A 135,369-nucleotide genomic window follows, 5' to 3' on the forward strand; every position below is an offset into this window, starting at 1 on the left:
ATACAGCCCTGGGGGAGGGAGAGTATGGTCAAGGAAGGTTTCCTGGAGGAAGTGACACTGAACTGCAATTAGCAGGACAAACAGAAGTCAGCTAGGCAAATAAGGTTGGCTATGGAAACAATAGAGAGAATGGGCAGAGAGAATGCATCCATATTTACTCAGCATCTGCACCTGTTAGAATCCTTTTGATTGTGAAAAGAAGAAAACCCGATCCAAAGTCTTCACTAACAAGGGCATTTATTATTTCACATATGAAGAAGCTCAGAGGATGCAGAGTGAATTAATTCAGTACCTCAATGATGTCACCAAGTACCAGACTTTTTCCCCCACGTTTTTCTCTGCCACTGTCTTGATACAGTTCCTGGTGTCTCACACAGAAATAATATTCATCAGTAGAAAAGGGGCTTTTCCATCCCTGTTTTTATTCCCAAAAGTGCCCCCTCCCTGAAGATTTCATTTCACATATCACAGAACAGAAATTAGTGGCATGCCCCCTATAATTAAGCCAAAATTTGGTTTAAGAAAAGAAAAGAAAAGGAAGACTTGCTTAGACCAAATCCACCATGGGGAACAGAAAAAGTGTCACCAAGCCTGACCCACAGCTCTATGGAGAAGGGCAAATGTAAACTATTAGAGGTTCTGCCAGCCAGGAAAAGTGGGGATGGGTGAGAAATGGATATGGGTTATTGCTACCATGGCCATGTGTCTGGCATACAGTAAGGGGTCCATAAATGTCTTCTGAATGAGGAAGAGGAAAAACAAGTTGGGATGGTTGTAAGAGGTGGGGCAATGTAGTGGCTATGGATACATATTCAACACAACTTTTGAGTTGCAAGAAATAGTCACCGCATGCAAGCTAGTTTCAGAGAAGAATATGTTCTATTTACTGATTCACATAATTGAGAAGTCGGAGATTATACTGGCTTCAAGACATGGATGGATCTAAGTATTCAAGTAATATTTTCAGGAATCTGTCTCCATTCCTCTCTCAACTAGGCTTTTTGCAAGATGAGCAACAGGAGCTGCAACCCCAAATGCTCCCAGTTCAATAGCCCCATGAGAAAAGGGGCTCTTTTTTCCCCATCTTTCAACACCAGTCCCTGATCTGACACTCAGTGACCAGGCTCAGATCACATGTCCATCCCTGACCCAATCCCTGTGGCCATGAGGGGGCTGGTTGGTCACCTCTGGGTCACATGGCCACCAGGTATGAGTCACGTGACCATCCCATGGGTAGGGGAAGCAGGAGGGTGGGTACTCAGAAGTAAGCAGCAACAGGGGACATGGAGGCAGAGCAGGCACAGGACAGGGAGGGAATGAAGGCTGGGAAAAGAATGTGACTTGGTCCCCTTTCCATTGTTCCTTCACAGCTTCTACCTTGCTTTCCTTGGGTAAACAGGAAACAATGGAACAGTGTGTACATTTCAATACTCTCCTCTTCCTGCTAAACAACAAAAATTACTTCCAAGAAACATTCTAAACCAAGAGCGGGGTGGGTAGATGGGAAAAGAAGTTCATGTTTAATTAATGGAAACTGACAGTCTTCAAATGATCTCAGTGGTAAAACCTCATTTCACCCAGGTTTAGAAAAGGAACACTCTGGAGATTGTTAATGAAGTTTTGTTTTTCGTGGCTATACTGAAAATAAAGTGGGAAGTGTAATTGGTGCCATTTGGTTAAAAGTTGGCAATTTACTCCCTGGCAGATTTGTTCAGATGGGAACCAGTGGGGACAGGGCCAGGGCAGAACAAACAGGGCAAGCATATCTTAACAATGCACAGTCTAAGTAGCATTCCAAGCTGCCTGCCCTTTTGGAAAAGGAGTTGGGTTGAACACGTGAGTGGTTTCTATGTAATTTGGAACCCACAACACATGTACTGATTTTAGGAAGATTTCCCAAATGGGGCCCTCCCACACGAGCCTGTAGTTGGCATCAAGCATCACAGCCCCCTGGGGTGATCACATGACAAACATAAGGACACACTCAATGTAGGTTTGGTTGTGATGTATTCTTTGGCCCAATTTTCCCACCAGAGTCTTTGCCCTTTCTTATCTCCCCATCTGGCATGCCCTTCACCATAATTTTTACGTGGTTGCTTCATGCTCAGTCTTTAGATATCAACATAAATGTCACCTCATCAGAGGGCCCTGACCTATGATCTATTTTCTCACGGCACTATTTAAATGCTCAGCATCTCTCCCGGCTGCCCCTCAGGCAGGACCTTCCCCTTTGTAAGTCTGTCTATGTCACTATCATAGGAGGAGGGCTGGGGATGTTGTTCAGGGGCCAATAAACTGCCTTGATTCCCAGTAAGTAAGTAAGTAAGTAAGTAAATAAGTAAATAAATAAATAAAATTCTCAGCATCTCACTAGCTGATACGTACATGGTTTGTTGGCATATTCATAGACTTATTTATGCTCTGGCTCTAGGATAGACCCCCATCCAGTTCAAGCCCCTGCCCAATTTTGGTTGCCAATATATGGTCATTGCCTCCATCAAAGACTGGCACAGCTGACACTCAGATATTTGTTAAAAAGATGAAATGAGTATCTTTGGCCCTTTCCCCCAACACTTAGCCCAGATAAGGGTCATAGCAGACTCCCTGCTACTCTATCCTTGTGTGCCTCCAAATCCTTGCAGAGTTTCCTTCTAGGGGAGTCATGACCTTCCCCATTATCATACCCTTGGACAACCTAATGAACCCCATTCATGCATCATGGCCTTAACCAAGTGTCCCCTTCTTTCTGTACCTTGCCTCAACCCCCACCTCAGCCGATGACAAAGTTGATTCTGCTCCCACTCCCCCACCCCCAACCCGACCCCGTCAGTGCTCCCGCCTCTCTCTGATCTCATGGCAGAGGTGAGGTTATAGAAATAGCACAGACTCAGAGACAGACAGTTTGAATTCTGGCACCAATGTTTACTGGCTATGGGTGCACAGGAAAATGGTTAGCTTTTCTGGACCTCAGTTTCCTCGTCTGAAAAATAGAAATCATAATAGCATCAACTATCATCATTTCTGGGAAAAATAAATGAAATCACATAACATATAATGTCCAGCCCCAGAACGTCACATCATTATTTTAGAATTCTAGCAGTAATCACAGCTATTTATGGATATGTGTATACCATCGGTTGTGAATTCTTCAGGGGAGGGATGACATTCTGCTTTTCTTTGTATTCTTGTGTCCTACATGTTCCCTTAAATATAGTAGGTGCTCAATTAATGTTTGTCCATTTAAACTGGATGCCATTCCAACATGACTCAGGCATTTGAGTGGCCTCTGTACCCCCTTCTCCTTGACTGACAGCTATCCAGAAAAAGCAAACCCAAACAGCTCATGTGTTAGACAAAACTTTAAGAAGAAATGTTACCAGCCATGAGAAAATAGTTGTACCCCACATTGCCACACCAAACAAAATTATTTTCTATCAACTGGCTAGTCCACACTCTGCCCTTCTAGCCCATGTTAATTAGTGTGAGCAATCAAGAGATTACTGAGAGAAATTGCACAGAACAAGCAGGAAATAACATTTGGTTGGTATCTGAGGGTCTCATCTCTGAAATGGTTGCCTCTTCACGTTCACTTCTCAAGTGGAGGTCTGTTTCCCCCAAAAGTTGTTCAGAAAACACAAAACTTAATATCCTAACCTTTTGTTGCCTAAAATTACCAGCCCTTCCCTTGTTCAACCTCAGGGACTGTGTTAACTTTAATATCCTGCCCACAGGGCCACAGAGGAGCCAGACATGCCAACAAAATATTATTTGCTTCCCTGGTTTCTGGTGCATTTGACAGGAGCCTTCAGCTCCCAGAGTCCCAAGACTGCAAATGCCTGTCCCAACCCATAACTTCACTACTTACCCTGGCACCAATCATTTTCTCAGACACCTAAGGTGGCTCCACTACCTCATTCCAAGTTCTGACTCTGCTTTCTTTTTTCCAAAGTTGTGAATGTGCTTCTTTTTTAAAACATATTTTTCTTGGAAAGATCTGCATGTCCTTATTACTGTCTTTCCTACTTCGTCAGAGCATAATATGTCCCTTGAAAAGTCAATCACAACTGATTAAATGGTTTTAATGCATACATTTAACAGGAAGGCAATGAGATATGCTACATCGTTCAAAGATGGGAGTGGTGTTGGGAGGGAAAGGAGGTGACCGGTGTGAGGTCACTGATGTGCCATCTGGGACCATTCTTCATTCAGCAAGTTGTCATTTACTTGGAATATTTCCTCCATTCCATAGATTTTAGGCATACTTTCTTATTCAATGGGAAAATGGAAGGAATAGGTCATTGAGATGCTTCATTTTTCTCATTCTTGTCATATAAACATGAAGAAACTGCCCTCTCTAAAAATGCTGCTAAGTTAGGGCAGCCCAGGGATATTTCAAGCCTGCATTCTGGCCACTTCTCTGTTTTATGTGGCTTCCTGCTCTCACATCTGATGAAAATAGTTCTTTCCATGGCAACACCACATCGAGATATGGCAGGGGTTTTTTTAAGCAATACTGTTTATCTTGAAACTGAACAGAATTCTCCTTTTTCTCTCACTCCACAATCACACCAGTGTTGGCAGGCTCTCTTGAGGGCATCTGAGGACACCTTAACCATCTTTACCAAGGAATCGTAGCTCTTTCTCTAGTCCCCCATAGGACATTAATCCTGTGTACCTGAAAATAGTTTTTAACTTTGAGTACTTAAGTCCAAGTTCTTAGTTTGATGTTCAAGGCCATTTTCACAATTGGCCAGGCCTGCTTCTACATTTTCATATCCTAACACTGTCTACGTTTTATTTTGCACACTAACAATACTGAGCTGCTAACATAGGACCCGAATGCACCTGAACTTTCATTACCAGCCTGCTATTATATCATAGTCAAGTTCAACATATCACCTCCTCCCAACACATGCATACTTACATGCACATATACGTAAATACATAGACACTCAAATCTATTCTCTACAGCATTCAAACAGTAAAGGTGAATTATACTGAAGGTCTATACAGAGATATTGAAAAAGGGATTATACTACTTCTGCTCTATCACCCTGGGTCCTAAAGATTACATGGAACAGAAATGCAGCTAGCCTATGTAGCCATATAGCACAAGTATTAAATAAACCTTTGTTCCTGTAAGCCACTAAGATTTGAAGGTCATTTTATTACCTCAGAATAACCTAACCTAAGCAGTAATGAACTCCACAAACCTTGTCTTTTTTTGATGTTCTCATGCTTGTGACTGAGACTAGCATCCCTCTATCCACACAAGTCATGTATCTGGAATTCATCTCTGGAACGTGCTCTCCTTTCCCCCAAAAGAATAAAATTAAAATTTTAATAATTGCAAGCCCTGCCAGTGAACTTTCCTACATCTCCCTGGAATGGAGTGCCTCCAGTTCTCTCTTCATCGGCAATACCACCATCTTAGGTCAAGACACCATCATCTCTCCCTTGATATAACTGAACTCCCGAGCCCCACCTTAACCTGCCTTTTCCTCCCTCCATTCTATCCTCCACATATGCTCTGTTACAATGACAGCATCAATCATGTTCCCATGGTGCTTGAAAAATCTTAGGTGCCTTCTCATTGTTCTCAGGAGACTGAGCGATATCCTTAATTTGGTGTCAAGTCTTTCTGTGATCTGGTCCCTGCTTAGCTCCCCAGTCTCATCTTGCCCTACCCTCACAAACTCAATGCTCCAGCTACTCTCATCTTCTTACCACTCTTAAACAAGTCATGTTACCTTCAACCTTCAGACCTTGCATATGCTGTTCCTTCTACCTGGAGTTCTTTTTCCAAGACCCACCACCACTCTCCATCTCACTACTCAAATGCCACTTCCCTGGGGAAGCCTGCCATGACCCCCATGGTTTGAGTCAGGCCCCTTAATTAAATGCTTTCATTGGCCCATGTACTTCTCTTTCATAATATTTTTCACAGTTGCAATTTTAGTTAGGATTGTTTTATGAAACTGCCTCCCCAAATAGACTATAAGATTTGCATTAATGAGAATCATGACAAACTGATCTTTTAACCTAGATACCTAACAATTTCTGAAATATGGCAGATGACCAAAAACTATTTGATGAATGAGTAAGTGAATAAAGACCTTTTTCATTTGGATATTCTAGGGCTCCTTGTAATGCTTGACAAATACATGGGCTTGCTATCTCCTGCATCAGGAATTAAAGACAACCCTCCCCATTCAATTTGTTGGGTCAGAATACTCAAGATAACAGAACAGTAATATTTTTGCCAGTGTTTACAAAGGTAATTTCACATGTAATCCACTTGGGCAGCCCGGCCATGCAGATGAAAAGTTAAATTCAGAGGTGCCTTGGTGGCTCAGCCTGTTAAGCATCCAACTCTTGATTTCAGCTCAGATCACGATCTCAAAGTTCATGGGCTTGAGCCCCATGTCCGGCTCTGTGCTGCCAGCACAGAGCCTGCTTGGTATTCTCTCTCTCTCTCCCTCTCTCTGCCCCTCCCTGGCTCACGTGCTCTTGCTCTCTCAAAATAAATAAACTTTAAAAAAAGTTAAATTCAGGATTGCTCTGGACTCAGGCCCTGGACCTAAAGCAAATAAGATGAACGTGAATACTGGCAAGTAGGACTGGGTCTCTGCAGTCTCAAAGTTAACTTGGTCATCAGCTAAAATGGACTATTTGTCTTTTGGAATGTGTACAGATGGTGACCAGAATGGAGCACTAGCTGATATTTTCCCTTAACAACCGGCCAGGGCTTTGGGCATCCCAAGGGCACGGTCTGAGCAGTTTCATATAAACAGTACCAGAAGCCCACAGCAGGGCCCCTGTGTTTTTCTAGGCCACTGATCACGACACTGGCTGTGCCACTGCTCTTACTGATGGTGGGCAGAGGGAGAAGGGCTGGGCTAGCTGACAAGAGATGCTCTGTGACCGGCCAGGCTGTGTTTGTTATTTCACAGAGTTCCAACCTGAGTTCTAGAAAAGAGCCTCATTGACATTCACAGGACAGGGGAGTCCAAGTATGAGCCCCATGATACAATGAAAGGAAACCAACTCTGGCTTTTCATTCTCTTGGGTTTAAATCCCAGAGTAGCCATGTACTAGTGATGTACAACTGGGCAAGTGCCTGCATTGCTCTGAGTCTTAGCATCTTTATCTGTCAAATGGGAGCAGAGGAGGGATAATCCTTTCTACCCCTGGAGGATGAAATGGCATAACATATATGAAGCACCTAGCATATAGTACTCAATACATAGCCACATCTTCTCTCCATCACTAATCCTTCCTTCAAATAAGTGCAGAGTCAAATCCTCAGCTTTTATCTTAATGAACTAAGAATGATTCTTTGAACCTCATACTCTCATCCTTGCTTTCATGGAAAGGACAAAATGTTTTGGTTCCTTTAGAAGTATGACAATTGAGGGTAAATTTCATGAAAACCAATGGACCATTATAGAAATGATTAATACTAAGAAATCTCTCTTCTTCTTTTGCCAAAGCAATAACATCAATGTCTCCCTCTTCTTGGGTGCCTGTCAGGGGTCAGGCACTGAACTGAGTTATTTGCATCCCTACTAGCAGTGTGAGCTTGGGCAAATTATCTAGCTATGCCTCAGCTGTGTCTACCAGAGAATAAGGATAATATTAATGCCTCTATCATAGGGTTGCTTGGAGGATTAAGTAGTATACTCTTTCACTTTTAAAAACTTGGGACTGTATGCATATTAAGCATTCAGTAAACAGTAGATACTGTTTTCATTCATGAGCCTGCCAGACCCAATCTTACTTACTCCCAAGAATAGACTGTCTGCGTTTCTTCCCAACTCTGTGCTTAGTGACATCACATAAATAGCTTGAAATCAGTTATGGTAGACATATTTAAAACAGTGCTTTCACCAGAAAACACTGCAAATAATGGCTTTTTATTTTCAGAATTAGTTATTAACTATCAGCATGCCAATCTAATTATTCTTTCTGTTTTACACATGAGGACATGATGCTTCTGGAGAGGTTAAGTGACTTACCCAAGATCACACAGCCATTAAATAGCAGAGTTGGGGGTTGTTAAATCAGGTCCATCCAACACCATATTCCATGGGCTTTTTTCCACAATAATTGTTCTGACATATAAAGTAAAGGAAGCGGAAGCAGTGTTGATTTCTAATGGGTTCCTTATATACCATGAGAGTCTTAAAAATATCTGAGCTATTGTTTTTAAATTATCAAATACCTTTATATCATTTGCTTTTATCTCATATTGCTTTTATCAGCTCTTCATAAGTGTTAATTCATTAAATCCTAGTAACAACCCATTAGGTCGCTTTATTGTCATTCCACTTTACAGATGAGGTAACAGAGGCAGAGGGAAGCTGTGTAGATTGTTCAGGGTGGTGCAGCAAAACAGATTCAAACACAAATACTCTAATTATAATCTGTGTCCTCAGCTATGATGCTAGGCTGCAAGTCTATGTTAACAAGAAGCATTTGCTTCATGCTTCAGCACGAAATCTCCTCTACTCCTTAGCCCTGGGAACTTAGCCACATTTATTTTTATTTTTTTAATTCCTTGAATCACAGAGAAAATATTTATGGATGCCCCACAATCACACCACAGGGGCAGAAGTCATTGTGCACAAGGGTCTAGCATGTGGAATTTTTCAGTCAACAAAATTCTAATTATTTTACGAGGATCGACTTGGAGTAATCCCTCATGCTGCTGAGAGGTGGTGGTTAGAGGCTCTGAGAGGGCAGCCCGACGTGGTACATCGCAAAGATCTATATCTCCTTTTTAGCTTATTATTATAGAAATTTTCAAACATTTGCAAAACAAAAGAAATTGATCATTTTTGATTCAAGGACTGATTTATTTCCCTAATGAACAACTGAAGACTGTTCAACTCCCATGGTTAGGAGATGGGAGTTGTGAGGCCATTCCGTATACATTCCAATTCCAGTCACTTCTCCCCAAGTCCGTGGCTGTGACCTTAGCCCAAACGGATGGTATCACTACCTGGAAAACTGTGGCAGACTCTTGGTGGGTCTCCTTGTTTCCGCCCATGCTGCCCTAATTCTGTTCTCCATAAAGCAACCACAATGAGCCTCATAAAGTATAAATTACATTATGTAACATCCCTAGCCCCCACCCCAGTGGCTCCCCATTACACAAAAATCGAACTCAAACTCAAATTCCTTGCCATGACCCAGAAGACCCTGCAAGATCAGCTCTCAGCCTATTTCCTCAACCTCATCTCCCACCAGCTCCAGCCAATGGGCTTTCCTAAAGTTGCTCAAATAGGCCAAATTCTTTTTAACTCAGGGCCCTTGCACTTGCTACTCTCCTACCTTAAACATTTTCTTTCTTCCCAAATGGTAATATGGCTGGCTTCTTGCTATGATTCCAGGCTCAACTCAATACCACTTCCTTAGAAAGCATTCCTTGATTTCCCTGTTTCAAGCACTGTTCTGGCATGTTCTGTCCACATTTTGTTTCCTTCACAGCAGCTGTTGCTAGCCTATGCGTTTCTTTATTTAGTTGTTATGTTATTGTCTCTCTCTGCTAGCTAGAATGTAAATTGCATGACAGCAGGGACTCTGTCAAGTTCACAACTGTCTCTCTAGTGGCTGAAACCGTGCCAAGTACCTGACAGGTGTTTGGTCAATATTTGTTGAGTGAACTAATAATAAGTGATGAAAATGAATTATGCAATGGTGATGACAGTCTGGGGAGTTCCTTTCCCAAATGGGATAGTTATTGAAAAAATGTCCTGTGGTGACAGAAGTGAATGGATGAAGAGGTTTCCCAAACTGAATAACATCCCACTGGAGGTCCTCAGAAAAGCAAAGTGATTTCAAAGACCAAGAGGTAGCTATCATTCTGCCTGTACTACATCTTCAGATTGACAAGAGGGTGTGAAAGACAGATACTCCTGCTGGTTATGCCTTTGTGTAATTGTATGGGACATTGAACTTGCTTCTGATAACTAAAAATGGCAAAAGCAATGGAGTCTCATGCCTATAATTGCACTGCATTATATAAGACTCCATCTCAGCAAAGCTGAACAGGAGAGGCTTTCTCTCTACTGTGGCTGCCATGTTGTAAGAAGGCCCATGGAAAGGACCATATGGGAAGCAACTTCAGGTAGCCTCTGGAACTCACAACCAGTGAAAAAGAGGACCCCAGGCGTACCACCACAGCAGCTGAGTTCTGCCAACAACCTAGAGGAGGTCAGAAGTGTTTATTTCCACAGTTGAGCCTCTGATGAGGACACAGGCCTAGCGAATACCTGGATTGCTGGCTGGTAAGAGTCAGCATGGGATCCAGCAAAGCTGTGTCCACACTCCAAACCCACAGAAACCATGAAGCAATTAACATGTATGTATCTTTAAGCCACTAAAGTTGTGGTAAATTATTACACAGAATAGAAAACTAATACAGAGGAGATTAAAGATATTCATTCATTTTCAGAAAGACCCCTTCACTAAAGAGATCTACTCTAAGGCCAAGTCAGAAGCATTTAGAATTTATAGAGCCTGGAAATCAAGAAAATAAAGAACCTGATGCTTTTATTTGCCATTTCAGAGACAATCAATGCTTGTTAACCAATAGTGAGTATGGTTGTGACAGCCCCTGGTATTACCATTAAGTTAAGCAAAATGTCCTGTTGGACTTGTCTTCTGGAGAGGCAGGAGAAAAAAAGGTCAGGAACATTTGTATCACTCTCCAGCCAGGCTTGGGGAGAGAAAGCCCCAGGGGATGGGGTGCATAGAACTGAGAATAGAACATAACAGGTTGAGACCCTGGGACCTGGACAACATGGGCCCCCAAATGCAAAGGGGGCTTAGCAATAAAGGAGCCACTGGTGGCCCCAGTGTAACAGCTCCCTTCTCTTTCATCTCTCTCTGTCTCTCTCTGGGACCCAGCTATAAACATCTTCAAACCATTCATTCCCTCAGGCAGGAGCTGAAGGGCATGCTGGAACACACAAGATCGTGATCTCCTGGCACTCTAGTCCACTAGATGGGCCAAGTCTATGATGATGCTGGACAGCACCTACAGTACAGGGTTGAATTCTGAGAGTGAGTTGGGCTTTAGGTCCAACCACTTTCCAAACTCCTGGGTAAGCTTCATGACACATCAGTTATGGTCCCATGCGGAACATCTCGTCCCTCACAAGTTGTTAAAGTCAGTGCCTTGTGAGGGCTGCCACTGGGCACCAAATACATTTTGGAAGTGAAGTTACAAGATGTTGCACAGATGCAATCAATCAATCAATAAACCATCAGAGAATATTGCTAAGGTACCCATTTACTTCCTAGAATATCATCTTCATATCAACTGGTGATCCCTACCCAAAACATGAAGTGCTTTTCTCATGGAGGTTATGACTCAGCTGCCTGGCTGTGATGGGTGTGTCTGTCACGCACACTCCAGCCGCATATACCCTGGGTTCTCTTACTTCCTAGGCGCAAGGAGAAAGGGAAACACAGGTCAAGGTGCTACAGAGCAGGAGAAGGACGGAGGAGCTGTCTGGGAAGAAAAACGGGGTGCAGAATCACGAGGGAAATGAATTAGAATAAAGGAACAAAGGTGGCAAAGGATGGGGTTGGCATGGAATCAAAGGAGAGGAGGCTAGGCCAAGCTTAGGCAAGATGGTCATTAATGAATATTGGCTTGTCTTTGGCAAAAACGATCTCCTTTGGGAAGTAGTTTGCAAAGTATAGTTCCTATAGGAATAACCAGCATTGCCTAGAATTTGTTGCAGGTACAAATTCTCCATCTCTAACCTAGACCTACTGCATCAGAAATTCTGGGAGTAGTGCTTAGCAATCTGTATTAACAAAATTCCCAGGAAATTACATGTTAACTTTTGAGAACCACTGCTATTGGGTATCCAGTGACCATTGTCTCCAGGTTTCAAAGCACTGCCCACCTAGAGAATAACTGGGTTTTGTCTCTATTCTTCTCCCCTCCCCTCATGGAATTGTATGAGCTCTGCCAGGGCTCCCCATTACTACTTTCCATGTACTAAGCCACCTAATTCATATTCAGGTACTAACATTGGCCCCAATTCACCTTTCCCTGTATCTGGTACCCTCTGCCATGAAGCCATGCAGTACCTCCACACAAAAAAGATGTATAACCCTATCCCTTTTCTTTGGGCTTGGTCATAGATCTGCTTTGCCCAAAAGGATGTTAGCAGACATGATACAAGTAGGGGCTTGCAATCTGCTTACGTGGTTGAGCTTTCCCTCTGCTATCCCTATGAAATGAGCTCCCCCAGAAACACTCCACCACTTCATCCTGCTCCCAGAAGGAACCCATGTAGAGCAGAGCCAAACCAGCCATCTAAGCCAATGCACACACCTGAGTAAAATAAATACTCATTGTTGTATTCCATAAAATTCTGGCTTTATTGGTTACCCAGATAGCTACCCATTACACTGGGGAACAGTGGATTTTGGTGCTAGTCTCCTGGGTGATCTGTGTTCTCTACAACATAAGCCTCCTGACATCCTCGTGTCTTATGGCACAGTAGGCCTTGTAAGGAGACAGCAAGGAATACAGTCATCCCCCCTTATCCACATTTACCGTTACTTGTGGTAAACTGCAGTACAGAAGCAGGTGATCCTCCTTCTGATGTATCATCAGTTAATAGTAGCCTAACGCCACATCACAATGCCCACGTCACTCACTTCATCTCATCATGTATGTATTCTATCATCTCACATCATCACAAGAAGAGCAAGTATAGTACAAAATAATTTGAGAGAAAAAGAGACCACAGTCACATAACTTTTATTATTGTACATTATCATCATTCTGTATAATGAGTTCTTGTGAATTTCTTACTGTGCCTAAGTATCACAAGTAGGTATGTATGTATAGGAAAAAACAGATGGTTGAACCCTGAATCTACTATCTGTGGTTTCAAGCATCCATTGGGGGGTCTTGGAATGTATGTCCAGCAGATAAGGGGGGACTACTGTGTATTTTAAGGAGGATCAGTTTGGGGGATGGGGAGCTCTCCACTTCTCTCAAGCCAACTGAGAGCAGGGCTATCCTATGGCACTACTGGCTCAGCTGATGAGAGAGACACAGAGGACAGGGGGTTCAGAAACAAGATAGAAAGGAAAGACAAGAACGAGTTTGAATGGACAAGAGACACTGGCTTAAAAGAGAAGGAAGTAACCGTCAATAAATGCCATATTGGGGCGCCTGGGTGGCTCAGTCTGTTAAACTTCTGACTTCAGCTCAGGTCATGATCTCATTATTCGTGAATTCCAGCCCTGCATCGGGCTCTGTGCTGACAGCTCAGAGCCTGGAGCCTGCTTTGGATTTTGTGTCTCCCTCTCTCTCCACCTTTCCTCTGCGCACGCTCTCTCTCTCAAAAATAAACATTAAATTTTTTTTTTTTTAAATAAATGTCATGTTGTATCCTCATCACCTCCCACTCCCGAGGCCCCCACAGGAAACCTGCAAGTCTCAGCTCCAGGCAAACCTATCTTCACTCATGCCTGCTTCTGATCTCACTGCCCTGTCCCCTGCCTCTCACTTAGCAAGGCTGAGAGGAGACAGGGCCAGTCTGAGATGCAGCATCCTCTCAGTGGGAGGCGGCTGGGGACTATTTGTATTGAGTGAATTATTCACTCTGGAAGCCAAGTACTCCCACCCGGGCTCTCATACTGCAATTTATTATCCCTGGAGTGCTCTCCTAGGTGGGGTCACAGCAGGGAGATGCCATCCAGGCTTTGCCCTCAGAGCTGCCTGGGAACTTAGACACTGAGAGAGGCAGCTTTTGTAAGGTGCCAGCTGCCATGGTGCAGCCCTGGCTGTGCCGGGAAACCTGAGGTTGCCCTGGTGATCGGCATGCAGCTTCCCCATGTGGCAGATGACACTCACCACAGGCATGGCAGAAGCATTGGTTCTACATGTCAAATCCTGTCAAATGGGGCAATGATTTAAAAAGTGATTTCTGGCAGCCAGCGGTGGGGAGCTGGCAGTTTTCAGCACTCAGTGACAGTGTCTGAGATATGTTGTGAAACAGCCTCTCTTCTCAACCCCAGTGAATTCGGCGGGCTTGCACTATAGAAATATCAGGCACCCCTCCCCAAGGCAGGGATGTGGGCTGGCCACAGCTTCCCGGACAGAAAGGGAGGTGGAAGCCAGTGCTGCCGCCTGAGTACTTGCTTTATGCCAGACATTGGGCCAAGTGGTTTACATAAATCACCTTAATTCACCCACTAACTCAGCAAGGTGGTCTCCTTATCCCCATTTTGCAGATAAGAATAGTAAAACTCAGGGAGTCAAGTCCACATCGTTGTTACGTAGACAACCAGGGTTGAAATCCAGACTTAGAAAGCAAATCTGCATTCTTGCTGTAACACACTATAGGAGCTTGTTCATTTTATTAATTGTCACTTTATTATTAACTTCCAGAGAATAAAGACTAGGTCTGTTCTCTCCCTGGGCTAAGTTTACTCACATTGCATCATCTGGTCTTCTCAGTGCTAACGTTATCCTAATTTTACAGATGTAAAAGTAAAGCTCAGAGGAGTTAAGGAACTTGCCTAAGATCACACAGCTAATAAGTGGTAAAGCCAGGACTTGAACAGAAGCCTGATTCCAGAGTCTAAATCTCTGATCAGGTGCCCATTCTTTAGGTCGTGGATGTGTATGCATGATGGCCCAATCATGTCAGCTGAGAAGTTGTCACCAAGCAGAAAAAGAGCTCCCTAAAGAAACTAGATTTCTCAGAGTACATCCTTTTTGAGACATATGCCCTTGCTTACATCTGTATTCATGGCAAGCTTGAAACTTCAAAAATACTTTGGTAATGAACTCTACCCCCTCATACAACTGCCCTGACCCCGCCTTTGGAGCTCACCTTTGGAAACACCAGGAATGAAAACAATGATCTGAATGAGTGTCTATAAAAGTAAGTTACTTCTTGGATGAGAAACAATATTAAAAATATATTCCCAAGGGTCAAATTTCCCCAGCCTGAAAACATCCAAAAATGGAGATAAGAGAGATAAACGAGAAGAAACAGAAAGAAACAGGTCTATGATAGTTTTCCACTCATTAATCCTAATTCTTCATGAGTTTGGAGAGACACAGGAGGAGTTTCCATGTGGACACATCAGGGGCTCCCTACCTGAGCTCATATCCTAATAAACCATTTTTTATTTCAAAATACCTGCTTTTTCTGTTTGGTTTTGCCTGCTTAGCATCCATTCTTTCTCCTGGGAGCAGCATCCTAATGTTCCTGGAGGGGAACTACCATCTCCTACTTGTGTTCTGGGGTTTGGGAGGGGACTCTACTCCCCAGCCTCAAAGATACCTGATGTACATAACTCTGGTCTCACCAGTGGGCATGCTCTGTTGCCTTGGCCACAGGGATTGGTTCAGGACCTGCTCACAGCTCAGCCTGGGCCACTCAAGAGGAATCTGAAGCTTCTGGGGGAGTTACCGGGAAGGTCAGCCCTCTGCTCCTGCATGTGTCTACAGCTGCAGGAGGGGATGGTGGCAGTGGAGACTGCAATGGAGACCCTGCCTCACAGAAAAGTTGTGAGATGGGTGGGGACACTGACTCCTGACTATTTGACCTTCTTTTGCCAAAGGAACAGATGTAACCTCAGCTTTCCCTGTGTGGCCAGATTGGTGCATTAAGAAACCACAGTTTGGTTCTTCAAACATGGCTACCAAGACAACCTAACTGATATAATATTAATGAGTAGAATCCAAGAAAGAAGCACAAATGGCCACTCCCTATATCCTAGGGCACTGGACAGGAAATCTAATATTAGCCATGTGCCTCCTAAGTCCCATACCCTGGGCGAACATTTTTCTTATTTTGAGGGCAACCATACCTGCTTCTACCCAAGTGGTCCTTCTTCCTGGAATAATCTCTCTGCTCATTTCCTCCAAGCACACTCCTACCCATCCTGCAAAACTCTCCATCACCCCCTCCTCTAGAGTAAACAGCCACCTCCTCTGGGTTCCCATGATGCCAGCCCACATCTCTGCAGTCACTTCTACCAAATCCTTGTTTTGTATCTGCCTGTATGGTGATTTTTTTATTACCAAATTAAGGGATGTTCAATGTCAAAAAGAAAAAAATCCTAACAATAGGGAATGAGATACAAAGGGAGATAAATTCTCCCTCAATCCAGTGTCTCTCCCTGGAAGTAAACATCATGAACACTCATGAATCCATTCAGACACTGTTGATTGCATTGAGATAAAATGTCTGTCACAAAACATGTGAACTCTCCAAAAACAGGGATTCAGCTTCATTCATTCTGCAGTGGTACTGTGAGTCCACTCTGCCTGGATTCCAAGCCTGGCTCAAATATTTACTAGTCTGCGACTTGGGACAAGTTAATTAAACTCTTTGCACCTCCCTGTCCTCATCTATAAAATGGGACTCACACTGGTTACCTATCTTACCAGGTTCTTGTGAACATTAAATGACTTAATATAAAGTGCTCAGAACAGGGGCTAGCACATGGTGTGTGCGGTGTAAATGTGTACCACGACTACTGTTAGTCTCCATCTCCAGTGTCTGGCCCTAAACAAAAAGTTCTGAGTAAAGAGGCATTTCTCCGCAGTCTGCACACAGTTAAATGGACTCCACTAATTCTGCTGACTGTCTCTCAGGCAGACTTCTGGCACTTTCTCACTGGCATTTCTTCCCCTTAATAGGATCCACTTTCATCACCACAACTATTTATTGAGTCTTTATCATGGGTCAGGGCATATTTTACCCTCTCAATATTCCTGTTAGAAGTAAGTATTCATGGGGCGCCTGGGTGGCTCAGTGGGTTAAGCGTCTGACTTGGGCTCAGGTCATGGTCTCGCAGTTTGTGAGTTCGAACCCCGCATCGGGCTCTATGCTGACAGCTCGGAGCCTGGAGCCTGCTTCAGATTCTGTGTCTCCCTCTCTCTCTGCCCCTCCCCCGCTTGTGCTCTGACTCTCTGTCTCTCAAGAATGAACAAATGTAAAAAAAAAAATTAAAAGAAAAAAAGTACTCACTAGTGTTCATAACAGCATTATTCACTATGGCCAAAATATGGAAACAAGCCAAAACATGGAAAAACTTGGTCAAAGTTCCCACAACTAGTAAAAGACATTAAACTCAAGCCTGTCTAACACCTAAGTACACTATCTGCCCAGTATGCCCAGTGTGTTGTAGGTGTTTAATAAATATTTGTTGGATGGACCAGATAATAGAAAGCTTTCATGACACTTTTCCCTTTTGCTATGTTTAATCAATGGCTTCCTGGAAACAGAGATGGCAAATGATAATCAAGTAAAAGTAAAAAAGATGTCAGTACTATCCTTGTTCAGGGCTCCCAATCCCCAAAGGAAGCAAAATCCTTGTTGCTGCCAGTGAGACACAGTTCTCCAAGAGCAAGCATACAACAACTGCACAAGGTGATAAGAGCTGGTGGGGGGACATTCCCTTTTCCAGTACATCAGCCACACTGGTTCTGAAAGTCAGTGAGAATCAAAAAATATGGAGATAGGTCCACAGAGCTTTGCTCAAAGAAAAGCTGTCCCTTTACAGATGAAGAAAGTGAAGCCCAGAGACAGAGAGATTAATTCAATGCCCTCCATCCTACTGGTGGTGTAGCAGGGGCTAGAACCAGACCTCACATTCCACAGGTCCACAAACTTGGCAGTAAGAAGACTGTGTAGCCCTGGTACCTTCAGTATACACCAGGTCAAACTGGTCCTCCGTGAATAGCTGTGTGATCTTAAGCAAGTCACTGACTCTCTAGGACACTCAGTTTCTCCACTGATAAAATAAGATGTTAATTCTTCTATTTGGATTAGTAAAAAGAACATAAGAAAAAAACAGAAATTGTTAAGTAAAATACAGCCAATGCAATAGAAAAGTAGGCCAAGAAACAAACAATTCACAAAAGAGGGAACATAGTGCCAAAGAAAGATATGTGAACTGATGTTCAATATCATTAGTGATCAAGGAAATGCAAATCAAAGCCACAATGGGAGACAAAGTTTTTTTTAAATGTATTGGCTTGGAAAAAAATTTTAAATCTGACAATTCCAAACATTGGATTGGATATAATACAAAGGCTTTCTTATACATTGCCATTCAGAGTGAAAATTAGTGCAACCATTTGGAAGAAGTGAGACACATAAGAAAGTTCAAAGGCCACACTGTTAACAAGAGCAAAAGTCTGGCAACCACCCAAAACCTCATGAGTAGAAGAGTGAATGAATAAACTGGGATATTCCCACAGTGTAATCTTCTAGAACCATCACCATGGATGAGGTACACAGAAGTGCACAATATGGATGGATCTCAGCAAGATATTTATTACACTGAAATTGTGTCAAGTATGGCAGCCTTTTGTATAAAGTTAAAACAACTAAAATGAAATATACACATACATCTTTATGGATGCATATAGATGCAATACAAGTATAAAGAGGAAAGCCAGAGTGTAGTGGAAATGGGGTTCAGGACAAAGATTGCCTCTGTTGGGGTGGCAGGGATGAGATGGGAGAGGGAGCCCTATGGGTAGATATGAGTCCATGTCAATGCCTGAGCTTTAGTTCTAAGTCCAGGGTCGTGAGTTTTCATGGCATTATTAAAACATGGGATTCTAAGCGTGTGTCATGAACCCAGAGTCACTATCTATGTAGTTTTTTGAAGCTGAGGACCAAGGGTGACAACAGGGATTCCTTCTTGGCAGGGTTGCTGGGAGGATTTAGAACGTATGGCCCACGCCTGGGCACCTGCACCGGAACATCCAGATCCTGGCTGGTGGTAGTGGTTGAGTGTACAAGTGGCTTGAGAACAGCTTGAAGTGAGCTAAAGAAAACCAAATTTCACTCCAGCTCCCTCTGCCTCATGGCTCCACTGATTTTGTGAATCAATTCAATCTCTCCATTCTCTTGGGCATCTTGCTTTTAAAGATCACATAGCTCTGGGTCATAACAAGACCCAGTTACTTTCAAAAGCTTCAGCCAACGTTCTCTGGAGAGTAACCTCTTCAGAGTGGTGTGACAGGCTTGTATTACCTTCCCTTCAGAAGGACCTCTCATAGTTCGGTCCCTGGCCCTGTCTTCTTGAAGGATTTCACATGGCCAGGACTTTGCTTTAAAAGAAAAACTGGCTTTCAACAGAGGTGGGGGTGGGGGTATGTTGTTGACATTGCTCTCTCACCCCACTGAAGGTAAGAGTTTTCTTTTTCCTCCCACACAACACAAGGAACAGAGAAGTCATTTAAGCCTTATAAATACTGGCAGGCTCAAAAAGCAAGTCGCCAGTCTTAAAAACATGTCTCTGTTTCCTTTGGCTATTCTGCAAATCCAGTCATATTTTCAGATAAGAAGGTAAACAGAGGGTGGAGGAGATTAAGAAGGCCTGTCTTAGGCCAGTATCTTTATAGAGAGACTGCGAGAAGAAATGTTACTGGAGTCTTTCCCTTTCAGGGAAAAGGATAGTAGCTAAACCCATAATAGCCCCCAAACCTAGGAGGGTGGTAGAAGTAGGCACTTCTCTCTGCACCTCCAAGAAAAAAACAGAACACCAGTGAATAGGGTGCCAGACATATTTGTGCCAGATCCCAGTCTCGGGACTTAGAGGCAGGGAACAGGGTGGAAAAGGAAATTGGTAGAGTCTGTAGGGCTGCCTCTATCCACTACTTGGATGGAATCGGCTGTCTGGAGAGGTAATAAGTCCATCATCTCTTTGAAAAAGAAATAAACCCACACCTTGTGGTAAGCTTCTCTTAGCAAGGATGCTGAGGAATGTTCTGAAGGTGGGAGAACCAGATCGGAAACTTGAGGCTGGGGAGATAGGAAGGATACAACAGAAACCCTCTGAAACTAGAGGCAGAAGTTGGCCTAACTCAAGGGTGGGTTCACAGCTTCTACAGTATTCTCAAAGAAACACATCACCCTAAGAAAGATAATGAAACAACAGACTAGGTGATCTTCAAGGTGTCTGACTCTGTCAAATCCCAGGATCTGTGATCCTTTAGGTCTCTGAATTCAGGGTAAGGCATGTAGATATTTCATGAGATAAAGATGTACCCTAAGTGGCATGGGGGCTCCATAAAGGCAAGGATTTCTGTGTGCTTCCTTTACTGTGCTGCACCACTGGCATCGACAACGGTGGCTGGCACATACTTGGGAAACATCTGTTGATTTATGTGCATGAATGAACCCCAGTCAAAGCCTCTACTTCTTTTCCTTTGAGACCCCTGGACAAATGCAGTCTCTCATCTGGCTGGCGGTGGTGATGGCTGGGCCTTGGCAAATGCTCATCTTTGGGCCTTATCTGCACAGATTCAAAGAGTCTCCCCCATGATTCTAGTGATAATCTCATCTGGAATCTAATGTCAGCTCCTGATTACTCAGTCTGATGGAGAAACCCTGAAATGTCCCCCTACTTCTAGCCTGGAAAGAAAGCTGTTAACTGTGGCCCTGGACACCAACTTTATAAAAGGCTTCTGATGCCCCTGACTTCAATCCTTCCCATGTCGCTGATATTGAAACCTAACTGTGTTGATATTGGTCTCTAAGGTAAACAAAGCTTTACAGAGGAAATGTTTGGAACTAGAGATTCCTGTTTGCTCCAAGTTTGGACTAATGGCTGGAATAATGAACATTTCCATTCATTTCCTTTTAAAGTACCACTGATAATGTAGCTAAGTGGAGAGTCCTAAACCATTCCTATTGGTCACTTACCAAAAACAGTTTCTGAACTACAATCGATACTTCCCACCCCTGTGGAATTTCATAGAGAGAAGGCCAAGAACTATTCCTGTGTGAAGGCCTCAAGACCCTGAGAGGAAGAGCAAGGAGAGAAGGGGGAAAGAAGAGAAGGTTAAAAAACAAGAGAGTGACAAATAGCAGTGGCTAATCTGAATTGCTAATCTCCACTCTGATTATGGGCCTGTCACAAAATTAAGCCTTTTAAATATATTAACTCATTAAGCCCTTTCAACAGTCCTATGGGAAAGGTTCTATTTATCCCATTATAGATGGGAAAACTGAGGCCCAGAGACTTGCTCAAGGTCACACAGCAGAGGTGTGACCAAACTGGGATTTGTACGAAAGCCTGTGCTCTTAACCACTGGCTTGCACTGTCTCTCTTTATGCCCCAATTCTGCTCCTCTTTCTCTTTACCGTGTGTTTCCTTCGCCACCTATGAGGATGGTTTGACTTAAACAGTGACTCAGAGCCTGGAGAGAAGAGAAAGCAAGCCTATGAAACAGGGCACTCAGGGTGGTTCTATATGGGTGGGTTGTAGATTGCAAAAGCTAGAGATAGAAGTGGAGCTTTGTGGGTAGGCCAGGGAGCTTGACCAGGGCCAGGGCAGGATTTGATGTGGAGGAAAAGCGTGGCCAGGACTGTGTGTTGGAAACACACGCTGATTGTGGCATGCCAACCCTCAATGGGCCCCGAGCAAGACAGACACCGCTGCATTGAGGAAGCCGTCTGGCCCACGGCATTCCCGGAAGGGGCGAGCCTGGCAAACCTCAGCCTCGTAACTCAGTCTGGGAAGCCGGCCCCTGTTGGGTTTGGCAAGGAGGCGTTTGTGAGCTCAGCAGGAGAGAATGCGGAGTGTCACTGGTTTAGAGAGGAAAAGAATCTGCTGCACCAAGATGACAGCTGGGCCATCGCACAGAAAGGCTTGGCAGTGCGTCTGGGCTACCTTTGTTTCTAACACGTGTGGTATCACATCCGAACCAGAGTCAGGCTCCTCCATGGTACATGGGGGCGTAAAGCTCTGAAAATGATCTCTGTGAATCTCGTTATCCCGAGTGTGGTCCAGAGACCAGCTGTGTGGGCATACCCGGGAGCTCATCAGGGATGCAGATTCTCAGGCTCCACCCAGGCCTGCTGAATCAGAATCTTTAAAGTCTGAGAGGTGCTGTCCTAGACATGCCCTGACATAGGATCAGAATCTCTGGAGCTACATTTCTCAAATCTGCCTGACATATAAGCTCCCCAGGTGAATCAGATACAGGCTGAAGTTTGGGAACCAACATAGGAAACCTGTGAAATGTCATAAGGCATTGAAGCCTCATCTCTCAAATGCCTCCCTGACACAGAAATTTCCCTTTGAGCTAGCATGGAAAATATCATTAGTTGATTTGCAGTCCGTCTACTTGTAAAAAAGGATTTATGACAGTTCGTGAACAGAGAAGATGGTTAGTGAAGCAGCATCACAGACTGGATTGCAGGGAAACTCCACCAGCCCACAACCCACTAAACACCTTTCTCCATACGTGCGGTATGACAGAGCCTAAAATCCCGCCGCTGGGTTTATCCCTGTGCTTCTTTTTAAAATTATAAGTTTTCCTTGGAGGAAAAGGCATCTTTACATTCAGAGTAAATTGCTGATGACTTTTCAAAGCCTGCTTTCCTGATGGCAATCTGTGAGCAAGTTCTGTCATTCTACCTCCAAAGAAAATCTCTAGGGTTCCACTTCTCTCCACCTCCACAGTGGCACTGGGTCTCACCTGCAAAAACCTGACAAGACCTTCCCACATGGTCTATTTCTGCTTCTGTCCCCTCTGATCTCTGTTCCACACAACTCTCAAGGCAGTCACTGAAGGAGGGAAATCACATCATGTCACATCCCAGCCTAAAGCCAAAACCTGCCTGTATCAGTTTCCTTCAGCTTCTGTAACAAATTACCACAAACATGGTGGCTTAAAACAATAAAATTTATTATCTCACAGTTCTGGAGACCAGAAGTCCAAAATCTGTATCACTGGGTTGAAATCAGCATGTTGGCAGGGCCATGCCCTGGAGACTCTAGAGGACAATCTGTTCTTTGCCTCTTGCAGCTTGTGGAGGCTATCTGCCTTCCTTGGCTTGTGGCCACATCACTCCAATCTCTGTCTCCATGGTCAAAATGCATTGTCCTCTTCTGTCTGTCCACTTTCTCACTGCCTCCATCTTTATAGAAATACATGTGATGGGGGCGTCTGGGTGGCTCAGTCAGTTGAGCATCCAATTTCAGCTCAGGTCATGATCTCCCTGTCTGTGAGTTCAAGCCCCGTGTCGGGCTCTGTGCTGACAGCTCAGAGCCTGGAGTCTGCTTCGGATTCTGCGTCTCCCCCTCTCTCTCTGCCCCTATCCCGCTCATGCTCTGTCTCTCTCTCTGTCAAAAATAAATAAACATTAAAAAAAAAAAAAAAAAGAAGGAAGTGCATATGATGGCACCCAGGACCACGTGGATAGTCCAGGATAATCTCCCCATCTCAAGATCCTGAATTTAACCACATCTGTAAAGTCTGTTTTTGTCATATCAGATAATGGGGACAGTTCCAGGACTAGGGTGTGCCTATCTCTGGGGATCAATCGGACTACCACACTGTCTTTCCATTGCACTTGATGAAATCCAAAGTCTGTACTGTGGCCCCTAAGGTCTCATGTGACCTGGCCCCAATCCAGCTGAGACCTTCTCCTGCTCCACTTTCCTCATTTTCCAGCCCATTCCTCTGGTCTGCTTTTAGATCTTAAAGTAAGTACGTCCCTGCCACAGAGCCTTTGGTCTTGCTGTTTCTTTTGCCTGCAGTGTTACCACTCTGGGCCTCATTTGCTGGATGAATGAATGCATAAATCAATGAGTGAATGTCTTATTCCTAAAAACTCAGGTAACAAGATGATGGGGAAAGTGGAAACAGCAGCATGGGCAGAAATGAACTTCATCTACCTCTCAATTTTTCCTAGAAATTATTTGGCTAAAGATGCTTCACCTACTCTTTTTTCAGTTGCCAAACACTTCAAAATACCCACACCTCTTAGGCACCGGAGGCTCCCTAGAAAGGAGGTGCCTTAGATGGTTGTAGCCAAGGTGGAACTGGGCATCGATAGGAATAATATCACACGGAACCATCCCCACTTTCCTCATTCTTGAAGAAATAAGACAGTCCAGGGTACACAAAGCTATTTTGACTTCCAGCAACAATTTCGATGATGTTTCTTCTAGTGGTCAATGAATGTTCACTGTTGATTTTAGTGGCAATTTTACAAAGGCCACTGCTAATGGCTGCATCCTGCCCTGGAGACAGCATGCCTGCCAGTGGTTAAATGACCTTTAATTATCTCCTGATTCTGAGAGAAGGTCTATCATTAAGTGGAATTTCTTGCATGCTATTATGATGAAAATGTAAACAGAAGTTCTTTCTGCCCCAGAAAGAAGTAGTCTGAGTTCCATATAGTTATATAAATCAATAGTGGTCACTACATTATAGGTAGTAGGTAGTCTAGATTGACCAACTCATTTTCTTTTTAAAAAAATTTTTTTAACGTTTATTTATTATTGAGAGACAGAGACAGAGCATGAGCATGGGAGGGGCAGAGAGAGGAGGAAACACAAAATACAAAGCAGGCTCCAGGCTCTGAGCTGTCAGCACAGAGCCCAATGCGGGGCTTGAACTCACAAACTCCAAGATCATGACCTGAACCGAAGTTGTACGCTCAACCGACTGAGCCACCCAGGTGCCCCTGATCAAGTCATTTCCTTCCAGTTTTCCCAGGTCTTTCTCCACTAGCACTTTAAATCCTGAATCCCAGGAAACCCCTTAGTCTCAGATACACTGGGACGACTGATTGCCCTAGTGGTAGCTAACAGGCCTACCTACCCCTAACACTTGTGGGACATAAGGAAAAACGGTATAAGTAGAGGCCCATGGGGTGTATGTCTAAATATACACAAGTTATAAATCAAGCTAACATACTGCTAAATAAAAATATATTCTATCCTCCTACCCGACAATTCTTCAAAACAACCTAGAAGGCTGAGTTTGAGTTCCAAGCTCTTGGACTTCCCTCTGGTTTCTGGCCTGTCACCACCTTCTCTTTCTGCTCCTAGCTCTGCCCCACACCCCAAGGGGTCTTGCTTAAATAAGTGAAGACACTCAAACTCCATCCACATCCCATAAGCAACCACCTCTTGGTTTCCTCCTGGGCCTAGGGGTAAAGTGTGACAAGATTCATCCTTGGAGGAGAATGGCCCTAGGGCAGAGGCCCACTCTGTTCTACAAATGAGACTGGGGCCATTGACGAAGAGAATTCTGGGGTCCATGGAACCTAAGCCTGGCCTGAAAGGAATGGACCTGAAAGGGAGGACCAGGACCAGATGGGGTTTCAGGATAGGAGCCACTCTTCCCTGCTGGCAGTCATCACTCACTAGAGTCCCCTTGACATTAGAAATGATGGGTTAATTTCCAATTTCCATATACACCACCAGGGCCTCCTGAGCACAGGTTAGAGTTGTTCAACCAGGAGAAATAAAGTTTGAGCAAAACGTTACAGATGCCATGAGACTGTTCCTAGAAAGAACTGAGGTCATCACTAGAGAAAACAAAATTATAGGACAGTAGGGAAAAGAAGTCCTGTATCAAAGAGGAATAACTACTTAAAAAACGGCTTCTTGCCTGGAGATTGATAAGTGTCTGCCAGAGAGGGGAGACTGGGAGTTTGAATGTCATCCTTCTGAGTCCATACTAATGCAGGATTTCTGTTTTCCTTCAGGGGATTTACTTTAATAGATGATGCAGACTGATCCAAATATCAGTGCATGCTGAACATTACCTGTCTGTTCCTGCAGTCTTGATCATGTGAGTATAGCAAGTATCAGGCAGCCAGTATTACAAAGTTAACCGCACAGAAGCGATAGGATGATGATATGAGACGGTGGAAAAGATCACCAAGTTAGAAAATACGGAGGTCTTAGTTAAAAGCATAGTGTCAGATAAGTTGGGTTTAGATAATTCCTCTGCCAATTAATAACGGTGAGACTGCAAGTGAGTTACTTTGCATATTTGAACCTTGTTTTTAACTCCTAAGCAAAATCAGGATCGAAATAGCACCTATTACATGCGACTGGTATGAGGATTAATTCAGATAAAGCGTATTAGGAACCCAACCATTGTTTCTAACATTCTAAGTATTCCAAAATATTGCTTACTAGGAGAAATGATGGTAGGGGTGCTGCTGATGGTAAAGGCTGGATTGCACTGGTAGAATACTACTAATTAGTGTCAAGAAGAAGTAATACTATTGTAGTAATACAGAAGAGAGGCAGATTACATGGATTCTGAGGCTCACGGTTCTTGGGTCTAGAAAGGAAATTCTTCAAAGATAATTAAGGTACTTAAGAATAAGGGGATGATGTATGGACTACACCTGTGGCAACTGTGGAATACCAAACAGGACTGACAGGGAGACACAAGGAAACATGACTCACGCATACCTTCACTGAGAATACATGGCACAAACTTAGTGTCAATGAGCCCGGAATCATCTCAGACCACGTGGGGGACACCAAGAGAAGTTGCTGAGGGAGCTCGCTGTTGTATTCACAGTTGTACAGACTCGAGCTGAGTCATCACAGCAGTTCAGTAATATCTCAAGTGATAGAAGACAGATCACTCACTGGCAAGCCTGAATCAGCACCAGGGCAAGCAACTATCCCCATCCGTGGCCAAACTTAGGTACCACTCAATGTGCAGATGAATCATTTCTAAATTTAGCACAAAGATTTCCAAATTATCCCAATATGATCTAACATCTGGATGGGAAATATTTATTATTGAGTTCGTGTTTGAGGAGGGGACATAAGGAGAGAGAAAAAATAGAGAGAAGGCTATGTTCTCTAAGAAAACTATTTTCTTTTGAAATGACTATTTTTGCAAAAATGACTGACTCACATTATTTTTTCATCACTGAAAAGGAAAGAGAGCATGTGTAATGGATTGCTTTACACTAAATAAAGACATCCTGTGGACATGAGGCTTTCTAATTCCGTTTTATATTATTCTAGCTACATTTAAAATGCACATACGAGAGTAAGATTGATTCATTTCTGCGTTGGATTGCCTAAGGTCTTTCTACTCTTACAAATAACTTCCCGCAAAGCTTTCTCATGCCTTCTGGGATGCAGGAACAGAGTTCACCCCAAGATGCTCTCTGACCTGATCACCCCAAGTTCTTGCTCTTTTTCCCATGGGCTGTGAGGCTCAATGCAGACCTCTTGGTTCTTTGGGAGTAGAGTAGGAAGGTCCAAAGGCTCTCTTTGCCCTGGCTTCTCAACACCTTTTGTTACAGAGTTTCCACTTCCTGGGCACAAAGGGGGAAAACATTCATGGTTATTTCCATGAGCTCTAGAATCAGACAGAACGGTGTTCGAGTCCTGGCTCTGCCAATTCACTCTATGTGACCAACAAACAAGCTGTTTATCCTCTTGTGAGCCTCAACTGCCTCATCTGTGAAGTGGGAATATGTAGAGACACTAACTCAGGGAAGATTAGGTGTTGTCTCAGTGGCTGTCTACATCGCAAGGGCTCCACAAAGCTAGCTCTATTCTTTCTAATGGAAGAGTGTTTGGAGTTATGTATTTAGACACCCAGGAAGTTAAGCCACTGGGATCTGATGTTTTAGGTAATGGAAAACTGTAATCTCCAGCCAAACTGAACTTCTTTTGCCTCAGGGTTCATGCTTTTCCTATCATAATGCTCCCCATTCATCACCTTTTGTTGCAATTGCTTGTTTAGCATCTCTTTTTCCCAGGAGACTTGATTCTGTGACTCTGTTTTCACTGTGCATGTCTGACACCCAGGGGAGCTCTTGGTACAGAAAGAGATGTGCAAGAGTCATTCAGTGAATGAAAGACTGAACAACCAATGAACCAATGAAATGACTGAGTAACTGATAGAACCACAGACCAAATGACTGAATGATCAACTGAGTGATCAAATGAACAAATGAATGAACTAATGAATGAATGACTGACATTGGTCATGTAAATTCAACAGGATGTGAAAACACTTTCCTGGGGCACCTGGGTGGCTCAGTCGGTTAAGTGTCTGACTCTTGGTTTGGGCTCAGGTCATGATCTCACAGTTTGTGAGTTCGAGCCCCACATCCAGCTCTGTGCTGACAGTGTGGAGGCTGCCTGGGATTCTCTCTCTCTCTCTCTCTCTCTCTCTCTCTCTCTGCTCCTCCCCTGCTTGCTCACTCTTTCTCTCTCGCTCTCAAAATAAATAAACTTAAAAAAAATAAATTTAAGATCTCGTGGTTTCGTGAGTTCAAGCCTCGCATCAGGCTCTGCTCTGGCAGTCTGCAGGGGAGAAGACCTGTGAACATACGACAGACCCTGCTTGGGATTCTGTGTCTTTCTCTCTCTCTGCCCATCCCCCGCTCACACTGTCTCTGTCTCTCTCAAAACAAATAAATAAACTTAAAAAATTAAAAAAAAAAAAAGAGAAAATACTTTCCTAGTGTGACAAAAGATACTACTAAATAAAGAATTTAAACTTGGAAAAGTAAGGTCTTTAGGGGGATACAGAACACCTGTTTTTTAATATCTCAGAGTTCAATTCACCCACCCCCACCAATGATAGGATGGGTGGTAATACCCTACTGAAAAACATTACTCATTCCACACTCACACGGCCCTTAAATTGTACATCCTTCCCACCCTCCATCATAATCCAGAATCTGTTTGACAGTTTCGGGTCTCAGCGTGTCTATCTGTGTCAGATGACATCATGGCCAAACCATGTGTCTTGGGCTGTGAGAACAACTTGGGAAATCAACAGGAAGCCCCAGATCTGCCAATGCCTAATTTCTGATAACTAAGAATCTTTCCTGAAATCTCCCATCCACCGTTTTCTTCTCAGTGAGCTCATCTAGTCTTTCCAGAAAGGCTGATCAGTGGCAAGGCATTGCTGGACTTCGTCAGGGGGATTTGGTGTCTTCATAACTTGTTCATCAGCCACAGGACACACTCATCTTTCAAGAGTTCTGGAATTCTGCCCATGGATGTCTGAACACTCCACTGCAATCCCGAAGGACCTCTTAGAATGTACATGTTTAGCCACAGAAGATCCAAACTGTTTTTAAATTAAATCCTGCCTCCCATGAACATACTTAAAATGACCGGTGAACAGTATTTTGACAGTCCTATCATCCTCCTAAGAATCTGTGATTGTAACAAAATACATGGAACACTCATTTAATGCCCTTTTCCTGGTGTAAGGGAGTGGGGGGAGGGAAAACTCCCAAATCCAGGCTGATGACAATGTTAAAGGTCACTAGGAATATTTTCTAAGAGAACCAAGCATGGTAACCACTTGCCTAGAAATTAGTTAAAAAGTAATTATACAGTTACCACCCCTTTTCCATGCTGGGCAAGAGATTGAATACTTGGTACATACATTAGCACATTTAATCTGCCTGGGAGTCCTAGGATATTGGTATTACTGTTTCCATTTACAGATAGGTAAATTGAGGTTCCCAGTGGGTGTCCATGCAGGGATTTGAACCAAATGCCCCTGACTTCAAAGCTGATGCTCTTACCCCTCCACAGGTTGCAACACAGTTACCAAGATAGGAGAAAGGATGGCTATTGACAAAGTGGAATGGAATGGTGGAATGTAACTGGGGCCAGATAAAATAGTCCCTAAAGTCTGGGGGAGAGAAGACCTATGAACACATGACAACAGTTTTCTAACAGATCAACTGTCACTATTCAAGAAAGGGAGAGCCCTTCAAAGACATTGCAAAGGCTAGAAAAAACACGTAGGTAACAGCTCTAGGAAGGCAGATGTCAGCCAAGGTAACACAGAACCTTCTAACAATGAGAGATGTCCCAAACTGCCAGATTGGCCCAGTAAGAGCATGTGTTCTCGGACATGGAAAGCATCCAAGCAGAGGGTAGGTGCCGCATGGGTGGGGATGGGAACTTGGAGGTTCTGGCCCTCTTGTTTTTTTGGGGGGTAGATGCCCACTCATCAGCTGACAAGTTTACCCTGCCTGCACCTGATCACCATGTGCAAGTAAAACAATGTCTGCAGAAACAGTCTAATGCAAGTTTCATCTCTGAGGCTAAAGGAAAGAATAGCAGGGAACTGTTACTCTGAATCTATTTGTGGATTTGAAGACATTCCAAGTGACAGAAAACTTGGGAAAGGAAGGAAACCATGGGTATTAATTACTTTGTATCAAGCAATGGGTTGGGTGCTTTGCACATGCCCCCTCATAAAGCAGGGTGCTACCCTCTGGAAGTAGGGCTGATCATTTCCATCTTATAGCTAAAGCAGTCTAAGAGAACAGTTAATTTGCCCATGGCCACATAACTAGTAAGTAGTATAATCAGGGCTCAAACTCAGGATATTGGTATCACTGTTTCCATTTTACAGATAGGTAAGTTAAGGTTCCAAACCCTCACTCTTTTCTCAACAGTTTTCTGCCAAACCCAGCAGCAAGAGAAGCATTTTGCTGCATCTTGGCTGCAAAGTTGATGCAGGTCAGCAAACTACAGCGATTCAAGAGGGTCTACCTCAGTAAAGGGCTCCAAGTCCCCCAGCGTCTCACATTCAAGCCTTGTCCCCAAAGACACAAGACTGGCTTTATGTCAGCTGGAACCCTGGCATGGGAACAGAACATTTGGAAGGGCCGTCAGGCGTAGACCAAACTTTTGCATACGACCCACATTCATTCCTCACAATGAGCCCCACTGTGACACAGGAGAGGGCCGAGGCACAAGGGAGTTATGCACCTAAAGCCACTGTCAATGGCCATGGGCAGCCTCCTCTTCATGACCCTAGAGCAGCTGTGGCAGTCTTGTCATGGGGAAGGCCCCCAAATTTGTCTTGTTTCTCCCAACACCTCCAACTGGTCTTCCTATTCTAAGCGTTTGCAAAGCTCCAAATCATTTTAACTAATTCACATGCCAAGAGCAGAAAAGACTACATGAGAAACCCAGAGGGTGTTCTGTATCTCAATAACCCAGCAAAGGCTACAATGAGATCATCTCTAAAATCCACTCTGTTTCAGTACAGGTCAGGGCCCTGGCTAGACACACTTGAAGGGGTGACTGACAGAAATTTAATAAAGGCACTCTCAAAGAAGGAGAAAACAAAATTCAAAGGACTCACTTGAGAAGAGGAAGCACCCTGAGGCCAGTGACAGCAGGAAGCAGGGACCACGCCCAGGCCTGAAGCAGCCACGGGAGAGAGCTGTCCCCAGGCTGACAGGAGCTGTGGCTGTAGGTAGAAGAGCACGACCATCTCTAAAATCCAGGCCAACAAGGCGGAAGAGGGGAGATTAAATACACACACCCCTGATCTCCTACCAGTCTCCTGCTTCCAGGAAGACAGCAAAGGGGCCCGAGAGTGGAGACCCGTATGAGTACAGAGCAAAGAGTGGATATGGAAGAAAACACAAAAAATACCCATTACAATCCTGAAAGGTGAGGAGCCCATTCTCCCCGTCTTAGTCCAAGCTAAGCCCTTACTGTAAAGCCAGACATCTTGTGAGTGATCCCAGTTGGGTTTGGATCCTAACTAGCTATGAGGCTTTAAGCAGCTTAAATAACCCAGCGGGGCTCCATTCTCTTACCAGCAAATAGGCAAATACATTGTCCGAATGCCTGCGCCCATCCCTGTGACAGAGCTAAAACACATGCAGAGATTTTCTGGGTCTAAATCCTGGCTCTTCACACTCTCTCACTGACCTGGCAAATAAAGGGAAGGGCTCCATTGCACCATCAAGTGGGATATGTATCTGATATTCAGAGCAAATTTATCTCTGCCTCCTAGTAAATAACACATTTGAGTCACAAGTGGCCTTAGAGATGATGGCCAGCCATATCATTTTAGGAGAGCTAGGATCAAAATGTAGGGCTCTGGACTCCTGATCCAGTGCTCCTTCACAATGGATAGATTCTCCTTGGGTACTTCACAGTCCCAGTCAAAGTTGGGCTACAAAGCAGGAGAATGCTTGGGTCCAAAAACCATGTTTTGTTTTTATCCAGATGTTTTGACCTTATAGACAAAGCCTTTCCTGATCTAGGAATCCATCCAAAAATCTGGAAAAAATTAGATAGTTATTCTAAAATTAAAGTCACTGTAAGAATGGCAGGAAATAAACCAAAATATTTAAGTTGTGAACAAGTCATATATACTTGGTATAAATGATGGTCCAAGTTGATACAAATTAAAACATGTAAGTGGTTTATGGTATATTTCTATCAATTAATATTAATATATTAAACTATATCATATGGTTCAGGGATTATTTATATCAATCAATTATTACACATCAAAATATATCAGGTGACTCATGGATTATTTATATATACCTATTCTTGGGTGCTGGGTGTTTTAATGAACACAATGGGTCTAAAAACTCATAACCAAATAGAAGCCATCACTCATGTTTGCATACTAAAACAACTAAGCCACACCTGCTACAATGTAACAATAAAAACATCATCATTGTGAGCCATTAATTATTGGCAAGTTCCTAAACTGTCTGGCATGAAGCCAAAAGATCTGGGTTCAAGGTTTGCTTAGCTTCTTTCTACCTTTGTGACTTTGGCTAAATCACTTGCCCTTCCCAGTGTAAGTAGAGTAGAGTTGAAACAGAGTAGACCAGACATGTAGTTATTGGTTTTCAGACCCTTGGTCTTTCCACCTGATAACAAGCTAGGTCTCTGTTAGTACCTCTTGGGCATCCTTGCTGTGAATTAAATAGTAAATCAGATACTGTCATTCCCTGCCCTTGCTTAAAACTCTGTAACTGCTCTGTTCAGTATGGTAGCCACTGCCCACAAGTGACTACTAAGCATTTGTAGTGTGGTTAATCTCAACACAGGTGTACTGAAAGTATAAAACACACACCAGATTTCAAAGACACAGTACCAAAAAAAGAATGTAAAATGTCTCAGTAATACTGTATATCAATCACAGGTAGAAATGACAACCTTCTGGATATACTGGGTTAACTAAAACATGTTATAAATAGTTCACCCACTTCCTTTTACCTTTTTTTAATGTGGCTACTAGAAATGTTTAATGACTTATTTGGCACACATTATGTCTTACATGGAAAGCACTGACCTATAATTTCCCACTCTTCCCAGAAAAGAATTTAGCCTCCATAGCAAGGTCCAATGTGATCCAGTTACCAAATACCTCTCAGGTCCCCTGATGTATTCTCCCTGTCCCTCACTGCCCTCCAACAACAGCAACCTTATGATCTCTCAGACACAGAAAACCTGTACCCCCCTTAGAGTCTTTTCACTTATGACTCCATCCTTCTGAAATGTTCTTTCCATGGAGACTCTACTCACAGATGACTCATTCTCCTTCTTCAGGTCTTAGCTCACATGATCCCTTCAGTCAGGCCTTCCTGGACCATCTGACGTGAAAGGACCACATATCGAGTGAATGTCTTTTCCATGTACTTCCTCCAAGGCAATCACTGCCATCCTCAATTGCCTTATCTAATTATCTGTTCACCTGATTAATGCCTGTCTCCCTCCACTAGAATAGAAGCTGTGTGAGGGCAGGAACCTTTTCTGTCTTATTCATGGTGTGCCATATCTCAGCTCAGGGCCTCCTAACCCATTGTAGTTCTCAGTTCAATGTTTGTTGAATGAATGAATGAGTGAACAATGAAAAGGGCAGGAGACAGAGTGAAAAGTCCCAGTTGGGACAAACCCATTGGTAATGACAATAACAACAACACCATTTTCAAGTGCTTAACTTTTTCCCCATAATCAATCCTTAAGATTCATTTGAGAGGTAAAGCAGTACAGTTGAAAGGACACAGTTTGGAGTTAGAAATCCTGAGTTCAAATTTTAGCTCTGCCACTTACTGGCTATGTGACCCTGGATAGAGCTTGACTGTCCAATATCTCCATTTTTCTCCCAGAAAAATAATTAGAATTATTATGGAATAATTAGAAGTATTCTGTGATTGTCTTAAAGTTCAAGTAAGAGAAGAACTTTGTCAGCTGGAGAGCTCCAATGATGTTTATGACACCAAAACATTCTTGAAAGGGAAGGATTAGTTTATGTACCTGGGGTGTCCCCAGTACCCAGCACAGGGCTTGGCTAAGGCAGGTGCCCCCAAATTGCTTAAAGGATGAATGAAGCTTCTGATAAGCCCCAGCACCACAAAGCAATGAGCATTGGGAAAATCAGATCTCTCACTGTTCCTACCTAGAAATGACAGTCCACTTTCTTCCAAACAGAAGCAAAAGGATCTCAGAGCTAGAGTGAAGCTGAGGTGTAATGGTCACATTTCCTCCTTTTTCCAGAATAGTCCAAAAATATAATAGTCTGTCCAGCTATCCAGCCAAGACTCTGAACTATAGGTCCCCTGGAACATTTGGCTCAAGAGAAGGGTTTGAAGAGTCAAAGTCAGCATCTTTAGCTGGGGACAGAATAAGTACTAAGCAGGGACTGGGGGGGGGGGGGGTGCCTTTCTGCCCACAACAGGTTATTTTCCAGAAAAAAGAGACTGCGCCACCCCAAGCAGTAGCTCCTGATTCTCACAAGAGCCACAATATCTGCCTCCTTAAATGACACTGGGGCCAAGGGTAAAAATATGGAGAGGAAGAGGGTCATGTGTTTGGAGCTACACAGTGTTAAAGTTAATACAATTAGAATTATTCCATGAAACAATAATTTCTCAAGATGGGGCAAAAGGGTGGCTGGGAAAGGAGTGAGAAATGACTTCACTGAGAAGGCTTCTGCCCAGTTTGCTAGGGATAAAGCCTGTCTTTGTTATTCTCCTGGCTTCTGTTCCTGTAACTCTGAAATACAAAGGCTTCTGGCATGACTTCCCAGTTCAGCACTTTTGTTCCTAGGATTTGCTACTGAATGGGCTATTCACATGGAAACTCTTTCAGGCCAGTCTTCTGTTGGCCACCGTTTATTTATACACGGGTTTACTGTGCAGCCCACCTTGGAAGTTTGGACAAACTAAACCAGGTGTAGCACTGCACCGTTTCTTCCTAGCCCTGCCTGCCTGCTCACTGCTGATTAAAAGACAGAACCCAACCTGCATTCATTCAACACATGTGTTCCAAGTGTCTGTCACATGCTAGGTGTTGGGGCTACAGCTGGGAGCAAGCAAGACAAACATCAATTCCAGCAGATCCACGAAGGAGGAAAATGGGGAATCACGAACAGAAAGCCAGCATTTTCCAGGAATGTAAAAAAGGAATCATAATTTGGGATCATTGGTTAAGATTTGGGATTGCTGGGGATGATGATGTTATGTTAACAACCAAACTGGAGGAGGTTTTAAGAAGGAAAGTATCTCCAATAAGAGAGGAAGCCCTAGAATGTGACCTGCAGCTCCCCCATCCTCCCAAATAAGTCACATAAAGTACTTTGAGACCACTCCCCCCCCCCCCCCCCCACCCTTTCAGTCTCCCTGCAACCTGGTTTATGTTAGCCCACCTGAGTCCTGGTAGAAGCGGGTACTCATTTCTGGCAGTGAGTTACAGGACCAAAAACCTGACGAAACATTAGTATTCTCCCCAGGGTAAAAAGGGGTTGGGGTTTAGTCCTCTGTCCAGGCAGGGAAAATGCCCCCAGGACCCCAGGTTTGTAGAACCTGCTTAATAGAGATGTGGAGTTATAGGCACACAGCACGGCACTTCGAGGGAAGACCTGGCTGATAATGTCTTACAGGACCTGTTATGCTAGACGTGGCCAGACACTTTGCCCCACGGATGTGAGAAATCCACAGATGGAAGCTTGCTGGTCCAGATCTCCATAACCCAATTTTCTGAGTTTAACTAGAATTTCCTGGTTTATGGCTTGCTATAATCCCGTGCCCTTTCTTCCCAGGTAAGTGCTCACTCTCACTAACTCAGATTTTAAAGCCTTGCTGAAGAGTTCAACTTTGGACCAGTTATCCTCTCTGATCCTGTGTCCTCATGTACCAAATGCAAGTGAAAATCACCGTCATTATCATCACGGCAACAAGAACACCTTAAGTACTCACGAAACTAGAAAGAAAATGTGCATCTCAGCGCTTATTTAAAATCAGAATTGTATTCTCCTCCTCGCTGAATTGGGAGGGTGTACTCTAACACAACTTATGGAAGGCACATTCATATAATTTAGAAACCTCCATTTAAAAACAAAAACAAAAAAAACTTAACTCCGCTGGACTCTCACCTCTTGTCTGCTCACTGGAGGGAGGACTTGCCCGGGTTTGGGAAAGTTAGCAGGCCCAGTCGGTGAGGCTGAATACCACCTGCCTCCCCCGCCTCGCCCCGCAACACACACCCTCCCCCCCCCCTCCCCCCGCCCGCCCTCCAGAACAAGGCAGAAAGGGTGGGAAGGGGAACACGCTCAGCATTTATTTTTGGACCCAGCTCACTAAAAATACCTCGGCCTACCAGTTTGATCACTCTCCCCTCTGACCTGAATGGATCGCGGGGCCCAGCAGCCCGCCCCACCCTCTGCCCGTTGTCCTTTAAAGGAGAAGGGCGTGGGGACGGATTCCTGCCGCTCACTCGAGGGACTGATGAGAGCCGCCCGGACCGGCAGGGGCCGCGGCCGCACTGACGTCAGGACAGTGCTCGCGCCGCAGCAGCCGCCCAGCGCGGCCCTGGCCGCCCAGAGGGAGGGGGTTGAGCCGCGCGCTGCGATTGGCTGGCCGAGCGCGAGCGCGAGCGCGAGCGAGGATTGGCTGGCGCGGTTTTAGAGGGAGTCCCGCTCTCCAATTAAAGGACCTCGCGGCGCCGGGCTGAGCGCAGAGCTCCCCCTGGGCCCGCGAACCTGGCCATTCAGCCAGCGCTGTCCCCGCTGCGCGCCCTAGCGCCTCTGCCGAGAAGCCAGGCGCTGTTCCTGCACCACAGAAGATGGCAAAGGTGGCTAAGGACCTCAACCCAGGAGTTCAGAAGGTGAGCTGCTATCTGTCTGTACTTAACCCACATTCTACCTTTTCCTTGTGCCCCTCTCCCAGGTTTCGCGGAGACTTCCCCAGACGTAAGTAGAAGGAAATTCATTAAATTCCAAGACTTCCCAGAAAACAAGTTGGGAATACATATTTGAGCCAACAGGCACACACCCTAAAACTTACTCTTAAAAGCCATTGTGTAAAGTATTTGCAAAGAATCTTAGTTCTTCGGTGATGCTAATTAAAATTTAAATAAAACTTTTTTTTCTTTTTAAGAGTAATTCTGTTGTCTGAAACGAGGGGGAAAAAAAATCCTACCTCCTCCCACCCCATCTTCCACCTCCCGGAATTGAGGTGAAGGCTTGGGGGAGAGTAACATTTATTCACAAGGAATCTCCCCTTTGGCTGTCTGTCCTCCTAGTATTTTGTGTTTTTCGCTCACACACACACACACACACACACACACGCGCGCGCGCGCGCACGTTTCTTTAGTTGGTGATGTTGGCAATGGCAGCAGTGCCAGCACAGGGGAACTAATTTCTGTCCCCAGGGTCTGCACGTTTCCCTTTCAGGAAGGGCTGGCCCAGAGCCCAGAAGGTCACGGGTGAATTACTGCAGGAGAGGCCCTCAGCTGTGCCTGTAGCTCCAACACCCACCAGCTACTTACCTGGATGCAGTTGGGAGAGGGCACAGGTCAGAGACTTAGAGGGCAAGTGAGCTGGAAAGGAACAGAGAGACAGTCTAAGCCAGTGGAGAAACAAAAGCCCAGGGTTATGGAGCATTGGTTCCAGCAGGCAACACAGGGTAAGGAAAGCCTTAGGCTCTGAAACCCTGGCCCTGCCCCTTTTTAGCTATACTGTTTTGACCAAGTCACTTTTCTGTGCCTCATTTTCCTTGTCTCCAGTTTGGGGGATAATAGACCTCGCCTCCCTCCCAGCAGTTGTATCAGTAATGATACACTATGGGTTAATCTCCCAAAGCAGTCATTTTTAAACTCTTGCGGGCAGAGTCCTCCTTAGACATCTGCCATTACCTGTGGAGTAGGATGAGAGGCAAAAAACCAAAACCAAACAAACAAAAAACCCCACACCCATGTCCGACTCAAAATAAAAATGCAAGCCAGATACTTAGAGCCACAGAGTTCGTGCATCTGATTTATTGCTGCACCATTACATAGCTGTCCTGCCCCAGACTCCCACACAGAGTCCTGCAGACCTTTCTGAATGTGTTCACCAAGTCAGACTTAATCAGGGCATCTCTGGAACCTACCGTGTCCCATCACATTTGCCAGACTATTTGGAGAATCAGGTCGTCTCTCCTTCTATGGAATTCTCAGAACACTTTAGATCTTGGTAAGGTACCTGCTAATTTCTACCTAGTAGTGAGTCCCGCACGCACTGCTCTTATTTCTTTACACATCTTTCTAAACTCCTTGAAGGCAAACCTTTCTGGTTCATCTCTGTTCCAGCACAGCATACCATACACAGCAGGACTCAATAAACTACCGGGGAACCACTGAATATCTGCCCAGCTAAGACCATAGTGTTCGCGGACAGTACATTTTGTACATGAATGTTTTTTAACTTGTAGCAGCCGGACATTTGTGTGCCTGAACTGCCTCCCCAAATTCAGCTGAGGTAAAAGAGTTTAGGACTAAAGGGGCAGAGCTCCCACTGTCCTCTACAAAGTCAGGTGATTTGGGGGTGGTTTTACTACATGTTGACTGATAGATAATGTCTGAAGTAAGGCAGAGTACATGGAAACCCTCCTCCTTACTGAAAGCCAAAGCCACAGCTTGGAGGAAGCCTTGTTTTTATTTTCCTTTGCATCGGAGAGTGTGATTATCCGGATTAGAGGTGGAACATGTTCTCCTTCTTGTCACCCTCTAGTGCCAACTTCCTTGGCCTGCAAAGGGTTTATTTTCCATTTAGATCCAATTACAGGCTTAGAGAAGGAATGTGGTGGGTAGAGATGAAAGAGTGGACTTTTTTTTTTTAACCTCTTGGGACTGTGGCAATGAGGAGGACGGTCACCACTATGTAGATTAACCAGTCTTCAACTCAAAAAGTCAAGGGAAAAGAAGGGAGTGGGAGAGAACTTCTCTTTGTTGAACTTTATAATAGTGATTAAACACTGTCATACCAACAGCATGCTGAAAAGCTTTTATTGCATATTTACTCTTTAAATCTGCAGCAGCAGGGCGGGGGGTATAACATTTGGCTTCAGGATGCCTAATCACACGTAGGCATTTTGAAACCATTTCATTAGACTCTTGGAGCTGCAAGAGATGCATTTACAAAATGAGAAATGGTTTAAAATGGCACACAAACTGTCTCTGCTGCCCTACCCCCAAAGGGAAGAGGGATACAAGGAATCCTTAGCAGCTGGGAAGTCATAAAAAGGTCTTCAGGAGAACATAAAATCCAGAACCCGGAGTAGCCTTAGAGACTGTCTAACCAATCTGACAGAGTGGCTCCTGAGGATCACATACCTAGTTAGTGGCAGACCTTAGGAACAGTTACCTGCCTCCTCTCATCTGTGCCAAGTTAAATGCTCCCAATGGCTACTCTTGAGCCATCATTTGTTTTTTTTTCTACTGGGAAAGAGAAGGTGTCCTAGCACAGAAAGTTCCCTGAGCATAGTCAACATTCCTTGGTAATAAAGGGCCTTGAAGGCCAAATGCCATTTCTTTTAGTGGAATCAACCACTACTGCGGATTTATTCTGTTGTTGATTAAGCAAATTTAAGAATACTGGTACTGCTGTTCTTGTAACCAGATCCAGGTTCCTACCCCAACTCTACCACTTACTGGCTATGTGCTCTTGGGCAAGCGAATTAACTTCTGAGTCTGTGTCCTTATCTGAAAATTGGAGAGACGGTCACAGCACCTACCTCCCAAAGTATCCGTGGTCATTAAATGAGATAATGTATATGACAGGCTCAGCACAGCAGCTTTCAGAGTTAGCTAGTAGTAGTAGGCGTAGTGGTAGGAGTAGTATTGGTTGGCAATTGTAGATTCCGATGGGTGTGTGAATGCTGAAAGGAGTCTTTTGGTGGATAAAGGACATGCTTTTCTTTATGACTATCTCATCTCAATAGCAACTAATTTTTATTCAGCTGAACCAAAGCCAGTTGCTCAGTCTTTTTTTTTTTTTTTTTAACATTTATTTATTTTTGAGACAGAGAGAGACAGAGCATGAACAGGGGAGGGGCAGAGAGAGAGAGAGACACAGAATCGGAAGCAGGCTCCAGGCTCTGGGCCATCAGCCCAGAGCCTGACGCGGGGCTCAAACTCACGGACCGCAAGATCGTGACCTGAGCTGAAGTCAGACGCTCAACCGACTGAGCCACCCAGGCGCCCCAGCTCAGTCTTGATAAGTTGAACATTGATCTTGTCTTCATTCTCCCCCCAACAGATATAAAATCTGCTTACAGGGAACAGAGATCACCAGTCATCTCACTCTGGAGTCATAGAATTTTAGGCCTGAAAAGGGACATGGAGCTCTTTTCACTTTTTAGACAAGGAAACTTAGCCCCAGAGGGGTCCAGCTCCTTACGTGAGATTGCTGAGAAAATGTGCCGAAACCCATTAGGCTTTGCAAGAATACAGGCCTATTGGCTGCCAAGGAGCCACTTGCAGGAATTTAGAAAGGACTAGAACAAAGAGATCTAAGAGCATGTTCACTGTTGACTGTACATGTGCCAGTGGATTGGCTCCAAAGGGAGCCAGTTTTTTCTGTTTTCACCCCTCAACACAATGTCAGAAGAGGATTACATGATGGTTCTAAGTGCATTGCCAGGTTCAGCTGGGCGTCTCCCCACATCCTCATCTGCATCCCCTCCCTCCTGGCTTTCCTGTCCCCCGGCTTCATCCTCTCCTCTGCCCTCAGCGCTTCCTGCTTTCACCTCCAGTTCCTGCAGCGTGCAAAACTGCTGGCATGTTGCCTGAGCGAGCCGATCCAATGTAAACACAGCTCCTCAAGAACTGTCGTTGGCTCCTTCAATCTTAAAAATATACTAGGCTGTCACTTAAAGATCTTTATAGCCAAGGCAGTGGAGACATGCCCATAGGTGTATAAGGAACTTGGCCCCAAGGAGAGCCTTTTTAAAAAAGAAAGACAGAAATTATCCAAGTCCTTCTTAAAGGATCTCTGAAAACAGATGCTGAAGCCATTACTTGGTAAATTGCAGATGCTTGTCATCTTGTGCAGACCTGTGTGAATATGTGGGGTTGGTGGCTGCTGATGGACTTTCACCAGTGCATCCACCACCTGGGGTGGTGGGGGGCAAGGAAAGGCTTAATCACAGACCATCTCCAGGCTTTACACTCAGCCATCTAGGCTCCAAGACCTCCTCTTAGCCAGGGCCTATCCACCATTCTATAAGCAGGACAGAGGGAAAAGGACTTCGGTATTTCCCTCTGAGTTCCTGTGGTTTGATCCTCTTTCCACATTAACTAGCCAAAGGTGACAGGAAGAAAAAGAATAGGCTGAGTCCAGCAAAAGCTGGGGACCAGGAAGGAGGGACAGTGACACAGGCTCACGTGTGCCTCTTTCTTTCCCACCCCCATGCCTGCCACTTCTGGTGAGAATAAGGTAAGGACAGAAAGGTGAGGGAATAATTCCTCCTACAGCCTGCTGGAGTCAGCAGGTCTCCTGAAGAGGTATTCAATTTGATTTTGGAAAGGAGATTCATTTTTGCTTTCCAACTTACACATTCAAAATAGCGTGTGAATAATAAAGTGGAAATCTGTCATGATGAGCATAGATCTTGGGAGTTCTTATCTCCCTAGGGTTCATCCAACACCATTGAAATATTTATTATGAGAAGTTTTCTGGCAGGGGTTGAGTCATGATAATAACTGCAGGCATTTCTTTACCAGGTGACTTTGGACAGGTCACCTTTCCTAGGAAGTAGCGGACCTTGAAGGAGAACCAGTCTTCCTTTTCCCTCCAGTCCACTGACCTTTCCAGTACACCAGACTGTCTCCCAAATAGCAAAGGATTATGGAAAACAGGCCTAAAACCTTGTCCCACTGAAAGTAGAATTGTGGAACAGCTCTCAAGGACATCCAGAAGGAAGAGACAGCTGTTGTCCTTTAAGTGCCTTCCTTTGGAAGTACCACCCCCCTCCTTTTCATTTGCTGTTGGGAAGAGGATTTGGCTGGCAGCTGCCATGATCTTGCCAGGTGCAGGGCCACCAACCACTTCTATAGGAGTCGCTCAAGATGATGATATTTCTTTAACTCCACATGGAATGTCCAGGGTGTCCTAAACCTATTCTTGGAGCTTCATACATATCAATGGCATGGATCTGCAGAAGTTCTAGAAATGCTTTCTATAAAGCTTTTATAGAAAGCATTAAACAAGAAGTTGGGTCTCATTATGTGCACTGAGATTCTTTCAGTGGCCAACATTTATACTTGGTATCTAAGCCTAAATATCTGATGTGGAAATTTGATGGTGGTTTCACAAAAACAGAAACGGTAATACAATTACAAGGCTTTGTCAAACTTCCAGATCAACTCTTTGCTCATTGTCTGCTGTTTTATATGAGAAGCAAACCCTTTTACATTTTCTCTCAGAAGGGACATGTTTGATCTTTTATCATTTATTTGGACTCCTGTCCCCTAAGGACTCTCCAGGAAGACTGCTTCATTGTCTGCTAGCATAGACAAATTCGAGGAAAGACAAAAGAGAGGAGGGAAAGACATCTCTTGAGTACATGCGGGTGCCTGACATTTTCTCACATCCCATTTAGCCTTAAAGACTACCATGCAAAAATTTGAATATCCTTTCTACACATGAGTAAATTAAGATTAAGTTTAAGTGATTATATGATGGCAGGTTACAAACTCAAACCCAGTCTTCTCTGGTCCCAAACCTTAACCTCTTTCCACTCTAAGAAAAAAATAAGAAGGCTTTCCTCAGAAGTAGCAGTCTGGTGGAGGGGAGCTGTGATTATCAGCGAGAGCTCCACTCAGAGATCAAAGTCCCTCTACACCTTACTAGTCTGATTCAGGAATTACCCAGCATTTACCAAATGTTACCAGGCATTTGTGCCTCTCTGGTATCTCTTGGTCACTATACTGTCACCCACATCAAGTCAAAGCCATTTCCAGATATAGAACAAGGGCTTTCTAGATTTCTCCTGGTTCCTGGTTTTCTAGAAGTCTGGTATAACTCTCAAGGGAGGGGGCTAGTAGGGAGGCAATCTAAGGAAGCATACAATAATATCCTGAAATTACTGAAGAAGCAGTGACCCTTGGCCAAAAAAATAAAAATAAAAATAAAAATAAATCCTAGAGATCCCAGTCCCAGAGCTTCCAGGAAATTCTAGCCTGGGGATAAGCTTGACCTCTGGAATGTGTATCTCTACATGCCTGGTCAGCCTGACTCATGGTCTACCCAATAACACGTGAATCAGGACCAAGCAAAACACAGCCAAGCCCCCACCAGGACATGCTTTAAAAGGAAATAAGATTGCTGAGGGGGGAGAAAAGCAAAGGCTCCATTTGGCACGTCACTCTTTGGAAGAACGAAAGAGGACTGGGGTCCAGCCCATGGCGGCTGTTTCAAATCCACATGATATGTTTATGGATTTTTTTTCTCCTTGTGTTTTAAAACATGAGGTTCTTTATCAAATTAATCTTTGGAGAAAAATGCAAATGAATCATTTAAAAGAGCTGAGCTGAATCTAGGGATCCTTTGTGTGGCAATTGGGACACAGGGGAGAAATAACATGTCCAAGATTTACCTGAGACATAACCAAAAGATGCACTGATTCACAGCATCTTTTATGAATGCAGGAGAAAAGGGGATCTTCTCTATTCTGTCACTTCCATGCCCAGAGGACTCTAATTTCACGTCAACTTCATACCCTCAAACTTCAGAAGGTCAAGTGAACGTTTTGGCTATGAATTTAGCTTTGGCCACATGATTTAGAGGCCAACTGAGAAGCGGTTAAACACACAGCCTTTGCAAGTATGGAGATCTAGATGTGACTCATGGTTCTGCCATTTGCTAGGTCTGTAATCTCTGCCAAGTTGCTTTTCCTCTCTGGACCTCGGGTTCCCCATTTGAGAAAGTGAGTTAACAATAGTTCTACATGTAAACAATAGTTAACGAGATAAAGCACGAAAAGTGCCTGGATGCCTCAAAAAATATTTCCTCTTGCTGTTACTGGTATCCCCTCTCATCAGTACAGCACAGAAATCCCATAGGTAGTTAAACCAAGTTCAGCTTACCTACGTCATGTCACATGTGGCTTCCAAGATATCAGATTGCAGGACCTTCTCTTTGTAGCTAAACTTAGACTTAGCCATAAATATACTCAGGCAGCATCATATGCAAAATCGTGACAATGGCAACAATTTGCTTTGCGTATTTGTTGCTCCACTTCTAAAAAGGAGCCCTCCCCTTGCCTGAGACCAGTCATTGGCACCAGCCATGTGATCTTACACAGGGACTCCCTCTCACCAAGTCTCGGATGTCTTGCTTATAAATCAGGGTAATGGTCAGTCATTTCTTCATTTAGCAAATATTTATTTAGCTTCTGTCATGTGCCAAGCACCGTGCTGAGCACTGAATAAAAGACAATGAATAAAACAAGTTTTGGTCCCTGCCACATAAACTTGAGTCTGCTCAAATGCATTTCTCATAAAGGTAGGATAAAGGCCAAATAATGTCAGTGTCCTAGGATTCTGTGTGTTCCATGACCATCTGTAGCACTCAGGTGTATACACACACACCTACCTCTTCTCCTTTGCTACCCACCCTCATATTTCCCAGCACTGCACACATTTGAGCCACAACCAACCCCAGTCATGTCTACAGTGCAACAGTAGAACAAGTATGATAATTCTCCCAGTTACTGCATTTTAAACAGGCAGTTTAGTGATGAGAAGTCTGAGGCAAGGGGCATACTGGCAGCTCTCAGGTGCTACTGGTAACGAGCAGCCCCTTCAGCTGCCTTGCAGACATGGAAGAAGACAGATCGTCTGTGCTCAGCCTATGTCCTCAGATGCAGCCCAACACCCCAGGCTCTGTCCTTAGTGGTGTTGATGGCAAGGGCACCAAAGGACAGGAGCACAGAGAAAGGTCTCTTGGCTGACTAACACCCCATAACCTGCCCTTAAGAAGACAGCATCTATTTGGGCTGTATGACTAAGTGACATGTCCAGGTACTGATTCATGAGGTGGACTACCAAGGTGACTGGCCTGGCTAATCCATTGGCTAGAAGAAGTGGAGGGAGAGAGGAGCCCAGCCCTGCCCTCATCCTGGAAGAGAGCCACCTACCTGCTGAGACATTCCTGTGCTCCCTACCCAACCCTGGCACTGATGCCAGCCAGTGTCCTTCTTAAGGGAGATCTGGCCCCAATGTGGGCAGGGGTCAGCATTTGTGGGCTTATTGTAGAGGAAGTCAAGGGAATTTTTAAATCTTGCTAGCAGATGGAGGAGAGGTTTTTAACCAGGGATCTGTGGATAGAATTGAGGGTATCAAGGAATGTAAATGAGGAAAAATCGCATCCCAATATACCCAGCCTCTATCTGATTCAGCTTTTTCTTCAGTTATGATGGAAGGCAAAAGCCCAGATAGCTTAGCAGCCCGACTTGTCTTTTTAACCAAATAAAGCTATTGAACAAGATATTTACATTAGAAAAAGATAGCTGGATGTAGGCCCTATGCCCTTGATACCAGTGGAAATCTGATACTTTCATATCCTATTACAGCTTAGATAGATGTCTAATGTACCACTTATGCTTATCCATATTCTGGAATAACAATAAATCCACTGCTGAGTTTTGTTAATAACTTAATAAAGGCATGTGTGTTCCTAAATCATAGATCTGTTTTTATCTATTGATACTGTTTCAGTAATAATGGTTTCCTCTGTAATCCTACATATTTTATGCATTTAGAACATTATTCTAAGAGGGAATGCCTTTGTGTCAGACAACCAAAAGAGCCCAAATACATTAAGACCTCTGTCAAAATCAAGCTTTAACAGTATTCTATATACATATACACAAATATGTGCATATATAGGGGCGCCTGGGTGGCTCAGTCGATTAAGCATCTGACCATTGGTTTTGGCTCAGGTCACGATTTCACAGTTGGTGAATTTGAGCCCCACATGGGGCTTTGTGTTGACAGCATGGAGCCTGCTTGGGATGCTCTCCCTCCCTCCCTTCTTCCCTTCCTCTCTCTCTCTTTCCCCCATCTGCTCCTGTGTGCTCTCTCTCAAAATAAACTTAAAAAAAAAAAAAAAAACGAATTTAGTTTGTGCAAACATATATGCAATTATGATATGCCAGGAACTAAGCTGATAAGTAGAAAAATAGAAGGAAAAGAGTCCCAGAAGCTGATGGTTTCAGAAGAGGAGCAGCCAGTCCGGCCATTCAAGAAGAAACAGTCCCTGAAGACCTTGACCAGAGGTAGGAGTATGGAAGTGAGGGGGATCAGAAAAGGCAGTACTTAACCCCACCTGGGAGGTCAGGGAAGGCTTACCCAGGAGGTGACATCTGAGCTGAGTGTTGAGAGACAAGGATAAATGAGCTGTTAGGATCGGGTCATGGTCTAGTTTTATGCTTTCCAAGTACGTCACGTATACTGTCCATCCTACCTGACTTCTAACTCAGGGAATATCATCCATCTTGAATTGCAGAGAAATACATTTCCGTGTATCCATCCATCCCTACATCTGCAGCTTTTGTTTTCTCTTCTGAGAACTTGCTCCTCTTGCCTCTCAACCAAAATATTTCGGGTGATGAGGATACAAACCCTGTCAGACGGGCACACAGAAAGCTTTATGGCAGTGGCTTGAGACTCTCAGCAAAGGAGATCCGGCAAACTCACCCCCGTCGAGTTTGAAGTTTTGCAGGAAGATTTAGATTCAGAGACCTGAGATTATGCAATAGAAATGGGAAGAAAGGAACACACACACACACACACACACACACACACACACACTGTGAAATTCAGCACACAGCACATGTGAGCAGAACATGAAAACAATCCAGAGCACCACAGGCAGCAGTTTTGCTCCCCGAGTTTTATTCACCTTTAAACTCTGAAACCATAAATGATACTTAGAGGAAAAGAAATCCCAAGTAGGACACCTTAATGAACTAACAGAAAGAAAATCAGCCTTTTGAAATGCAGGAAGTTGGTTAATAGGATGGAGAATCTGCCATCACACCAATTGCTTTTGTCCATTTCTTCAGATTTCTCACTTGGTCTGACAATGTGGGTTCCTTGTTGCCATGTGGTAGAGCAGATGAGGCATCAAAATGAAAAACACATGGTTTGGATGTCAAAATGTCACTGGGATGATTGTTCTTGATTTTTGTCAGTTGTATATGGCATGTAAAAGAAAAATTCCAGATGATTCCCTGCCAGTTATCTGGAAAATGAAATTATGGAGATCATTGCTATGTGTGGACCTGAGAAGAACCTGGGAAGAGGCGAAGTTTGATGGAAAAGCTGTGTTTCCTCTAGAGTCTGTCCTCCTACACAGCCAAAGGCCTGAACAGCCCGTGGGGGGGAGACACCCCATAATTAAGATTCATGCTACCTAGAATGGCTGTTGTCACTCACCTTTATTTTTCCTTGGACCCAGCCCAGGGCTGGGGCCATCACAAGGGAAATCATCATACATTTATTTTAATAATGCTTGTAGTGAATACTTCAGCAACTACAATTAATTTTTAAGAGGTCGAAAGGGCTTCAGAGTTTCCCTAGGTCACCTTCCTTATTTTTTTTTTAATTTTTTTTTAACGTTTTATTTTATTTTTGAGACAGAGAGAGACAGAGCATGAACGGGGGAGGGGCAGAGAGAGAGGGAGACACAGAATCAGAAGCAGGCTCCAGGCTCCGAGCCATCAGCCCAGAGCCCGATGCGGGGCTCGAACTCACGGACCGTGAGATCGTGACCTGAGCTGAAGTCGGATGCTTAACCGACTGAGCCACCCAGGTGCCCTGGTCACCTTCCTTATTTAACAGACAAGGAAACAACAGATCTAGCAGGTTAGGTGACTTGTTCCAGGTCACAGAGCTAGTGAGTAGAAGAGGTGGGGTAAGAATTTGAGGTATCATAGCATTTCAGGTTCAGAAAAACTTTTAAAACTTTATTTTGTTCAACTGTCCCATCCTTAAACATCAGATGAACTGGACACGACAGGCAGATGCTCTGAGAATACCACTGACAAGCACTTGCAGCTCCCGAGGAGACCTATTGAACTCCTCTGCTTATGAGACAACTCCTCCTCATTGTGAGCTAAAATCTGTCTCTGCAACCTCTTCCCATTGCTTCTGTTTCCCTAGCTCCTCAGTGCAAGGATGTGATGACCACTTTTTCCTAACGTTCCTGTTCTGGTAACTGACCAAGTCCTACATGTTGTTCAGGATTAAGGTCAAAGCATCTGTTTCCTGGGTTAGTTCCTGGCTTCTGGGGGACCTGGTGTCAGCCTTTAGCCAAGTGAGATGGCCAACAGACAGCCCCCATGTTTTGTTTTGGCATGAGTTTGGTGACCTCCACTTAAGCAGGTTATTTACCTCTCCTTAAAATCTCACCCAATTGGGAAGGTCACTTCTATGCCACCAAACTATCCTATTTCTTGGAGGATAGCTTTTAAAGTGGAAAAACATGGCAAAAGAGGAGGGGATAGGCAACTCTAAGAACTAAGAACTCCAAACCTGTGTCCTAAATACTCATGAAAAATCAGCACTGTTCTAAACACAAAGTACCTGATTTATAAAGGGCGGAGGTGTGGAGGTATGATAAGAAATCAGAAAAGGCTAAGGAGGAAAAGAAGAAAACCTTGATAAACAGAGGTAATATCTTTTTTAAAAGCTTTTAAAATTATTTGCAAAGTTGTCACAGCTTACTATATGGAATGCGAGAACAGTAACAAAGTAGTCTAAATTTTATATCCTGGTGACTTTACCATCTAGAGGGAATGCTCAAAATATAAATATGAAGGGGGCACAAGCCTAGGTAGCTCAGTTGGTTAAGTGTCCAACTGATGATCTCAGCCCAGGTCTTGATCTCAGGGTTATGAGTTCAAGTCCCACATCGAGGTCCATGCTGGGCATGAAGCCTCCTTTAAAAAAAAAAAAAAAATCGGGGCGCCTGGGTGGCTTGGTCGGTTAAGCGTCCAACTTCGGCTCAGGTCATGATCTCACGGTTCGTGAGTTCGAGCCTCGCATCGAGGTCTGTGCTAACCACTCAGAGCCTGCAGCCTGTTTCAGATTCTGTGTCTCCCTCTCTCTCTGCCCCTCCCCTGTTCATGCTCTGTCTCTCTCTGTCTCAAAAATAAATAAACGTTAAAAAAAAATTTAAAAAAAAAATGAAGGCTGGTCACCATAATAACTTGCTTTCATTAAAAGATGCCACTAAGAAAGTGAAAGACAATCCACAAAGAAAATATTCACAGTACATATATCTGACAAGAGATTGTATCCAAAATATATAACTGCTTTAAATCAAATATTTTTACCTTTTTTTAACATTCATTTTTGAGAGAGACAGAGCATGAGTGGGGCAGGGGCAGAGAGAGAGGGAGACACAGAATCAGAAGCAGGCTCCAGGCTCTGAGCTGTCAGCACAGAGCCCGAGGCAGGGCTCGAACTCACCAACCCTGAGATCATGACCTGAGCTGAAGCTGGGCTTTCAACCAACTAAGCCACCCAGGCACACCCCATTTAAATCAATTTTTTAAAAGCAGTCCAATTTAAAAAAAAAATAGGTGAAGATTTGAACAAGCATGTCACAGAAAAAAATGTCTAAATGGCTAATAAGTGTAGGGAAAGGTATTCAACCTTATTACTCCTGAGAAAAACACAAAAGCACAATGATACGGCATTACATACCCAGAAGAGTAGTAAAATTAAATATTGACAATAGCAAGTGTTGACGAGGATGTGGAGCAGCTAGAATTCATACATTGCCAGAGACAATATAAAATGATACAACCTTTTTGGGAAACTGGTAGAAGAATCTTGAGGAGGTAGAAAGAAGGAAAGAGCATGAGGGCAGAGGACACAAGACAGACATGGACAAGAGTAGGTGAGACCAGCGTCCCTCAGCGGGATCCTCAACCATGGGGCTTATTCTAAAACCTTCTTACTCCTGGGCCAAGATCAGAACTGACAAGGTAGGAGTAGAGCCAGAGACATGGGAGGGAGACTCTGGTAGATTTAGGAAGAATCTGGAGACGAAAAGGAAATGAAAGTGAGAGGGTTGGGGAAGGCACCATTCCAAACCAAACTGAATTTTTAATGTCTGGTCCCAAGTTTTATTATCTTCCTGCAGGCTCGCCTATGAAAGGATTGGCTTTAGGATGGTGGATGAGCCAAGCCTTGATTTGTTTCCCTTCTTCAAACAACTGACTTGAACTTTCATCTGATCCTTGAGGCCCCCTCTTTCTGGCTGGAGGTCTCTTGAGAAAAAACTCCAGTGATTTCCATGGTCCGGGGAGGCAGTTGGCTCAGTGCTCTGGACAACAGCAGCCACATCTCAGCAGAGTTGGCCCTCCTGAGAGACAAGAGCCAGAGGGACAACTGAAAATTGGCTGAAATTTAGTCCAAACCACTCAGAGCTCAGACCAATATCGATGTTAAGTTTCTAGTCCTTGATGAATATTTATACCAAAATAGGGCCAGTGGAAAAGTTCTATCTGTGTGGATTTTAAGAATTTTGCCTTCCCTCAGCCACGTTGACCAAACTCAGGAAAGCAGCAGAATCATTGCCAAGTACGTACTCTTTGAAGTACAAGAAATTCTGAGAAGGCCCTGGACCCATCATATTTCTTCTTATCCCAAAAACTTAGATTTGGCACTCCTTTCTTTAAAAAATTCTTACTATCTCCACCTCTTGGTGCTTTATTATTTTAGCCTAGCCTTTGACACCATGAACACTCTTTTTTTTTTAATTTTTTTTTTGAGACACACACACACACACACACACACACACACACACACACACACAGAGTGTGAGCAGGGGAGGGGGCAGCAAGAGCCGGAGACAGAATCCGAAGCAGGCTCTAGGCTCTGAGCTGTCAGCACAGAGCCCAATTTGGGGTTCAAACTCACAAACCACAAGATCATGACCTGAGCAGAAGTCGGACACTTAACTGACTGAGCCACCCAGGCACCCCCAATATGAACACTCTTTTGAAAGAGTGGATAAGTCTATTCAAAGTCTTGTTGGGTGAAATTGCTTTCCTGGTTGATATTTTCCCCATCTTTCTAAAATCTGGGTGGTCCAGTTAATCACTTTAACTCACCTCCTTACTTTGCTAGTAGAGAAATGGCCCCAAATTTTCTCCTCAGTTGTATTACTCACTCCATACTCCTCAGAACCAAAAACAAAAAATTTCAGTAAGTTCTGCCCTTGATAGGAGGGATTAAACTAGAAGCTTTGCTCTTGCACCAGGCATATTAACTGCATTTATCAAACACGGGCCATGTGCCAGGCACTGTGCTACATAGTTTTTTCCTAATGTTTATAGAAATCTCATTTTACGGATGAGTAAACTAAGATTCAGAGAGATTAAATAAATTGCATTGGTGACATAGCTAGATGATGAACATGAATTAAATGTAGGAGATTCAATCCACAGCTCTCCCTCTGCCCTCTATGCCATTTCTTATCTACATGTAACACATTTGCAGGGTTCCAGAAAGATGAGTAATGATAGAGAGTAGTGCTCAGGCTCAGACCTTTTAAAAGTCAATAGCACTAGTTAGAATTTAATAATGTTGTTTTATATTTGTTATATTTTTTACACTTACCTTCTATTTTGTTAATTCTTTTTAACGTTTGTTTATTTTTGAGAGAGAGCATGCACACGTGTGTGCAAGTGGGGGAAGGGCAGAGAGAGAGGGAGACATAGAATCTGAAGCAGGCTCCAAGCTCTGAGCTGTCAGCACAGAGCCCGATGTGAGGCTCAAACCCACAAACCGTGAGATCATGACCTGAGCCGAAGTCAGATGCTCAACCGACTGAGCCACCTAGGCGCCCCAGTTTACCTTCTATTTTAATATATTTTAGAGTTAAAAGGTTTTTTTCAAGAAATAAGTTTTTTTTAAGTAATTTTTTTAAAGAAAAATTATAATAATCACCCAGGTGGTATACTGAGGACAGAATTCATAAAGGAGGAACATAGGCTTTCATAAACATCTAATATTGGATTACCCTTGATCTCTATAGCACTTTACAAATTTCTCAACATCCTATATGCATGATCATGTTTGATTCTCACAACAGCCCCATGAGGATGGTAGGAATTATAATCCATTTTAAAGGTGAAAAAAATCGAGGTTCAGAGAGCAGAAACTGCTCACCAGGGTTACATGTGTAGTGATAAAGTAGCCAGGGCTTGGGTTCAGCTCCAATACAAATGGTGTCCCCTGCTGCTCCACCAGCAAATTCAAGGGCAGGAGTGGAGAAAGAGATGTTCCAAAGCAATGATCCAAGACCAGAAATGCCATTGAAAGTCTGTAGAACTGAATGACTCTCACAGGCTGGCCTGAGTTTTCAGTTTCCCAGTGGTTGTGTGTATTCTGTTTCATGGAGAAGCCCGAGGTTGCTAAGTCTGAGTTGCTCTAGAGAAGTCAGATTTTCTCTCTCTGGTGAGTCACCTTTCAGAAGGTCAGAAAGTAGCTCTCCCATCATGAGAGCATCTCCTATCTTCTGGGGTACACCATGGAAGCCATGGCACACACTAGAAATGGGCCCCTCAAAGAGGAAAAGCTGGATTCTGCCCAAGAAGAAGAGCATTTCTTTCCATGTCTACTTGCCTTGAACAACTGACTGGGTTGCAGACCACAGGTCTGGGTGACTGGATGGGTAGGAATACCATAAAGATGGGAAAACCAGTGGGTTTGGGTAGCAAAGAAGGTGAGGTGGGAGTGCCAACAGCCTATCCACAAAGAGATTCCAGGAGCTGAAAGCACTCATGAAGGGAACACTGAGAGCTGGAGAGAATACTGAAGCCATTTGAATAGACAAATGCTTAAGAGAGAAAAGCATGTTGAAAATCAAGAGGCTATAATGGGGCACCTGGGCGGCTCAGTTGGTTAAGCGTCCAACTTCAGCTCAGGTCATGATCTCATGGTTTGTGAGTTCCAGCCCTGTGCTGACAGCTCAGAGCCTCGAGCCTGCTTCTGATTGTGTGCCTCCCTCTCTCTCTGACCCCTCCCCAACTCACTCTCTCTCTCTCTCTCAAAAATAAGTAAACATTAAGAACAAGTGCTGGAACCTTAGAGTAGAGGGGAGGAGGAAGCGGTTGGGGAGGGCTGTTAAGAAGGGTTGGCCAACCAGGGGAGGCTAGAATCTTGGAAACTACAGGAAATCAGGTTGATTCTTGTTTTCCCAACTCTTCCTACGGGCATCAGCCTCAGATGAAGGGTATCTATTACGCATTAGCTTTTAACGCAACACTGAAGAAGCATTAATCAAAGGCAAAAATGAAAGTGTTATAAAAGAAGCTAGTCAGACACATGTTTATTAAGGAGCTACTATGTGCAAAGCAGAATTTGAGGCACTGGTGACAGAGCAATAAACTAGACACACAGGGACCCTGCCTCCATATTGCTTTCTGTCTAGCAGGAAAGAATGTCATTGAAGAGTTATATTCAGGATTAAGTAACAATCATGATGAGTGCTACAAAGAAGTATAAGATACAGGGTTTTCTAAGACCCTATGATAGGGGTACCTGAATGACAAATACGAGTTAGGTGAGGGGAGAGAGAAATGTTCCACACAGAAGGAACTGCATATGGGCAGACTCAGAGGTATACAGGAATGTATCATCTTTCCTGGGGCATATGGTTAAATGAATAATCCTAAATTTATTCAAGAGATAACTTTCTGGAAAGTGACTTGGTTTCCATAGTTCTGACTACATTTTAATTGTGTTAAATGAGCTGCAAAGGTGAGACCTTGAAAATGAATTATTTGCAAGGTGAGTGACCAAGTGCTGATTTCTGTTTCATAAAACTAGCTTGCAAAAACTTGATCTAAATGCCCTTAAAGTGTTTTTATTTCTAAGACTATGATTTCCTTCTGTCAGATTTTCTTAAACATAGAATTCCACTATATAAAGTATATACAACTGATGCATTATGGAGAGGGAAAGTCAAGGAGAGGATTAAGTATTTGAAGATATATTTAATATTAGTTTGAAAAACATATGCTAGTGAAGAAAAAGAGGGAAGTCATTTATAAGAAAGGGTACTTGTTTTAAACCAAGAAACCTTCTTGGTAAAGGCACTCCAGTAAAACGGAAGTGGTTTCTTAACATCAAGGCACCAATGTTGGCTGAAGGAAATGTGCGTGTCTCCATGCTTCCAATGTCATAAGTTAACCTGAGAATTTGTGTGCGATTCCCAGCAGGAGTCATTTGCATAAGCAAAGCCTTCAGACTTTTAATAACAGTGCTGTACTTTTACATGGCACACTCCCTATTACAATGTTAAGATTCGGATAAGCAAGATTAAAAATTCTCCAACTTGGTTTGCTAAGTCTCTCCATTTCCAAAATTAACTCCAATAAAAGTGTGTTATCCTTAGATCAGTAATGCTGCAAGAATTCAGACACATACACACACACACACACACACAATTAACATCCTTTTAGGAAAAAATTCTTAGGACATCAGGCCGCTAAAATCAGGAGTCTTATAAAAACTGGGGAGGTATAATAAGTAAGTATTGCTGGCCTCAAGCTTAGAGTTTTATACTTGAGGAGGAGTCTACTAAGGGCTGAAACCTAAGAAGTAGGAAGCCACTTAGATTTTAATTTCCAGGTATGGCCTGAAGGTATTAGGCCTGGGGACACCAACAGCTTGTTCTCATTTAGGAAATGGGGGAGGGGAGAGTAAAGAAACCCTACAAGGACTTTATTTTATCTTAATTTCCCTCAAGCCACTTGGTAAATCTCTGATAAAATTCCCAAGGGGGTTGGAGAGCTTCTGGCTCCTAGCAAAACTAGTGGCATTACTTAGATCTTCCCAAGAACTGGCAGGGCCTATCAGTGAAAGAAAAAAAAGACAAGTTTAAAAAAGATATGTTGGAGCCTCTGCAAACAATTTGGCAAGAAATGCCAGGTCAGCTCTTGCCCTGTGGGAATCCCTTTCACAGTCAATGAAAACAACGCCCATGCTTTGGGAACCTAGTGGTCTCAAAAGATCCATAGAAAGTCTGGATGTTGGGGGGGGGGGGGGGGAGAGAAGGAGGACCCTCCCCCCACTGACTATTTTAACTAAGCAGTGTGCCCTCAAATAATGGGCTGACCTGTCTAAAACCAGGCAGTTCTCAAAAACAGGAGAGAGTGGTTTTGGCAGTCTGCGTTTGTGCAATTCACTATTCATGTTAGCCTGGGCAGTCCAAAGGAAGCTGGTGTCAAAGGAAAATATTAGTTCAGCCTGAAAATCCTATCACTTCAGTCCAGCAGGGTCCCTTACACGTAAAATTTGTGGACCTGCTTTGGATTCAACCACGTGTACCCATGAGCTGTCAGCAAGAAGCTGGCAGCACACAGGCTGCTTTCCTCTCTCCTTCAGTCACCATCATTTCTGCACTACCAAAGGAATGTTCAACAATGGAGGCAGAGTCCTGAGCAGGGCCTGACAACTTCCAGCGTTTTCCATGCGCTGCCTTCAGATGCAATCATCCAGCCATGGAGCACTCGTTTTAGGATTTGGAGCTTTCTGCCTTGTTCTGTACTCCTCTTTTTCAAAGTGACCCCAGCCCCATCACCTTTGAAAGAAGAGTTACTCTGAAAATATTTCGAGACTGCCCACTTTGAAGGGCTCCGGCCATCGCCAAGTGGGAAAGGAGCCCAGCCATGTGAATTGTCTCATGCAATTGCTACAGCTCCTTTGTCCAAAGGTCCCTCATGTCAGGCCTTTCCAAGAGCCGCAAACCCTTGGAAAATGTACTAATTTGAGTCTTATCGCTTTTTTGCCTATTTTTGATGAAAGTGCTAAAAATACAAAAGAGTAAAATTACCCAAAAGGCATATGGAAGCAAAAGAAAAAGGGGGTAGGTAATCCCCTATCTTGGCTAGCGGAGCACTCACAGTGCCTGCTCCATTATGCCAAGTGATGATGTGGTAAGAGGTAGACATTACTAACAGACGCAGCCAACCAGGCCTGATAACGGGAAACAATGGTTGCAATAACTCGTTCTAATCAAGAGGAGACATTCAGGATGCAGACGGTTAAGGATGGGGTCAGCTGTTGGATGGGCTGCAGTGTTAGAACCAGCTACCTCAAAGGCAGGCTTCCATGTGCCCACTCTGTTCATGGCCCTGGGTCTGGGCGTTCCTGTTTTTCTGGAACCAGCCTCAAATCAGTGAAGGTTGGCTCAAAGAGGAGGGGGGGGGGGGGGTTAGGAAGGGAGTTGAGAGCAGGGTCTTAAACAGAGAAAGCTTTCATTTCACATTTTCCTCCCCCCATATGGATTTGCTTTTCTATTCAGTTTTCATAGCTAGATTAACCCTTTGTGTTCACACATGTGCATCTTGGGAATCTCCAATAATTTCCTTCCCTGGAGGGGAAGACAGAACCAAACAAGTGATTACAAGTATAGAAAATGTTCCATACAGGGCTGTGTGTGCGTGCGCACTCATGGATATGCATGCCGTGTGTGGATGTGTGCACGTGTGTGGATGGGTGTCTAACAGGTCATACGTGGTGGTTAGGAGCTTAGAAAGGATAGGAGAGGGGAGAGCTTCCTGAAGAGGTAATGGGAGGAACTGGCTGGCAGTTTCCGGAACTACTCCAGGGGCATGGTCATCAAGGAGACTCAACAGATGGATTGGGACCCATTTCAGGGGAAGCTGGCAGGGTAGACAGAGGAGCGAAAAGCTTCTTTCACCACCCCAACGGGCTGGGACCGCCGGGCATCCTGCTGACTTTTCACACCTTCTAGAGCATGTGCTGGGATTCTGTGAATTTTCTTCTCCTTGCTGGCTGCCCTGCTTTCAACTTAATTTTACCTGTTAAATATCATGTGTTGAGAGAGGAAGAATAGTAAAGAGAACATGGTGTATTTTGTCCCAAACAAATTCTCGTAGAGTCAAGCCTGGACAAACCATCTTGACAAAAACAAAAACAAAAAACAAAAACAAAAAAACTTTTCTTATAGAGAGTAAAAAGTGCTCTTTTGTTGGGCATTTGTTCAAAACTTTATTTGGGATACCAGACACTCCTAACATGAGCTAAATCCATCAGACTAACTCAACCACAGCTGGTCTAAGGAATCAACTTAATACACACAAACCATTTAACAGGAAAGATAATCAGATCTATACCCCAAAATACTGACAACTCAAGCATTTCTGCCATCAGCTCATCAGCCACTAAATGTTTTCCTTTTCTGCTGCTTTAAATAGGATTGGGCTTTAAAAACAAAAAGGAAAAAGAACAAGTTTTCCATCCATTGAATTCTGAGTACAAGATCAGCTGGGCTAATCTCAATTTGTTTAGTCTATGCATTTTTATCCTTATTACACAATTCAGGAAAAGGGTATCTAAGTTGAAGTGATTTCGTTACATCTGTGCTTGTCCAGACAGAAGACTAGGAATGCCCAGGGAACAACCATGGAGAAGAAACAGTGTATGTGGACACATACCCACACAGATACCCACATGCATCTGCGCACACACATCCATGTACACACATGCACACACACACAATCCCCTGAGGAATATTTGTGTCCCCAGATATGACCTCTGATGTAGGCAAGGTCGTTGTTGCTGCCTTTGTGAGACTTGCTGTGGTTTTAGGAGGCACTTTATTCTAAGTTGTTTCCATGGCTAATTTGCATGGCATTATAGAGAGCATAGGTCAGTCAGTGCAGAATGGAAATTTGAATAAGTAAGTTTCTGCTCACTCCTCTGTACCATATTTGAAGCCAGCCACCTTAAGGCCAGGCTACACACCCCACTTTTTCATCTCCTGTTTGGGGAAACAGGGTTTTCTTGGCCACAAACTGAAGCCCTGGCTTGAGGCTTCTGCAGCCAGAGTACAAGTATCAGTAGGGAGGAGAGAGAGGCAGGAGATCAACACAGGGCAACAGTTGTGCCTAAGATTGGAGGGGCAAGATGGGGAATGCCCATTTTATATATAATATTCCATATATATATATGTATATATGTATATATATGTATATACATGTACGTATATACATATATATGTATATACATGTACGTATATACATATATATGTATATACATGTATACATGTATACATATGTATATATATGTATATGGAATATGGAATAACGCCCAAAGTCACCCTAATGTAAGAGTTTGTGTTGTTCATCCAGCATCCCTGGATTTCTGGGCCCCAGTCTTTACCTCTGGTGGCACACAGGACATGTCACAAGGAGGGTTTATGTTCAGGAAGGGTGACGAATGTAACTCTGACATTAAGAATGGACAGTTATTGTACTAGTAAGTGTATTGATTTCATTACTCTGTTAAGATTTTGTAAGGCTATTTGGCAACTCATTCTTTCAATCACTGGAGAGCTTCAAAAAAAAAAAAAAAGAAAGAAAAAAAGAAAAAACACAGAAGTTCAGACCCTGTCGAGGCCATGGGGTTCTTGAGTGGGACAATGAAATATAAGGCCCCCATTACACTTCCCAGCCAGGTCAGTCTCTGAAAGGATCACACTTCTCAAGTGGGGGTGGGGAAGACAACTATCCACGATGCAGCTTGTAACCATCTGGGCCTTGAGTGTCCCAGCTTGGGCCCCTCTGTCTGGCAGGACCTCTCAGTTCCCACTTGGGCCCCAGGTTTAGGGAGGACCACCCTGACCTCAAGCCTGGCAAAGGATCTCAACATCAGTGGGAGTCACCCAATAAGTCATCCAGCCAGGGAACTTTAGAAGCAGAGGAAGGGCTGTGGTCTCCTTCTGTCTGGCTATTCAGAGAGTTACTGCATTTGGCATGAATGCCTGTGAGGTGGGCTTATGCCAGGTAAGAAGGAACCAAAATGAAATAACAAAAGTCAGACATGCTGTAAATCTCACCTTGTAGGGAATGGTGGTCTGGGAGGAGATGTCTCTCTCCGATGAGCTGAGAGCCACAGAGTCCAAGTTGTAGTGGCTGAGGGTACAATGGGGAAGCCCAGTTGTTCCCAAACTTGTCTGCACATTGGGCTCCTGCAGAGAACTTCCCAAATGACTGAGGTCTGTTGCCCATCTCCAGCAATTATGGCTAAATTTCAGTGGCATGCAGCTGGGATTTTAGAAGTGTTAAAAGATCTCCAGGTGATTCTATTGTGTAGACAAGTTGGGAACCACTGATGTAACCCTTTGCTCTTTAAACCGTGGTCCCCGGACTGGCAGCATCAGCTTTCCCTGGAAGGTCGGTAGAACTACGGAATATAAGGCTCATCCCAGACCTGCTACACCACAGTCTTCTTGTTAGCTAGATCCCAGCTGATGTTCATGCTAATCAGAGTGTCTGATTAATTTCAAACACATGCAGACCAGGCCAAATCCCCATACTAAAGTACAATGTCATGGCACACTCTTTCTAATTCCTGGCACCAAATGCATTTGCAGTTCTACAGTTACATGGGTTCTTTGAGAAGTAAGTGTAAGGGCCCCAAAATACCTGGAAAATTTCATTTCTTGGCATTGCCTGTAGTGCATTGGTTAAATTAAAATGGAGATTGGGGATTCTGAGAGACCTGGGTTTATTTCTAAGCACCAGGACTTTAATTTGACCTCTGTGAATAGTGTTAATTAAGGAGACCAACTCTTTGTGGTTTGTCCAGAGCATTCCTGGGTTCAGCACTAAAAGTCCTGCATTCAAGCCCTGATTCAGTCTGGGGCAAACCAAGACCATCCGTTTCCTTCAGTTCCTTTATGCACAGCCTGATCAGTGGTTGTCAGACTTGAGCTGTGCATGCAGATCCCCTGGGGGGCTTGAACAGCAATGGCTAGGCCCTACACCAAGTAACTGAGTTAGTGGGTCGGGGGTGAGAACTGAGGATTTGCACTGCTACCAAGGTCCAAGGTGTGTGGGGGTCCACACCTCGAGAACCACCACGAGGCAGCGTAAGATTTGCCTGAGCTTGGGCTTAGCACAGTGGCTGGAAGCTGCAAGGCCTAGTAGTCATTGCAGCTGCAACTGATTATTTTTTTTATGGAAAAGATGCGACGTGAGCTGGTCTCAAAAGAGTAGGTGGGGCTGAAGCTCCCTGAGGTTTGATGAGCCTGAGCAAAAAAACAAAAAAACAAACCCCAGTGTATATTTCAGAGAACTTCCAAGTGATTGGAACTTCTCAAGTGATTGGAAAGAGAATCTGGGTAGAAATAGTAGATGATATGGAAGTAAAAATAGATAAATCTGGACTGGTGAAGTGGGCCACATTCTAGGAGAATGGAGACATCTAACACTCAACAACGTTTATCCCTCTTAAAGTGGCTTAATTCAATTTCAAAATGAGATGGGTGTGAGTATCCTTGATCTAAACAAATTATTAAGAGTTGGGAATACGTGTGCCTGGGTGGCTCAATCGCTTAAGCATCCAGTTTCGGCTCAGGTCATAATTTCAAGGTTTGTGAGCTCGAGCCCTACATTTGCCTCTGTGCTGTCGGTGCAAAGCCCACTCCGGATCCTTTGTCTCCCTGTCTCTCTGCCTTTCCCCCTCTCACACAAGTTCTCTCTCTCTCTCAAAAATAAGTAAACATAAAAAAAAATTTTTTTAAAAGGAAATACTTGAGAATAAACCCCAAAATGACTTGCCTCTTGCCTTAGTTATTATGATTTTGTTCTTTTTTAAAGTGGTAACAGTTTCTAGAAGACAGTTTTCAACATGTTGTCCCCCAAGCCACTGTCTGTCCAGTCATCTCCAGACCTTGGGTTGGAGGGTGAGCCCCAGCTCCCCAGTCTGGTACTAAACATAAGTGACCTCTCGCCCCTCACTTGGGCTTCCAGGGAGGGAGCAAATAAATCAACTGAAGCCAATACCCTGGTGCTTTTCTCCTACAGGCACTGCCTGTGGTTCTGATTCACTTTCTCTTCCAACCACTGCCTCTCTAGCTGCCTTCAAAGCCTGTCCATTGCCTTGAACATGTATACATTAGTCTATTTAGCAGAACAGGGTTGGATGGTAAAAATACTGAGACCAATGTGATCATGGCCTTGTACTACTGCCCCCAACGCTAACCTGGAACCCCCCCCCCCCCACCAACTCCTACAGACACACTGTCCCGCCTGTTTGGATCCAACTGGCCTAATGCCCAGAGTCAAGGCTAGACCTGTAGGAGGCCGTCTGAGGTCTAGAGACTCCTAGTGTGGTAGGAAATCATAGGGTCTGGATTCCAAAAACATGAGTATGAATTATGTCCTGAGCAGCAAATCCCATTAGATCTATGAGCTCAGTTTTTTTTTTTTCATGAGACAAATGCAAAGTGTCCACATCCTAAGGTTGTTGTGAAAACCCAGTGAGATAAGGAATGTAAATATACTTTGTAAACTGTCAAGTGCTATATCCTTGATGGAAAGTACCAGAGCAGATCAGATGAGAGCACAACTCTGAAGTAAGACCCGCCTGGTTTCACTTCTTGGCTTCACCACTTGCTAGCCGTTAGATCCTGAAGAAGAGGCTGAACCTCTCTGGGCCGGCTTCCTCATCTGAAAAGGAAGTCACTAACAGTACCTCTCTCACAGGCTTGTCAAGCATAAATATTATTAATATGCCTGGCATATGCCTGGCACATGAGGTCTACTCAATAAATGTTAGCTACAGTCAGAGTCATTAGGAAAACTATAACATTTTGGCTTGAAGTACAGATGAAGGTAGAGTGAGGGGACCCCCCCTTCCCCATAGGGGCTCCAGCACAGACCATTCTGAATGGACAAGTTGCTTCTCCTTTCTCAGTCTGTCATGCATCCTCTGTTGTTGAGGAATAATGATTATCCTTCATAGTGTCATCATAATTGTTCAGGAAAAATGCTTAAGTAAGTAAGATCAATCCATGGATTGTCAAGCTGTTAATAGTTGGGAATTGTTGATAGCAATAGAGTCATTGCTGGAATCATTTTTTCCTGTTGATGATGGCAGTTCTTTTCTGGGCCTTCTCATAATTTCACCCCACCCCACTCTTCACTACCCTGACTCTACCTTCTCTCCTTGGTGGGGAGGAAAAGGTTTGTTTTTAAGAAACAGCATGTTGGCTAATAATTTTTAATAACACATATGCTTATAGGGGCTCCTGGGTGGCTCAGTCGGTTAAGCGTCCAACTCTTGATTTTGGCTCAGGTCGTGATCTGACAGTTCATGAGATCAAGCCCCATGTCAGCGCTGACAGCTGACAATGTGGAGCCTGCTTGGGATTCTCTCTCTACCTCTGTCTGCCCCTCACCTGCTCTCTCTCTCTCACTCTCTGTCTCTCAAAATAGAATAAATAAAACTTAAAAAACAAAGAACACATATGCTCAGAGACTTTACCTGTAAAAATCAAGTCAGAGTAATTGACTTGAAACAGAATTTAGTGTCAATATTCAGAACACCCCAGCTCAGAAAGCAAACCCATGGAGAGTCAGGAGTGCGTGTGATGGTGTTAAGATCGAATTTTCAAAAACATAAAATCACAACTCTTGTGCAAATATACAATAAAACTTAGTAAAGATTTTACTCAACTCATTAGTTAATAAAGTAATCAGTAAGATATTTAGGCCAGTTCATAAAGCATCTGAAGGGCTGTGTATTTCAATGTTAGGACAAGATTGATGGGTTAGGTACATAACTAGCTAATGTCCAGCAGGACAATAAACCATAACCTTTAAGGTTATCTGTTTCAAAAAGACAAAAACTGCTTGTATTTGTATCTTTACTGGACAAAAAATCTGTAAGTTAACATGTGACTGCACCAAGTCTTGGGGTAAAGCAAAGTAAATTTGTCTAGATAATCCTCATAGGGGTGGGGGGTGAGGGCCAAGGTCATTGTCACCATATGATACTGAGAAGATGTGCCACCCACTTTTCTGCCTCATGCTCAACGTTTGGATAATTGTTTTTAACGATGGTAAATATTTTACTGTGCAAACAACCTTTTAATCTGATTTGTGGCTTACTACAGCCTGGTGGAGGCAGAAAGGGCAGGGAAAACCCATTTCTCAGAGGAGGAAACCGAGTTACACAATGGGAGGAGAACTCGCATTTTCTAATCCCAAATCCTCACTCCTACACTTCATATCGTATGCCCTCTTTTCCCTTCTTCATCCCCGTCCTGCCTTGTTCTTGGCTACGTTTCCTCCCTGTAATACTTCCCCGGCGGTTCACCTGAAGGAAATGCTCAAAGTGGGGAGAAGGCTCTGTGGCCCCCTGCCCTTTGCGCCCCGTGGCCCTTGCGCCCCCATGGCTCCTGGCCTGAGCTAAGTCCTTTCAAGTCCCTGACAAGATTCAGTTCCACAACATCCTACTCCTCCAGAGCCAAAGAAAATTGTCAAAACATTTTATCTCCCCTCAAGAAAAGGGTTAGAGTACATGCTACATTCCAGGGACCCATTTTTTTAAAGTGATGGCTGCTTTTAAGCTCTTCTGTGTTCAGCTACTGTGAACCACTGTGAGCAGCCACTGGGCCATCTTCCATCTGAGACCGAGTCCGCATCGGAGAAACCTACTGTTTATAAACCAGAATGTCTTGTTTGAAACGCTGTTTCTGCTTGGTGTTTTCCTCCCCTCAATAAACAGGATCATCATTTTCTGTGTCCCAGATAGCTAGGTCTGTCTGGCTCCTGGATAAATGACACGCAGTGGACAAAATGGCTATTTATTGTGCTAAGCAGTCGGCCAGGAAACTGGCTGCAAGTGTGTCCTGATGGCCCAAATCTGCTGCTTCCTTGCAAGGCCATCTATTTTTCTCTCCCACGGACTTCTGTCACCATGGAAACTGTCCCACTAGCAGGATGAAGGCTAAGGCCAACTGTCTGCCTCCTCCCCTTAGTCAGAGAGACAACATTTGCACGCATGAAGCAAAGTAGACAGTAAGAAAGTCTATGAAGTATGCGCTTAGAAAGTAGTTCCTCTGAAGCTCTCTAGAATTCTGAAGCTGGGAAAAGAATTGTTTTTAGAATGTCTGATTCAGAGTCTCTCAGACCGTTTACACAAGGTACAGTGACAACGAGAACAAACACTCGGTGCATAATATGTGCGTTCCAAGCCCTTTCCATGCAGCAACCCACATAACCCTCACGGTAACTCTGCAAGACCAGTTACTTGCCGAGGTCCAGCAGAGGAGCCATCCACTATTTGGAAACACATCATACAAGAGGATTCTGGGTAACAGAATTCCAACAACCTCGATCCAGGCCAGTTTTCTCATTTTACAGGGGAGCAACTTAGATGGGGCAAGGAAATGAGTTGCCTCTAGCCGCACAGCTAATAAATGTCAGAGCTGGCACCATAGAGCCAGCCCCCCGCCGCAGGCCCGTGCTCTTCTGTGCTGACTTACATCACTAGTTCTAACCAGACCCTGAGCCAGCAGCTTGGCCCTGCCGGCCAAGCATCAGGTCTAATCCCCTTATAGGATGACTGTTGAATCTGCCGCTCGTTAGAAGAATGGCAATGCTCACATGCAGGGTGTTTTGCCACTTGTGAAATGCTTCCACCTAGCTCTTCTGTTTCCAGGCTTTGCTGCCTCTGGGTCTAAAACAATCCAACAATGAAGCCTTATTCATACGTTGTATACCTTCCAAAATAACCATTGAATCACTCAAACATTAAGTGCGGAAGGATGGCTGCATTTCAACTAGTAGAATCCAAGGCAACAGGAGGCAGAAAGGAGAGATGAAAGTTTGCAAGGTTTTAGATGCCAGGGTCTTAGAGAGTAAAGTTCCACGTGTGAGTGAAAGCTCCGCAGCTTAGGACGATGACTTGATGGTGAGCATACTCTTGTTTTCAATTTTCAACATGAATCTAGCACTGAACGGGCACAGATTGGAACGTGATCCCCTTTAGATATGTGCAGTGTGGCTCTTACTCTCCAAAGTTGTGAATGTGTATAAGAACAGCATGGTATGGGGGCACCTCGGTGGCTCAGTTGGTGGAGCGTTCAACTTCAGCTCAGGTCACGATCTCACAGTTTGTGAGTTCGAGTCCCGCATCAGGCTCACTGCTGTCAGCACAGAGCCTGCTTCAGATCCTCTGTCCATCTCTTTCTCTGCCCCTCCCACACCCCTCCCCTCAAAAATAAACATTAAAAAGAAACTTTACAGAACAGCATAGTACGAGAAGATATCGTGCAAACAGCAGTTGTCAAAGTTGGGGGGTGTGAAACCTAGGTGTCATTGTGGGAAGATTTGAGCAACGGAAGAGAAATCTGGTAAAGAATAACTGTGACCTTTCGTGTACTTCTCTGGATTCTAACAGTAGCGGTGAGGGTGGACTCACAAGTTTCACTCCTTTTTTTTCCCTGCTTAAAAACAGGAAGAGGAAACAGGGGTGCTCAGAATACAAGACACCCCCCCACACACACACCATCATGCCCTTTCATATCTTTTTGCTCTCACACATTTCTCTTCTAAGAATCCCCTTCTCCCTTTCTGCCTGCTCATTTTGCATAGCCCCCATCCAGAGTCACCTCTTCTAAGAAGCCTCACTGGACTTCCCCTACAGGTTTATTAACACCTTCCTCTGCGCACCTAAACTCTGTGCAAAATAACAGCAGCTACCGTCTTGAGTACCTCATGTGAATGGGCACTTTGCATACATTATCTTTGTACCCATTCGACAAGTAAGGAGACTGAGGCTCAGTTGGTCCAAGGCCAGTATGGCTGGTAAGTCCCGAAGCTGGGTTGGGAATCCTGGTCTCCCAGGCTCCAAAGTCCAGCCTCTGCCACACAACAGGCAGCTTCCTTTGCCTCAAACTTACCCCTTCCAGGAGCAGGTGATAAGTATGTGTTTCTCTCTTCATCCCCTCCTAGTCTGCGAGTACTCCTAGGGCACACCCGAATCTTATGATGTATCACTGTGCCTGACATACAGTAGATACTAAATTAGTGGTTAAATGAATCAAATGCTTGTTGAATGAGGAGCTTATCCGTTTATCTTACTAGTTGATGAGGACTTGTTCTTGATAAAATCATAGTATGTGTGCATACCTGCCACCAAGTCTTCCCCACCCCCAGTTGAGAGTTAGGGAAGTTTCTCAGCCAGCAGATCCATACACTAACCCCAGGCTTCTCCCATCTTAATGTCATACAAATCTCCCAGGAAATTTGTTGGTGTGCAGATTCTGATTCCGAGGGCTGGAGCGGGGCCTGAGGGTCTGTGCTTCTGGCAAGCTTCCCATGATGCTGCTGATTTGAAGACCCCGTTTGAGAGTCATTTGGGTCTCAACACATCGGCAGCGGCTGGTGACAAAGAGTAAAACCTGTGTCGGGTGTTGTTCTCCTTCCAAAGGACAACCAGATTTCAAATGCTCCTGATTTTCCGTGGTTTAGCGAAATATTTAAGTTATGGTTTGAGCTATAGACACATGGCAGCTTGCGCATTTGTTTGTGCCTGTAGCTTTGGTTTAATCACACCCTATCAATAAATCACAAATAAATGAGGGAGAGGAGGCACTCACTGGAAGATTCCATTCCAGTGACAAGTGGACCAGGGGAGCTGATGAATATAAAGGGAGGAGCGGAGGGTTTTCAACACAGCCCTGGTGGCTGGTGACAGCACTGAAAGGCCAGCAATAAGCCCCCGCCTCATTCCATTTTTACTGGCAAGGACCCCACCCTTCCCCACTTGCCTGCCCTATGGCCACTTCCCCGGCTGGTCTTCTCCATTCTTGGTAAACAGTAACTGATGGCTTATTCATCTTGAGCCCTTTGAACCCCACACAATCCCTTTGCTGGCATGCCAAGTCTTTTAGAGGTCAAGCATCCCCGATCCAAGACTTGTGGAAGTGAAACACCCTCTTTTCTGTCTCCTTTTCCAGATGTCCCTGGGCCAGCAGCAGTCAGCAAGAGGTGTGCCTTGTTTGAGATGCAAGGGGACGTGTTCGGGCTTCGAGCCACATCCATGGAGGTAACAGACTTTGTCAGGAGAAGCTCTGCCTGCCTGCACTTCTTGGCTGTCCTTTCTGGGAACCCCAGCCATTCTTCTCTGCTGGGACTGCTTACTTAGGATGCATGCATTTCAGGGAGGACTGGCTCCAGAATGAACGCACTCCTGCTTGGCCTCATTCAGAAATGACAGAAAAGCCCTTAGGAGCCAAGATGAGGAAGGAGCTTAGTGCTTCATGCACCGTTTTGAGGTGGAGACCACCAAGCTGGCCCCATGAAGGACTGCACTGGGCAGATGTGGGCAGATGTTAGTTGGTGCCTCGTCTTCTCTGGACTGCTCTATCCTTGGGCTTGGTGCATGTGGCGGATCTCCCCATACGGTGCCATCACCCCATTTGGATCTCAGAGTACCCCTGGGCCAGAAATAAAAGTCACTGTGTCCACAGTATTTAAAAACCAGGCGCTACATTCATATCCGTGAGGGAGAGCCATGAGATCCAGCTGGACTTGGAACTGTAGAGTGTTTCTTTCTCTCTTTTTATTGAGGAATCTGAAAAGCAGAGGTGGAGACCTCACACTGCACAGCCCCCAGGCGCTATTCCCATCAGCATCTGTGTGGAGTTGTGCAGGGCACACAGCCTGTGTGACTGTCCTGGCAGCCCTGGAAGAGAGAGGCAACCTCTGTAGGGCACGATAGCAAAGTAGAGCTTTTGATCCCCCTACCAGAGGGGTTCCTGGGGCACTCAGAGCAGGAGTGAAATTTGGGAGGTATTTGTCTCAGAGTTGTTGATTTCCATGGTAGGATGGCAATTAGAAAAACATTCATTGCTAAATCTTGTACGTTGGAATATTGAAGCAATCCTGAGCAGTTGGTATTAGTATCTCAGTGTCTCCATTTTTCATATCAGGAAACTGAGGCTGGCTAACAGGGGTGGGGAGGGGATGGCTACTAAATGCCAGGATTCAAAGTTGGGTCTTTGTGAAACCCCACTCCATGCTCTTAGACATTCTACAGTAGTACTGTGGGTCATGAGCTTTTGAAGCACGGGACTGTTCCTTGACTCCATTCCCTGACAGTCCTTGACCTCACAGGAGCTCATGTGGTCTTCTGGATGCAAGCGACTTTCAAAGTCATCCAAACCCCACTGTATCCCCCGCACAGATTACTCCTACAGCTAGCACACTTCCTGTTGGGGGAATGCCCCACACATCTAGTTTGGCCACTAGAGCTCTTTCTGGCCTTGAGGAGTCAGCTTCCCTATCATTCCTCCCCCTTGGTGCTGAACCTGCCATCAGGGTGTCACGGAACAATGCTGACTCCTCATCAGCTCTCCAAGGACAGCTGGGATGCCTCCTTTCAGAATCCTTAGGGCAGCGGGGAGGGATAATGTTCCCTGAATGCACCCCCTGACTCAGTCAATAATGTTTCCCCCTCTCAATGTTCAGCCCCTTGCTGCCTCTTGTCTGACATCTGAACAGGGTCATTTAACATATTCTGTCTGGTTTTCTAGCTGTTTATGGCAGGAGGACACTTCTGGGCCCTGTTCTTCAGGACTGTAAGCAAGGAGTCTCAGCATTGTTGTAATCCCTACATTCCCCCACCATTCTACAAAGGACGTGAACATCCAGTGAATTTATCCTTGAGAAATGCAGATTGCAGCTTCGGGTCCCCCATAGCAAGCATTGTATTTGGTTTGAATCACTTTAATGGGGATTTAAATTCAAGCCACACTGGAGCAGTGAGGTCCCAGAACCTTAGCAGGGAGGCTACATAAAACCATTTTTATGCTCCAATTTTCACACTGTCAGTAGTTAGAAATTTATTTAAATGACCCAAGTGGCAGCCAGCCTGGTTTAGTGAGCAATTCCCTCAAATAATAATTCATGTGCTCACTCACCTTGAACAAACACTTCCCTTCTGTAAGCCTCACCTTTTCCATCTGATAAATAGGAGCATTGGAGTCAATGTGCTCTTGGTTCCCCTTCTGGCTTTACAATCCATAGTTTCAGGCAAGTTGTCTGTAATCAAACCTGTGATTGACATGGTTAATGGAATTAGAATGGAATTAGAGGCACAGATGGTAGAGTTATTTGAAGAGGACAGTATGGAGTGAAGGCAAGAGCAGACTTTCAGAACCAGCATATCATGAAAATGGAAGGGGAGGCTCCCCCAGCAGCCTGCAGCCTCCCACTTCCCAGATGGATGTGCTGGGCTTGCTGGCATTCCGAGACAACCTCAGGATGCTGAACTGCCCTTCAGGGCAGTGGGAAACACGCCTCCAGGACTTCAGGCTTTTCAGAGAGAGCCCAACAGAAAGTCTCTTCCTTGCATGCAGAGATATTTTTACATTATCTTTATTGTAATAGCTTTATTTTTTTTAATGTCTACTGACTCCAGTGAGTAGAGAAAAACCGCAATTTGAGGGAAGCAGGGACACAGTATGAAAAATGGGAGACAGACCACACAGGCGCTTCAAATTACAAAGTTTTACATGCTTCAGGGGTCACTCTCCGAAGGATTCTCCTGGTCTCCTCATTGTGACGTGCCTTCTGATGAGGTCTTGTCTCCATACCAGCTGCAGGAATTACATTGTTCCCTCTGCCTCTTCTGCCCAGGGCAGTGGATCTTCACAGATAACTGTGCCCTGAGATTTGGGCTTCCTTTGCTTTTTGACAGACAATCTAGAGAAAGTCAACCACAGCCACTTAAATTCCCGAAAGGGACCGACTAGTGACTCTGGCACTTTGATGTGCATCCGAATTACCTCTGAACAGGATTACAAGTACCCATGACCAGATCCCACTCCTGACCAGTGCATCTGACTAGCTGGGGCCAGGGAGGGCATCTACAAGTTTACCAAGCTGCCCAGGTGATTTGGATGCATAGCAAAGTGTGAAAGCTCATCAAATAGACCAGGGGTCAGCTAACTTGCTGTAAATAGCCCATTAGTAAACATTTTAGGTTTGTCAAGCCATAGGGTTTCTGGCATAACCAATCATCTTGGCCCTTGTAGCATGAAAGCATCCATTAAGCGTGTAAATGAATGAATGTGATTATGTTCTGTAGATCTCTATTTCAGGACACTGACATTCAAATTTCCTATCATTTTCTTGTATCACAAGATAGTAATCTTCTTTTGAATTTTTTCAGCCATCTAACAATGTAAAAACTCTTCTTCACAGGCTGTGCAAAAATAGGTGATGGGTCAGATTCAGCCAATGGAATGTAGTTTGCCAACCTCTAATGTAGACCAACTCTCTCATTGTCAGATAGGAAATTTGACCACGGGCTGGTGTTGGGCTAGTGTTGAGGCTGGCATTACATTCCAAGGCTTTGCCTCTTCCACCATTCCAGGTAGCCCAGGAGAGATTGCAGAAATGGCCATTTTAACACCTTTGGGGATCTTCCTGGGTGTGTCCGTTGCCCTCTTCAGTCTGGGTGCCTGGAAAGAGTAGAGTGGGGCCAGAGGGGTGCCTTCTTCATTTATGGTGTCCCAGCAACAATACCTGGCAACATGACGGCATGAATAAAAGGAGAAATAATACTGACATAATGTCAAAGAATATCTCATATCCGTCAACATTTTCCATTTCAAGGTGTTTTGCATTCCACACATCTCTAATAGCATGCTGAGAGTCTACATTAACCAAATAAGCAAATTCAGCCTCCCCACCCAGCTCCACACATGGAAGGCATTGGGGGTCCAAGGGTCCACTTGGACACTGGGCTTTCCCTCACTTCTTTCCACTTCCTCCTTCCATTTCCTCCTCGGCTGCTGTCACTCCCTACGTGTAAACTAGTGGTTTATTCCCTCCCTTAGGGAAGCAGTCTCCTCCATGTCTAGCTCATGAAAGGGAGAGGCAAGAGAATATTTATCATGAGTAAGATGCCCCAATTCTGAAAACACGAGCAACAGAGAAAAAAAGAAAAGACTTCTTGGTTTTGCCCCATGTCATCTTTAGGGTCATATTCTCTTTTGTAGTGCTGGAATTATCCTTGAGATCAACAATTTTACCATTTCTCAAATTATAGCCCACGGAACATGGACTGGGGCTGCAAGCTTCTCCTTGAACAACACTGGAAACGCTGCATTTTCCCTGACTTAAAGTCACGCTGTACATCAGTGCGTTAAAAACAAGAATCAGCCTTGCACTGAAGAAACGCGTTTCACCTTCTGTAACCCACTGTTTCCCCACACTGAGCCTTTTTCCGTGTGCCACATACTTACATGCTGGGGGAACTGGTCCAGACCAGCGGAACCACCCCAGAGCATATGTGACTCTCATATGGCCCAACCTTACTCTATGTTACATTTTCCATCTGATTTGCTTTCCCTCTCCCACTCCAACTATAGGCTCCTGGAAGGGTGCACTGGGTCCTCCTCACTTTATATTAGACAAGGTTTCTCAACCTCAGCACTATTGACGTTTGGGGCAGGATAATTCTTTGCAGTGGAGGGGGCTGTCCTATATTTTATGGGATGTTTAGCAGCATCCCTGGCCTCTACCCTCTAGAAGCCAGTAGCACTCCATTGCCATAATCAAAGGTGTCTTCAGACATTGCCAAATGCCTCCTGGGCATCAGAATTGACCTTAGTTTGGAACCACTGAGGTAGACTATCAAGGTGTGCTCCTGCGGGCCTCCCAGGCAATATTTGTGATACATGGGTGAACATATCAATCTCCTGAGTTTAGAAGAGAAAAAAAGGAGGGTTCCTTCAGGCATGCCTAGCTGTGAGGCGCCCACACTACTGCAGTGACACCTCTTTTGCTTGGGCCTGCCCCATCCATCCCTGCTGCAGGTTCCGACGTTGCTTGCTTTACTTAACAAGCTCTTAAGTCTCATGCATGGGAGCAAGTGAGATACAGCACGCCTCAGGAGTCACAGCACACCTCAGGTGACAAGCCAGAAAGGGAGGGAAGAGGTTTTCCTCTACACTGCGAACACTTGGATTTCACAACCTTAACAACATGGCACAAGGCAGCCAGATGCTTTTGTTTTTCATTGTCAGAGAGAAGTGTCAGGCTTTCAAGTGAATGTGAAGCTTCCCTAGGATGCTTTTCCTTCTCACAGCCTCACAACATAGCCTTGCCAGTGAATATCAATCTCTCCAGCCCAAGGGGTTTTCTTAGCTCATTCTCTTTCCCCTGGGTCCCAGCCACAAGTTGCTTAAAGAAATTTTCCAGCTGTATTCTAACTTCAGTATGAGTGCTAAAGAGTTCACAGTTGCTGAAGCTCCAACGCTCATGAATCTTGGGAGACAATTTCAATAATTCCTTAGAGCAGGGGTCAGGAAACATTTTTTATAAAGGACCAGAGAGTGGATAATTTAGGTTCCGTGGGCCAAATGGTCTCTGCTGCAATTACTCAAGTCTGCCGCTGTAGCCCAAATGCATCCACAGACAATATATAAATGAATGAGCGTGGCTGTGTTCCAATAAAACTTTATTTATAAAATCAGGTTGTGGGCCAGGTTCAACCTACAGGTCATAAAGACTCCTGCTTTTGAGCATCTTTAATGAATGAACCAGCCCTTGCTGCCACCATGAGTAAAAATGTGCTGTTCTTCTGACCAGCTGAAGTCATATCCCACATTCCCCACAGACAGTCAGATTGATAGGTAGTCTCCCAAAAGCAGTTCCCAATCCCAAAGTCCTTTTGGTCTCACATTACCATTCATCTGCTGCCAGCCGTTCCAAGTTACTAAAGTTGAGCCTTGAACTTGCTTTCAAAAAGGCAGATGCTACCAGCAGGAGACTGCTCCTCTTCTCTGGAGGTTGATCTCACTTTTCCCGATTACCGCCCCCCCCCCCCCAGGAAAATATGCAAGTCATGCAAATGCAGCCATGAGGACCACTGCCTGAGCTCTGAGCTGGAAGATGATCGGAAAATTGGCCGCTTGCTGATGGACTCCAAGTATTCCACCCTCACAGCCCGAGTGAAAGGCGGGGACGGCATCCGGATTTACAAGAGGAATCGGATGATCATGACCAATCCCATTGCCACTGGGAAAGATCCCACCTTTGACACCATCACCTATGAGTGGGCCCCCCCTGGAGTCACCCAGAAACTGGTAAGACAGCTTCCTCCAACCAAATGGTTGTTGTCCTGTCCTTGTAAATGTTAGTCATGCCTGAATTTCAAAGACAAGGTAAGAAGAGGGCAGTATTATAGAAATGATAGGAATAACTAAGGTTCCAAACCTGCTCCTGCATCACCTATGTGATCTTGAAGTGAAAACTGTCTGGGCCTCGGTTTTCCTCTTCCATGAAATGGATAGAAGTGTTTCTATGAATTCTGAGGGCCCTTCCAATTCCAGTACAGGGTCGTTCATGATTCCCTTTGGGCTCCCCACTTCTGAACAAAGGCTGACTTATCATTCAGGACTCCCACAGTGCTTGTCTTCATGTGTGAGTTGTTCCTTTTCCCTCAGAGTGGCCTGGGATGTATCCTTTGCAGGCCTGTGGGGGAGCACAAAAACAGTTCTCTCTTCTTGCCAACAGCTGAAGGCTCTTAGCCTTGGAAGGGAGAACCAGACTAGCTTTACACAACCCTGGGGGTGAGGCACCCAGAGAAGGACAACATCCAGAGAGAGCAAGTAACTTGCACAAGGTCACACCCTGGCTGCCCACTATAAAGACCCGTATCAAGTTCCCATGCACAGGCCTCACCCCAGATCAGAAGCTCCAGATTACAGGATCAGAATCACCAGACATGGGCATTTAACTCTTCAGATAATGATACCTGCAGCCATTGTCAAGACCCCACAGACCTGACCAGTGCCCCTCCAATTTCAACAAGCACATACATCATCTAGACAACTTGCAGAAATATATCTAGGAAGCTTGGGGCTGGTCCTGAGACTCTGCACTCCTGACATGCTCCCAGGGGATGCTGGTCCCCAGACCATGCTTGGAATAGTGAGGGCCTAGATGATTTCCACAAGTTCATGAGATTGAAAAAGTTCCTACAATTTTAGATATGGAAGCCTGGCATGTAATTAAATCTCTTCTGGGAGAAAAGGAGAGCCTTCAGAGTCCTGCATGGTCATACCCCCACAGGCTGCACCTGCAGCTCTGGCTATGACCCCTCACCCATTACTTTATAGTGCTCTGACCTTCTTCTTTCCTGCTCTGGAACACTCCAGGCTTTTGCCCTCCTCATGGACTTTACACTTGCTGTTCCCTCCCCTTGAAATGCCTTTCCCTGCTCTTTGCATGGCTGGGTCTTTCTGATAGTCAGGTCTCAGACGGGCCTTCCCTAACTCCCCAGTCCACCTATCCTCCAGCTATATTTTTTTCTCTCTCCCTCAGTTCGCCATTGATTCTTTAGAAGATTTATTGCGAGCTGCAATTGTCTTATGTATGTCTTTGTTTAGTTATCTCTCTCATTGGAGTGAAGCGAGGTCCACGAGGGCAGATACCACACCTGTCCTGTGCACCATCCTATTTGGCACATCCTATTTGTGCTACATCACCCTCCGGGCCAGTGGCATTCCACACATGGTCTGTGGACTAACAGTGTACCACAAAATCCTGTGACTGGTCCACAACGAGAAGTACAGAAATTGAAAATAAATGTTGGGGAAATATAGTAGCAATTGACATCCAAGCATGTGATCAGACAACTCCTCTCACTGAACAGAATTCCACTGTGGTCAGACTCACGTGGAAATCTCATGTGGCATGGGCTACATTCTCATCGCATGCAGTGAGCCCAAGAATCCTTCTGCAATCAGTGAAAAAAAAAAATCAAACAAAAAAACCTGATCCTTCACCGTAGAGCACCTGAGCAGCACCCTTCTAAGCTGTAGCTTAAGTGGAGGAAAGGAGGGGGAAATCCCTTTTCAATCAAGTGGAGAGAGGCAAAGATGCTTTTTTTTAAAAAGCTATAGTTCTTGAAAACATATTTTAAAAGAATACGTCAGCATTTGTGAGCTCAGCCACCCTGTGAGGTAGGAATTATTTTACATGTAAGGAAACATAGAATGGTTAATTGGGCTTGACCAGTTGGAGGGGCTGGGCAGGGGCAGATCCGGGCCACAGAGAGTGGCATCCAACTATAGCAGTGCTGGGTGGCTCCAAATGTGGGTCTGCCTCCAGCACCCAGGTCTGGCTAAGCCATCAAGCAGGTCTCCAAGATGTCAGTGGAAACTAAAGCAAGCAGCTCGTAAAAGAGCTGGCTGTGGGCGTCAGGAACTGGCTGGTGAAAACCCCAAATGCTTCGGCTCCAGACTAATCAGAGGAAGGCATCGTGAGGCTGTGATTAATGCTCGCTCATAAAACCACATGGTATAAAGGCCCCTCTGTCTGCTCTGCATCTGGCCTGCCTGAGCAAGTCGCCTGAGATTGGACAGCTCTCCCTTCCCATTCACCCTCCCCACTTTTTTCTTTTTTTAATTACCAAGTGATCAGGACTGATTATATTTTGGAAATGGAACTGAATCTTGCTGTCATCCTTCCCAACCAGAATGAAAAATGGAGAAATTCTTAAGCCTTTAAAGATTAGTAACAATAAACCTAATAGCTAATATTTACTGAGTACTTACGTGTGCTAAGCTTAGCATATGCTAAGAGCTATGCATACGTGGTCTCATCTAATTTTCCAACACTGTTAGGGATATACTGTTACTACCCTTATTCACAGAGGAGGAAATGGAGGCTCAGAGAAGTGACACCACTAGCCTGATGTCCCATAGCTGGCTTAAATGACAGAGCCAGGTCTTGGATTCGGGCCTCCCTGACTCCAAAGCTTAGGCTCCCACCTATCAAGCCAGGCCAGGAGAACCAGACAGGTAGGAGGAGAGGCAGAAAACAGCATGTATTTTGGGTTAGCACTTTTAAGGGAAGGCTTCTAAGAATAGGGAGGGACTTGGGAAAATCTTTGAAAGCTAGCCAGGATTTGGGAGAGGGAAGGATGAAAAGATGAAGGGAACCAGCATCCATTGAGCATTCTGCATGTGTGTGTGCACGTGTATGTGTGTGTGTGTGTGTATGTGTGTATTTATGATGATGGGGAGAGAGGTTGGGTCAGAGGTATCTGTGCCACTCAGAGCTTGTTAGAGACTCTCTCACGAATCCCTGTGATATATTTATGATTTATGATAAAAAAATACTATGATACATATGATATATGTCATCAACATCTCACCACTCCCTACGTGCTTAATAACCCCATTTTACAGGAGAGCAAACAGAGGCTCTTGAGGAACTCGTGCAGGTGTGGCACTCCTACCTTATCCTCTACTCCCACACCCATGGCAAACATTGCTGGTCAGTTAGAGCACGATCTTCCATTGAGTCTCTTTGGGCCTCAGAATCCTTCTCAACACAGCACTCAAGTAGCCACTGTTGATGGAGATTAGCATGTAACACAAAGCCCATGTACTGTCCTTGCCTGACCGCCAGAGAAGCCGAAAGAGCAGGCAGGATGGGGTCTTCCGATTCCAGAGTCCATGTGTGTTCAACTATGCCCAACTCTGGGAATAAGGCACCTTTCTTTTCCACTTTTCTCTCTGCCTTTTGATTCTTCTCCTGATAAAGCCTGATTCTGGGAACCTCTTCACCCAAGATGTCCCAGCCAGACAGCAATGCACCAAATGACTCAGAAAGGTCCTCGTGAAAAACTTGAAACCTAAACCAACCTTTCCAACTGCTCTGAGAAAAGGCCTCTTGCTAAAGGTTTTGGGAACATGACCTTAATCAGCTTCCTGGAGGGATTTCTGAGAGATTCTCTTACAAGCTCTGAGTGGCACAGGCAGCTGACTCTGAGCCAGCCCTCTCTCCCCATCATCCCCGTCCCAAGCCCATGCCAGTCAACAGCAATTGTCTGAAGGGCTGTGTTGAGATGGACTCTGATGCCCTCACCGGGGTTGATGAGTAATGTCTACCACAGGTGTGTGAATAGGGTTCTCAGGCCAGCCAGGCAAGGCCAGCCATCACAAAACAACAACAACAACAACAACAACAACAACAAAACATTGGTGGCCACATGGTGTGGCCTTGACCCTGCAAAGGCAGAAAGCAGGTACCCAGCTGGGGCTTTGACCTGCAACAGGTTCCTGGGAGGGAACACTCCCTGTCTCCAGGGTTCTGGCCAGGAATCTGTTAGCCCTGCAGGTCACAAACACCTGTAGCCAGGACAGAGCCATGAAAGGACACTGAATACACGGATCAACAAACAGGTGGCCAGCAAGGCCGCTACCCCGGGACTCCTACCACAGTGTTTATTTGTAAAGCTATGCAGGGAGGGATGCATGCTCTTGAAGGCCGGAATCAGGGGCATATCCAGGGGCTGGGGGATCATCTCACTAGGCAGTGCCCACACAGCCTCCTCACCCTGAAATGAAGACAGAAGGAAACTCCCCTAGAGATTGGGGGAATTTGTTTTTTTCCTCTTTGCAAATTATTCGCCTTCTAGAGAGGCAGTGTAGAAGGGGTTGAGACCCAAGCTGCTGAGTACAAAGCTGTGTCCACCACAGACGAGTTGTGTGACCCTCTGGAGGTTATTTCTCTGTGCCTCGGTTTTTCGAGGGGTAATATTAGTGCCTTCCTCCTGGGGGTTCTGTGAGAAGTAAACGGGCTAACATGGGTCAGGCATTTAGAAGTGTGCTGGAACATAGTAAGTACCACGTAAGTGTGAGCTCTTCCTGCCATTCCTTCAACCACTCAACCCGGGAGGTCAGCAGCCCTCACAGAAGAAGAGGCTGTGCTCCCATGAGCTCGATCAGCCATGCACTTGGAACTGCTTCCACAGTGGGAGCGAATGAGATGCTAAGCAGGTCTGGGTGCCCTTTCTGGCACGGTGAGCCATAGTCTTGTCACCACCTCCCCATCCCTTCCACAGATCCCGAGGACGGGGCAGGCCTCAGACACGAAATAAGAAGGCCTGGGATAGATATTTGCCCCCCCACCCACCTGTCTCTAACCCATCTCCCCAGGGCCCTGTGCCCTGCCCCAGCCTGTGTGCTGCTGGTCTGCTGCTTGCCCTGTCCTCAGATGGTCACACCCCTTCCCCCTACCCACTGTCCCTGAGTCCTCCGATGTCCTGCTTCAGATGACCCAGGAGGACCTGCAAAAGTGCTCACTTCTGGGCTCCTCCAGACTCCCAAATCAAAGTCTAGGGTGATCCCAGGAAGCTTTTTCACAAGGTGGTCAGGCGATTCTCATGCACCCCAAAGTCTGTGACTAGGTTCTTCAGACCTACCTGCCTGGCATTTTTGTGCTGGAAGCCACCTGTGGTTTCATACTGACCCAGGGAAAAACCGCATCACCCCACACCACCCGCAGACAGAGTCAGGACCGAGCCTTTCCCAGACGTGTGGTCAGCCGTGTGGCTCCCTGGCACTTCTTCTTCCGTGTGTTGGGGTTCCGAGTCTTGGCCTCTTTGGCGAGCCAGAAACCACGGGCTCCTTGAGCCACTTTCCTGCACTGTAGACCCGGGTCAGTGCTACTGCCTCTCTCTCTGCTAATTGTGGTGAGGACCGAGTGAGGTCACCACAGACTTCTCACAGTGCTCAGGACCCTGAAGATCATGCAGTCTACCCCAAACTTTGCAATGATGAAACCGAGGCCTGGGTGGCTGTGTACTTTCTCAGTGTTACACAGAGAACAGCATCAGGGAGGGAGCTAGAAACCAAATTCCCCGACACCCTAAGATTCTATCTACCACCCAGTCCATCTCCTGTGCCTGAAAAAGCACCTGGAAAAGTCCTTAGGGACTGTACAGGTGAAGGGGGATTCACAGGGTATTCTGTGAGCCCACAGGTGTTCCAAGCTCTAGGGCAGAGCCACATAGGGCCATCTACAGCCATCTCTCACTTCATGAGTCCACAGAAACCCGGGTCATCTGCCTCTCCCTTCTCTAAAACTGCTCTGACCCGGAATTCATTTATTATGGAAGTTAGCAAACCAGGCTCTGGACTAGTACGCCCCTCCATCAGGTTCCTTGCCCCTCCTCCCTAACGTGAGGCAAAAGCCGGGATTGTTCATTATGAATTACAGTATGACTTTCCATGTTGATTACCACAATCCAGTTCCAACCACAGGATGTGATAGGACACAGGCAGGTTCCAAGAGGGTAAATATGGCAACAGCCACCTGGGCAGTGGGAATCCGGCAAACTGGTGGGGGTGTCAGAGTCACAGTCAGGGTCAAGCACAGAAATGGAGACCAGTTGTAAAGGATAAACAGTTTGCTTTTCAAGCTTCCTCATGCTGTGTGGCCTTGACCTTTTTCTCCTCTGAATCTTCCCATCCCTGCAACCCACCCAAGTATAAGATTACTGTTCATTACAAAAAAAAAAAAAAAAAAAAGCCAAATCAGACAGTTATCTATGGACATATTAACATTCAGATGGTTTTCAGTCATACTGATGTGGAAATGTTATTACCACGAGACCTTATCAACTTGTTCTATTAGAAGGTGCCTTTGCCTGTTTTTAAATGAACAAACCATGAAATACCTTACACCTATAATGATTTAATTATACTTTTCCAAGCAAAGCAATTTTAAACTAGATTGACTCTTTTTCTTTTTAAGGAGCATTGCCATGAGGTAAAGTGAAGTAAAAATATTTAGTTTTGAAGGAAACCAAATCTGCGTTGCAAAGCCAACGCATCCAGTACAACACTCCCATTCAGAATGTGAATCTGCGACCACTTGGGTGGAGAGTGACAGCTTATTTAGGCCTCTCTGGGTGTCGCCAAACTCACAACATTTCTGCCTTGACAAGCCTCGGGGCTCTGCAAAAACAGATGGAGAAGCTGGAGGCTGCTCACCAATTCCAGATCTGGCTTGGGTGCCTGAGAATCACAGTCGGTTTATCTCCTCCCCACTAGGGCCTACAGTACATGGAGCTCATCCCTAAAGAGAAGCAGCCAGTGACAGGCACCGAGGGCGCTTATTACCGCCGACGCCAGCTCATGCAGCAGCTCCCCATCTACGACCAGGACCCCTCTCGCTGCCGCGGACTTCTGGAGAATGAGTTGAAAGTAATGGAAGAGTTCGTCAAGCAATACAAGAGCGAGGCCCTCGGCGTGGGAGAGGTGGCCCTCCCTGGGCAGGGTGGCTTGCCCAAGGAGGAAGGGAAGCAGCAGGAAAAGCCAGAGGGCACAGAGACCACCGCTCCGACCACCAACGGCAGCATCGGTGACCCGTCCAAAGAATACGTAAGTGTCTGCCGTGCCTCCAGGTCTGGCTGAAAAAACCAGGCCCAGGGCTTGCACAGGCAGGGCCCCAGCTCCAGGCTCTTGCCCCTCATTCCAACATTCATTTCATGCATTCATGTTGCCAGCGGCTGTTTGGTGCTCAGTTACTCTGTGCCAGGCATTATCCTGTGGAAAATAACACAAGGTCACTGTGCTTGAGAGGCTACTTGTCCAGTGGAGGTCACAGGCTACCAAACTGTCACGGCTTAGAGAAAGGGCATCTAACCTTGCTTGAGGTGAGGGTGGGCTTGGAGGAGGAGCTGAGGCCCAGCCTGGCCGGGAGAAATGACTAGGACGCACCCAGAGCTGAATTCAGGCTTGGCAGGGAAGACCCAGGCCATCTTAAAGAGGCAAGCTTGGGCAAAACAACCCTAAGTTCCAGAGAGCACGGTGGAGCCAGAGGATTGAACAAAGTCCCATGTGCCTGAGAGCGTGGTGTGCTGGGGGGCGTGGGGACACGACGCTGGCAGGGTCAGCAGGGGCACACTTCCTGAAGAGGCAAGCCTTCCATCCATTCATCACCCAAGTATCAACCAGCCTGTGCTGTCCGCCAAGCCCCAGGAAATCAAACAAGTGGAGGACTCCGTCCCCACACTGGAGAATACCATGGATGTAGGACTTCACTCTGAGGGCCACAGACAGCTATGGCAGGTTTCAGCGGGAGCTATCACAGGATCTGAGCTGTGCTTGGGAAGGCGCCCTCTAGCAGCATGTGGAAGATGTGCTGTAAGGGAGTGAGGGACTGGAGGCTATTTGAGAGAAAATGAAGAAGGTAGAGTGTCCGGGAGGTGAAAACCTCATGGATGGCTTTGTCTTCATCTGCCCCACAGGAGGTATAAAGGACTAGCTGGAGACGGGTACCACAGAGGGCTGATGTTTGCTGTTTCACGGCCTCTGGCTCCCGTCTACCTTTTGCCCTCTGCCCCAGTCAGCCAAGTGACTTCAGCTGCCTCTAATTGTTATTTGGAGATAAATGTCCCAATACGTGAAGCCCTCAAGCAAATAACCTGCCTTGCTGGTAACAGGCTGGCAGTCGCCCGTGTGAGCCGGACCGCCCAGGGAAATGCCAGCCCTGGTGATGTTGTCACTGCATTCAGAAAGGGCCAGGCTCTTTCCTGCCTGCAGTGACTCAAACTTGCCATCCAAAACCTGTGTCCTGAATGTCCAACCCCCATTTGTTGGCGCGTTCATTTGGGGTTACCGTCCAGTGAACTATGGCCACACACAGTCAATCTGAGAACTCTAAGTCAAAAGAACAAAACTTATTTTCCTTACCACAGGTTTGGCGATGGTGTTGAAAAGACCCATTTCCGAGGAAGAATCCATGTCCCAGCGACTTAAAAAAAAAAATTAGATCCAGTTACAGTGTTTCATAAACTAGTGTCCTCCCCATCCAGCCCTATATCCAAATAGTTATCTGTCCTTAAAGCATAAATACTGCATAATTCCAAGTTGGAAGGCGATCTCTTTAAGTCGTTGGGACATTTCCCAATTGCCATTCCCAGGAGAGATACGCTATTTTATCCTTGACTCAGCCCCACATATTTGTACAGCATGGAAGTGGGGCAAAGGTGGCCTGAGATCCTGAGCCCCTGCCTATTGTCAACTTTAGGAAGTAGTTCTGACAGTTTGGAAGCATTTAAACAATAAGACCAGACCAAAAACAGAATTTGAAGGAAGCCCGTGGTGGTTGGGCTGGGCTGGCTAGGGAAAACGGCCTTCTCCTTCCTTATCCTACCCCCAATCTTGATTGGATAACTAGTTATGTAACTAGTGGATCCCTGCCTGTACGTCATGTGTTCATGTCACCTCTAGGTGCTGCGGGTTTCTTTTTCATCTCTGTATCTTCAGCAGGTGCCATTGATATAGATAGTAGGTGCTCAATAAATATGTGAACCATGAATGAATGAACAAATGGATGAATCAGTGAATATTCAGACTAAATAGAGCCTCTAATGATGGGGACAGTTTAGATGACCATTTTGCCCCGGAGGATGATGAGATCCAAGTTCACATTTATTAAGCACCTGATGTGTGCCAGATGCCATGCCTACTCTTTCAGAGTCTTTGTTTAACTCACCCGGCTGCCTAGTAGGGTGAATTTCACCAACCCCATTTGACAGGTATGGAATCAGAGATTCATAGAGGGTAGGTAACTTTTCCAAGGTTCCACAGTTTCTAAGGAGTAGAACCTGGATCCGATACTTTTCCAACTACATGATGCTGAGTTATAAAACCCTGCTTATTATCTGTTCCAGGAAGAAAGAAGGCTGGGTGCTTTTATTGACTCCCTGTTTATCTCCTAGAAGCCAGGGAGCAAATCCTATAAAGGTAGCTAGATAGCCTGCCAGTCCATAGACAGTGTGTCCCCAGCAACCCCAAATTTGTTCTGCCTTACCCTAGTCAATGGCCAAGTCAAGTGGACGTGGGTGCTGGCCATCCTGTGTGCTGTGTCCCTTCTGTTTCTCATAAAAGGGAAGTGTAGGACAGCTACCAGAGCCAAGCATCAGGCAGGAAGCCTGATTTTTGCTCCCCTGATGAGGACAGTGGACTTTGCCAGAAATGGTCAGGGCATTCAATTTGAGAACCCAGATATGGGGAGGAAATTGTAGAACTCAGACTGATGCCCCAAATCCAAGCGGTGATTTATGAGAAAAAAAAAAAAAGGGCAAAAGAAAGAACACGTGAAACACATTTTCCTAGAATGATCTTGGTGACATAATATTGTTTGTCATCCTAAGAGTGATCATTATTACTATCGTTAGCAGCTACGATTTGGTTTTCTCTGAACCAAGGGCAGCGATAAGAACTAGAGGGTCTGATTTAAAGCCCCCAACCACCCAATGACTTGAAGAAAAGCTGTGGGATTTGAACCAACCCCCCATCAGTCCCCAAGTCCATCTTTCCTGTTGCCCAAAGCTTGTTCCTCGGATAGCTAATGGATATTAGATCCTAAAGGGGTTACATGGCCATGTAAGTTTGGGAGACATTAGAGTAACCAAAACTAAGTGGGTTTCTTTGAGGTAGGACTTCTGAGAGCCTCCGGCAGGTTGTGGCTGTGGTTCTGAAACTAAAATCACCTGAAAGGCTGGCTAAAATCCAGAGGACTGGGCCCCACCCTAGAGCTCCCTGCTTAGTAGGAACAGGTGGGGCCAGAGAATCAGCTATTCTAATGAACACCCGGGTTGATGCTGACATTGGTCTGGGGACCACACTTTGAGAACCACTGCTAAAAAAAGTATAAAAATAATTTTACATATAAGTCGAGGAAAAATAATATCATTAAAGTGGCATATGGTGAGGATCGGAGAAGACAACAGGGCATTCTATAGATGTTTTAGGCCTCCTGGCTTAGGGAGTCCAGCTCTGAGGATGCTACATAGGAATCTTCCTTTAAAGACCCACAGGGAGTTCAGGAAACACAGGCAGGGCATCACACACTGCATTACACCACACCCAACCACACTACTCAGCAGCCTGAGGCCACCAGCTCCCTTTTCACAGAGCCACAATCAGCCTATGCTGCAGGGCACTTCTGTGAGCTGGCACGGCTCCGTCTACACTGCAGGGCGTTTCTCCTCGGAGCTGGCACGGCTCCATCAATCTGCTGTCAGCCTGTTGCAGTGCTGTCCTTCCTCAGAGACCTTGGGACCCGAGTTACAACAGGATCGGGCTGTTGAGTCTTCACCAAGCCCCTCCACCAAAATGTGCTCAGAGGAAAGGGTTCTCCAGACCAGAGGAGCATTACTGCCAAAAGCCTTTTCCACCTTGTCCATGTGGAAATGGGCCCCTTGAGCTGAGTTAGGGGTGAGGCCACATGTATAACAGAGGTCTATCCAGATTGTGGGAACAGCACCCTCTGAGCTCAACTCACCCGTATGGCTGGTGCTATGCAGTCCTTAGATCCGGGTCCTTAGATCCAGGAGCTGTGGCTGCCCTTGCCCACCTCAGAGCAGCCCTAAAGAGTCATTATTACACTGAGCTTAGGAGAGGCAGGACACCATGGGAAATGCCATCAGAGGCACCTGTCTTTGTGAGGAAACACCGCAGTGAAAAATCCCAGATGCTAACTCAGACACTGTCACCCCACAAGTGTGCCCTTTAAATCAGTGAGGCCAATTAAAAACCCCAAATATTTAATGTCTCCCCCTCTCTCCTTTACTTGCCCCACCGTGTGTGTGTGTTGGCAAGGAAGGGGGGCAGGTGGGAAGGGGACTGTTCACAGCAGGCTCACTCATGTCTTTGAGTCCTCCTAACAACTATTGGCAGAGGCTGGAGTTGTTCACACCCATTTCACAGCTGTGAAACCTGCAGCAGAGAACTTAAAAGGCTTGCTGATGAGAGGTGGGGCTGGGATTCCATCCCAGATCCTTGTTGGTCACCAGTCCTGAGGAGTCTGAGCAGTCCTGGGGTGGGGCCCTGGGTGGGTGAGGACACTCCACAAAAGTGTGTGTATTTATGATTGTTGGTTGAGCCACAGAGTTTGGAGTCACCCACAGCCCAGTTCAGTGAAGAATCTGGGGGCCTCTTGTAGGCATGCCAAGAACAATGGAAGGCCTCACCCATTACACCCCAGTCCCACACACCATGGGTTCTCATGGGTTTGGAGGGCTTCAGAGAGCTCCATGGCCAGGGATCTGCCAACTCCAGCAATCTGGAACATTCCCTGGAGAATGGCAGAGCCCCATATCCACTTTCCAGGCCCTCCGCGCCCCACCTTTCCCACCTGGATGGAACCTATGAGCGCCTGGGCTGCGAGGTCAATGACCTCAATGCTCTGATTGTTAACAGCCCCACCAAACCATTTCCCTGCATTTAGAATGCTTACTTGGTATTTTCTCAGAAATGAAATGTGCGGATTTCCTGGGCATGGAATTTCCTCCCTTCCCTACACCCCAAACTTGTAACTGAAGAAAGGGGAAAGGAAGCCAGAACATAGCATTCAATGTAATCTCCACCCGTTAGTAATTTACCATCACTGCTGGGTGCCCCTCACCCAGCCCCTTCCCCACAGCACCCCGCCCACTGAGGCCTGCCTCTCAGATGGAAACTTACAGCATCTGGCTGCTCAGCCCAACTCCTGCCCCAATAAGGGACATATTTGTGGGCAAGGGACTTCCAAATCTTTGTGCAGCAGATGTTTGGCTTGTGGGCTCGGCAGGCTGGCTTTCCTGCAGGCCCCTCTCTGGGAATTTGAAACCACTGCCCCACCCCCAGTCCTGAGCCCTGTCTGAGCTGGAGGACAGAGGGTAAAAGGCCCAGGGAAGCAGCAGGAAAAATCACCATGGTTACCAGGCTTCTCAACATCTGCCTCCCTCCTTCTTTACAGTGGAGATATTTTAATGACATTAATGGACTTTTTTTCCACTGAAAATTCCCTTCATCCCACTTTTTTATGCTATAAATATATTTCCATGTTGCCACAGAGACTTCACAAGTTGGTTTTGTTTTTTTTTTTTTTTCTGGAGTGGGCTGCATAATATTCCATTGACTAAAACAGAGCTGGCAACTTTTTTTCTGTAAAAGGCAGATACTAAATATTTTAGGCTTTGCAAGCCACATGGTCTCTGTCACAACTACTCCCTCTGTTGTTGTAGCACTAATGCAGCCATAGACAATATCTAACAGATGACCATGGCTGTGTGCGAATAAAACTTTATTTGCAAAAACAAGCAGTGGGCTAGGTTTGGCCCACAGATGTAGTTTGCTCACCCCAGAATTAGAACAACTGTAAAACATGGTTTTTATTAGCTTTTTATGAATTACTTTGGTTTTATTCAATTTCATTTTGCTAATGCAGGTTAATGAATAATGATGATAATGACGTCATCTGCCATTCCTTGACTACCTAGATTGTGCCCAGCACTTGTGCCAAAGGCTTTACCTAGTTTTGTTTTTTTTTTTCAACTGAATCCTAAGAATTCTCCTACAAAATATAATTTCCCCTTTTTCTAGTCATCTAGCTTGTGAGCGGTTAAGGCAGAACTGGAACTTACCCTAAACCCCACAAACACCACAGATGATGGAACCTCCTTTTTCCATAGCACCCCATGCAGCTGCAGGCACGTGCATGACCACTGCGACAAGATGAGCACATATAAGGCTTCTTCCTACTCTGCAATGTCCTTGGTGGGAAGCCAGCTCTTGCCCACACACTTGTCAAAGCTGGAGTTAAGAACACCCCAGGCTGACGGTCTCTCTTCTGAGAGTAGCATTTATGAAGCCTTCCTGGCTCCGTGTTCCCCCTTTATCAGGTAACCAGTGAGAGAGATTCGGTTAGAGATGCCTAACATGTGACTTTGCTTGGCAGAGAGGCCCATGTTCAATCGTCTGCCCCAAGAAGAAGCATGAGGTGAAATCGTTGGCCAACAACAGGGACCGCCATGTGTAAAGCATCTCCCATAAGCCAGGGCCTGTCATATGTTTACAAGTGAGGAAACTGAGGCTCAGGGAGGTGGGTGATTTGTCTCAGGGCTTATCAGTGATGGAGCAATGGTACAGATCTTATCCCAAAGCCCCTCACCCTAACCACTGCACCCAGCCTGCCCAGTCTGTACTGTGAGGAGTCTCAGGAAGATGACAGTGTGGAGGAACAGAACACAAGAGTCTAAAGATACCAGAAATGACACTGGGCTGAAAAAGGAAAGAAAATGAGGAAAAAAAAAAAAACCTCTGGGATACATGAGGCTGCAAAGCAAAGATGGCGAATAATCACCATAAGAGGAAATGGGGAGAGGCTGTTTATAAATAAATTGTTGAGTATTTGTGTTGGAAAGAACCCAGCGCCTGAATTCAAGGCCCTTGTGTTAATATTTACTGTATTGTAATAGTGAGATTTTCACAAGGCACTCTGGGTTTAGACTGAGTAGGCCTTTGGATAAGAGCCTTCCAGAAAAGAACAGAATTATTGGGACAGAGCTTCTGGCAACCCCAGCAGAGAGATTATTGCTGGAGAGGGTTCTCCACATCTGCTGATCCTGCTCTGAAGGCCAACACAGCTCGGTCCTTAGAGACAGGTCTTTGGCCATGTAACCTTTGGCCACTGTCCCTAATATACTGTTGCCTAAAACACTCTGTGTCTAGGTTACTCCCATTCCAGAAGTCTTAATTCTGTGTGCTCACATTGGATGTTCTCGTCACCTAATGTTGCATATCCAACCACCCAAAGGTGGAGAGGCTTAAAGAAAGAACATCTGTCTTGCTCAGAAATCAGCAATGTGGGCAAGGTTCAGTGGGGATATCTTGTCTCTGCCCACGTGGCATCATTTGGAGCAGCCTATAGGCTGGGGGCTGTCTTGGTGGTCTGGCTTCAGTGCTGGGAAGACACAAACAGCTGGGTTGGACCAGCCAGGGAGGGGGTCTTTGGGCCTGTTGCTCTCTGTGTGGTTTCTCCACAAAGTCGCCCTGGCATAGAGGTCTCACGATTTCTTTCCTGTCCTCCCAGGGCTCCCAAGGTGTGTGTATAGAGAGAGATCCCAGTGAAAGCTGTGCTGTCTTTTATGCCCTACCACAGGCATCTGTAACATCCCTCCCACTACACTCTGTTCAATAGAAGCAAGTCATTAAGGAGGGACCACAATCAAAGGAAGGGACTTAGATACCCCATTGGATGGAGGAGTGTCCAAGAATTTGCCAACAACATTTCCACACACCATGACCAAAAGAACCCCAGCCCTGCAGGGTCTTAGCTTCTGAAGTAGCCAAATCTGAAATGTTCCTCAGCTTTCTCAAACCAGACATTTTTTGTTTGTTTTTTGTTTTTGTTTTTTTACAGATTACAAAAGCCCAAAGTATAGAATTTTCAAATCCTTTCATTTAGACCTTTTTCATTAAGAATCTCTCGCCATTTGAGCAGGGACAGGGCAAAACTTCAGGGTCATAAGGAGAAACTTCATACCTGTTCCACCTGTGAAAGATTTGGGCCACTCCCCCCTCCTCCCAGGGGGAAATGGTCTGTAAACTAAGTTACGTGGCAAATGTTAGAAAGATTCTCATGAGCAAGCTCTGATTTTAGATGGTTGAGAGTATGAATAAGAACCAACTGATACGCTAATGATAAGTGTTCTTCTGTATGCTTTTTAACATAGTCCCAAGGGACTTGTACTTGGCCACACTATCTCCTTCATGGGGGAAGTAGCCTGGGAATGAACACACTGGGCTTTCTTAAAAATTGTGTAGAATTTAAGCATCCCAGGAATTCAAACTGGCGTTTGCTATAACTGAACAGAGTTGATGATATCATTTTTGCTGAGCTTATTTTTAAGGTCATTTTTAAACTCTGTGTGGCAGTGGTTCACAAAGTGGGTCCCCTGACTACACCAGCATCCCCCAGAGCTTGCAGAATCCTGCACCCCATCCCAGACCTATCCGAATCAGACACTGTGGGTGTGGGGCACAGCAGTCTGTTTTAAGAAGCCCTCTGGGGGGTATTGGGGCAGACTCCAGTCTGAGAACCAGGGTCTTACAGGGGGCGGTTTGGGGAAGGGGACTGACTGTAGCCGAGTCTGGGGTAGTGATGGACGATACAACTCCCAGAACCCTGTTCTCTGGCCACGCACAGATGGAGACAATGGAGATGGGAAACTACTAAGCTCATCAGTGGGAAAAGTCACTTCCTGCCAACCTACATGATCGTGGTGTTACGGAAAGGAACCTCAGGCCTCCAAACCTAAAGCTCATCCTGCCTCCAGTATATCTTTGTCATCTTGGGAAAGGGATTTAACCCTTCCGGGCCACAGGTCTCTCATCTATAAAGAGAGCTGGGATACGGATAACCAGAGATTTTAGCTAATTATTACTGAGCCCTTATAAAGTCCATTAACTCTATTATCGCATTTAATCCATGCAACAGCTCTATGACATTGTTAATATTATTGGTATCCTCACTTGATGGGTGAAAAAACTAAGGCACAGAGAGGTTGGGTAACTTGTCCAAGGTCACACAGCCAGCCCCACTCTCAGCTACCTACTGCAATTTAGAAATTGTCCACTTCAGTACCAAGGATTGTTGGAGAATAAGTTTGTGCAGAGAAAGGCAAGGCAAGGATCCTAGGAGCCAAGCAGGCAAGGGGGCGTTCTGACTCTTGGTTGCCAGCCTGCCCCTGGTGGCTGAGGGGCCACCAGGCTGACAGAGCCAGCACACTGTCAGATCTACTATCCAGGACACTGTCAGACAGGGAAAGGAACACAGAAAATAGCTCAGAGGCCAAGGGAGGAAATTTGTTCCTGACACATGCTGACAGGGCTCATTACTCGGACATCTTGTTTTCATAAAATGGCAGTGACACTGTTTGCTTTAAAAAGGGCTGGCTACTGGTAATAACGAGGCCAGGAGCCAGGGATGCTGAGGGAACAATGAGGGAAGGGCCACTCCTCACTGAGGGAGGTGCTTAAGACAGCACTTTCAGATGTGGTGGGGGAAGGTCAGGACCAAGCTCTGCGGGCATGACTCTCCCTCCCTTCTCCATGCTGCCCCTGCCACTACAACTATCTCCTTCCAGTGCAAACCAAACACAGCCCTTCCAGCCTCAAGAACCAGTAATGGCCCCCTATTACCTCCAGAGATCTCAGCCATAACCTAGGCTCACAGCCACCCAGACTGCCCCTCTGACCTCCCAGCCCTCCGTTTCCTTCTGTGGGTTGTGGGTGCCTTCAGATGCTCCCCAGACTCCGCCACGTGCATTTCTATCTCTTTCCCTTTCTCTGCTTCCGTGTTAAGCAACATCTGGAAATCTGGAGTTGGGAGCCCCACTGGTATACCACAGTGATACCCAGCCAAGGTGGTGGATTGACCCCAAGTCCCTTCTTTGCTGGACGAAAAGGGCTGGAAATTTCGTCCCATGAAATTTAGAAAGCCAGGCGGACAGAAAACTCACTTGGTACTCACATGACACTTGCCAAATAGTTTACACGTCCTGGCTGTGCTGAAGGGATGGTGAAAATAAGTAAATGATGATTCATCACTTGTTTTTGGTTTAAGACCTCTGATGAGCTCCATGGGAGCTGGGACTCAGTCACGTGCAGAGGAACAGGGTTTTCATTGCGGTGAAGGACTCACACCGTTCATTCTTGTGGGCATAACTGAAACAACAAGTCCAGCACATTCTAAGGAACATTGTCAAGCTGTCCAGATCCATTAGCCAAGCATATTTTTTATGTAGACATTCATTCAACAACTACTGTGCTCAGGGACCCCTGAGCAGTACATGGGCATTCTTTGTGGTCTGGTTTTCTTTCCCTATTTTTTGTCATCGTAGCTTTTATTTTTTCTTCATACGCAAGAATATATATTAAGAATGTAATTAAACTATATAACTTAAGAATGCCAAGTGTCTAGGCTCTTAACTTATGCCTACTCCTGTCTGCATGGCAGAACGAAATTTCTAGTTTGGCTGACACATAATTGGTGCTTGGTAAGCTTAGAGTCCTCATCTAAAGCTGGGGTCTGCAAACATTTTCTCATGGAGGCCAAATGGTAAATATTTTAGGTGTTGCAGGCCCAGAGCCAAAACTGATGATATCATGTAGGTACTTTATGTAACAAGAGGGAAAACAAATTTCCACAGTTTTCCATTTCTGAAATTCACAATCTAATAATATAAATACAGGTTTTTGTAATACAGGTTACATTGGTCAGCTCAGACCACCGTAACATAACACCACAGACTGGGTGGCTTAAATAGCAGAAATTTATTATCATAATTCTGGAGGCTGGAAGTCCAAGATCAAAGTGCTGGTGTGGTGGGTTTCTGATGAAGCCCCTCTTCCTGGCTTGTACATAGCTGCCTTCTCCCTGTGTCTTCACAGGACCTTTCCTCTGTGTGCACACAGGGTGGGAGAGAAGTTGATTGGTGCCTAGTCTTCTGGTAAGGACACCAGTCCTGTCAGATTAGGGCCCCATCCTTATGACTTCATTTAACCTTAATTACCTGGTCTTGTAGCCACATACAGTCACATTGAGAATTAGTACTTTAACATATGAATTGGTGGCAGGCACACAATTCAGTCCTTAATACAGGTCTACTAATGAGGAAAATGAAGTTCTTTTTTGGGAGAAAACATTTCAATGAACTGGAGCTCAAACGTAAAATCTGTTCTTAGCCAGTGGGTCTTACGAGTACAGGGAGCATCAGGGTTTGGTGTGGCTGCAGTTTATGGACACCTACACACAGTATAGTAGAAAGAACCTTGGCTTTGGGGTCAGGCTTGGCCCATGTTCAAATCCCAGCTTTGCCTCCTATCCGCTGTATATTAATGAACAACCACTGAAACTCTCTGAAACTCAGTTTTGCCAAGTCTGGAGGGAAATAATGATTTCCTTAAAAGGGAGCTAAATCTAGAAGGGGGAATATCTCTCCAGGGCTTCTGTAAGGAGTGCAAAATCCTGAGCATAACGCTGGATGTAGACCTGTCTTTAAGAAATGATAGCCACTGCCATCATCATCATCATCATCATCATCGGAATTTTGAGGAGCTGGAAAATAACTCCAAAATGACTCAAAAGATTTGATGGATTACATATGTACTCTGGAAAGTATGTCAGGAGAATAGCAATTAACCTCTGTGGTTTTTCTCCCAATGTAATCGTGACAATAACATCAGACAAATCCCAGTTGAGGTCCACCTGACCAGTACTCCTCCAAACTGTCAAAGTCGTCAAAAACAAAAGAAGTCTGAGAAGTCACAGGCAAAAGGAGCCTAAGGGACATGAGGACTAAATGTGATGTAGGATCCTAGAATAGAAAAAGGACATTAGGAAAATCTAAGAACATCTGAATAAAGTTGGGACTTTACTTAATAATAGCATATCAATATTGGTTAATTAATTGTGACAAGTATATCACTTTAAGATGTTAAGAACCAAGGAAATTAGGTGTGGGGCAAATACCTTTCTGTAGTATCTTCACAATTTTTCTGTAAATCTAGAACTGTTTTAAAATGTAAAGTTCATTAAAAAAAAATAATTATACAGGACACCTGGGTGGCTCAGTTGGTTAATCACCCAGCCTCGGCTCAGGTCATGATCTCACGGTTCCTGAGTTTGAGCCTAGAGTTGGGCTCTGCGCTGACAGCTTGGAGCCTGCTTGGGATTCTCCTTCTTTCTCTGCTCCTCCCCTACTCAGTCTCTCAAAAAAATAAATAAATAAAAAATAATTACACGTGGGTAAAAGATCCATTCAAAGTGCAAGGTGGTCCAGTGGGTTTTAATGTAAGCAGGATGAGAGGTTAATTGATATGGTTCAGATTCCCCACTGACTTTTGAGAAACTACCACTTGTCCCATTTTGATTTAGTATCAAGGAAGAATATCCACAGTTATCTGGAAAGGCTATTAAAATACTCCTCCATTCCTTTTCTAACTCCATAGCAGGGTGAGGTCAGATTTTTTTCATATATTTCAAAGAAAGCAACATAATGCAAAAGACGAAAAGCCACAACGGTTACAAGAATCCTGCAGTCCTTTATTGAGCTAGTCATTAAAGAGATTTACAAAGATATAAAGCAATGCCACTCTTCTCACTAAATGTTTCTGTCTGGGGAAAATGGAGCTATTTTTTTTTTTTAGCGTTTATTTATTTGTTTGGAGAGAGAAAGAGCATGTGCACATGCGGTAGAGGGCAGAGAGAGAGGGAGAGAGAGGGTCCCAAGCAGGCTCCAAGCTGTCAGCACAGAGCCCGACATGGGGCTTGATCCCATGAACCATGAAATCATGACCTGAGCCAAAATGTAGAGTTGGACACTTAACCAACTGAGACATCCAAGCGCCCCTACAGTTATTTTCAATTACAAATATTTATATTAACATGTCGGTTTATTATTTTAAATGAATCAACAAATAGTTATTCAAGTTTTTAGTCAGTTTTAATTTTTCTTTTGGTAAATCCCAACAGCTGTTACCCATATGAACAAAAATTCTTTGGGGTTCTTAATAATTTGTAAGAATATAAAGGGTCCTGAGGATAAAAAGTTTGAGACTCACTGAGCTAAACAACTAACTAATTCGTCCCCACAGCAACCTATGAGGTAGGTTTGAAGATGAGAAAACTGAGGAACAGAGAGGTTTAGTAACTTGCTGGAGGGCCCCCAGGAAGGAAAGAGATGAGCTGAAGCTCAAACCCATGTCACTATGCTCTCCTGACCCTTATATCCCTGGTGTCCTCTCCCCTTCTAGGTCTGTGAGCTCTGCAAGGGAGTGGCCCCTGCGGACAGCCCTGTGGTCTACTCAGACAGGGCAGGCTACAGCAAGCAGTGGCACCCCACCTGCTTTGTGTGTGCCAAGTGCTCGGAGCCACTGGTGGACCTCATCTACTTCTGGAAGGACGGTGCCCCCTGGTGTGGCCGCCATTACTGCGAGAGCATACGGCCCCGGTGCTCTGGCTGCGATGAGGTGAGAAGAGCTGTTCTGCTCTTTCTGAATTCTTTCTGAGCCTCAGGGCTTCCTCAGCATACAAGTACATATTCCAAAGTATGTGGGGCGCCTGGGTGGCTCAGTCAGTTAAGCCCCCGACTCGGTTTCAGCTCAGGTCACGATCTCACAGTTTATGGGTTTGAGCCCCACGCCGGGCTCTGCACTGCACTGTCCGTGCAGAGCCTGCTTGGGATTCTTTTTCTCCCTCTCTCTCCCCCTCCCCCGCTTGCATGCTTGCACGCTCTGTCTCTCTCAAAATAATACGAACTTAAAAAAAAGAAGTGTTATTTATTCAAAGCCCCAGTGACCCTGTGTGACCTTGCTGGTGAAGACTGGCCATTGGCCACTTAGCTATTGTTGGGCTGTCTTCACCAGGATATGTAATCCCATCTCAGAACAAAGCCGGGCTTTGGATTCGGCCCAAAGAGTATCATGGCTGCTAGCTAAGTAAAACTGGCCTACGGCAGAGAATTTTGTTTTCCATCTAACAAGCTAAGAGACAATTATGACCTGTGCAGATAACCGTACTTACTGCCTGAGGTTTGTGTCCCATTCCTCCACTGACGCATTTGAAGGTCACACGAGAATGGGGGAGGAGGAACCACCATTCTGCAACTTGTCCTCGATGCCCTGTCTCCACAAGGGACAGAACCTGACTGGCGCACTGTCTCTGCTCCCCTCCCCAGATCATATTCTCGGAGGACTACCAGCGTGTGGAAGACCTGGCCTGGCACCGAAAGCACTTCGTGTGTGAAGGCTGTGAGCAGCAGCTGAGCGGCCGGGCGTACATCATCACCAAGGGCCAGCTGCTGTGCCCAACCTGTAGCAAGTCCAAACGCTCCTGAAGGGCTGCCCGGCCACAGCCGGAATCCACAGGATCCCACCAAGGAGGGGAGCCAGGGGTGCTGAGGTCATTCTAAGGGTCCGATGTGACGGCCAGCAGGCAACAAAACCAGTGATTTTTTTCAGTGGGAATATATATATGCACACGTACACACACGTATTCTAGGCTGGTAGATCCTTGAGAGTCAATAGGTTTAAAGCCAGCAGTGTTCTGAGAGGTCTAAGAATGGGGTTACATTGTTGTTTCCCAGCCACCAACTACAGACACAACTGGCATCCTGCAAGGGATCTCTAGGAGTTTCCCAAAATGCAGTTCTGAGTGATCAAATCGCGTAGCTGTCGGATGTGTGTGCTTTCTCATGAACGTTGGGGCTCCTCCAGGAGCTGGCTGGGATCCCAACAGTCATTTGTGGCCTCCTTTTCAAATGGAATTTGAATTTGAAATAAAAAAAGATGTTTTTGGCATGATGAACGTATTCAATAAAAGTCTGATGAAGTCCATCTATGCCCTGATCTAGTCATTTACACCATGGCGGTGATTGCATGGCACCCGTTTAGCCCCTCTGTCCTGAGTGCTGGCGGTGGCAGAAGGCACAGAAGTGCTGCGCCTCCTTGCCAACCGCGTCTCGTCAGATTTCTCTGTGAGCACAGGTGCTCAAGGCAGAACCCCTGGACCGCCGTTCCAGGAACCCCCAGATCAGTGATGGGACATGTCATGGTTTACGGTACATCAAAAAGCAGCCTCTGGGAGCTGATCGGCTGCCCTCACAGGGAATGAGCGAACCCCTCTGAGAGTGAGACCAGGTAGAATGTTGGGGAGCAGCCACACAGGGCTACCTGAGCTCGGCCAATGGGTGCCCCGGGGAACATGGTGACCAGTGAGGGCAGTCTTGAAGAAATATAGGATGTTTATGCGAAATCTCTCTTCTTCTAAACGTTGCCAACTCAGCACAGAATGAGCCAAATAGAATAGGTCTTTGGGCCAGATTTTCTCTCTTTTTATGACCTCTGAGCATTTGCAGCTCCCAGATTAGTTTCCTTTGCACAACATCTAACAAAAGGAATCTCTTTCTCTACTGGGGAAACAGAGACAAAAAAAGACATGAGGCTTAGGGGCTCACAGACCGGTCACCCATGGCTTTCCTTCTTTCTCAAATTTCCCATGTGTTGCCAAGTTTCTTTCATTTTCCCACCCGAATTTCACTCTGTTCATCTCTTACCTATAATACCCTGACCTTGCAAGTTTGACCAAAGCTTTTGCAATTGCCTCCTGAGGTGGTTTTCTGTTCCCAGCTCCTTGCTCCAGTCACCTGCTACCCTGTCGTGTCCGTCCGCCCCCCAGAGAGAAGCTTGGGCTGTGTCATCGTCCTCACCCACCCTGCCTGGCTCCCTGGTGTCTCCAAGTTAAGAACCAAGTCCTCACCCTGACATTTGAATCCTTCCAAGATTTGGCTTAATTGTCTTTTTGGCCTTGGAACCCTTCATTTCTCTTGATTTCCATTTCCCTCTTTCTCCTAGACATTCACCCACTGCCTCTGGTCAAGCCCTCTTCTGAGCTTTTCCCAGTTCTGTGCTGGTTACTTGAAGGCCAACACCATCTGTTGAAATTCTATCTGTCCTGTAAGGTGCTACTCAAGCACCTTTACTTGCTTCTCAAACCCTTCCCAGAGGCACCAAAGGAATATTCACTCTTTCATTCACTCACTCACTCACTCACTCATTCATTCTGCAAATATCCACTGGGCATTACAGAGTTCCATTAAGCAACCTGAGTACAGGAAACAGTGTTCATAGAAAGCACAATACCCCTGCCTCCTGGACTTTACAGTCTGTGGGGGAAATGGCCTTAGGCAAATATTCCGACAAGTCAATGTAAAATTATAAAAAGGGGAGGAACATGTCTCTATAAAGAATATAAAAGAGATTGGACCTAGACAGGAGAGGTGCTCCTGGAAAAGTGATACTTGAACTGAGATCTAAAGGGTGAGTAAATTCTGAGCAGCCAAAGAGGGAAAGGAAGATGGTTAAGGATAAATACATGGGTGGCATGTGCAAAGGTCCTGTGGCTGAAGTAGCATCAGTTTATTCAGTACCTATATATTAGTGTTGAAGATACAGTGGTGACCATGGCCCATGAGTGGGGCTTACAGAAGACTACTGTGGTACATACAGAGATGTGAGGCATAAGAGTTGCACCAATTTTGTGGGCAGTGGAAAAGACCAGTCTCTCCTAAGAGCAATGGGGAACCTTCAAAGAGTTTTAAGCAGGGGTAGTGATGACTGGATAGAGAGATTATTGGATACATGCTCTCTCCTCTGCTGAAACCCCAGCATGATACCTGACTGATTTTATCCTGGTATCTTTGTCCACACCATTGTGGGCAGGAGTGATGTCCCCCAGTAGACCCTACCAGATATCACCCAGAACGTCCTCCTGCCTTCCCCATGTCTACTAACAACACCTCACGCTTGTCATTGGAATACCTGAATCCTCTCTGACACTCCTTTCCTGTCAGATAGGTCACTGTCATGGCTTTCCCTCTATCACTGAGGTCTTATTTCTCCTTGAATGATTTTAGCCGAGACTGACAATAGTGTCCTAGTGAGTCTCCCTACCCGAACTCACCCTCTCCACACACTGCCCAGATGAACTGCTCAGAAACACAGGCCTCCTCTAAAACAGGGGCTCCCTGTTGCATACCTAGAAGAAAATCAAAACTTCTTAGGCTTGCAATCAAGCTTCTTAATTTCTCCGGCCCCAAACCACCTTGGCTTCCTGCTCCCCATTCAGAGGCCTGGTGAAAAGCTTGCAGGTCCCTGCTTCATGCTTTCTCCACCTCTGCACCATCACTCAAGCTATTCCCTCTTCTGGGAGTTCCCCACGCTGTGTTCAACTGCTGCCTTTTCCAAGGGACCACCAGAGCTGAGTGGCAGTTCTGTAGTAGAACTGGAAGGAGGTAGGCTTTAAAAGGCTACAACATTAACTAACCCCCCCCCCCCCTCCATTCAGCAAAAAAGTCAGCCACTGTTCCAATCACTGTCTTTCTCTAGGAAGACTTCCCTGGCCTCACCCTCCCCTCGGGGATGTTTTAGGTTCCTCTGTGTGCTCAAAAGCATCCAGGCTTTCTGCAATCATTGACTGATGCTATTGTGCTATAATTACTGGTTTCTGAAAGCCTTCCTCTATGAACTTCTTGCACTATCTTTGGTTCTCCAATCCTTACTATGGCACCTAGCAACTAAATGCAAGGACAAACAGCCTAGGGCTCTTGGAGGATGCATTGTTGCCAATGGCCCTGGGCTTCAGAAAGAAAGAGCATGTGACTCAGTCCTGGCCAACGGGGCTTCTCCACTGGGGAGCTGCTTAGAAAAGTTTTCTTCCTTAATGGAAAGAGATGTTCTGGGGAAAAAAAGCCCTGTTTTTGGGTTTTTTTAATATATATATATAATTTCAAACTTACAAAATAAGTTTCAAGAAGACATTGTTTTTCCCTTGAACCATGTGAGTGTGGGGCTGACACAATGCCCCATCACCCCTGAGTATTTTAGCGTCTAATTCCCATGAACAGAAACATTCTCCTACATAAGCACTAAACAACCATCAAAATCAGAAACTAACACTCTACCATCTACTCCTCAGATGCAAGTTTCACTGATTGTACCAATAATATCTTTTACTACAAAAAGATCCAGCCCAGGATGATGCATTCCAGTTTAGTTACCTTGTCTCTTCAGTGCTCTGTAATTTTGAAGTGTTTCTTGTTCTTTCCTTGACATTTATGACCTTGACATCTAAGAAGTCTGCTTATTGAATAGAAGGTCCATCAAATTGGGTGTCTAATATTCTCTCATAATTAGATTCAGGCTATGCATTTTTGGTGGGAATGCCATGAAAGCGAAGCTGGTTTCTTTTCATTGCGCCCTATCGGATGATACGAGATTTTTATTTGTTCTCTTAGGTGTTGCTATTAATTTCCAACACTTGATTAAGCTAGGTTTTTCCTTTGTAAAATTACTCTTTTCCCCTTTGTATTAAATGAGTATTTTTGTGGGAAGATGCGGGCCTATCTTGGAGATGCTACGGGTTCAGTTCCATACCACTCAATAAAGGGAATATCCCAAATAAAGTGAGGCAAATGAATTTTTTGGTTTCCCAGTGCACATAAAAATTATGTTTATACTATACTGTAGTAAGCATGTAATAACAATATGTCTAAAAACAACGTACGTACCTTAATTAAAAACACTTTATTGCTAAAAAGTGGTAACTATCATCTGAGCTTTCAGCAAGTGAAAATCATTGATCACAGATCACCACAACAAATATAATAATAATGCAAAATTTTGACATATTAAGGAAATTACCAAAAAGTGACCCAGAGGCATGAAGCAAGCCAATACAATTGGAAAAATGGTATCGGTGGATTTGCTCAATAAAGGATTGCCACAAACCTTCGATCTGTAAAAGAATCATAGTATCTGTGAAATGCAATAAAGCAGAGTGAAGTGAAATGAGATACACCTCTCTTTGACACTATGTTCATATCCCATTCCTCATCAAAATGCCACCCACTCGCTCTTAGTATCCATTGATGTTTCTTGACTGAATTAATTATTATTACGTGACATGAGTGATTGACTCACTGGGTTATCACAGTTTGGCTCCACAGGTTTGCATTCAAATACAAAAAGTTACACAAGAGGGGCGCCTGGGTGGCTCAGTCGGTTAAGCGGCCGACTTCGGCTCAGGTCATGATCTCTCGGTCCGTGAGTTCGAGCCCCGCGTCGGGCTCTGTGCTGACAGCTCAGAGCCTGGAGCCTGTTTCGGATTCTGTGTCTCCCTCTCTCTGACCCTCCCCTGTTCATGCTCTGTCTCTCCCTGTCTGAAAAATAAGTAAAAACCGTTAAAAAAAATTTTAAAAAAAAGTTACACAAGAAAGTTAGACAAAAGTGTGCAATGGCCAACATTGGAGGTGATGCTGTTGAAGCAAGAAGTGTGTTGGCTCCTTTTTCTCAACTGCTACTTACATGCAGTCAGATTCTACTAATTTGAAGCAAAATGATCTCTTGGTCTGGTTCCCTCTGTTCTTTGGTAATAGAAACTACAGGCATCATCATAAAGCATTTCTTTGGTCTGAGTTTGGGACATTGGTTCTTGAACAACAGAAAGGATTTGGACTTGGAGACAGGAGAAACAGCATCTAAAACGCTGTTGTTGCAAGTGAGGAAACTCCGATCCAAACCAGTTTAAACAAACAAACACAAAAATTGGAGGGAATTCACATTCCGGGATCTATTTTCTAGTCAGAAAGTTCAAGAGGAGCACCAGCTTCAAGAACAAGTGTATCTAGTACTTCTAATAATGTAGTTAAGAATCTTCTTCCTTTCCCTCTCTCACCTCTGTTTCTCTTCATATTGGCTTCATTCTCAGGTAGGCTCGCCTGGATTAGGTAGCAGCCACGGACACCAGCAGCAGCCAGGGTCACTTTTACCCCTGGAGCTAGTGAGCCCAATGAAAAGGGGCGGTCTCTTTCTAGGGCTTCCTGGGAATTATTCTGATTGGCCCAATGTGGGTCACGTGCCTATCCCTCAACCAGTGGCTGTGCCAGAGGACTGGGTTATTGTGATTGGCATGCCTCAGTCACATGCCAACCAGCCAACTGCAAGGGATTCACAAAGACAGCGACAAGCAAATCACCTGAAACAGGCCCCTTGTTAAAAAAGAGAGAGAAAGAGAGATGGTGGGGGTGCTGTTAGAGCAGGAGCCAGCTGGGGGGGGGGGGGATGTGGAGGGGGGAGCCAGTGGGGCAAAGTAGAGCTGGCTTCGTTCTCTACAGAGAGGAAGGGTAGATAAAACAACAGAAGCAAAGCACAGAAAAGGAACAATCTGAGAAGCTGGAAAAGAACCAACCCGAGGAACCTAAGGGACTAAGATTGTGCGAGGAATGGGTAATATGCAGGTTCCTGAGAGGCTCCAAAGAGCAAGGATAGAAGCCAAGTCACAAAGCTCATCTTGAACTAATTATCAGACCACTAAAAATCTCATTTGTCTTGATATTTTTTTTAATTACTGGCAAGAAAAGACAAATGTTTTTAAAGGCCTAAATAAAATGGTATTCCCTAAAGGAGGTGTCTGAAGGGTTTTACTGTGGCTTTTTTTTTTCCTCTTAATTCTGTGAAAGATGATGGACTCTCAGTAAACTGTTTTTATGGGAAAACTTTAATAAATGTGAAGGATGTACTTCCAGGAGTTCAAATATGGAAAGTTTTAAAATAGAAGAGTGACACAAGCAGCTAATGATCCCAATATGTTAGATTATTCAGGCTGCTGGCAGTGGTTCCAGTTTTTAATCAAATATATAAATTATGAAATATTGTTGCAAAGGATCGCAAGCCTTTGCCCTACAAGGGAATGGTTTGTGCTTCAGTTGACAGGAGAGCTCTACAGAGTTCATCTTCAGCTGATAAGGAAAGAGGGAGAAGGAGCAGGCAGGCGGGTACCCTTGGCTGACGCAAGGGGACCATGTGGTGCCAAAGCTGGACGGAAGATCATGCTCCAGCCAAAGCCCCAAGCCAGGCGGGAAGATGTCTGTTCAATACGTTGCCTATGTGGTCCAGCCTGCAGGAGAAGTGTTTGTGACATCTTGGACCAGGGGCTTGTGGACACTGCGCTTTTTTAATACTTGTTCCCACCTGAAAGGTCACACTTCTGCCACCTCTGCTTCCACGCTCAGCATAAGCACTCCCTCTTCCAGGAAGCCCTCAGTGATTCCTTCAGATGTTCAGAGTCTTAACCAGCTGCATTAGTGATTCAGCCCTTGACCAGACTGCACTGACGTCAGACTCTGTGATTTGTCTTCCAAGCAATTGGCAACTCTCTCTCTCTCCCTCACCCATTCTGTCTTCTTTCATTTATTCAGCAGGCATTTACTCAGCATTTCGTATGCCCCAAGCACTGTGCTAAGGCATCAGAAATACAATAGTGGACAAAGGAGACATGGCTTCTGCTGTAAAGGAATCACACTCTATCAGAGGACAGTAACAAATAACAGATAATCATCTACTCAGACATAAGGGCATCCAGGTGGAATCCAGCCTGTGTCCCTTCCCAAGATACTCCAGGGATCCCTGTACATAGGCCACTGGCAGGCCTGGTCTTTCCCAGTCACCTACCAAACAGATGCACTGTGGCTGGCAGCACAGCATTGTCACTGACAGTGGGGAGCTAGATGCTTCCATTCTAATCCTGACTCTGCTGTGTAGCCTTAGATAAATTGGTTCACTCGTTCCCAAGTCTCTTCAATGTAAAATGAGGATAGGAATAGTATTTACCTTGTAGGGTTGCTCTGAGGAGTAAATGGGTTCATGCATGTTGAAAGATTTAGAAGAGCTCCTTGCACATAGTAAGTGCTCAGTAAATATTGGCTCTTACCATTATTGTTGTTGTTTGTATTATTGGCCAGTGGACCTGGAAGATGAGTCAAATGCAATCTACTCTTGGAAACAGATATGTTTAAAAATTCTGTGTGTGGGGCACCCAGGTGGCTCAGTCAGGTAAGCATCTAACTTTGACTCAGGTCATGATCTCAAAGTTTGTGAGTTTGAGCCCTGCATTGGGCTTTGTGCTGACAGTGTGGAGCCTGCTTGGGATTCTCTCTCTCTTTCTCTCTGTACTTCCCCAACTTGTGTTCTCTCTCTCTCTCTGTCAAGATAATTAAATAAACTTAAAAAAACTCAAAATAAAAATTCCGTGCATGTTTCTTAAAGTCTATTAGCAAACATCATCATTAGTTTTCTCATTTCTCATCTCTGAGACCTTCTGGCAAATGCCCCTATATGACCTCCCCACTGAGAGAGACACTTCAGCATTTTGCTACATATGCATGCGTGCGCGCGCGCGCGCACACACACACACACACACACACACACACTTGTGAATATAGATTACTCTTTCTTTACTGGTAAAGCCAAACTGCTATTTCAAAGTCAGGTGGTACTGACCTCCATTTGTACCATGTATGTTTTAAGAATGGTGAGTGGTTCCATTGACCATCAGACTCACAGTGGGCCCCCTAAAGTCATAAGCAAGTGCGTAGAGAAATGTTACATTAATAAAATTATGCATTTTGCGTCTCATCCTAGGACTAAAAACAACTCAGAAATTGAAATCCTCAGCCACCTCTATTTTACTTTGCTGCTAACATCATATCAGGGAGGTGGTATTCTAGAGAAGTGCTTCCCACGCCTAGTGTTCATGAGAATCACCTGGAAGCTTGCTAAAATGTGGGTTCTGATTCAGCAGGTCCGGGCTGAGGCCTGAGACTGTGCATTTCTAGAAAGTGCTAGGTGATGTCACTGCTGCTGGCCTGAGGACCACAGTCGGAACAGCAAGACTGGAACATGTGAGAGGTGAAAGGGCTAGTCAGAAGCCAGATGAGATGTGGGGAAACTGAGGCCAGAGAGTTGAAGTAGCTTTATTAAGGTCACATAGTAAGCTCAAAGTGGAGCAAGACTGCAAGCCAGGTCTCCAGGTTCTAAGTCAGGCCCCTTCCTGGGTCCACTAACCAGGACCAGGGTAATGCACGAAGCAGGCCCAGTATCAATACCTTGGGCCATGTTGCACATACACCTGCTTCTGGCTTCACTTTTTAAAAACACCAGCAAAACATACCTGTAAGCTATGAATGGTCTGTGGGTGGAAAGTCTGCAGAACCTTAGACCAGAGGCCAGCTAAATTTTTCTGTTAAGAACCAGATAATAAATAATTTAGGCTTTGCAAGCCATATGGCCTCTGCTACTACTCAATTCTGCTGCTGTAGTGGGAAAGCAGCCACAAACAGTATGTAAACAAATTTGTGTGGCTGGGTTCCAATAAAACTTTATTTACAAAATCACGAGGTGGGCCTGATTTGGCCAGTGGGCCCCTGCCTAAGCTGATTAGACAATGGAGGGGAGGGGGTGTCTCTATTTATACAAAGTATGATTTATAACACAGTTTAAGATGCAACTTGTATCCTTCAAAATCAGTAAAGTGCTGCCCTCTGTGAGCTTGTAGAAATGGAGGACAGAAGTTGAGTGTCTTGTATCCTTACTTCCCAAGTACACATTAAATGAAAACAATACATTCTTACAACAGGGATTCATCTTAAGTTACAGTATACATTGAATTTGATAGAGTTTCTCCCCACAGCCCCCTACAAAGTGGTTACCTAAGGGGATGGTATGCACAGTGAGGTAAAATCCACAAGTAAGGAAACAACTCATACAAAGAAATCCACCTCAGAGAAGGAGCTAGTCTAAGACATAGTGTTCTTGGCTTCTCAGTTTGCAATGGGATGGAGTATGCAAGTTGAATTTCGAAATCAGGGCAACCCACGCTTTTCCACTTCGGAAAACCGTATGGCTTACGTCCATGAAAGGCATGGATTCTGTTGGAAACAGATGTTAAAAGTTGTCATTTCCAGGGCACCTGGGTGGCTCAGTTGGTTAAGCATCCAACTTCCGCTCAGGTCATGATCTCGTGGTACATGAGTTCGAGCCCTGTGTCGGGCTCTGTGCTACCAGCTCAGAGCCTGGAGCCTGCTTCGGATTCTGTGTCTCCCTCTCTCTGCCCCTCCTCCACTCGTGTGTGTGTGTGTGTGTGTGTGTGTGTGTGTGTGTGTGTGTGTGTGTGGTGTCTCTCTCTCTCTTCCCCCCTCCTCCCCTTCTCTCTCTCTCTCTCTCTCTCTCTCAAAAAGTAAAAGTTGTCATTTCCTTTCAGAAGTTATATTCTCACTCCAGCCCCACCCTACTCCCCCACAGGGGGTTTTCACAACATACATGACCAGTGTAACTTCACTAAAGGAAATCAATTCAGTAAATTATCACAAAGACTGAATTACCAGGTGGTCTGAAAGAGAATGAGCCATGACTCATGAGCACCTATATACTACACTCACATTTTTTAAAAAAGCGTTTTTTTTTAAGTGAAAGCATTTTTCAAAATAGGGGCCTGGAAGAAAATGCCAAATAATCTAGATGAAATGCCCACAACTTCAAATGAAAACACCTTATTTTGGAAAAACAAAACAGCAGTTTATAAGGCTCCCGAGACACTTCCTATGAACTAATGAGAAGCCCGGTCACCGAGTTAGGATATATCTGGCAGCCCACCGCTGGCCTCTTTTTATTTTTTCTTCTGTGTTCAGAGTCCAAAGTGCCTTCTGCCTGGGACACATATCTGCTTCGGTCCGGCTGTTGTTAGCCTGTCAACCTGCCAATTAAAGTGAGATCCTCCAGATTTCGCCCAAACTGTGACTGCTTTCTATTGTCTTGCAAAGGAGTCCCCTGCCTGGGAACACACACAGGGCTCCATTCATTGGCCATCCATCAGTATCAGATCAGGAGTGGTCTGGGGACCAATTTCACTCTGGAGTCAGACATTATTGACTCCATGAAATTTCTTTCCACCCCAAAGTTTAAAGGCAATCCCAGTTCTGGGCAAAGGTTTTATATCAAATGTGGCATCCTCCACACTATGAAAATCTCCAAAAGGAAAGGAATGATAAGAAACAGAGCTAATCTGGATCTTGTTGGTTTCATTTATAATGCATAATGAGAGCTGTTTTCTCTAATTCTTTAGAATTAGATGGCTTTTTTTTCCAAAAGGCTAAATCATCTGCAGGTAACTGGGCAGGAGCGGTCCAGAGAGTTATTCTAACAAATACATTAGAGGCGCCTGCCTCATCAGGCTTCCTTTCTACGGCGGATGAAGAGCATTGAGCATGTCTGCCTTAACTCAAGGCCAGATGCCTGGGTTCTCCCCTTCTGTGAACGCTAGCTGCAGTGTTGCAGGAAAAGTTTAGGAAAGAGGAAAAAGGGCAGACACTGTAACTCACCATCAAAGGGGTCAGCCCTAGTTGTTACTTAGAGGATCTTTCTGAGGATCCTGCACACTAGGACACCATTCTGACACTGTGCTCGTGGTACCCATGCCTCTGCTACCCTGGTATCTGGGCCCCACTGGCAGACTAGTGTAAGGAAGGAAAAAATTCTTTGTCCCTGCATGCATCTTAGGTTCACTGGCTGGGGCCAAGGAATCAAACTGAAAAAAGATGGATTACGAAGAGGAAAGAAAAAAAAAAAAAAACACAGTTACAATTACATACCTATGCACAGCTGTTTGCAAAGAAAAATGTGGCTCAAGGAGGTGGCCAGATGAGTGAGGCTTATAGATGGGCTTGGCCTAAACGAAGGAAAAGGGGTTTGGGGCTCCTGGAAAGGACAGGCAAGTTATGGAAAGGGGACCAGAAAAGTAAAGAAGGATTGTTTAGCGAGGTTGGTCATGCAGAATTAAGTCCATGCTTTCTCCACTGATGAGTTAGTGAGTCCTTCTCTTTCTATTCCAGGAGACAAAGACAGCTTTACAAATACAAATTCACTTTATAAATGTGGATTTCCTTTTGTGCCCTGCTTTAACAGCTTTTTGGGCACCCGTCTGTCCTCACTGGCCTTTAGCTCATTTTGGGTGGCACATATTCTTGTATACTTCATTAGCGAAGGGCTTTGTTGAGCCAGGGTTCTGTTTCAGAAGCTGGGGCTCCCAGCTCTCCTTGGGGGTTCTAGATGTGAAACAGAGGGAACAATGGCCTACAAAGCAGAGGCTGCACTTGGCTCTGAGCTTTCCTACTTCCTGGCAAGTCACGAGATCCCTCTAAACCTCAAGAGACACCTGTAAAATGGAGGTGATCGCACCCCCCCCCCACCTCCCATGATTGCTGCAGTCACATGGGATAACAGATAGGAAAGACTTGTGAAAACGAGAAAGAGCCCTATTCATGGAGGGCCTGCTTATTTGATGTTCCCAGAAAAAATACCAGCTTTCTCCTCATGCAGTTTGAGATGAACACTCTTTCAGTGGCACCCAGTGGGCTAGCTCAGGCATGTTCACACATTTTTGAGCCATTAATATTGATGACATTTTATACAGTTTCCTTCTATATGAAATAAATGAAAGTATATGAAATAGAATATAAGATTAGCAGGGGGAGGGGAGCTGGAGACACCCCCCCCCCCCCATCCATTCCTCTTATGCCTCAAACTGATGGCTACATCTGATGTCTCCCCACAGACCCTAGGGTTCCCAGGAAGCAGGGGGAAAGCTCCAGGCCAGACCTCACCATCAGGCTCAATCCCAGCTAATGACCATTTCACAAACAGGTAGGAGCTGAAGCCCTCTGTGTCCAATTAGGCTGCCAGGCTGGCTGCTTCTGGGAGCTCCTTGAGGAAGGACATAGACAGGGGTGGGAAGCCACAGCAGACAATCTGACCAAACAATCCATGGGGTGATGAAAAGCAGAAAGAAAGGAAATTTCCCTGCTTTTGTTTTTCCTAAACAAGCAAGCAGTTGGGGCAGTAAATTGGCCCTGGAGCTGCCGGCTGCCAGACGAGTTTCAGTGTCTTCCAAGTAGAGGATCAGGGCTGCTATCCCACAGTGTCAGGAAGGAAACCAGCAATGAAAGTGGCCCGGAGCTAACCTGCGGGTGACCAACCTTCACGCCGGAACAGTAGACAACAAGATTCTACACAAGACACACAGGACGCAGGTCCTGGCCTCATGTAACTGGCGGGGACTTGCTCAGGCCCATTTGTCCCCAAAACTGACAGGCTTCCTCCCCCACCCTCCACACCTAGAAAGACAAGCTCAACACAATTGTGTTCACTTTTCCTTGTCTGTGTCATTGTAGATCATCAGATACTAAGTGTGGAGCAAAGGAAAATTTTAACAGGGAAAATGGCAGGGCAGTTCAGTAGGAAGACGTGATTGTCAGCAATGCAGCCTAGAAAGAGCATGTCCAGGGACCCTCCCACAGGCCTCGGGTTTTGCCTACACTGGAGTAGGTGTTATTAACTCCTCGGCGCAAATGTGTCTCTGCAGTTCAGAGATGATGTGCCGTAGGGATCTTTTACATGAGGAGACTGAGGCCCTGAGGGAAATGTGACTTGCTCAAAACCCCATGGCTAGGAGGTAGCAGAAATGGGACCAGAACCCATTTTCCTGGATCCTGGTCACGAGACCTTCCTCTTTAAGAATGGTGATAGTGACCCCTGCAACAAGTAGCGATTACTAAGGATGATGTCGTCACTATTTGTCTTGCTGTTTCTCTCATCTCTGACCAAAGTTCAGAGAATTTAATTGAAGTGGATTGGCAAAGGAAGAACTAATCCTAAAAAAAAAATACCACTTGTTTTTCTTGTTTTATTGTAATTCTTCACTAGACTCTCCCCGTGATGCTGTGTGGTATTCCACTCTCAGCTTAAAAACAAAATTCACGCCACCCCAATCAGTTTAATCCACATTGAGCCCGGTCCCTGCTGGCAGATCGAGTCCCCGTGTTAGCCAGAGTTTGAGTGCTGTTCAAAGGATCACAACGCACAAACATGACCTCCGTTCTCACAGAATCCACACTAAAATACTGACTGGCCTAGGGAAGTACTTGTAAGTCATATATCTCCAACAGAACATGTAACAAAGGCAGGAAAAACAGTCAGTGACCCTGGCAGACCTGGCCGCATGCAAGGCACCTGCCGAGGGTCCTGCAGCCCTGTTCATAGTTCACCCAGACCACAGTGGAGAGGCAAGTTAGGTGCCTAGAACATTCTGTTATGTGCTTTTCTAGGGAGCAGCTACTTAAGAGGTTTTGCTTATGTCTCCCAGCAGAAAAGTAATTTGGGAGAGAAAGTTGGACACTATGCAAACTGTCCGGCCCCATTAGGAAGATGAGGCTCAAGAAACTGGCATGAGGGTGACAGGTGATGAGATGCTAGTCTCTGTTCTGGGTATGTAAGGGTCTCTTCCCTGGTGGTCTGCTCTTTACTCTGTGAGTCCCTGAGGACTGTGGCCCTTCAATGCCCAGCATGGTGACTGGCGCTCGATCACCACTCACCTGGTCCACTTCGGTTCCATCCCAGCTGGTCTCCATTCCTGCCCCCACCATGACACATTCCCTGCACGGTGATGTTCTATATGCATTAGCTCAAGTCACTCCCTACTTATCGCCCGATGATATCTCCCTATGAGGATGATATTCTCCCTAGGAGAATATGACATCTCCTTCAGGGACCTGCCTCCCCATCCCCACTGAACCTTTGCCCGGGGTATCTACTGTCACCTGGACTGACACAGCCACCTTCAGATGGACTGAACTCTGCCCCCGTTCTCACCATTTCCCTTTCTCCCTTCACCCCACCTCCCAAGGAATTCAATTCTGGTGTCCTTGCCACAGGAGTCTTGTTAGAAAATATCCATTTTATCAGGTACGCCCTTGCTCTAAACTCCTGACCCTCTGTACAACTTAATGTCTAAACTCCCTACTGGAACCTACTAGGGCCCCAGCCTGGCCTCTTACTACCCTTCCAACCTCAGTTCTTTCTACCTACTTCAAAGCCATCTTAAATGATAATCGTATCCTAGTGGGGAACACAGACCAATTAACAAATGAAGAAACAAGGCTATAGAAGAACTATGAAGGAGCTGCTCAGGGTAGTGTCATAAATGATCATGGGTGGGTCAGCTTAAGGTAGAGCATCTGGGAAGGCCTCTCAGAGGAGGTGGCTTTTGAGCTGAAACCTGGGCAGATAAGCAGGGTTGTCTGATGAGTGGTCCCAGAGGCTCACTCAGGTTGCTTGGGTGGTATATTCCAAAACGAATCCAGTCCTTCATGTCTTCATGTCTTCACAGCCCTTGCAATATGACTTTGCTGCCCATTCCATCATGAGGTAGAGTTTAGGGACATCTCGGTATTTCCTCATCAAATTGCTTTGGCACCTTTGTTGAAATCAATTGATCATATACATGTAGGTCTATTTTGGATTCTCTCTCTTCTACTGATCTATATGTCTATCCTTCATCAATACTTCCCTCTCTTGATTGCTATGATTTTATAGTAAGTCTTGAAACCAGATTGTGTACATCTTCCAACTTTATTCTTCTCTGAAATTGTTTTGGTTGACTCTATATTATTTGCTTTTGCACATAAACTTTAGAATCAGTTCATCAGTTTCTACCAAAGTGTCTGCTGAGATTTTGGTTGGGAATGTGTTGAATCTGTACATCAATTTGGAGAAAATTGTCATCTCAACAATATTGAGTCATCCAATCCATGAATATGGTATATCATTTTTATTTCTCTTACTTCAAATGTCTTCCATTGCAAAAGTCTTGGATCTTTGGTTAAATGTATTCCTAAATTGTTGGTGATATTGTAATGTCTAAAAATTTCATTTTCCGATTTTTTACTGCTAATATATACAATCACATATGATTTTGTTTAACTTTAGCTGGAAGCTACTTACATCTGCCCTGCACATGTGTTTTCTATGTTCAACCAGAGGCATCCTGGAGAATAAGAACTGGGTGGGAGGGTTCCCCTTCTCTAGTTCACTCCTGTCCAGGACTCCATTTTGGCTGTCCAGTGGTCATGGTAGCCCCACAGAAATTACCCCTGGCTCCAGGTAGGATCCTCATTGGAGTTTTAGCTACTGTTGATTTCACCATGAATGTACCTCACCTTCAAGATAAAGCCACAAAAACTGAAAACTACTCAATGCCAGTCCCTTCTTTCAAGTTTTGACCCTCTTCAAAATCTGTTCATGTTAGTGCACTTTTCAGAGGCTTCACATACTGGTTTTTGTATTTTATCCAGAGTTTACAATTGTTCTCTGAGGGAAGACAGGCTATCAGGAGCCTACTCTGCCATCCTGGAAGTGTAACTCCTTGTTGTTGATCTTAATGGCTCTGGCTAAACCAATATTAAAAAACAAACATATCCCCCAAAAAAGTAAAATAACAAGTGCTGGCAATGCTGTGGAGAAATTAGAACCCCTGTGCTTTACTGGTAGGAATAAAAATGGTATAGCCATTTTGGGAAACAGTTTGGCAATTCCTCAAAACGTTAAGCAGTATTACCATAGGATCCAGCAAGTCTCCTTCTGGGCATATGCCCAACAGAACTGAAAGTAAATACTCAAGCAAATACTTGTACACCACTATTGAAAGCAGCGTTATTCCCAATAGTCAATAGATGGAAATAACCCGTGTCCACTGACAGGTGCATGCATTAGAAAAAAACGTTGTCTATACATTCAGTGGAATGTTTTTCAGCCATAAAAAGGAAGGAATTTCTGGTACATACTGTTTTCTAGGGCTATCATAACAAAGTACCACAGACTGGGAGGCTTAAACAACAGAATTTATTTTCTTCAGTTCTGGAGGCTAAAAGTCCAAGATCAAGGTATTGGTAGGGTTGGTTCTCTCTGAGGACGGTGAGGGAAGGATCTGTTGCAGGCCTCGCTCCTTGGCTTCCATATGGTCACATTCTCCCTGTGTCTTTATAGGACCTTCCCTCTGTAGGTGTCTGTGTCCAAATGTTCTCTTCGTGTAAGGACATGAGTCATATTGGATTAGGGCGCACTTCAACAGCCTCACCTAAACTTAACCACCTCTGTAAAGATGCTATCTCCAAATATGGTTATATTCTGAGGTGCTGGGGGTCGGATTTCGACATATGATTTCTAGCTGGGCAGGGGACACAATTCAGCTCATAATATGCTATAACATGGATGAACCTGGAAAACAGTAAGCTAAGCAAATAAGCCAGATGCAAAAAGACAAATGAGATGAGGTGCTCAAAGTAGTCAAATTCATAGAGACAGAAAGTAGAATAGAGGTTTATAGGCTGGGAGGAGAAGGAAATGGGGAGATAGTGGTGACTGATTATAGGATTTCTATTTGGGATGAGGAAAAAGTACTGGAAATTGATGGTGGTGATGGTCGCAACATTGGGAATGTACTTAGTGTCACTGAGTTATTCCCTTAAAAATGATCAAAAGAGTACACTGAGTTATATGTGTGTGTGTGTGTGTGTGTATTTTAAACCACATTTTATATATTTTATATATATTGCATATATATAACCACATATTAACCACATTTTATATATTTTACATATACAAATGGTTACCATATTAACCTTGGTTACATATGGTTACATTAACATATGGTTACATATTAACCACATTTTATATATTTTAACCACAATAAGAAAGTCTACTTTTATAAAAAAAATCTACAAAAAGAAATTGTTACCTTACGTTTCTTCACCACATCTGAAAACAGGTGGAATAGTAGAGGGTATTCCTAGTTTTTTGCTTACTGATAAAAGAAATTTCAATTTTCTGTTGTCTTTTCCCCCTTTGAATAATGCACCTCAATACAGTGACACCAACCATTATTTTAAGACAAGAGGCAGGTTATTAAAGGCAAAATGAGAACAAGGAAACAGCTTCTGGACAAGTCTGTTAAAAATGAGATTAAAGTCAGGTCTTCAGTTGGAATAGTGGGTCATCAATAACCCAGGCACTTAATTTAAATAGTTTACTTGCAATTTCCAAGGTGGTCAGCTGGGTGTCCTTTTGTCCCAGTAAAATGCCATCTTCTGGGCTGGAGACTTAGAAAGATGTTTTATCTCTGTGTCAAATGACATCATTACACACGGCACAAAATGTCGTGAACCTATGAGTCTCACATAAGAGGACAAGCCATTCTTGTTGCGGGCAGCCCTTCAGAGGCAAAGCATTTCAGACTCTTCATTTAATATTTACAAGAGGCTTGGGGCGACTGGGTGACTCAGTGGGTTAAGCTTCCGACTTGGGCTCAGGTCATGATCTCACAGTTCGTGGGTTCAACAGAGCTCATTTATGATCCTCTGTCTTCCTTTCCCCCTACCCTGCTCATGCCTTCTCTTTCCCTCTCTCAAAAATAAACATTACCAAAAAAATTTAAAAATATATTTACAAGAAGCTTGAGAGAATTACTGCCATCCCCATCAGACAGGTGAGAACACTGAGGCCCCAGTCTTCTTCCAGGAGTCTACATATAGCTTAATATCTGGAAAGTCTATGTGAGAAAAGCTTTTCAGTCTCTCCTCTGCAGGGTCCAAAATAACTGCCTTTTCTTTCCACTGGTGAAAGAAAGGGCATGTAGCTGATGCAGTTATATGGAATATATGCCTATATTTTACCTTTGAGCACTTGCCTTCCCATCATTATCAGTACACTGTGTGACTTCAAGCAAATCACCTCACTTCTGCACGCTCAGGTTTTCTCAAGTGCAAGATGGAGATAATAATAGAACTTGTCTGAAATATAGTCAGCACTGAATAAAGATGAGCTCGTGTTACTACCATAATGGTGATTAGTCTCATGCTCTCAGTAGAATACCAAATGCTTTAAGCATATTATTATCTATTTGGTCTATTTCTACAGACAGACATCTGTCTATTAACATCCATCTACACCATCTAACTCAACCACCTCAACAACTCTGCCGAGTAGAGTTATCCCCACCATATAGGAGGGGAAACTGAGGCTCTGAAACATTAAGTAAGTTGCCCAAAGTTTGCAAATCACATTGGTTTGGAAGTGCAGGGCGTGGAAAAAGCTGTGGCTTTGAAGACCTGGTTCCAACACTGGTTTGTGATTTTCACCAAGTTACTTTCCCTTCTCCAGTTTCAGTTTGCTCATCTGGAAAATGGGAATAACTGCCTCCTCTGCATACTTGTTGTGGGTACCAGCTGACTCTGTCATGACCAGAGAGTATTCAAGCTTCCCGGGGGGTCCACATTTGTTGTCTTCCTGGCTGTGCCCCCAGTTCCTTGCGCTTTGGATGGGTCATGGTAAGGGGCTCAATCAAAAGTAACTGGATGGGGGCGCCTGGGTGGCTCAGTCTGTTAAGCGGCCGACTTCGGCTCAGGTCACGATCTCACGGTCCGAGAGTTCGAGCCCCTCGTCGGGCTCTGTGCTGACAGCTTGGAGCCTGGAGCCTGTTTCAGATTCTGTGTCTCCCTCTCTCTCTGCCCCTCCCCCGTTCATGCTCTGTCTCTCTCTGTCTCAAAAATAAATAAACGTTAAAAAAAATTAAAAAACAAAAGTAACTGGATGAATGGGCAAATTGGTTTTGAGAAACCAATTGCTTTGAGAAACCGTTTCTCAGAGCAGAAGTTTCCTGAGTAATTCCCCAAACGCTAGCAATCTTGTGGTCCTCAGAACCTGAGACAATAGTCCCAATATTTGTCCTAGTTTTATCTGTGATTCCAAAGAGAAAAAAAAAAAACAGATCCCAGGTTTCAGGAGGGATTGGGATGCCTTAATGCCAGGCTGGCTGTGCCAGAGGGAGGAATAGTTAGTATTTTTGCAAAGGCTGCGGTGGCTGAGCCCACTCCACAGGGAGGGTAAAGTCCCGGGAGTGTCTCATACACTGAATTTCACATAGAAAATAAATGTCAGTTTCATTTATGTCCTTATTTTGGTGGTTCAGAGCTCAGCCTCCCTTTTGAAGGCCACACTAGGTTGGGTAGAGCATTCTAAGTCACTCACTGACTGCCCTGTGGCTGTCCCTGCATTCAACTTGCGTTCCTCCAACTCTGCTCAGCAGAGATTAGATTCTCATTAGTTTTCTACTGTATCTTGGAGGAAGCATATATCTGGTGATGAATCATGCCTGGAAAAATGAAGAAAACCCTCCAGAGGCAGCCATTTATTTGTTTGCAGATAAAACTGCAAAGGAAACCAATTAAGGTTTTTATTTTTAATTTAGGTTCAGTTTTGAAATGCTCCATTACCGAGAGCCCAAAGGAATGTGCTTCTAGTATCCTGAGGACTCGAGCAGCCAACGCAGGAGAGAAAGGAGCTGGGAATCAGAGGAGCCACAGACACCCTCCAGGGACAGGTAGCAAGGTCCCGAGGATGGAGCGCAAGCTTCCTGCCTGCGACAGCCCGGCTCTCCTGGTCACTGAGATGCTCACTCGCTGTCCTACTATTATGCCCACTGACACGCAACCCCCAGTTCTGCCCCTTATTAGATGTTTAAGAGGGACAAACGCCTAGCCCCTTTGAGCCTCAGGTTTTTCATCTGTAAACAGGGATAATGACGCTTGCCTACGTCAGAGTTGTTCTGAAAATTCCAGTGCTACGTTGATTAACAAAGCAACTTTGCAAATGGGGGTGCGCTTCTAAGAGTGGGAGCTTTCTTTTATTGTGTTGTAGCTCATCCTTCCCACCACTACCACACCTTCTCCAAAGAAAAGGCGAGCTCTTCCAGGGCGAGGTCCACGTCTTGCACAACAGCAAAATGCAGCTCACAATGAGGGGCTTTGAAAAAAACAGCATCCCTTCAATTCTTCCCCCAACACTTTATGGCTGGGTCAACATGGGCAAGTTTCTTACCCTGAGACTCTGTTTTCTCTTCTGGAACACGGGGGTCCTAATATTTTCCCCATAGGGGTGTGGTAAGGATAAAATGAAATAACAGATTTGCAGTGTGTGACAGTGGGTGTTGCGATGGTTCGTCATTCTCTTCTCCTTTTCCTTTCCCCCACGAAATTTGCTTTTATAATTCCACAGTTTTCAGAACAGGGCTTATGCACATAGTGTGTGCCAAATTAATGTTTGCTCGAAAAATTATCGGCACTCAATAAATACTTGTTCTAGATCATCTGGCTAATTTATCTGACCTTGTAGTGCAGCAAAAGAGTCATTTCCCATAAAGCACACCTATTACTCTCTCTGTGGAATACCCAAAGGGAACTCACAGAAGTGATAACCATGAATCAGCTATTAAAAGCAATAAGCTAGACTTCAGTGGTCTGGTGTGGAAATCGCCATCATCACCATTATCACCGTCATCAGCATCAGCATCATCACCTAGGCAACCCTGACTCCACACCAGGCACTAAGAGCTCTGTTAAAATGTTCGTTCATCTACTCCTCATAACAACGCTATGGATACAGGTTGTGGTACTATCCCATTTTACAATAAAGAAAACTAAGACATAGAACCCTTAAAAAATGGTCTCTAAGTACATAAAGGTGAAACAATTCAAGCGCCAGAACCATGAATAAAATTCTCGATCATGTAATTTTAAATACACAAACACACACACACACACACACACACACACACACACACACACAAACACACATCACCCAGTGATGAGTTTAGGCCAACTTAAAGTTAGAGGGCACCGCCCCCAAGACGACCTTCACTTCCAACACTGATTGTGAATTCAGGGAGCTGCCCAAAACCCTCAGGATCAATAATTTGCTAGGAAAACTCACAGAACTCATGAAAACTCTTATAGTCACAGTTCTGGTCTGTTACAGGGGAAAGACACAGATTAAAATCAGTCAAGAGAAGAGGCACATAGGGCAGAGTCCAGGAGAGGGGACAAACGTGGAACTCCCATTGTCCTCTCCCTACTGAGTCATGGATGTGTTACTCTCCTGGCATCAATGTGTGATGATATGCACAGAGTATCACCAACAATGGAAGCTCACCCAAGTCTTATTGTTCAGAGTGTTAACCAGGTCTTATGACATGGACATGATTGATTCTTTGGCTGGTCTAATCAGCAAGTCAACAACTGATCATGACCCAAAGCCCCCACCCTAAATCACACTGTTACTATCCGGCTGGCCCAAGGCCCCTTGGCAAATGAAGATCACCTCCCAGGAGCTGAGGGCCAAGGCCAGACTTCCTTTTGTGCAAGGCTAAACTCTTTACTGCAGAGACACATATATATTTGCATTTGTATTTACACAGATATGTATATAAATGCATAGAAGAAAGACTGGAAGGAAACATACCAAGCTGTTAACAGTCAGAATTGAATGAAATGGAACCTAAAATATTTTACTCTTTCTAAGTGTTCTTCCTATATTTCTCTATTTTGAGTCTTTCCCAATGAGAATATATTTGCATATTATTTGTAGGAATCATCATCTTTAAAACATAGAGAATAAAGAAAAAAGAGAAAAGAAAACAGAGTGTATTGTGGCCGCCAGGCCAGCCTATGAGGCGCCAGGTCTGAACTGCTACATCATCCTATAAATAGTATGAAATCTGCTGACTTAACGGAGTGAGGAATGGCATGGGCTGGCCGTGTCAGGGAATTTGGAGTTGGGAAATCCTAGTGACACTGTGCAGTGTTAGGGCTCAGGAGGAAGGGGAAAGGGAGACAAATCCGGGAGAGAAATGGTGGTCAGACAAGGTTCAGGTTGACCTGCAGCGAGCTAGAGGCCGGATGGGGCTGAGCCCTGTGAGTAGGTTACTGAGGACAGCCGGCAGGATGCAGAACATGGAATTCAGACCTTGCCCTTGAAAATGGAGGGGGAGAGGTGAAGGTCAGCAGAGCAGGAGGAATCTTCCCCACCGTGATGCTCCTGAACCCCATGCCCTAGCCAGGAGCCCAGGGGAAGTGAGTGGCACCACCTCACGTCCCTTCTGTGTGACACTCCATGCCACTGCTCTGGCCTGTTGTCCTGGCCACACAAAAGCACTGCTACTCAGCAACCCCGGGGGCTCCCTGATGTACACCCCACCTCACCGCACAGATCGGGGCAGGCCCGGGCCCACCTGTCATGGTTTGTCAGGACAGACCCTTTCCCAGCGGGGCCCAGTTGTCCCAAACAAAGGCAAGGCCTACAACCTTCTTTCGAGACGCAGCTGCACTCTTTCCTCTCCAAAGACTTTCTAATGAAACTTAACAGTGAAGAAAGGCAAACTTACACAAAATTACATGCCTGAGAGACACACATTAGAAGTCAGCTTGAAACCATAATTCAAGCCCTCTGTGGAAATCCCTATTATTCATATTCTCCACCATTTTCCTTTCAGAAAATGTTTTTCCTTTTTTTTCCTTTTCAGAAGAGTCACAGATTTTTTTCGAGAGCCCACGGTGCTCTTAGAGGCATCACAACAAAGGTATAATAAATGCGGTGTCTGTCATATACCAGGTGTTGCACTAATTCAATGAATCCTCACAATTGACACTGCAAAGGACTATCCCCATTTTACAGATGTGGAAAACTGAGGCTCAGAGAGGTTAAGAGGCTCAACATCACACACACAGTGAGAGGAAGAGCCACCCTACAAACCCAAGACTGACGTGAGCATCTACACTCTTTCCAGAAGGTGCTAAGAGCTCCTGGTTCTCCCAGGCTCCCAGCCCACAGTTGCCCCTGGTTCCAATACATATTGACCTATGGTTAGTTGCTTCCTCTCAGGCTTTGTACCCAAATTCAGAAGCATCCCGAATCCGAAAATGACTTGAGCTGACTTTAAGAGCTTGACCTATTACAGGGGTACATTTTTCAAACCAAAAATAAACCCAGGGTCTAACAGAGAAATTTTACTCTCCTTCAAGTGGGGAAGTTAATCTGGACATTGTCATCTGGACACCAGAGAGTGATGATTCCAGGGGGAGTTCAAGGGCTCGTGAAGACCAGCGAGTAGAACCTCAAGCCCTGGGATTGCACAGAAACCCTCATTCCGGTAGTACCCTGTGAGCATCTTGGGCACGCCTGCCACTCTGGTGGATGCTGGTGATTGACATGTGTCTTGCCCAATGGCCTGCGACCTGACAGCCTTGGTGAACACCGACTGTGCTGAGGGTGGGGAGGCAGTGCTGAAAGGAAGGAGGAAAAGGGAAAGAAGACAGGGAAAGTGAGAAAGGAGGAAAGGGAGGGAAGGAGTAAGAAAAACAAACTAGAGAAATGTTGAGACCTACAGTCCCTCTACTTATGAACCCACTGAGTCAAGCCCCTTGGAAAGGTTCTACAGGTGAGCAGGGCTGTATGAGGTGGGAGGCTCCCCTTTCCCTGCATCTGTCACCCAGGACCCAGCCCTCCCTGTGGACCTCAGCCAGAAGCCTGGAGCCTGCACCCCAGCACCCCTCCAAGCTCACCTTCCTCTTGCTTCCAGGGCAACACGGAGGGTTCCTCCAGGGTCCTCCAGATAGCAGAGGTCACTAGGAGTAGCCCGGGTTAACTGTGCACGAGACACCGCTGACCCACCTCAGTGCCTTCACCAGTACAAGTCAGTAGGGGCTGTGCTTGGACACAGGGTATCTGGATTGCAGCCCGGCCTCCCCAACCGTCCCTGGGTGCGGGAAGAAACGGGAGCTCCATGACCTGTAACATGTCGAATGACCACTCTGAAGGAGCGCCGAATAATGGTTTCACGGGAGCCTGAAAAGGGACACACCAGCCCATTCCCACAGGTCGTGTCTCTGGTGACCCGGCGAGCAGAGGCAGCACAGAGCTGGGAGGGTAAATGGGAGGATTGGGACCCAAAAATACCCAGCCAGCCTGGAACAGCAGCAGGAGTTCGACAAGGCAAAACTTTAATGGGGACAGATGGTTGGAAGCCCTGTGCCTGGGCCCTGAAACACAGCTGCCCCAATCCCAGAGTGTGGTGTGGCTTCCCAGTGGCACGCGTGAGGAAGACGGAGGGGGTTCTGTTGCGTGTAAAGAGTGTGGGCGTCTGCCAAGCCAGGCCATGATGGTGGATGTGTGAGGGTGGGAATGAAGTGAGCGTCCGACTCCTCTCTGCTAAAGGACAGTGAAAAGCTGGGACCCATCCAGCGGAAAATGATGAGGACAGTGGTGTGGACTGAAGCCATGTCATATGAGCAATGGCTGAAAGAGCTATGTTTAGCCTGGAGAAGAAACTCTGGGAGGACATGAGAGCTGCTTTCAAATATCTGAAGGGTTGCCGCAAGAAAGAGGAATTTAAACCTGTTTTATCAGGCTCCACAAGGTGATACCAGGGCCATGGAAATGGCATCAAGGCATTCTGGGCCATGTAGAAGTCAGGTTGGCACTGTCCAGCTGATAGAGTTGTCCACTAATGAAACAGGTTGTCCCCAGAGAGCCTGAGCTCCACATCATTGGAAGTAATCAAGCCCAGCCAGAACGACCACCTCTTAGGGGTGTCAGGAAGGGTGTCGGCGGGCCCAGATGACCTCTGTGGGCCCTTCCATCTCTAAGAACTGAGAGGCCTCAGGAGGGAAGACCTGCCTAGAGGTAGGCATCTCAAAGGGCCTTCTCCTTAAATTCTCTGGCTGAAGGCATGAGCCAAGCACTTTCAACAGCTGCCATCCCACTGATTCCTTTTCCTAAATTAGGCTCCCTGGGGCCTCTCACCGGCTGAAGCCTAGAAACGAGGGCCCTTCATAGCCCAGAAAGTAATTAAGTCCGTGATGTCATCACTCAACTGGTCCCAAAGAACACCGAAGCCCCAGGGGCATGGGGCCAACTTTCCTCAAATTACCATTCTTGTAGCAGATTGTGGCCTTTTGTCCCTAAGGGCCCAGGCCTCTGTAAGGTGACACATGCCAAATGGTGACTGAAATAGAGCAGAGCGCTGGGACCCAGGCTGTCACCCAGGAGGGGGACATTCAGTCAAGGACACTGGGAAAGCGGCATCCAGTGTCCCTGACCCCTTCTCCTCCAGTACTGTCTGCAGTTACTTTCTTCTCAGTCAGCCAAGCAAAGTCAGGGGCAGGAGGTGGACAGGAGACATCTTGACGTGGGCAGGACTGGCCAGTCTGGGTGTCATGGAAAAGCAGGGCTTCAGAGTGGAAGGGCTGCTGAGAGCACGTCACCCGCTGGCCCAGGAGATGAGTGAGGGCTCACGACACACTAGGTATTTTGCTACAGCGACGAACAAGGCAGGCTTGATTCTGATGGCGGGGAAAGAAAGGAACAATAACCGAACAAACGTTCTCTCTTGTGGCATATGAGGAAACTGAAGCCCAGAGAGGTTCAGGGACTTGGCCCGGGTCACAGGGCAGTGCACGGACTCTGTCAGTCCTTACACAGATATGCCCGCCCCACGGGGCCCAGAAGAACCAAGGAGGCCCTTCTACCATCGAACTCATTGGCTCTTCTCATCTCTAGAACCTCTTTTTGGGGAGAATCAGAATTTGTTGAGAATCAAAACTCATAAAGTGGTAGAAAATATACAATCTCTGAGTACCTAAAGAAGGCGGGTGGGAGCCCTACAGAGCTGACAACCTCCAGAAGAGCTTGGGGGCTCCGACGACAAATTTGCCTGCCTTCTAAATTCTGCCCTAGGGATGGCTATACACCTGGGGGAGCAGAACAAGGACGGAGGCTTGTGGACGGAAGAGAAGCAACAACACGAAGAAGCTGCCAAAACATGTTGGACCACGTTTGAATCTTCGCTCTAAAAACCAACTTCAGATAAATGTTTGTCTATTACCAACTGCGTAGGGTTCAACCTAACACATTCTTTTTTTTTTTATTTTTTTTAGAGAGAGGGAGAGACAGAATCTTAAGCAGGCTCCACACTCAGCATGAAGCCTGATGCAAGGCTCAATCCCACGACCCTGGGATCATGACCTCAGCCGAAATCAAGAATCAGATGTTCAACTGAGCCACCCAGGCACCCCCAACCTAACACGTCCTTAAGTACTTGTGGATGAAATAATATAATTCTAGGACTTCCTTCCAAATACCCTAGTGGGGTAATGGAAGACAGGGAGGTGGGAATAGATGAAATAAGACTGGCTGTGAGTTAATATCGCTGCAACTAGATGCTGGGCACGAGGCTCATTATATATACTACTCTCTCTACTCTTGTATATGTTTGAAATGTTCTATAATTAAAGATTTTAAAAGGGGATGGTGCCAATATTTTGAGCATCACTGCTAATGTTACAGCCTCAAAAGAGAATTTTAAAAGGATGCAAATAGTTGGCAAAGGTCAATTTTGGTGTTAGTGATTATGTCAGTGCTTATTAGGCATTCTGGAAGTCATCTGAGTGAAATGTGATGGAGCAGGGCAGGGACTGAGAAAAGCACACTCATTAAAAACATGACAGTGGGGTGCCCGCGTGGCTCAGTCTGTTGGGTGTCTGACTACCGATTTCAGCTGAGGTCATGATCTCACGGTTCATGAGATCGAGCCCCATATTGGGCTCTTGGCTGACAGCATGGAGACTGCTTGGGATCCTCTCTCTCCCTCTCTCTCTGCTCCTTCCTGGCTCATACTCAAATAAATAAACAAACGAACATTTTTTTAAAAAACATGGTAGAAAAGTGGCTCATCCTTGCTTCTCTTTTCTGGGAGACCAATTTGCTGACTTCAGCCCCCTTCATGGGAAGGGGGTACCTCTTGTCCTTTCAGTTCATTTGTGGTGATCTCCAAGCTGCACTGTTGTGCCCTGGCTCCAGCGATGTCACCAGCATCCCTTTCCCTTTCTGCAGAGCCTGGCCCATCCCAGACCCAGTTGCTCAGATGCCTTCTCTAAATAGAAGCGTTGCGTGAAGATGCCTGTCTTTTGCTGCTTGAGGAAGCCAGCCTCAAGGGCCAAGCCGATTAATCCTGAGCAAATTTGTACCTGTGACCACCTGTCAATGTCAATTTCTACGGGTCGTGGATAGTGTAACCACATGACATGAAGATATGATAGCCTGTCTTTGGGGCAGAACTGTCCAGGATGTAGGGTGGATGGTCCACAGCCCGGCGCTTAATAATACTGACTCACACACTGAGAGCTTTGTCATGTTCTGCCATCAACTCTCTTCAAATCTTGCTGGTGACTACAAGGAGAAAGGCTCATTTTTGGTGCCAGTGTCTTTAACACCTTTCTAAGGTTAGCTGATCCCCCTTTTTAACAAACAGAAAGCAAGCCCCAGGTTTGGAGCACTTGCCGGCAACAGTCTCTAGCCAAGATTAACTAACTTAGATTTTCATCATATTGAATTCTTTCTATTTATGGAACGGAGGCCACTTTGATGTACAACCATAAGACAATGTAAAGAAATGTTACGTAAATACAATTTGGGTGTTCTGCATATCGTGACGACACAGAGATTTGATGAAGCTTGCACAGGCTTCCGGAGGCTGCCCCAACACCACCCAGCACAAGAGAGGAGGAAGTCAGAGGACAGAGAAGGCAGTCAGAGCCAACTGGTGTTAAGATATCCAATATCCAACTTTTCAAATTCTACAAAAGCATATAACCATATGAATATATTCTGAGTGGTATTTTTCTTTTCTTAAAAGGTGGTCTCTCAGTCACCTGGCTTAGAAATCCTGACTTTTTCTTCAAATTCCACTTGTCATCTCCATCCATTATGGTAGATGTCACCATAACTATCGTCACCATCATTATCTTCACTGTCATCATTATCGCCACCACCGCCATCTTCATTTATCATCATCACCATCATCACCATCCTCCTCATCACTACCATCCTCATCATGAAGGGTTAACAGCATTTACTGAATGCTTTCTATGAGCCAGGCAGTGTGCAGGCTTCCTTTGAGTTATTTCAGTGAATCCTCCCTCTCTCCACAAGCAGAAATACTCTTATCTAGCCTATCTGGACCATAAAACAGACTCAGAGAGGTTAAGTGACTAGCCCATGTTTACACTTACAAGTAAGTGGCATAGTTAGGATTCAAACCCAGATTGATCCTTAGAGACTAAGCTCTTAATCATTACACTTTCCTGCCTTTGGTGCAAGCAATGACCTAGCTTACACCTTCAGTATTTCTTCTCTGGTCTTCATTACTACTTAACCAGTCTTCTTGCCTCCTATCTACCTTCTACCCCCACAAGAACCAAGCCATCCATTGTCCACTCACCAGCATGGGCTATATAATATTCAAACATGTCCCAGAGACTCCCCTGCCTAAGATCTTCCAAAGGAGCTCCACCACCTGGATGGTATAAACTCCTTGTACCTATTAGGGCTCATTGATGAAAAGCAACAGAAACAACTCTGAACAATTTAATAAAGAAAAAAAGGCAAGGGCAGAGAATTCGTTGGAAGGACAGGAGGTAGCTCACTTAACCACAGAGCCTAAGGTATAACAAGTACTCACTGTGAGTTTGTTAAACAAATAAATGAATGAGAGAGTAAGTAAATGGATGGGGCAGGTTGCTTGGTTTCTAAGTGCAACTGTGAAGATCCATGGAATTGCTTCAAAATCCCAGGGCGGGGATGAGGCTCTGGGCCACACAGAACCCCCTCCCCACTACTTCTATCTGTTTATGAGTTGAGAGGACTCAAGTAAGACTCATCTGTAAGAGGTTCTACTTTTGCAAAACCACAGGTTGAATAAGTAAAGCACCAGCCTGGAATCTGGAGATTTACATTCTAATCCTGGCTCTACCTCTCACTGCGTGGGCATTCTTGCTAGACATGTTCCCTCTCTCAGCCTCAGCTTCTACATCTATAAGATGGTCACATCCAGCAACCCAGGGAGAAAGTGATCCGGGATGATAGCACACACAATGGATAAGACCAAACACAAGCTCTGGGGATCAACTTTCTTAATCAGATTTTTCTGAGTTAACCGTAAAATGAACTCTACCCAGCCACAGCACATGATAGGGCCACAAGCGTAGTGACAGGAAGATGGCCTTGTCAGGGGCACGGCAGCTCTAGGTTTTAATAGCTATTACTGGCAATCTACGAAGTGAATTTCCAGCATTAGGGTTAGCTGGAGGAAACCAAACATTAAAGATGGATGATTTGTCATTTCACCATCCACCAAGTGGACTATGCAGTAAAATGTATATTTGGGGCATGTATGTGTGTGTGTGTGAGTTCATTGGGAAGGCCCTAGAAATCTTTCCAACACTAACCCACGTGGTGAAGCAACGGAGACCCAGAGAGGCTAAACACCTGCTTCTTGTTCTACCGTTGATTTTGTACCAATGGCCTCTCAAGGCCCATGTCTCCTGATTCCACACCTAGCGCATGCCTACTCCTCCCATTCCCCATACATAAATCCTTTCTCAAACCCATCCTGCCTGCTTCCTGCCAGGGGGTCCCGGTGCTCAGGCAGTTTCCTGGAGGAGACTGCGGTGGCTCTGAGCCCGTGAGAGGAAGTTGCAGACGCTTCTCTCCATGTGAGCCCAACACACAGTGTATTTACTCTAAGTGGGTTGGCACCACCCCATCAGCAACCTGCCAAAAATTTCCTGTACTCTTTGGGTTCAAGCCCAAGGTCATTGTATCACCTTCCAGGGAGCTATGGAATTGGTCCCAGAGGGAAGAAACATCTAGAAAGTAGAAAATAGATACGTATTACCCTTGGAGCCAGAGAAACTCTCACCTACCTACTGCATATGCTCACTACCAGTGGGCTCACCTTTAAGACTAATGGTGGTGAAGGTGGGACCTGGGGGCGGGGTGGGGCCTTGAAATGAGGCCCTTCCCAACTCCAGACAGGTAGAGCCACATGGACACGTGACCTGAACAAGAAATAGGACGAGCACAGCTTCTCCGGAACGCAATTTATCCGCACATAACAGGAGCTGTTAAAGTATATGTATAATGTCACGCACAAACTTTGTACTCACATTTTTATGTTCATGTCTGATTATTTCCTTCATGCAGAATTTTAAAAGTGGGTTCATGGCCTGAAAGGACAGAAACATATATATATATGATATATTGAACAATATACATTAGATATGTGTATATATTGTTACATGTGTGTGTTTAACTATAATAGCAAAAAAATTAGAAAACAGAAATTAAATGCCCACTATCACAGGAATAGTTACAAAAACAAGCTACGGCAATCTGCATGATATAAAAAACAGTTTTAAAAATAATGTGTATCCATAACGTTTACTCATAATGCTAAGAGAAGGGAGTAGAATACAAAGTTGTAGGAACAGAATGACCACTATACTGGAAAAAAAAAAAAAAAAGCCTGGAAGAAAATATACTAAAATAGCAACTGAGTTCTAAGTGGTAAGAGCCTGCGTATTTCTATTTTATGCCGTGGTTTTCAAATGCCCTATAATGAACCTGAATTGCTTTTATAACCAGAAAAATGGAGGAGCATCTTTTCAATCTCCTAGCTGACTTGCCCGGACTGTTCTGTAAGTGCCTGAGCTCTGCACCCTCCAATCTGGCCAGCTGCCCTCTGTACTTACTTGTCTGACATCTCCTCTGGTTGACAGCGTAACTAATCTTAAACCAAGCCCTGTGTTAGCGATCCTTCGGCTCTTTCAACGCTGCCATCTACCTGACATGTAACCTTGAGCCCCTTACAGTTTTCACATCAGTGAAGTGATCACCCCCAGCCATTCTCCAACTCCCCACTCTCTGAGTCTCCAGATCCTCATTGTCCCCAGCCTCAGTCGAAAGAAGACCACACCATGATGGCGCAAGGGGCCCCAGCCTGGGCAAGTTCCTAGGGCCACCCTGATTATTTTGGGACTCACAGTTTTTACTTCCCAGCGACCATAGCTGCTAGGGGCAGCCAGGCTGCCAGGAGATCCCACGAGAGCACCTGTTGGCTACAACCGGAAGTCAGCGATTCCCTCACCTGAGTGAACCGCTGCTCTGGCCTCCCGCCCAGGGAGCAGAACCCATGCCTCTCAGGCTTCCGGGAGAAATGTGCTCATCCCAAGAGAGTTGGTCAGTGTCTTGGCGGGAAACAGCCAGCACACTCAAATTAGGACAATTTAGGGAGTGTTTAATAGAAGAAAATTTTACAAAGGTGTGGGCAGGGTGTGGTTGGTTCCCTGGGGCTGGCAACAGCCAACTCAAGGCAATGTGGAAGCAGAGGAACAAGCAGCGCCCCCATCCCCGCCACACACACATCACTCTCCTCATTCCCTCTGATGCCCTGACCAGACATAAATTGGCTCCACATTGGCCAAACCAAAAGGAAGCCAGAGGGCAAGAGAAACTCTGCAAGATGGCCTCCCGGGCTATAGAAGCAAAGAGAAGAGATTCAGGCCACCAAAACTTGGGGATCTCTCAACAATTTCTACTCACACTGTGTATGTTCCCAGGGAAGGCCCACACCACCCAGCACCCTGAATTTCTCTTGAAATGTCCCCCACCTGACCCTTCAACATTCCTCAGGCCCTTCTCTGCTATTCCTCCTGTCTGTCGTCCTTCCTCCACACAGTGGTCGGGTTTTTTTCATTTTTGTTTTGTTGTTTTTGTTTTGTTTTGGAGAGAGAGAGAATGCGAGGGAGAGGGGCGGAAGGAGGGAGGGAGGGAGCGAGAGAGAGAGAGAGAGAGAGAGAGAATGAGAAGGAGAAGGAGAATCTTAAGCAGGCTCCACACTCAGCACAGAGCCTGATGCAGGGCTCGATCCCACCATCCCAGGATCATTACCCAAGTGGAAATCAAGAGTCAACCAACTAAGCCACCCAGGAGCCCCCAGGGGTCAGCTTTTAAAACCTCCCCAATGTCCAACTGCCCCCTCCTTAATTATGCAGAGCCACTTATAAGGCATCCTGCTCTCTGCTCCAAGGGGTCATCACAACATCTCTTCCGGGCCATACAGCCCCCTCCCCCAGAGGCAGTTTGGCAAATCATTTTCTCATCTCGCTTCACGTTTTTGTCATTCGTGTTGCACAGACCCAAGTCATTATCAGCCGCAAAGCCTTGTTTGGGGAGTGTTGCAAAAATAAATAAATAATTCTCCCTAATTGATCTGGATAAACACATGTCTGTCAATACAAATCCCATCCTTTCACGGATCATTTGCCGCATCTCCAGCTCTACGCTCCAGGGCAAAGCTAAGAAGGCTTTTCTGCATCTGTACAGGGGCAGTCACTGAGTGGATCTTTCTTTGAGAAAGCTCTCTCAGAGCCAAGCTGGAGGGATGAGAGAAATCAGCAGAGGCCAGGAGGATTTTCATGTTTGCATAATGAAATCTGGTCTGTTCCCTTGCAAGAGTCGAGATTCCCTCATGCCTACCAACCACCACAGACCCAAAGCCACCTGCCCAGTCTGCCTGTCGCTGCCCAGGGCCAGACCACACTGGCTCCTGCAGCCCAGCTTGTCCTCATTCACTCTGTCATTCTAAGAGGCTGCATTCTACACTACCTGAAGACAGCATGTGTCCCTTAGAAGCAATTGGCTTTTTGTCTTCCTGAACCAGCTCCCCACTTTGAGGCAGAGCGATCCTCAGGGGACAGTGTGCCACAGGGAGGAAGGAGAGTGGAGAGCCTGACTTTGCTGCCTAGCTTCAGAGAGTCTCAGCCCAGCCCCTGCATCCTCAAAGGAAACTGTGCACCCAGGTTTCTATCATGTATGACACTGAACAGGTCCAAGCTCACTGTATCAGGATGAAAAGAGGTTGGTTGGGGAAGGGACCAATCTAAAGTGTGCACAAATGCTGCCCTGGGCATTGTTTATTCGGTCCCATGGATTCTCCTCTCATTCTGGGAATGGCACCCAGATTATCCTAAGGGAACCAAGCTTCTCCCCTTTTGTATCCAGGAGGTTTCCATGGAGCTGGTTCCATCCTTGGATCAAGGCTTGGCTGATCAGCTCATTTCATCACCCAGGCCACAGGCATTGGCACTAAGCTGGCCCAAACCAGGCCATTCGGCCCAATGAGTCTCAGTACTGGAACCTTTTCTGGAGCAATCAGGAAAGCCATGTGCTCTAAGCTATAAGAGTTGCTGAGAGAGTCAGCATAAGCCTGGAATTAAGGTGGATGGACAGCATGTCACCCAACTGGACAAGAGGTGGAGAGAAACAGGTTCCCATGGCACTGTTTCAACCTTTGGGTGCACCCAGGCCCCAGGCCAGAAACCACCTGAGGCTTTCCAGTTCTGCATGTCAACAAACTGTTTCCATCAGGGTGAGCAAGGCTTCTGGGACCCACAACCAAGTGGCCCAGCACCCACGTGTCCACCTATGTTTTTCTTCCACTATATCTAGGTCACTCTTTGCTGCTGGAGTCAGCAACATCTATCCTCTGCACACCTTCCTCTTCTGTCTTCGAGTGTCCTGCCTTGGTCTGGAGAGGGCGGTATGTGATGAGTGAGAGTCCTGGCCAAGCTGCACGGTGGACGTGTGGCAAGCTGGCAGGTCTGGGATAAGAGCATGGAAGCTGGACCTAGGGACGTCCGGGATCAGATGCCGGGACAGAAGGCTCCGGATGTCCATAATGGTCTGCACTGTGAGAAGTGGGGCGGGTTTGGGTTCCAGGACACGGCTCAACAGGAGTCATCAGTTACAAGAGGGGACAAAACTAGAGTCAGAACAGGGGCTTCACAGACAGTGGGAGGCTGACCAGGGAAGAGAGGACAGGGAAGGAAGAACCATGCTCTGTGTTAGTATGTGCCTCCTGGGACTCCTGAACCTCTTCTGGCCTTAAAGGAACTCTCTTCAATTCCATACTGGAGGTCAAGAAACCAGAAGGTCCTGGCTCTGGTCCAACCCACGTGACTTTGGACAGGACGCCCAAGCTCTTTGCACTTCATTTTTCTCATCTTTGAAATGGGTCTTAAAGTAAATAGGTCTCAAAGGATTAATGAGTACATCAGATTGGGACAGTAGGTGGAAAGGTGTTTTATAAATAAGCAGTTAGAAGCTGGTGTGGTTTAAAAGGCTGTTTCCAGGGCACCTAGGTGGCTCAGTCGATTAAGTGTCTGACTCTTGATTTTGGCTCAGGTCATGATCTCACAGTTCATGAGTTTGAGCCCTATGTCAGGCTCTGCACTGACAGTGTGGAGCCTGCTTGGGGTTCTCTCTCTCTGCTTCTTTGTCTGCCCTTCCCCTCCCTCAAAATAAATAAATAAACTTTAAAAAATAAAAATAAAAGACGAAAGGCTGTTTCCTACATAACAGGAGGTCAATTTCAAAGAGACTTCAATGCCTAAGAAGGACGTAGGATTTGGAGCCTGAATACTTTGAATTTCAGTCACGACTTTGACCCTTACTCTTTTAGGAAACCTGGAACAAGACATTTTGCTTTTTTACGTTTCTGCCGGAACGTCTTTCAAATGAGAAACGCATTTCCAGCTTTCCCTCAGATCCAGAGTGAGAACCAAATGAGCATAAAAGAACTTAGCAAAATAAAACACCAAAATAGTAAACGGCTCTTTAATGAGCAACTTATGGTGTGCCGTGCATTAAGTCATTAAGTCCTATAGTGATCTCCGAGACAGACGCAACAAGAGTGATAATAATAGTCGCTGGCACTGGCTTAATGACAGTGACCACTACGGAGTGCTTAGTATGTGCTAGGCCCACTGTAGGGGCTTTCCAGGCATTATACACCCTTAGTGCTCAAACCACCCCTGAAGGAGGAACTACTATTAACATCCCATTTTGCAGATGGGCAGACCGAGTGCTCAGAGATTGATGAGCAAAGGTCTTCAGGCTAAAAAGAGCATAGCTGGGATTTATCCAAATGTAGGGGTGATTTTACAATTTATCCCACACACGTTGTGGGATATATCATGTATCATATGCAGTAGAACATATGAGTAACTCTAGCCGCGTGAATTCCTGGTGGGGAGAAGGATCACACAGGGCTCTGTTAGCCCCCTTCCCCAGGACGGTATCACAACTAGGAAGCCACGGACAAGACTGTTACTTGCACTCCAAAATAAAGTTCCTGCTCTCGGATGTGGCTAAAGAGGTGACCTGGGACCCAGCCACCTTGAGAAGAGGCCAAGTCAGCTGCGGCCACAGAGAAAGTTGGGCCCCAAGTTTCTGCCCAAGAAGAACAATGCACTTCCTTCCAGCAGCTGCCAGGCTGGGGCCTCCCAAAAGCCGCAGCTGTTCCAGCTGCCCACAGGCAGGCACACTGTCCGCCCACCGGCCTCGGGCAGGCCCTGCTGCTGCTGTCAGCTGCTCCACACGCTTTTCCCCTGGAGTCCTGGGGGTCACCCCCTCTTAGGCACATAAGCACACTGTCTATACTGGACCACTGCATTTGCACCCAGGACTGAAAGCCAGACAGCATGGCTCTGCACTTTCCTGCTCTGTGACTTTGCACAAGTGATTTAAACTCTTGGGGCACCTGGGTGGCTCAGTCGGTTGAGCATCCGACTTCGGCTCAGGTCATGATCTCACAGTTCATGAGTTCGAGCCCCGCATTGGGCTCTGTGCTGACAGCTCAGAGCCTGGAGACTGCTTCGGATTCTGTGTCTCCCTCTCCTGCTCATGCTCTGTCTCTATCTCTCAAAAATGAATAAACGTTAAAAAAAAAATTTAAACTCTCTGGGCCTCAATGTGTTTATCTGTAAAATGGGGATAAAAACCGTCCTTCCTTCACAAGGTTGTTAAGAAGATTTAGGGCTAAACGCTTGTAAAATGGTTAGAATAGTGCCTGGCACTTGGTAAAGGCTTAATAAATGTTCACCGTGATTATTACCTGCTTCAATCAGTGAAAAGGGGAACAGGGAATTGGAAGGAATCGCAGTGCCTTCCCAAGGCAGGTTAGATGAATCCCACAGAGCTGTGCAGCACACTAAGGTGGGAGGAGGTGAGGTTCTGTTAGCATAATGAAGTCCAGATGTCGGGTTGGGTCTCCTGGATGGAGTCAGGACCGCCTATTTGGCCACGTGCCTCTAACGCGAGATGCTTGGATTTCTACTGGGTGTTGGGGGCATCCAAAAGAAACAGGCAAGAAATACAGCATCTTTCCTTTTGACTTCTTCCAGGAATCCAGGACACCATCACGGAGGGCAAAGACCAGACTGAAAGACTGCCTGGGTGAGGGGGGCAGAGGTAAACAGCTAGTGATGGAGCCACCTTCATTCACAAGGTTACAGCGCTGTGCTGGGAGTCCCCCCAGAAGGCCCTGAGCTGACAGCCCATTCTCACCTTGTCACACTGAGACTCACAGGTGCCTGGTGGGAGAGCATTACTGCCCCCATTTTACAGATGGAAACTCAGGCCCCAAAAGGTGATCTGTGGCCTCACATGGCTAAAGAAAGCCAAGCAGAAGCAATCATTTGGTTCACGGTGCTGATAAATCCGTGGGAAGAAAGTGCTTTGAGGTTGACAGCGCAGGGCTCAGCAGGCACTGGAATCCCGGGGGGCTGAATCATGACTCTCTGAGACCTCTGAGAAGCAAGTGGGTTTCAAAGGCAAGGAGGAAATCAGTGAGAGAGAACACCCCTTCACAGAGAGGTAAGGGGAGCATCCAGATTCAGCAGTTCAAATGTCATCTCTTCCAAGGGGCCTTCACTGCTCCCCACTGGGTCAAATCAATGCCCCCTCCCTCCAAGTCTTTTTAGCCTCCAACTCCACTCCATTCAGCCCCTGAATGCTCGGGGCTGAGGCTCTAGCTATAAACTGGATCCAGCTCTTTACTCCTTAAGGGATACAAACTTCAGGGAGATAGGTGTCACAGGTAGGGCTCCCCCCAAAGCAGGTCCTGAACCAAGGATTGCAATGGGAGTCCTTGCAATCCTTTAGTTGGAAGGTGATTCCAGGAAACAATAGTAGGAGTGAGAGGAAATGCTACCTAACAAGTAGGAAGGCAGGGAGCATGCATACTGGAGCTGATACCGCTATGACCACCTAGAGCTCAGTCCCTCTGCGGAGCACCAGAGGGCGATAGAGAGCACACCTCAGAGTCGTCCTGCCCTAGGAGCTGGGGTTATTGATTCTCTAATCCCCACCTCCACATCGTCTCCCCAGCACTGCCCCCCTGCCCGGCTCAGTAAGGCGTCATCAGCGTGCCTGGGAACAAGGAGTGACTAAGGCACGAGTGTCTTACAGCTCTTATTGCCAAGTCATTATCATGCCTGCCTACCCCACTAAATCAGGTAGATCATGGGCTCTGGAGTCACACTGCCCATGTCTAAGTCTTTGCTTCTCCCCTCAAAGTGGAACCTTGATTTAACTTCTCTGGACCTTAATGCCCTCCTCTGTCAAGTGGAGGTAATAATAATACCTACCTGGTAGGGCTCACATCAGTTAGCACATATGAAGAGCCTAGGACAGCAACTGATACGTGAGTAATGCTCTAAAAATGTTCACCATTATCTTAAAGAACAGTCCTCAAGGCTAGGAGGTCAGTGGCTGACCTGATTCAACTTTGTTCTCCCTGTGACTGCCCTAGTCAGTGCCCAGCACAGAGAAGGTCTCGGTTTTGGGGTTTCTTTTTTAAGTTTTATTTACTTATTTTGAGGGGGGAAGGGAGGGAGGGGCAGAGACAGAGATAGAACCCCAAGCAGGGTCCTCACTGCCAGCATAGAGCCCCATATGGGGCTCAAACTCACAAACCCATGAGATCACGACCTGAGCTGAAATCAAGATTCAGAGGCTTAGAGAAGGAGTCAGTCGTATCTACTGAACGAATGAACGAATGAGTCAGTGAGTGAACGAATGAATTGGTTTCGAGAGCCAATGTGTTGACCTCAACCACTAACTTCTGGTTTGGCATCTGCAGCCTGGCTTCCTAAATGTCAGTCAGTATTGTTTCCCATGATGTCCTTCTGGAAGGATAAAACATTTTAACTGGAGCCTCTGAATAATATTCAGTATAAATATACTGCATGCATTCCTGAAGACCTTTCTGGAGACACCTCAATCTCCCTGAGGCCCTGACCTTGCAAGGGTCTCCGTGGCCCACGAACTGCTGAGCACCACCTTCCTAAAGTTCTGATTTCATGAGACAAGGAACTCACTTGTGGGAGAAACTGCTCCAAGGTTTCGTGTGTGTGCACCTGCTGCCCCCTGGTGGGCAGGGTCAAAAGTAACAGGAAACCTTAGAAACCATCAAGGTTATCTTTCCCACTGGTAATAAGATAGATATATATATATATGCGGTGTGCTGATTTACAAGCACTTTCACATTCCAAGTCTTATGTGAGCCTTCAAACAACCCTGGGATGTAGGTAGGGCATGGACTGTCCCCATTTCATAGAAGAAGCTGAGGTTTTGAGAAAGTAAGCCCACAGTGAGCTAAGAACTGAAATTTAAGGCGGACAATTTTGATTCCAAAGCCCAATCATTTTGACTCCAAATGCCAGTTTCCTGTTCTATGCACAAGAATCATCTCGGGGCATTTATTAAGGCTACAGAATCTTAGACACCAATATCCTGAATATCTAGGGGTCAGACTGGGAATCTTGATCTTTGACGAACTTTCTAGGGAAGGCTGCTGCAGTCAGGTCCCAACACTCCGACTGGCTTTTGGAAACCACTGCCTTGTATCACATAGCATTAGATTCTGTACTTAGACACCATCTGCCTTATTCTGTGCTGCTCTAACAGAGTACCATAGACTAGGTGACTTAGAAGCAAAAGAAAGTTGTGCCTCACAGTTCTAGATGCTGGAAGTTCAAGATCAAGGGACCAGAAGACCACCAGTGTGTGGTGAGGGTCTGATTCTTAGTTCATAGACGTTGTCTTCTCACTATATCCTCACACGGCAAAGGAGATCCCTGTCTATTCTATAAGGGCACTAATCTCATTGATGCGGGCTCTACCTTCATGACCTAATTACCTCCCAAAGGTCCCATCTCCAAATACCATCACATTCAGGGGTTAGGGTATCAACATATGAATTTTTCGGGGACACACATAGTCTACAGCACCCTCCTTCTGCTCTACCCCCAATGTTAAGGGGGTAGATCTTTCTCTCCCAATAGTTGCCTCTTCCTGTATACTATTAACCTATACATACTACTAACCTCTCACACCATTGAGGACTCAAATGCCACACAAACCACACACACTATTCATTGCATCTCCCACAAGGTGCATGAGTCTACATGGTGAATTGTGGCTGAGCCAGAATGGGAAGCCCAGGCTGTGGCCACGAGGCCACATCATGTGGCTTTGTGCACACTGTGCTATCTCCCCTACAGAATGCCCCACCCTCTGCCCCAACCCCCTTAAAGTCATGCCTGGCTTTCCAACCATGGGACAGAAACTAATTGTTACTAAAATGACAGTGACTAATTTTGCCCTAAAATATTAGCTCTTGAAAATATTAGCTCCCTATATCCAGGTCACCTCTTTCTTCTCCTTCAGGGGAAGACACAGCCTTTCCCAGTATGGAGCACCTACTGACTGAGCTCTGCACATCCCGTCCCTTTCCAACATGCCCTGCAAATCTAGTGCTGTCATCCCCATCTCACCGGTGGCGAAACACGCTCAGCAAGATGAGTGAATTGCTGTGTCACTCGGCTGACAACAGGCAGAGCCAGAGCTTCAACCAGAGGGTATATGACCCCCAAAGCCACGTCCTCTCCACAGTCCCTGACCACTAGACACAAGCATATGCAGCCTGGAATTCTGAGGGTAAGCCGGCGGAGTCCAGGCTGCTTGAGCCGGAAGGGTCTCTCCTCCTGCTGAGAAACAAACACCTGGGTTGTTTGTCCTGACTGTGAATAAAACAGTTGTCTCTTCGTTCTCCATAGCAAGGGCTGCATGTGAACTAGAAACTGAAGTTGGCCGTGGACTCAACAAGCTAACCATACAATGAAGGTTGGGTATTGGGAGCTACACGGATTAACAGGGCCCTGGAGCTAAGGGAGGAAAACTAGGTCAGGGGAGGAAGTTCCTCCAGCCTTCTAAGCAGTATGCTCCCCATCTGGCAAACACACACACACACACACACACACACACACACACACGCACTCCCTATACATGCACAGCCCATACACACACACACTATATACATGCACACACACAGACATATACACATACACATGCACACACATACAATGTACATGCACACTCCATGTGCACATACATAAACATGCACATACATACCATATACATGCACACATATACATACACACATACATACACAATGTACATGCACACCCCATACACACATGCATACACACTCCATACACACACGCACACACACACACACACACACACACCCTATACATGCACACCCCATGCACACACACAAACATGCACACACACACACTTATACACCTATACCTCATGCACACACACATGCACACAGGATACACACACCCTATACATGGACATCCCATGCACACAACCCTATACATACACACTCCATGCACACAAACACGCAAATATACACACATGTGCATACACCATGCATATGTACACACATATCATGAATGCACCCATGCACATGTACACACATATACACATATGTACACACACACACACACACACACACACACAAGCACACATGTATCCTCTCTCATTCCAGGACCATATCCCTCCCCTGAGACCAAGGTTAGTCCGATTTCTTATTTTAACAGCCAAACTGCAGAGGATAGCAACCCTACAACCCCAGCAAATACAGGGAAGGGAAGTTCAAGGTTTAGACAGGGAAAGGACCCAATCTCAATTTCAACTCTCTGGCTTAAGATGTCATTTGGGGCAGAGTACACAGAAAAACTCCGGAACATCATCCCTGGATAAACTCAGCACTTTCTGTGTGTGCCTCTAGTGGACAGGTGCCCAACTTCCAGGGGTCTCTCTGATAGTCCCAGGCTGCCCCCAGTTTAGGGGGAGAGGGTTCCATGTGACCTAGGCTGGCCAATTCAGTCACTACATTCACTGGTCAGTGATTGGTTCAA

At 45.4% G+C, this 135,369-nt stretch overlaps 1 protein-coding gene across 1 annotated transcript; it reads left to right on the forward strand.

Moving 5' to 3' along the window:
- The first annotated feature begins 36,551 nt into the window (after window positions 1-36,551).
- On the forward strand, window positions 36,552-94,702 carry LMCD1 (LIM and cysteine rich domains 1). Its single transcript, XM_042930030.1, has 6 exons — window positions 36,552-36,714; window positions 66,677-66,765; window positions 72,562-72,817; window positions 79,583-79,912; window positions 93,122-93,337; window positions 94,045-94,702. Exons 1-6 carry the CDS (start codon window positions 36,673-36,675, stop codon window positions 94,201-94,203), a joined length of 1,092 nt encoding a protein of 363 aa, XP_042785964.1. The 5' UTR covers window positions 36,552-36,672; the 3' UTR covers window positions 94,204-94,702.
- Window positions 94,703-135,369: the final 40,667 nt, after the last annotated feature.

The sequence above is a fragment of the Panthera leo genome, chromosome A2 (genome assembly GCF_018350215.1).
Source record: "Panthera leo isolate Ple1 chromosome A2, P.leo_Ple1_pat1.1, whole genome shotgun sequence".
Taxonomy (NCBI): Eukaryota; Metazoa; Chordata; class Mammalia; order Carnivora; family Felidae; genus Panthera; species Panthera leo.

Excerpts from the sequence above, each read along its gene's own strand:
- LMCD1 (XM_042930030.1), top strand. The coding sequence starts at position 36,673 with ATGGCAAAGGTGGCTAAGGACCTCAACCCAGGAGTTCAGAAG. Across the intron at positions 72,818-79,582 it reads CTGGAGTCACCCAGAAACTG|GGCCTACAGTACATGGAGCT; the intron begins GTAAGACAGCTT and ends CCTCCCCACTAG. Across the intron at positions 79,913-93,121 it reads GTGACCCGTCCAAAGAATAC|GTCTGTGAGCTCTGCAAGGG; the intron begins GTAAGTGTCTGC and ends CTCCCCTTCTAG.